Below are 144,179 nucleotides of genomic sequence, written 5' to 3' on the forward strand. Positions count from 1 at the left end.
ATACAAACACATTAACACACACATACATATATATATATATATAATCCTTAACCATCATGTTTTACATAACACTAAACTGTCATGTTCCATTTATATTTAAGATCATACTTAAAGCAATCCATTTTCTTTTCCCAGTAGGATACTTCGATATGTGACTGAAGTTTCATGATAGTATCTGAATTGATTTTGCCTCTTACCAGCAAGATTTATTACACAACCTTGGGAATATATAAGCTATAAGTTTTCCATTGCATGGATGTATATAAGTCAGTTGATACAACTGATAAGCGAAAACCCTACCACTATGTAAGAAGCCTAGATAACTTATTACTCAGTTTTCTTTTCCTTGGGATAAAAAATACATCAAAGTTATTTAGTTATTTGATATTATATTCAGCACGAAGCACTAATTTATAATATAGAATGTCATCCTTCAGTGTTTAAGTACTATGAACTAAATATCGTAAAATCATCGTTATTTCTAATAGGAACTATTTTAAATAACTGAAAAGGCTGCTAGTTTTCGATATATACATTATGGTTATTTGCAGTATCTAGTGTAACAAGATCCAACGTCATTGTAGATCTGATCCTGGCATCAAACAAAAGAAAAAACTGAAGCTTTAGAAGCAAAAGGGAAATATGTTAAAGCTCCATTTGCAACACAAAACCAAATCATTATTTTTTGCGCCTAGCAAACAAATGATAAAATATAGGACTGTCTTTTATAATAAATTACATATCAATTTAGAAGAAGAAAGTTTAATATGGCGATTACATACATAGTGTTACTCAATAAACATAATGGGCTAGCAAGTGGCTCAGCAGTAAGCTAGATGGCCTATAACACTAACTTACGGGTTCGATCCCCGTGTTACAAAACATATGAACTTACTTCACAGGCTGCATGCTATTGTTATTTTTATTTCCACTTTGATTTGGTATGCAATTCAGATAACGTGAAGTCTTCGAAGTTATTTAATCTGACTTTATTTAGTTGTAAATATTTCAATAAAAATCTAGATTTTACAAGAGTGATTTATTTTAAATAATGAAATTAAACATATGGTGAAATCAAAAGTATTGCGGCAAATACAAAATATTTCCCATCAATGCTGTACTAAGATCTTTGTTTTAGAAACACTCACTCGACTCTGTGTCATTACAGTGAGGACACAACCTGATCTTGACCATACAAGGTCCTCAAAATCATCCTTCCTGGCAGTTGAATTGTTTTTAAACTGGGGTTGGTGTTAATTTACTTTATTCACAATACTGAAGGTTTCACTCCTACACACACTTGCACATTAAACATATGCACTGGGACCAAGTAAACGAAGAGATATTTCTGAAAATATTAAACAACCTTCATCACCATTCTGGTTCGTACTCTTTGGATTTGCAAAAAGATAGAGATTAAAGTTTTCCGTTGTTTTTATCATGTATTTAATCCCTAAACATATCCATCGATGTATGTAAGCTCGGTATAAAGAGAACTGTTGGATTTATTAATTATCAGTTGACTAGAAAGGGGGTGAAGCAGCTAAGCAAATGTCAAAACCAAGTCTAAGGATTTAATAAAAAAGACTATCAAGAGATCATACAAATAGTATGAAAAACTTGCTCGTAAAGATATTGTGATTCCTAAATTGTACCTAAAGTCCAAGCAAGAGAAGACAAAGAAGAAGGGGTCATGAAGTCAAAACTATAAGCTAAGCTTGGCTTGGATAGGGAAATGACCAAGGATTTGACATCCTTAAGACTATGAGAGACCTGTCTATATCATCAGGGCAAGTCTATCAATACCTTGAATCTAACGCTGATTGCAACACAAGACTATATTTGGAAGTGAGGTATGCTAAAGACCAGTGATATTTTTAGACTTATAAAATATTAACAGAGGCTAACAAAGTGAACTTATAATATCAACTATGTCTAGGCACCATTGTCTCAAATACTGAAGTTACATAACAGTAGATGTCCTCGGACATCTTAATTTATGACATATACTCTTATGACTATAGTATTAACCAAATATGTGATAGTGAACTATAAGCCGAAGTAAAACACGTGTATATCTATTCCGTGTTTCTTTAGAAAAGCAGACTGTATTCAAAGACATATATTTGGCAACGAGTTCGTATGTTTTAAATGAAGATGGATGAAACATGATACAATTTATTTAAAATTTATTTTTTTAACTTAAAGTGTCATTTTAGTGAAGGAAATAAAATAGTTAAAATGTAATACAGCAAGGTCTATGTTTAGAATTTTCAAGGCGAAAACAGCTAGTCATCGCCACTCATAGCCAATTCTTAGGCTACTTTTTTACACACGAATAGTGGGATTAACAGTCACGTTATAACGCTCCCACAGTTGAAAGAGAAATCACAATTGGTTGAACCTGTAACACGCGACGAAGAAAGCATCCTAACCACCTGACATAACAGGTCAAACGCTCTAACCACCTGACTGACCTTAACAGACTACACTAACATGAGTAAAACAAGACTCAGTTTGTAAGTCCTAAATCTCACTGTACAACGTCGTCTATGGAATGTTTATAAGGTTTGGTTTGTTTTGAATTTTCTCGCAAAGCTACACAAAAAACTATCTACGCTAACCGTTCCTAATTTAGCAGTATAAGACTAGAGGGAAGTCGTCACTACCCACTGATAACTCTTGGGCTACTATTTTACCAACGAAAAGTTGCTCAACTTAAAAGGTGAGCATGTTTGATGTGATTGGGATTCGAACCTTCGACTCTTAGATTACGAGTCAAGTGCCCTAACCTCCTGGTCATGCCAGGCCCATAGCAGATAGACCGATGTGGGTTTAATATATGAAAACAAAGACATGTGAATAACTACGAATTAACTACAGCAATATTTTATATTGTTACTTCCTTGGATATATATGAATAAAAACTTTTAAACAGATTAAGTGCCACTTAGCGATTTAGGATCAATTTTTTGTTTCTTGTTTTTGAATTTCGCGCAAAGCTACTCGAGGGCTATCTGCGCTAGCCGTCCCTAATTTAGTAGTGTAAGACTAGAGGGAAGGCAACTAGTCATCACCACTCACCGCCAACTCTTTGCCTAATATTTTACCAACGAATACTGGGATTGACCGTAACATTATAACGTCCCCACGGATGAAAGGGCGTACATATTTTGATGTGATGGGGATTAGAACCCGCGACCCTCAAATGACGAGACCGTCGCCCCAACCAGGTGGCCATGCCGGGCCTACTTGGACGTAATTCATGTTGGTTTACCATTTTGCCTATAAACACATTAAAAATACATTAGGACAATGTGTAAGTTTTGAAAAATCTGAGTAATTTGAAAGATTTTTTGGATGATATAATTTCGTTATAGACAAACCAGTGCTCTTATCCCCTACCATGCTGGACATCAGAGAACACGTGAAAGTTCTTGCAAGATTACTCTCTAATTATTAGAGTCATATTTTCGTTCTAAAATAAGCTATATATAAAAACTATTCAGTATTTTTACACTTTACATTGTACAGAGGTACTGTTACATTTAGTAATTAGGATATGATTGTCATTGCCAAAAATATCGTTGACAGTGAAGGTACTCAATTGATGCATTCTTATCTCTACAAGTAGAAACTCAAGAACGACATGTTTAATTAGCCAAGTTTATTGTTAGTTTCACATTAAATACATAACTCGATCTGATCAGAAGCTAATGCTAATTAATAAATTATAGCGTTAACACAGAGTTGTTTGATTAGTATATATGGAAAACACTTCTTAAACATCAAGAGAAATAAAGCAAGACATTTGTTTTACAATGGTTATAGAAGCAGTTTTCTTCGTAATACGTGCATTCTGATAAATTTAGAATAAAGATCTTAAAATTTAGGTCTGACATTTTCATATATCTGCATTACCAAGCTCACTCACGAAGAAAAATTTCTCATATAGCTAAAATCTGCTAACCACAAACTGCTCTAGCCTCTGTTAGTAAAAAAAAATAACAAGTTTAATATTCTCTGGAATTTCTGAGGGCCAATAAACACTTGTAAAGTGTCTTAGTTCCGTTATATCCGGTCTTATATATTTAACTGATCCTACCATCCGTCAGATCAGGTTCTGCTGAGCTTCATTTCACGCTTTAGTCACCTTCTAGTAAGCCTTACATGGTTATTGGAAAAAGAGAATTTAACTAAACTTATATTAGGGCCTATTGAACATTCTCTTCTTGTCTATCACGTTGTATAGTCAATTATATTGTAACGTGTTGTGACATATGGTGCCTATACTTATAGCAAGATTTTTTTCTTTAAATCCAACAACCACAATTACTATTTACTGATGATTTATGGTTGGCTATCTTACCATACAGTGCCCAAAATATATTATATCCCTTTGTTTTTATGTTTTAAATCATATATTACCTGATATGTCTGCGGGTTTACACTGCTAAAAATTGGGTTTCGATACCTGTGGTAGGCAGAGCACAGTTGGCCCATTGTGTAGCTTTGTGCTTAACATCAAAAAAACAAATGATTTATTTAAAACAGATTAAACTGTCAGTTATGCACATTTTTGAGTTTCACTGCTCATTAGACGTGATTTATTGTAGAAAAAATCAAAAACAAAGAAATACTCCGTTCTGCGCTGTTTTGGTAAACTAAAGCGTAGCTATCTAACGTCTACTTGTTTTGCTTCTTTTTTTTACTGGAAGGTTTGATGTAAATTACAGAAATGGATCTGCGTAAAGATTTTATAGCGTTCACTTATTATAGGTAAGTAAACATTCGTTATTTGGTATTACCACTTACTTTCATGAATTAACGTATTTTAGCAAATGTGAAGCTATATAACTTTATCTGTTAGCTTAGTCCAGTTTTGGAGAATATAAGACCTTTCTAGAAGAATAATGCGTATCTCAGACAATACGTCCCCTTGTGGTGTTATACTGTATTAAAGCACTGCTTAGCTCATACAGATACTTAATGGAAAAAAAGAAAGCCAAGATGATGTTTTACTCTTTCTATGAGAAGGAAACTGTTCAACCAATGATGGAGAAAAGAGAATGAAAAGACATCCAGAAATGAATGGAACTTATATTATACACGTTGCTTACCGCTTAGAGACATTCTTGAAGCACCGTATAATATATATATATATATACTCACACAGACATACAACCACATCCATATATAAACCCAGGGAATGGAAATCTATTTAGAAAGGTTGATAAGAAAGGAGAACAAATAGATAGAAAGAATTGCTAGACGTCATTGAACCATATAAATGTGAGATATGGCCAGTGAAGAAAAACAGTATCAACTTGTATCGCAAGTATGGAAACACTAAGCACTGTGGTAGAAGAAAGACACAGCAAGGCAAAACAAAAGAAATAATCAGCAGCTTGACGCATAAGACAAAAATACATTAAATAAGAATGTTTGATTAAGAAGGAAAAACGATTTAGTTATAAGAAAAAAATTTCACAGTGTGAAAATATTTGCTGAATGACCTCATACAAATAAAAACATTAATTGTTTTCTTCGAACAATTATGATTAAAATCATCTTTTTTATGCATTTGTTATGCTAATTTGATCGCATATATTTTCGTAATTTAACTGTCTGCAAATAAAAAAAATGAAAGCTCACTATGATTTAGTCCAGTAACTATCAGTGTAAAAATTGACTGTGTCAAATTAAATTTAGTAGAACTATAAAGATTCTCCCTTAAGCTATCTTCTGTAAAAATGCGATTACAGCAGAAAATCTGAATGTGATGTAACAAATAAAACCAAGGTATGTGCTATTCAACCTAAATTTAAATTATGTGGATTTCTAGAAGAGACGAGAAAACGACAGCCAGTTGCTCACTGAGTCGTAAAACTCTTAATTGAGTTGACACATTAGTGAATGCAACAAAAGGAGAGCTTTAAAAACCTTGGACGAGTGTCACATTGTTGTGTGATAATTCGATTGCATTGTTGACACCGAATAATGTGAGGAAATTATTAAAGTATTTTCCAGTAAACAACTTCTGTAAATGTGACCAGTAAACTTTTTTATTGATTTTTATAGGGTTTATTTGTTTGTTGAATTTCGCGCAAAGGTACATTAGGGCTATCTGCGCTAGCCGTCCCTAATTTAACAATGTGAGACTAGAGGGAAGGCAGCTAATTATCACCACCCCCTCCGCCAGCTCTTGGGCTACTCTTTAGCAACGAATAGTGGGATCGATCTTTACATTATGCAAGCATGTTTGGTGCGATGGGGATTCGAACCCGCGACCCTCAGATTACGAGTCGAGCGCCTTTTTATAGGGAAGTTAGGCTATAAATTCATGACAGATAGACATTAAACAGAAACTGAAGGAGACAACTTGTCGGGAAATGTCAGGCCTGGTTGTTGCGCAAATTGCTCTGTTAAAAAGTAGACAGATAAACTTTCAAGTTTGTTAAGCAGATAAAATTCTGTATCCTGCTTAACGTATCTTAGAGACCTCTACGTCAACTCATCTAGTTCAGGATACTATAAGTACCACTCTTCTGAGACATACTAAAAGTTCCAACAGAACTGCTTATTATCCTGTAAAAAGAAAACCATTTTTTAAGAGGCTAACATCATCAGTTCGTTTGGATGTCAATCTTTAACCAACAGTCTCGGTCCTTGTTAAATGGTGACTTTCTTGTATATTATGATACATTTTGTTTCTCTTGTACTTCTGAAAAGAAAAAAAAAATACAGCCGTAATAGTTTTATCAGTAATAACGTATTTCTACTAGTTTTATTATTATATCGTCTTATCTAATAAGCACTGAACTTACGTTTACGTAGAGTAACAAAAATTCTTATATTCTAATGATTTTATGTCTAAATTTTTGTTGTGATGCAGGGGTGAAGAGCTTTATTAAATGTAACACAAAGAAACAAATGATTTAGACTTGTACTTTTGTCAAGGTGAATATAATAGACGAAATTATAAAGGTTTAAACATGACTAATAAAACAAATCGTAGAAATTTCAGAGGCCAATGAGAAGTATTATTAGACTATTCGTTTAGTGTTATATTTTATAAAGAAGATTATTTACTACCGTTTAGTAGTATATAGTTTATTAGATTATTCGTTTAGTGTTAGATTCTATAAAGAGCATTGTTTACCACCGTTTAGTAGTATATAGTTTATTAGATTATTCGTTTAGTGTTAGTTTCTATAAAAAGGATTGTAAACATTCATTATACAAATTTAATTTGCAAAGTTTAAAACTTTTGACGATAAAATTTGTCATCAAATATTACGTTAAGCTACTTTTATCATGCTCTAATACTTTTAAATACATTACATGTCTAGAACTGATCATATATTTTACCATGTTTATCACGCTCTTTCGTTAAAAATAAGAACTACGGAAACATTCAAATCTACTGTCATTGTGTAGATTATACAATATTTTTACATAAGGCAAAACCTGCTTACAACACGTTTAAAAATTCTCATGGACTAACGACTGATAAATTTTACGCTGCTGGGAAGACAGGGAACATTACTGGATCTTTCATTAATTGGCCACATTACCCACATGAAAGTTGGATCAGGGAGACGATATGAAGAATCTAAATCACACGTTCAAACGTTTAGGCGTTCAATAACAACTCCTTTTGTAGGTCAGCGAGATCTATTCCTTAAGCACAATTGAATGGTTGTGCCAGCTGCTGGCCTTTTTTACAGCCTCTGCAATAGTGCACCATGGATTTCACATTACAGCGTGACACAAGCTGTGAAATGTGCTGTCTGAACACCCTTTGTTATACTGTTATAAATTCAAGAAAAACCTTATAACTAAATATTGTCGTTAATCACAGATGCATGCTGTTGTTTTAGTATATATATAAACAAGTTACTTACAGGCAAAGATGTTGTACATTTTAGTAGTATACTATGGATTATTACTAATATAATATATATGTATTTTGTATCTTATCACTGCTTGCGATAACAACTACAAGCATTTTTTCTATTGTAGGATCAAAGAGATATTATTCACATTCTATTTATATATCATTATCTGATTACTTGGGTTTGATCTGAGTTGACAATGTTTTGAAATATGTAGGAGTAAATAAATAAGTGTTATTATGATAAATTAGGAATTATATTTAACTTGGATAAAAAGAATCAGTTAGCAGGGGCTTACCGTGGGGTAGTGAGAGAAATGTATTCGCACAGGGCATCAACTCGAAGAGGGCGTTGATTGCTCGATATTAAAAAGCAAACTAATGGGTTAGGTTGAGCTGAAAACACTGAATACATATATCACACAGGGCGCCATTAAACAAGGGTACGGCACTGTCAGCCAGATTCTGCGAAACAACTAATAGTAATAAAACTATAATACTATGTCTTAATGAACAGTATTACGTTTTAAAAGCTATCGCTGTGAATTCTGTTTTAATAGTTATAAGAACATCTCGTTTTGGCTTCTCGTGTTTTTTTAATACAAATGTCTTACCTTCAGTTGTACGTTTTTCTAGAAAACATTAGGTGTGTTATGATCTTCAAAAACAGGTACATAAAAGTACCTTATTGATATCCCTGTAAATGTGCTTATTCCTAGCAACATTACTGCTATGCTGTGATACCAAACCATTCAGATTGTCGATGTTAGTGAATACGTTTTTACGTTGGACCGAAAGAATGCAAATATATTACAGCGTGTTTTACATATATAGTGTGAAATGTGTAATTATAAACTATTATGCGTGGTTACTTTAACCCATTTAGCATCATATACAGTTCCATTGTATAATCTACTTATTATGTTTTTTTTCTAAAAGTTAGCTTAACCCACATAGTAGCATAAACATTTATTATATTCTCTACTAATTACAAATGTCTATAAATATCATACTAAATTAACCCAAATAGAATCATAAATACCCAGTACGTTCTCTACTAATTATAAATGTCTTTAATGGTTAACGTAACTCTTATACCATCATGAAACTCTAATATACGTTCTAATTATAAACGTTTCTGTGTAATTAACTTAACCCATATATTAAAATAGAGATCTAATATTCTCTATTAATCATAAATATTCTACATCTTCTAATAAGTACAAATGTTTCCAAATGCTTAACATAACTCATGTATCAAATTAAAATCCAACTTCTTATATATTAATCAAAAATATGTCTGTGTGATTAACTTAACCTATACATCATAACAAAGATCCAACATCTTCTCTATTAATCATAAACATTTATGTGTGAGTAACATAACCTATACATCATAACAAAGATCCAACTTTTTCTATACTTATTAAGGTAAACACAAAATAGACATTTATGTTACATATTGCTTTAGTTTAACTCTATCTGGTTTCATTACGTAGTACTACGAGGATTACGCTTTTCAGCCGATGGTTTTTATACGCAGTACGCTCATATAGACTATTTGTCTTACTATCATGTGACGCCTGAAGAAGAAATTTGATCTCATACATTAGAGAGAATTAGATTTTGTATCCACACGACGAGCCAATAAATTACCAGAAGGAAACTGCATTTTTATCATTCTTATATCATACTGTAAAGATTCAGTGAAAATACAGAACAAAACTTGAATGAGTTTAAGTACAGAACCTCTCATACGTAACATCATAGCAAGAATTTTGGACAACTACTTACGTTAAAAACATTGGTGATGCCTATAAACAACGGTACTGGTTTTCCAGATTTAATTGTGATAGAGAAAATAATGGGACATTTTTTTATTATTCTATTCTACTCTATTCTATCTATTCGTGGATTTATTAATCTGTTTATTTATCAATCTATCTATCTGTTAAATATATAAATAATATTTTATCAGTTGGTATAAATTAAACTCTAAATTTTGGATGCTATCTATGATACAAAATCCTCCTACCATGTAAACAGTGACTTAGGTTTACAGCGTAATATAAATATTTATTGTTCTGAAAGAAATGAAAAAGTCTAAAATATAATTATTAATATTTCAATCTATATAAGTGCGTAAATATTTATATATGTACGCATACGTAAAATTTATATTTATTTTATTATTTCAGAAACATGGTGGATAATAATTAGCTTGGTTGATTAACTGATTCTATCGTAACACAGTTACTACACTGTATGTATTTAGATCAACTACTCTAGAGTGTTAAACAATTAACACGCTCACTAGTTGTCTTTAGCCAGTTTCTCCAATTGAGATACACAATTCACACGTAACACTTATACATGTAAAGTGAATACATGTGGAGATAATTCATTCAGTGTCTTTTTCAGTCGTTTACTCTATATTTCTTTTTTATATTCTAGTTTCGTTTCTAAAGCAAAACAACAAAGCTTATTGTTTCATGATTTACTGTGCTTATTTCAACAAGTTACTTGCAATTATTTATTTCAACTTTATAATTAGACATAAAGTTGACTGTTGGAAAACTTACCTGTGAAATTTGTTAGAACTAAAACGTATCAGTAGTTCACTTTGACAACAAGTTGTTGTTTATACGTTTTCCGTACAGTAAGCTACGTTATTAGAATCTGTTTGTACATGAATAACGAACTTAAAACATCCGAAACAACACTAGTATAAAGGAAAATAGTACGTAGTGTTCAATTTTCTCTCCTGTATACAGCGGCTATGTGTTTGCATCCGAGTTTGCGCGTAGGTTCCGCAAGCGTGGAATTTACAACAAAGACTCATTGTCTCTCAGTATGATACTAGTGAGTCAAGCACAGTGGGTTAAGTCGATTTCTGCTACTGGGTGGATGGGTCTTCTCTCCCTGCTTCCTGGTGCAGGTGAAAACCACTATACACATCACACGTGTATGAAGCATGCCTTTTACGCAGACTTTTCATGACTAACAGTAATGTCATGGGCAGCAGCATCTCCTCAGGTATGTCTTCTCATGACATAATATGTAATCAATAATTTCCGTCATTATGAAGGAAAGAGGATAATCTATTTATGAAGTTTTTGTACAAATTTTGTGCACGATTACATGAAGTTGGTGTACAGTACACATGTTTTACACATAGATACACTTGTTAGATTCGGGACTGAGGTCTAATACTGACTACAACACAACTACAACCTGAAACACGTTATTTTCCTTCTTTTGATGTATGTAATTATGCACTGAATTACCTAATATTAGTGAATGTATTCGGTATTGCTGAACTCGTGACGCGAAATAGCCTTGAAGTTGCAAGTTTAACAAAATACTTTTTTAAAGGTTTTTTTAAACAACTATAACTACGTTTATGAGTGTTAACTCATAATAGATCAACAATAGAAAGTGTATCTCAGAACAGCTGATATGGGTATTAACATTATTATTGATAAGCAGTGAACAACGTTTCAACATTCCTAGGTCATCTTCAGGTCAAGTTTTATTTCAAGTGGGTCTCTCGTCATTAAGAACAGACAGATAGCTCGACAAAAACTACAACGCTGGTTGAGGGTTGTCTCTCTTTGTTCTATAAAATAAATACTCGGGTACTGCTTGACTTATATCACTAAAACATTTACTTATAACTAGAAACGAAATAAAAACCATATAACTCAAGCGCTTTCGAAAGATGGGCCTCTTTCCTTTAGGGGTAAACTAACACATTTCCTTCCAAACAAATACTATGTACAGGGGTAAGTATACTGATTTACAACGTTAAAATCAGAGGTTCGATTCCCCTTGGTGGACTCAATAGATAGTCCGATGTGGTTTTGCTATATGAAAACACGCGCAGACAAATACTAATGAACCTGTCAATATGAGACGAAAGCCTGCCCTTTATTCAATATGTGAATAACATATACATCCTTCTAGTAATACGTTACTCAACTTGCTTCACGAACAACACACACATTTCGTCCCTTCCCAACAGTATATCATTAAAGTATGATATATGTATATCATTCCAGTAGTATGTTGTTAAAATATACCCTATGAACAATATAAACTTTTTCTGTATTTCCAACATTAAATTATTAAAATTTGCACTATAGATAATACAAAAATAACCAATATCCTTCCAACAACCAGATATTAAATCCTGCCCTACAAATAACGTGCGATTAATATGAAATTAAAAGCATTATATTAAAATTTTTTTGGATATGCATGTTAGAAAACTACGTGAGAAAAACAGTCAATATAGAGTCACTATGAAACGGAATGTATCATAACAACATTCTGACATTGTTTTGTGTTACATAGGTAGTATAAGTCACCCAAAACCGATTGATTTTGGGAAAGGTGTGTAACAACCGTTTCCGGCGCAAATTATCAATACAATCAATACAAAATATCATGAATCGAATAAAAAAAACATAGACATCAAGGAAGGGACGTGCAACAAGCCGAACCCTCAGTTGTGAAAGTCGGAGTGCGTATTTTGAGAATACGTGAACATAAAGGTCAATGGTAACATCCACCCATGTATCTCAGACAACGGTATGCAACATAAACAGGGGGAATCTCCATCTGAGAGCGAGGCCAACAAGTTATTGGTTCACCCAGATAAGACTTTCAGTCATACCTCCTGTTGAACCGTCGCATATCCTATGTCAAAGGTGATACTGATATTCATATAAAGACACACCTATCAAATAATCAAAAGTAACCTATGGATTTTTGTGTGATCGGACGGTTGAAAGAGACATTGATAGATAGTCGTCCTCCTTCACTAAATGGTTTGTGAAAAGCTTACAGGAAAGATTGGTGTAACTTATATTTTAAAACTGTACGATGGAACGGTTTTGTAAGGGAAATATTGCTCCAATTCTGGAGTCAAAACGCACTCGTCAGATACAATAATCCTGCACTTGTCGACGTAAGAGGCGCTAAAATCGTTATTATTTTTGTATAAAATATTCTGTGTGTTTGTTTCTTAATTTCGCTTAAAACTACACGAGGGCTACCTGCGCTAGCCGTCCCTAATTTAGGGGTGTAAGACTAGAAAGAAGGCAACTAGTCATCATCACCCACTTCCAACTCTTGGGCCACTCTTTTACCAACGAATAGTGGGATTGATCGTCACATTATATGCTTTCACATATTTGGTATGTAAGGGACTCGAACCCGCAACCCTCGAATTACGAGTCGAGTGCCCTAACTCCCTGGCTCTTCTGTATGTCTTCTTCCATTAAGATACTACAAACACAAGATTACAGACAACATATATACGTAACATGTTTATTAACAGTGTATTATTAAATTCTGTCAAACCAATAAGGTACGAATGCCATGCACTTTCAAAAAAATACAATTAAAACCTACAATTAACACGTATTTTCCAACAACATATCTTTAAAACCTGCTGTACAGACCATATATAATCAACGCAATTACGTTTTTCAGTGACATATAATTGGCATACTTATATTTTGTAAATATAGGTATTTTAATTAAAAAATATGTTACTAAATTTGCTCTCAATTAATCTATTGAACAAGATACTTATCAAATACTTAAAATAATATAGATTAAAAGAAGAAATTTCAAGAGTATATTATTGTATGTAGCTCGATCAGGAAGAAAATTAATATTCCAGCTATATAAAAAGTTATTATTGTACTATGAAGAAATTACTGTAATGTTATCTATTTTTAACTTAATTTACATGTAAAACACTCAAATACGTAAAAGCTTTACAGGTTTATATTGATGAAATATATCACAATTTACAGGCAACATAAAGAACCGTATAGAAAGTTACATAAGTATTTCTCTTTTTCTGTAATTGTTCTGAGGTTCTAACAAGATTGTTAAACACGTCTCTCTGTTTGTAATGTTTAATATTTAATAATCGTTTTTTTATGTTTTGAATACCCACTTTTACACTTTTTTCAGGCTTGACAGCTAACACTGAAATGTCTATGTTTTTGGGAATCCAATAAAATATCTGTTGATGAGCGGAACCGCATGACTAGTGTTCGGTGTTGTTATAAAAAGAATAACAACTCTACTTTGGTGAAAAGACAATTTCAAATATGTCCATTTCCTCGTGTCTTAAGACCTTAACAAATTCGTCTATTCGAAGTAACTAGACCTGCGTGATCATCTGTATCTTTGGAAATACCAGTAAAGAAGGCTTAAAGTGCTCGTAATTAGAATTAAGAGCTTCTTTTTTGTGGTAGCAAATGGAAGAAGTGCTGCTTGAGAAAGTGACTTGCTACAACCTACAGTATGAATAATAATAACAATATTACTAGAGCCCAAAGTGTAACACTTTTAACACCTGTATATATATCGTTAAGGTTAAGAACGGTGATTTACTTTTGAAAATAGACGTTTTACAAATTGTTGGTCAACAACCAATAAAACGTCGTTTAAAAGTGTTCCTTAAATGGATGAACTAGCTTTGTTATCTCATAACATGCTGTCTTCTATGCCTAGAATTTTTATTATTCGTACCTTACTATTTGAGTTTTTCTTCAAACTAACTGCCAAAACTGTTTCGTTACGGAACGTTTTGAAATAATTTGTCATTCTACACACAACTAGGAGTAAATCACTGAAAACATCACTTCACAGAAGACGACGCAATCTCGAAGCTTAATTGAGCACCAAATGTTCATGTAAAAAATAATATTTAATTAGTTTCTTACTTACCGCTAGAATGTACTTGATATCCCAGGTGTTTCTATTCCCAGAGGTTATATAAGCCTACATTGACAACAGTTTTTCACTCTTCATCCAACAAAACATATGGTTTGTAGGCCATTCTTTAATAAACAATGCAATAACGTTGTCACATACAAAAGTTTGAATTTTTATCAATTACTTATCTTCTGTGACTTGTGAAAATACAAAATGTCCTTGGGCCCGGCATGGCCAGGTGATTAAGGCACTCGACTCGTAATCTGAAGGTTGCGGGTTCGAATACCCTTCACACCAAACATGCTCGCCCTTTCAGCCGTTATACTGTGACGGTCAATCCTACTATTTATTGGAAAAAGAGTATCCCAAGAGTTGGCGGTGAGTCGTGATGACTGACCTCCCTCTAGTCTTACACTGCTAAATTAAAGACGGCCAGCTCAGATACCCCTCATGTAGTTTTGCGCGAATTTCAAAAACAAACAAACAAAATGGCTTTTCGTAACCAACCAACTTCACTTACTTTTGGCATTCCAAAAATCCTCACCACATGAATTTCGTCCAATAAAAGTGTGTCGTTTTTAAATACATCTGTACATTCCGATTATATTGTTTGTAAACGAATTCCAAAGGAAAATTGAGATTAAACGTTCCAAGACCATCATGTTTTCGAAGTTGCTGTTGTCAAGAACAGCCTGCTCTGTGAACTGGTCATTAGACAATTTTCGATCCATTTAATCCACATGTTCTCTTCAAAGTGTAAATGTAGAGAAGTAGATCGAAACATTGTTTAATGACCAGTTCACCGAATAGGTTGTTCAACAGTTTTATGCGTGCTTTATGTACCTTACAAGAAATTATCATTCTTTAGGATGATTCCTAAGTTAAGAAATCAATATTCTTTAAAGTATTTGCTTTTAATCTGAATTAAGTAGTTCGATTTTAAACAGATGACGAAATAAAATCATATTTTATTTAATCTAAGTGACTAAACTATTTCAATTATTTGCGTATACAAAAAATAACACTTCATCAACACCTAAACATGCAACTTAGTGTATAGCATTCATGACATAAATAAATTAGTTGCTAATGTGAAATTATTCGACCAGAAGCAGTTTTATAGTTGCAACCCCTTATTCTTTCAAAAATCGCTCTTTGAAACGAAACATTTTAATAAACAACAGAGAACATTTTCTTTCATCGTGCTGAAGACTTATATGATGAAGAATAAATAAAACACATAAAATGCTCACTCTTTCAGCCGTGGGGGCGTTATAATGAACCGGTTAATCCCTTTATTCGTTGATAAAAGAGAAGCCCAAGAGTTGGCGGTGGGTGAGGATAACTAGTTGCCTTCCCTCTAGTTTTACCCTGCTAAAGTAAGGACAGCTAGCGCAGGTAGTCCTCGTGTATCTTTGCGCGAATTTCAAACCAATCATGTTTTTATTTATAAAAATATAATTACCTTTAAAATACTCCTATATTTTCTGTAACAAGAGGGTTAAAAACAGAATTATTGTACTTGCTTTTTATACAGAAGTTATTTTTTCCTAAGTACTCAAGTTGTTTTAAACGTTTTTTTCTAGAATCCCTTTGTTTTTATAACACAATGGAGAACAAAGAAACGTAAGGAATTAGTTGAGTTCATTTAGTAAATATTTTTGGTGTATTTTTTTTTCTCTGGGTAAAAAAATCCTTAAAAACTAAAATTGATGAATTCATATGTTGTTTGAACACTGCTTTCATCATTACAGTTTCTGGCATTTGGAGAAGCTTGACACATACTAACAAATATTCAGTTACTTACTACTTTGACTTGACAAAGGTAGAGTAACTATTTTACGAAAATGCAGAAAACACAATTTAGATAAAATACTTAATACGACAGAAAGATCCAAGAGGCGAGAAAACGTACGCTTCTATTCAGTCCGAGGTGAAGTTAGAATAATCGATATGGTACTGAAGGCACAGCTGTCGAAGTTGCACCTAAGGCATGATCAAAACCGTCGTTAAAGTCCTGTAGACGGGAGAGTGAGTAGCAAAGAGATTACGTGTGTTTATCACGCGAAATATTACTGAGTGCTCTATTTTCATGGGAATACGTTACACATTTTACCAAAACCTGGTCATATAAAATAAATGTCTAGGCATAAACTTTTTTTTATCCTTGTTGTCAAATGGTGTACCAAAAATATTACATATTGTCTGAATCACATAAGGCAATTTCCTGTAGTGTGTTTACATAGATTAATAATAGAAATGTATAATGCATAATAAAGATTAACTAAACTTTATAAACAAAAACAATCAATACGTTGATTGGTTTTGATACGAAGCTTGGCAATAGTATTTAATATGTGATTGAACGATTGTTTGTCTGAATGTAGTTTAAATGTTTGTACATGTATATAGGTTTTGATTTTCTACTGAAAAAATTATTTTTAAGAACAAAGTTTAATACGTAACGACGTGACACAACAATAACAAAAATAATATTCAATTGTGGTCACATGCTAATCTACCGGTTAATGATTGTTTAATATTATCTGTTCTAAAGATTCTGCCAGCCCCATACTAATCCACTAATTACAGATTGTCTACTATCATCTGTTTTTAAAATGTTATCGGCCCCATTATAATAATTTTAGGAGTCTTAAGATCTCAAGATATTTCGAAACGTTGCAGGCTCTAAGTGTTTCTTTGTTTGCCCATCACGATATCGAAATTCGGTTTCTAGCATTGCAGTCTGCAGACATATCACTGTGCCACTAGGGGCGCCTCTGAGTGAAATTAATATTGCTGTACATTTTTTTTTCTTGTAAATGATTATTTTTGTTTTCACCACTTGGTTGTTTACAGGTAAGCGCAAAGCTCCACAATGAGTCAAGTATGGCAACTGCAAGCACTAAAACTCAATTTTTAGTCGTTATAAGTCTCAAGACTTTTCGTTGAGCCACTATAGAAGGAGACTGCAATCCTTGCTAGTCTAATATATAGCAATGGGCCAAACAAACCAAGCTTAATTGTCAGTACACGTAACAGGATACCAGATATTTGTTATTTTTTATTGGGGGAGAGCGGAATGACATTCCAAATATCTTTCTTTTTTTATCCTACTGCTTCATTTCAAGCCAAAAATCTTTGCAAGCAGTAAAAGTTCGCTAAAATGCTTAACAAATTAGTTTTTAGCCATATTTGTTCCTCTTAATAGAAACCCTAAATTATAATGGCGTGTTAAACTGTGTAGCTTGTTGTACAACGCTACTGAAATGTAAAACAAAAACTTTTTTATTTTATCTGTCTTTTTACACAACTTCAACTCACGATAGTATTTCCGAAAACCAGTTTAACCTAAAAGCGTAATCTCAAACAAACCTACAACGTGTTTAATTATTCTTTACTTATTGTAACTGTTGACAAAATAGCTACAATAGTATCTGTAAGTGTAGTTTTAATGTTTATTTCCTACTTAAAATAAAAAGATCATGTTTACATTAATTAAACTTTCTCATTTTTGGCTCTTTTCCATTGCGGTAGAACGGTATGAAACAGAACTATATTTTTGACGTTATTTTGTGTATTAGATGGTGTGAATGACTTAAAAATCACTTTTAAGAAGGGTAAGTAATATTTTTACATTCATATCATAAAGTGTCTTTAGATTGGAAGTTTATAATTTCCAATAGAGATATCCCTTGAACTTAATGACCTTAGAAAACAAAGGAATATGGTTCAACTTTGGGTACAAAATTTATCTACAAAGAGACTTGTAACATGTCGCTCTTCAGTCGTTGTAAACCTAGTACAACGTTTTATAACAACTGAGAATTCATAAAGATAAGAATCAGCGTCAAAGGCGTTTATCTGTTGTAGGCAATACTATGTTGCATAGTCAAGGATGATCTCCTTCTGGAACAAAACAAAAAGGGTTTTGGTTCATCCGAATAGGGTTTCCACTCTTTCCTCCCGTTCAATGGTCGCGGAACTCAAGTGGCTCGAGAATAAAATCGGTATACATGCTATTTGAAATGAAATGATACTGCTCAATTAGCGTAGTGCCTGTGAGTGCCTTTGCTATCACACTTTTGAAACGAGCATTGTAAACCATTGCCATGATCGTATATACACTATATGTATTATGAAAAACCTGCAGGGATGACTAGTGTGCTTTGTACATGAAAGCCTTACGATGGAGCCGTTTTACAATACGAATACGATGCAGCAACACTGTCAACATGTATGTTCTCCAGAAACTGCATGATTGATATAACTGTCTACCATAGAACTATTTATGTCTTCTTTTCACTTGGCATTATTCAATGATTAATTGAAGAGCGTACGTACCATTTTAAAATGTTTGACACAAGTGAAACAAAAATTGTGTGTATTTATCCAATCTTTTCAACATCATTCAAGGTTAATTCATATTCCGTTATTATCCACACCAGTTAATAAACATTTATTAAATGTCGATATCTGCGCCATTTTATCACCAGACTACTAACGCCCATTAACCACCAATATTTACTTAATTTTCCAGATACTGATCAATGGTTACTAACAAACAATCTGTGTCTTCGCTATCATTAACCACCATAGTCTACTTGTTTCTTTGTAATTAAACACAAAGCTACACAGCTACTTGTACTGTGGCCACTACGATTTTTAGCGTTCTAAGCTTTGAGCCGTGAGAGGTTGTTATTATTTACCTTTTATATTGTTATATGGATTTAAGTTGGGAAACTATTTAGAGCTACCTTTGTTTACTTTTTGTTTTGCTATATGAATGTAAACTGGCAGAATGCCTATTGTTAAGGGCTGCGCTGTTCATTTATTTCCTTGAATTATGGATTTAATATAGTATACTCCCTGCTCTTTACAGATAGTCCTGCCATATGGGAATATGCTCACTTCCTAAGGTTGAAAAGTGGTAGCTAGTGTTGGAAATTAGTTTGTTAATGTGTTCCTGTTTAAATAATAACATTTTGAAACAAGATTGGTTATCTATTCTCTTATTATACTGGTTTTGGATACAAGAATAAATTAAGCTCCTGGTGTGTGGAATGACAATTCATAAGTGAATTTTATTTTTTGATTTTCGTCGTAGTAAAGAAGTAACAAGTGCATTCAGAAACTATATATAGTATAAGTGCTTGTACTTTTATTGATTTTATAATGGTGTGGCACTTTTTGATTGGTGGGATGGCAACCAATCACAGTATAAACTATCTCTATGTGACTGTATTTAAATGTAATACATTTTCACACGACAACGGGAAGACGTTTCGATAGCAGTTAACACTTGATGCCACTTTCCTTACAGTTTCCTTTATTATTTCAGATGGTGTATATATATGTGTGTGTGTGTGTGTGTGTGTGTACGTTATCTGTGTGTTTAACAAAACACTACAGTCCTTAAAATTTTCGCTTTTTTCCCTTCCTCATTATTTTCTACCAGTTTTGTGACTTCTAAAGTCACTCTTCAGGGTGTAATTTTCAAGAGTTGTAATGTGTTTTGTTCTTTATGTCCACAGGCGAAAACTGGTATGCGTTTTGATTGTATATGTATGATTACCGTACCCCGTGAATGACGGTGGTAAAGCCTCTGACTTCATGAACGTGTTTTTCATACCGATGTAAAACATTGGGCAACATTTGATGTTTTGACTTTGAGTGAAAATTTTGGCGTTCTTTTTTTCAGAAATTTTAATTCGAAGTAGGCGTAATGACTGATTCTCTAATTTGGTAATTAGTATACATGGAGAGTGTAATTGCTAAATATCATAATGCTGTTATTTTATCTATTTTCTTACAAATTGTGTCTTAACATTATCTTTACTTGAATGTACGTCAAGAGTAAAACTGCTCAGCTAAGTCTTTCAAACGTGGTTCGCAAATAGTATGTGCTATGCAAGTCTAGGCTGAAAATAATGCTAGTAACATAGGCTAGTTATAGGCTAGACACGTAATACTGTAGTCTGAGTTGGTTTTAATGAACGACTTCTTGTAAAAGTGATCAGTCAATGGAATTCGCAGAAAGAAGTTGGTTCATATATAGTACACGAATGTTAATAAACAGAAATTTTAACAGTCTGTTTTTAGTAGATCTTGTCATCCTGGTTCCCGTAAACGCTTAGAACGAACATAGGTATTATGTTCAGAATACGTAACATAAACGTGAATTTTATAAACTGATTTAGTTGCATGATTAATTCTGTTCAGTAAGAGATATGAGTGTATGTTTTCTTACAGCAAAGCCACATCGGACTATTTGCTGAGTCCACCGAGGGGAATTGAACCCCTGATGTTAGCGTTGTAAATCCGTAGACTTACCGCTGTACCAATAGAGGACGAGAGGTATGAAACGCAGAATAATCTCAATGGTGATAGGTTTAATAACAAATGTATTAAGTGATATCACTTATTCTAGCTCTAAAGGGAACAACAGTACTGAAACCATCATATTTTGAAAAGATATTCTTGGACATCTATAAGAACAAGTAGGAAGATTCCCTGACAGGTGTTACAAATAGCTATATAATCCAGTTCATCACCCACACAGTAAAGCAGGATGAGGGTATCTACAATACAAATAAATAAGCTTATCAGGACATAGCTGTATAATACAGTTCATCACACAGTAAAATAAGATGAGAGTATTTACAATATAGATAAACAAGCTTATTAGGACATAGTTGTATAATCCAGTTCATCACACACACAGTAAAGCATAATAAGAGCCTACAGTGTAGATAAACAAGCTTATAAGGTCATTCATCAGTTGAATAACAGTTGTAAATGAGACATTTTTCGTAACAGGATGTTTGTGGAGATTATGTGATAGAAGTCTTAACTTGATGGTGTTCTACACACATGTAAGCACCAACAAGTAAAAGATGGATAACATTACTGTTTCCAGAGGGAATCTACATCATATAAGTTTTGTCCTGTGAGTTTTGGATTCAAATTACCAATCAAACAACTGTGACATCTGCCAACAGTGCGAAAATGAATTATTTGTCATAATCGATGTAGCCACATCATGAAAAACGTAATGGAACATGGAAAGGTAGAGGCTGCCACTGTCGTACAGATGATTCCAGCCTCTGTATAATAATGTTAGCTCCCAAGTAGTAATGTCCATGATATTACAAATTATATTCTGCAAGACAGAATTGATGGTATTCACAATCATTCCATTACGTGAGGGTATTAGAATATAATACGCTGAGTATAAGTACATAATTAGCATTTAGATATGTCGAAGACTAAATAACGAGCTGTAAAAAACATGAAATCCATATTTAAAAAAAGACGGAAAGACAAATAAACAGGCAAAAAGTAAGATCCATCTGGAAAATGGCTGACACAGGCAGTAAAGATGCAATAGTAGTTAGTAGTGGGTAGATATAACTTGGAATGTTGAATAACAATGATTTTAAGACAAGAAGCTACAGCACCATAGTGCGCGTTGAAACGTTCATGGAGGATTAAAAGAGGGAGGTGCAGAAATACTGTCTTTGACAGGCAAGAGGGTTTCTGATGAATATAGCTGGGACTAATCGTTTTTGTTCATTGGAGGGTTTTGAATAAAGTTTCAATCAATAGCCGATGAGACTCAAGCAGTAATAAGGATGAATTAAAATTAAAATTTTATAAGTTAAAATTTTATATGTATATGTATATATGTGTGTATGTGTTTAAAATTCCTGATATTTTTCTATTGTACAATATTTATATTTTCATATTTATTTGAAATAATATATATAGAAGCTCCCCGGAGGTAAAACGGCATGTATGCGGGCCTACACGCATGAAACTGGGTTTTGATACCCGTGATAGGTAGAGCACAGATAACCCATTGTATCGTTTTGTGCTTAACTTCAAATAAAGAAATTATATATCCAAAAATAATCTTTTCCTTAACTATTTTTGTTGCCTCCTCCATAACTCACACATTTTTTTAACTTGTTTGTTGCTAAGCGCAAAGCTACACCATGGGCTATGTGTGCTGTGCCATCATGGGTATCTGGACCCACGTTTTGTGTAAAAGGTTGCGCAGTTACAAGAGGTCATAAGTCATGGATAAGAACTATAAGGGTTAGGAACTCTTAGTAAGACTCCAAATTTTCCGTGTTTTTTTTTCTTGTTTTACAGAAATGCAAAGGTATTTTGCTATTCGTGTTATTTGTATATATACTAGTATAAATAACTTAATTTTCAAATAGATTAGCTCAGAAAAATTATAAGCAGAATTAATTCAGTTGCTTAGATCAAAGCAGCACTGGGCTATCGTTGTGTCTATAGTGAGGAATCAACCCCCGCACTTAAGAACTGTTAGTCCATATGTTTACCGCTGTCCAAATGAGGAACTAATTAGAACGATTACAGAATTTTAACTGTTATTTGAATACGTTACTACCTTTAATGATGGTGTTCATGTTGAAATAACTTGAAATTGTAATCGTTAATAAACTCCGTCAAAAATTGTTTCAAGCCCGTCTAAGAAAGAAAAAAGCATTGTCATCTCGTGAAACCTAAATTTATTACAGAAATAATAAAATAAATTTAAATTCAAAAAGACAGTCAACATACCAAAACATCACTGGACAAGGTACCTGCGCTAGACGTTCCTAATTTAGCAATGTAAGACTAAAGGAAAGACAGCTAGTCACCGTCAACTCTTGGGTTACCCTTTTAACAACGAAAAGTGGGATTGACAGTAACATTATAACGCTCTCACAGCTAAAAGGGCGAGTATGTTTGGTGTGACAGGGATTCGAAACCGTGACCCTCAGATTACGAGTAGAACCTTTCCGAGCCCCTTGCTGTTGCTAATTAAAGTCAATCACATTATCTTACATATTTTGCTATATAATTAAAGATATTATAAGTTTCTATCTTTTACATCACTGTAGCAAGCACTTAACCTCTTCATTTAAAGTGCTCACAAACTGAATTATTAAATCTTAAACATACGCACATGGATAATTCGTTATACAATGTATAAACAAGTCTTCTCTAAAATATAAATGTCAGCCATGAACACTAACCCAAATCTAACGCGTTTTATTACATGAGGCGATGTTTCTTTACATTATGTTCTCAAGTGAGCCTGTCTCGTCAGCTTTGTAACCTTAAAGTACAATATAATGAGATAAGACTAATCCAGCGAATAAATTTTTGTGACAAGAGCTAAAATTTATACATTAAAAAGCACAGTGTAAATGAAAGTTTAGATAATTAAATCATATTAAGCCTCATAATAATTTAAATCACACCATTCTTTATTTGCCCAATAGGAATTTCAAGAACAAAAAAGTACAAAACATTTTAAACAGTATACCATAGCCAACAAGTCCTTTCACTAGATACCAGAGATCAACAGACCTGCGTACCCATTGCAGTTGAAACGTTATGTATCAAGTCATCCCTTAAGTAACGTATAATTTTAGTTTCAGAGAAAGAGGAAGAATTTCAAACGCTTTTAATGTTATTTAATCAATAATGTATATTCTATTATTATTAATTACTTCCTGTCAACGATTCACAAGCTTTTCAATGCCACTTCTATAAAATTATTGGGGTTTCGTTTGTTTGTTTGTTTGTTTTTAGGATTTCGCACAAAGCTACTCGAGGGCTATCTGTGCTAGCCGTCCCTAGTTTACCAAGAGGAAAGGTAGCTAGACATCACCACCCACCGCCAACTCTTGGGCTACTCTTTTACCAACGAATAGTGGGATTGACCGTCACATTATAACGCCCCCACGGCTGAAAGCGCGAGCATGTTTGGCGCAACGGAGATGCGAACCCGCGAGCCTCAGAATACGAGTCGCACGCCTTAACACGTTTGGCCATGCCGGGTCTTGGGGTTTGGAGAGAAAAAATATAAAAACGGTAATTTTGACACCTTCATGTGTTCCAAGCTCTTTTCTATCAAGATAGTTCTGCAAACTTCGGAATAGATGATAATCGGTTGGGATAAGGTCTGGAGAATAAGGAGGATGTGGAGGTTTTTCCCAGTCTAGCTCTTGAATCTTTGCAGATGTAATCCTTACTATGTGGGGCCGTGTATTATCCTAGTGTATTATCCTATTTTGGGCTGTACTTTAGCCAGTTTATCTGCATTGAGCCATTTCTTGCGACGCTTAACATTTTTATAAAATATCCATTTTTTTATTTCCAGTCACTAACCTGTCCAAAAAAGGTGAGTTACGTTCACAAGAGTACAGAGAAGTGCAAATGTCCACTCTTACTCTATGGTTGGCTTCTGTCAAATAATGGAGAACCGATTTTCCAAGTTTTTACACCTTTCCAAGCTGTTGCAGATGACGGTGAACTTTGAATGGGTTGAATTAAGCTTCTATGCTAGTTCTTCAACTGTTATAGCACAATCTTCATCATCTGTGATGAAAGAAAAACCACTTGTAGAGAAAATTATATTTGTAAAAACGGATGGTATGAGTAGATAAAGCACTATGTCGAGGAGCGAACAACGTTTCGACCTTCTTCGGTTATCGTCTGGTTCGAAACGTTCTTCGCTCCTCGACATAGTGCCTTCTCTACTCATACCAGCTGTTTTTACATATATAACATTCTTCATTAAGTGCAGCCAGCAGAAAGTCATCATTAAACTCAACAGGACGATCTGAACGTAGCGCTGTAGTCACCTGATCTGAACTTCTGAAACCACCTTCGACATTTTCTTTCATTAAGAGACTCCGCACCATAAACACCTTGAATATTTCGTGTAGTTTCTATTGCACTATTGCATTTTTAAAATTCATAAAACATTTATATGCCTGATGTGCTCCTCAGACACATCCATCTTCATAAGGGTTTATTTAATTAAAGATCTGAAAAAGTGGACTTGGGTTAGTTTATTTTATTTGTCTGAACATTTTTATACACGTCCTACTACATATTTTAGTCATTAAATCCTTCTACAGATACAAAAATGATGATGCAGTTCCTGTATTAAATTTTCGGACATTACTTCTGGGATTACACAATACATTAAGACGTTTATAAGACACTATTTCTTTGATACACTACGGATTAGATGGCAGAGAATGAAATTAGTAGTAGTATGCGTGGGTTAAAAATTCCCTGTGACAAAAGAAACCAAAGTTTAAATAATATAGAGCATTTTCGAAATAGCAGAAAAATTATACAATGAAAACGCAGTTAAATACAACCACAGTGAGACATAGTACTACTTTTTACAAGACCGGATGTAGGTAATAAGCTATTTTTTTCTACAAAAATTAAAATATTTTGCTGTACCTAGTTATCCAATTTGACGTTATTTTTAACTCTAAGTATCATAAAGTTATGGCAATTTGTAAAAATTTAATTTGTAATGTTTTTAAAAACACAATGATACATGTTCAAAATCACCAGTAATGTACTATTCTAGAGTAAGTTTTTAATTTTGTAATTTAGATGTTTTGTATTAGTTTGGAATTATATTGTGGTGCCTAGAGATTTTCAGAGTGTCTAGATTTGTAACGACGTTTCGAATTCTCGGGAGACATCGGAAGGGAGAAATTGTATAAAGACATAAGACGATTTTGGTTCATAAACTAGTTTATACATTAATTAATCAATCATTGAGTTATTCAGTTTGTAAGTCAATTTAGTGAAATATATTTGTTATTAGTTTGTGTTTTAGATAAGAGATGAATTTTAACAAATGCTTATTAAGTTTTATTTGTGAGTTGAGTCTTCCAAACAAATGTTATCGAACAAATAACTCGGTAGAAGTAAATGAACTGGACTTTGTATTATTTTTACCAATAATAAAAAAATTCTCCCACATTAGAAATTGTTACACCACTTTTATCAGAAGTGAGATTAATTGCATAAAAGTAAAATTTAATCTAGACTAAATTTCAGGATGACAATACGTGATACACCTGAGATCAAAAATTTGCTGGAGAAGATGAAACCGTGAAAAGAACAAAAAAAAACAGAGAGATCATTAAAAGAAGAATGAAAAGAAAGACAAATTTAAAGAAAAATAACAAACAAAAATATATTTAATAGAAAACAAGATTGAAGAAAGTATCTGAGGAGCATAGAATGTCTGTGAGAGAAAACTACAGAAATAGTACCAAAAGAAGACATCTATGAAAAGCAGAAATACTGTAATGATAAAATTGACTTTGAAGTACAGGGTGTTCGGAAAGTCTCTGAGCAGTTTTGTATGTTAATAAATATATAAGTGCACAGCGACTTTCCGAACACCCTGTACAAAAAGACACCAACACAATACAGAAATATTCTAAAAAAAGGAACACGGAGGTAGAGGCAAACATCAGTAATGAAATAAAACATCGGTAAAATGGATTGGAACATTCAATGATCATATCAGCCACATATTTTTCTACACATACGCCCAAGAGTTCCCTTTCATACATACTTAACTGTAAAATATAGAATTTGATAACCCAAATGTTCCACACTTTTTACAGATATTACTGTGATATTTATTGTCACAGGGTCTGAGCTATTCCAGCTGAATTATTACCTTATCAAGTTGCTATAACATAAAAGTACAACTGGGGCACATCAAGCTCAGTTCAAAGTAATATACAGAATTCCCCCGTCCAGTGGTTTAACAGGTAGGTCTGATAGCTTATATCTCCAAAACTTCAGGTTTTAAACCATAAAATGGACAAAGCACACATCTCCTATTGTGGTTAAGGACAAACATACAATGACTATCTTTCAAAATATTGATGAGAAAACCTTACTAATGAAACAATATGCTCTAGTATTTTTAAACTAGGAACTTAAGAAAAATGTATTTCATTAGTTATACTGTTTGATAGATTGACTTTTTACCTTCGCTTTAAGTTCGTAGCTTGCTCTGATCGGAAGTTAATATTAAACATGAAGAATCCTTCTAGCTAGTAGCCGTAACAACTTTCAAGATATGGTGCCAACTTTATCAAACAGGTCTAAAGTGACACACCAGAAGGAGGTATCTAAAATAAAGTTAAGAATCAAAGCAATGAAAGAAGAAACCTCAGTCAAATTTATGGAATATTTTTTAAAGGGATTGTCCAATTATCTCATTCAGATGCTCCACGTGAAATGATGGGTTTCTTAGCACAAATTGGCAGTTTGTACAATGAATGAGGGTAAGTGAATTAGGCTAAAGCAATATAGATTAAAGTATTTGATGGAAGTTCTTCAGTTAGCTATAGAACTTGAATATATTAAAGTATCAGATAGATAAATAAAAGTACTATCCAGAAGTAAGTCATGGATAATCAGATTAGTTAATATGGATGCATCAACTCTCTCTTGTGATAATACAGAAGAACTGAAAGAGCTGATGAGATAGCAAGTTCCACAGTATAAAATATGTAAACCACGAGACAATGGGTGTTTCAACTGTAACTTAAAGTAACATATTGCCAGTAACTGCTAACAATACATCGTGTGGAAAAAATCTCCTCCTAAGAGTGTTAGAAAATAAGGAAATTTTCTAAATGTGGGAAACGTGGACATTTCAACCAACGACGTGATGAATCAGCAGATAGTAACAAACTGGGAACACAATACCCTAAGGATAAGTCCTGAAACCCAACCAGATCAAATCAAGAAACATCTAATCAGTCATTGGAAAACAGGAAATAGCACGACTTAGAGATAAAAGTTTAGCTGAGGTTATTCTATTTGCCTCAGTAAAGGTAAAAAGTTCACTATTTAAAAGAAAGAACAACCTGTTTACAAGTTAATTAATTTACTGACGGTGCAGTCTTGCAAAATGTTTATCGGCACTGGTTCTGCTGCTACATTTGTTCGATTCGAGCTGGTAACGAATACTAATGATAGATTGATCCAAATAATAAGCGGACGTAAAGTTCTATGTTTTTCTCATTCTGTACATTATTTATGGACAACTGACATAGAGAAAAAGTAAATATTAAGAACTAACTTCATCCAGAGACACGAGTGTTAGGTTAGCTTCAAATGAATTCACAGTCTCTGATCAGGAACCTCCATCACGCAGTATACAACAATTAAACTACCAGAGGTTGCACTCAAGCACTAAATGAAGATGGGGCATGGATAATGAAGTCAGTCAACCTGGAGTGCAACAGAGCAAAATACAAAAGAACGTGTGGTTCAAGTCATCTCTTGGATTGCTTTTGGAAGTACTTCAGCGAAAGAATGACCAACTCATTAAAGTTCAGAGAAGATTTTGCTAGTAGCAAGTCAACGCGCTGAAGAGTTCAGAGCTCTTGTCGAGGTAGATTTAAAAAGAAAAAGATTTACAGGAAAAATAAAGAGTTCAGGATTCCTGTCCAAACCACTTGCAGAGTATCTACCCGTAGAGAATCCCCTTCAGTAATAAGACAACAGGTGACAATAAAGAGCAAAATGTCATTCCATTTTTGTATCATAAGATACAGAAAAAAAACAACACAATACAAAAATGGTGAGCTAACAGTTTAGAAGCAGTAAGAAATATTTTGTTTTGCTTTAATTAGAATTGTTATCGCACGTTGTTTTTTTAAATTTAATCAATTATTTAGACATTGTAATGTGTATTTAAGAATAATATTTTTTTTAATTGTAATTAGTGATTTCATCACTAATTATACAAGTTTAACTTCATTATGTTATTATTTTAGTTGCTCATTAGAATTACTAACGGGACTTCACAGCCTAGGGAGGGTCAGTTGTTGTTGTTTTTTTGTAGCTAGAGCAAGTTTTTGGCAAAACGTAAAAATGATATGTGATGCCTAAACATTTTTGGAGCGTCTAGATTTGAAAGCTACATCCGAAGGTTTTGAAAAACAAATTGTACAAAAATAACACAAAAAGTTGTGTTGATGAATTAACCTGTGAGTTAATTAATTAATTAATCAATTCAGCCCTGTATATTTTTTAATTTGTGCCGCAGGTGCATTAGAAAATTTAACAAGTTAACTGTCACATTTTATTTGTGTTTTCGTCCATTATTGAAGAAAGTTTTATTTCTTGTTTAAGTTGAAAGCTACACAATGGGCTATATATGTTATGCCAATCACAGCTACTGAAACCCTAAATTTTATCTTATAATCCCACAAACTTACCGCTTAGCCATCAGAAGACTTGAAGAACTACATAACTCCTCACAAATAAGAGACAGGCCGGATTGTAATATCACTTTAACAAATAATAATGAACGAGCTTTTCCAACGAAGTTAAAACATACGTTATGATACATTGAATTATTACTGTAAAGTCTGCGCCATTAGTTTAACTGAGGAAACAAAATATAAGGAGAAATAATACGGTATTTGGAATTGATATTTGTAATCCAAAAGGCACTTTATATACATAATAGCTAAAAGATTCGTTCAGAGACCCTTATAATGTCGGAAAATCGTCCATATTTTCACTCCTGACCAGAAAATGGGATAACCATTCAGCAGTGCACGAAGTCTCCTGATCTTTGTGCAGTTTTAAACTGAAGAAAAAAAGGATTTACTTGTTCAGTTGTCACTCTAATACACAGCCCAGTACATTATCCACTAGGCTATGCTTTATATTTCAGAAATATTCTCATGAAGAAGCACCAAAGCGAAACATTAAGTATCGAAGTAGAGTTCACCTGTGGCACAGTGGCATGTCTGTTGGCGACCAGGTTTCGATACCGGTGATGGGCATAACACAAATACCCTGTTGTGTAGCTTTATGTTTACCTTCAACCCGTTACAGAAAATAACAAATTGGTTATTTTAAGATCGCTTATTTCTACCATTAAAATGTATTTTCCCCATCCCACCAAACATGCTCGCCCTTTCAGCCGTGGGGGCGTTATAAAGTTACAGTCAATCCCACTATTCGTTGGTAAAAGAGTAGCCCAAGAGTTGGCGGTGGGTGGTGATAACTAACTGCCTTCCTTTTAGTTTTACACTGCTAAATTAGGGACGGCTAGCTGAGATAGCTCTCGAGTAGCTTCGCGCGAAATTCAAAACAGAACAAACCAAAATGTTTTTTATACATCAATGTGCGTCACAAAAATTAAATATGTTTTAATTATTATGCATGACGCTATAATAACTATTAACTTTATATACATTATTTTATGCTAAGCACTTCATATGTAAACCACTTCAAGTACCGAATGATTGCTTAAATTAATAATTACAGATGTACTACTACTTTATTTAATTCATATAATTTCTATATTTCTATATTTCTAGATAATATAAAACTTACAAAACTAATCGCTCTAACAAAGTAAATTTTGATACGATAACTCATTTCAGAATCAAATTCTTTTTTTTTTTTTGCAGACATCCAAAAATGCAGGAAGTCATATAAATACATAGCATGGTCGTCGTGATATTGACTGTCACGGCTGTGGTACTTACTCTTACCCGAAACGCCCACGTCTTGCAGAAACAAAGAAATCCATTATTTCTTAAGAAACAGAAGCTTATTTCAACATGACTCTCAAGTCTTTCAGTAATTTTCACAGATGATTTTGACACACTTATCTCCACAACGTTTGGTACTCTGTAAAACTTCTTACCATTCTACCAGCGTTAAACCTATTATTGTTTACTCTGACACGTAAACGTTAAGACTTTGAACTGAACAACCACTTTCAGCGAACTTCTCACGCAACAAGAACATTTCGAGGATGCTGTTACAGTGTACAATAATTATGAGATTTTGTTTATTTTTTCTCATTTTATCACATTTTCTAAAAATACACAGGTATTTATCTTATTCCTCCAAAAACCAGTAATACGTGTCTAAAATGTGCCTATTCGTAAAGCTTTTCTTACATAGAAATGTATATCACAATACATCTTACCTTTATAGGTATAAAAACATGGCTAACTGCCGACGAACTAACAAACCTCATAGTAAACACATTTTACCATATAGGACTACTCTTTCTTAATTTCCTATTATTGTTTGCAAATACAGTTTAGTATAACTATTTACATAGAATTTATTATGCAAACATTAAGAAGTTTCAAGACAGCCACTAACTTTAGTTATTAAGCTTTTCATACATTAACAAAATATTTTGATATTGAGTCTTCAAAAATATATACCAAGACATTAAAAGGCCTCCACATCGGCGCGAAATGTCGTCCAACTCACAATTCATGAATGATAAAATTCAAAGATAACTCCACGTTCATGACAAGTTTCTAGTGGCGCAACGTCCTGTTTATACATGCAGCGTTTTTAATATACGAGGTTGCTATAGCTTCCACTTCCTCCAAAAATAAACTAATATTATAACCTCACAACTTGTCCGAATTTGTTTTTGTTTATCACTTGAAAACTACATATACAGATTTCTTCGCGTTCATTATATTTAGTGTAGAAAAAAACCCGTTACCTTCTCATAAAATTAGTATTTTAGATTTCATAAACAGCTGACAGCTATTATGCAAACGTCTTGCATATTTTTTACCTTCAGCTTGTAATATTTTAATACGAAACGTTTTTAATTGTATCTCAAAGGGGCTCAGATTGATTTTAAAAGATTCCCAACCATCTTCTTTACTGGTTGTGATGAATTGAGAGAGAAATAAAATGTAATTACAAATAACGAAAAAAATAGAAATTACAAATTAATTTCTATATGTTTCCCACTACGCCCTCTCGAAGATTTGTGACAGTAACATGAGACAATCATTCCTGTTGTTTCCTTAGTGCGGTTAAAAACATTTCGTTCAGAGTGTCCAACCGGCTGGGCTGAATGCTGAGAGGACGAGAAATTCGACGACCACCATCTGCAACAAGTACAAGTATCAAAGTTTGAAAACTAAATATTTAACAAGCCCTCTCTATAGTATAGTAATTAAGAAACCAAACATATATATAATGTTACATCTCTAAAGTGTGAAACCTCCGAATCGTTATGAAATACCACTTGTTACAAACGAACATTTATTTTCCAGTTGTTTTCTTGAAAATAACAACAAAATAACCAATTTTTATATTTCAATTACAAACAAATGTCGTGCTTTTTATATTTGCATTTTAGTCACAACGCTAATTTGAGTAATCGAAAGTAAGCTAAAAATCAAATAAATGTAAACTATAAAACTCAGAGGTTAGGGCAAATTTGTTGAATAAGTCCCACTTTCACAGTGGTAACCACAAAGTCCCTTTTGAAACTTCCATTGTAAATCATCTTTAGTTCTTGACATTTACAAACATAATGTGATGAGACTGGTATGAACCGAAACTTCAGTTTTCATCTGGTATTTCTCATTCATTATCAGCAAGTGTGCTACATACTTCAACTGGTAATGCGTTAAATAAGAATTTAGCTACAAGCAGTTCTGTAAAGCATCAGAGAAAAATATAAGTTATTATTTCCAGTTAAGAGGGTCTAATTTAGGAAACATAAAGCCGTTAATGTTAACGAACATGAAATAGATTAGAACAAAGCATAAGAAATATTTAAACAAATTTTCTCTAACTGTTAAAAGAAACTGAAACCTTACCACTTGATCGCCTCCTTGCTATAAGCTGCGGCTCCGATGACTCGATTGATGGTATGGGTTTACCACAGTATAGACCTTTAAACCCTAAAAATGGAACTACTGTCCTAGCCAACAAAGGTTCCAAACGAAGCTTGTTTTTATTTGGAGGAAAAGCGTCGTTCACATTCTGAAGACACGTACAAATTAAAAACCTTACCACTGTTCTGAATATATATATATATATATTGTAGAATTTGCCAGTTTAGTAGCAAATTAACTGAGTTTAGCTTCATTTCTTTATTACTGGAATACGAGAACAAAATTCGATTTATTTTTGTTTACATTCAAATTAGAAGACATAGTGATGTGGATATTTAATATGGATAGTATAGATCGTAAAATCTAATAAATATTATATCTGAATTACTACACTGAAGTTTCATTCTGTCTTGACGGTGAAGTGAACATGTACAAACTAGTGATTTTGTTAATATATTTTAAAGCTAGCGTTGTGATGAAATACCAAAAACGAAATAAAATATCCAAACCTGACTTTATTTAAATACAAAAAAATCATTTACCTATGTTTATCACAAAATATGCAAAGCCAAAAATATAAGTATCGATTTATCTTGTGTGTTATAAAACAAAACAGAATGTCGATCATAAAGTTTATCTGAGACGAATAGCAATAAAGGTCAAATAAAAAGTTCGTTTCCTAGTGCAAAAGTTTTGAACTTAAGCAAGTACTTTAGTTAACAAAACGAGTCAATTGTCATTCGAGGTGATAAAATTCAATATATAATTTTAAAACCGATCTTAATTTTGCTAAAACGTATTTCATTTAGTTGTCATTCAGATACATTTAATATATTTTTACATAAGGTCTTTTCAAGAAATCAACTCATAACGTTGCATCAGTACACTTTTTTCTGGAATAAATGTGCAAAACAAAAAATACTCAAATCACATCTAGTAGTAGTAGTTATTAGCCATACTCACGTATAGTATAAGCAACATGTGTTTAACACCAGATGGCACTTCCGCTGTTTCTGTGAATAGGGCATCTGATGGAGAAATTACATGCACGTTAAAAAAGGAAATTAAATATATTCATTTCTTATGATGGAGTATGTTAAATAAAAATACAATGTTTATGATAAAATCGCGCTAGATTGCACATACAAAAGTGGAAAACCACTTTGAAATCCTGAAAAAAAAAACTACTGTCCTGATCAACAAGTGTTCTAAACAAAGCTTGTTTTTTTTAAGAAAAATTGTCGTTCACACTCTAAAGAAACGTACAAGTTAAAAGTATTAACACCTTTCTGAAGGAAGGGTGTTGGTTTGATTGTTTTGTCACTTTTAGCACCTTGCATTAATTTTTTAAATTACACGGACTTTTGGTTACTCACTCTAACTGACTATCTCTGGTATTGTAAGAAGGGAGATTTCTATGGGCAAATATTAATTTAAAATACAGTTAGACACATCTACATGGGAGCATAGCTTTCGGTGATGAACATCTATTAATTCTGTTTCTTGGCCGGTTTACAGTTCGCTTTGAGATACGCACCTCTTTAAAGCAGAAACAAGATAATGAATTTTGTTGTCGTTTACCTTACAATTACCTTTCAAAGCTGGCTTGACTTAAAGTTTAAAAATATCGTTTTCGTTTGCCTTTCAACTAATATCTAAACCTACTTGAGTTAACGCGAAGAAGGTTGAAGAAGAATTATTTAGAAAAGTCGCAATTAAGTTATTTCGTAAATTTCGAATTATCTGGGTTAGTTGCTGCAACATGACAGGGTCTTGGTGTTTAGAAACATAGAAGTGTTTTAATTGCAAAAGACAGGTAAAGATATGTGTCACGTATTTGTTTTAATGTTGTTTATACGCGCGTCGTCTGAAACAAATACTTAATTAGCACATTAGTACAGATTTAATGGAGCCCTCGTTTATTAAGTTACTGACGTAAATACCCCTGGTGACGAATTAATTTGTTTTAGTGTGCATAAACCTGAACTGCGCAGAATGTGTATGTCTAGAAAAACTCACAGAGACTTCTCTTTTTTTTCGTGTGATTGGATATCAACATATCTCATTAATAAGTGAGTAATATGTGTTGCAATCATATCGAAATACTTCCTAAAATAGTTTTTATCACAGTTAGTAACATGTACATGAATTGTATGTGTTAAAAGGAACCTAAATAACTGAGTTGATAATAGCGGCATGTTATTAAATGAAAATAAATATTTCGTGTCCAAAGATATTAAAAAGATTTTACGTCTTCTTGTACCACATTAAGTGTATTATCAACTTTGTATTTACAAAGTAAAGGTTAAATAAATAATTTTAACTAAATTCAAAGGGTATATTCTTTTATGCTAGTTTCTGCTTGAGTTTGACATTTTTGTTTTCAATAATTGTAAATTTACTTATTGTCAGTACTAAGACATATAGGGCCCGGTATGGCCAGGTGGGTTAAGGCGTTCAACTCGTAATCTGAGGGTCACACCAAACATGTTCACCCTTTCAGCCGTGGGGGAGTTAAAATGTGACGGTCAATCCTACTATTCGTTGGTAAAAGAGTAGCCCAAAAGTTGGCGGTGGGTGGTGGTGACTGGCTGACTTTTCTCCAGTCTTACACTGCTAAATTAGGGACAGCTGGTGCAGATAGCCCTCGAGTAGCTTTGCGCGAAATTCCAAAAAACAAACAAGAAAAGCAAAGACTATAGAGCTCTGTAAGCTTTATTTATTACGTATGCTAACAAAAGGATTTGTTTGCTTTGAATTAAGCACAAAGCTACACAATGGGCTATCTGTGCTCTGCCCAACACGGGTATAGAAACCCGGTTTTTAGAGTTATAAGTCCGCAGACATACCGCTGAGTCACGGGGTGGCCTAACTAAAAGAAGTAAAGTTGTCTAACTATTTTTCTAGTTATTAATTTTCTGCCATTTACTAATTTTTCTTGTTTTTATTACTATAATAACAAACCAGACGTAAACAGAGGTTTGAAATCGTTACCTTAACGTTATACTCTGCTTCCCCCAGTGGCACAGTTATACGTCTGCGGACTTATATCGCTAGAAACTAGGTTTCGGTACCCGTGGTGGGCAGAATACAGATAGCTCTTTGTGCAGCTTTCTGCTTAGCAACAACGTTATACTCTGACTAACTTTTGCTAGGTTTGACCCCAGATCTTCCTATAATATTTCTGAAGGGTGTAAAAGAAAAATCTACATGTCAACATTGGAAATTCTCTTATCAATCAAGCTGAAAATATTATACGAGAAGAGAAATAAACCAACGATACCCTAGTCATGACATCACGATTGATATTGGTCAAGGTAGCCATCAAGCGATGAACGTGATGACAACAAAATCTAAAACAGGTGCTTATTTTATACGCTGGAAGTTTGGTAAGACTGTATATGTATTCATATAGAGCGAATTTTCTGGTATGTTATTATGGTTGCACCAAATACAAACTCTTTTTTTCATCATCAGATATTCGTTAGAGGCAAGTATAAACTTAACCACATCACATTTTGTATTCGTAATAAATTATATATTAATTAGATCACTGTATATATATATATTTATATCGTATTTACATCCATCGATAACAGTTTTGTATAATTACAACAGACAAAGTGCCAAGAAAAAACAACTTATATCTGTTTTGTAGTTAAATAAAATTTTTCTTTCATAATAATAATATGTATGTAACTGTTAGATAGCGATCTTTTGCTCATTAAATCAGGCTCACAAGATGAGCTGCAATTCATAAACTAGATCTCAAACTGCAACTCGGAATTATTCAAGATGTAGCAGAAAACTGAGGCTAGTTAGTTTTATTATTTCACAGTTGTGATGGTTATTATAAAAGATATATACATGCGCACTTAAAACTTATTCTGAGCTTTGTTTCGACAGTTCTAGAATGATTACTATAAAAAAAATATAATGATAACATAGGCCTGCGAAGGTTTTGTTGCCATAAAATGTTTACACATTTTACAGTACTTCCTGTACGCTGAATCTAAAACTGATTTCAATTTTTAGGCCCGGCATGGCCAAGTGTGTTAAGGCGTTCGATTCGTAATCTGAGGGTCGCGGGTTCGGATCCCGGTCGCACCAAACATGCTCGCCCTTTCAGCCGTTGGGGCGTTATAAAGTTACGGTCAATCCCACTATTAGTTGGTAAAAAGTAGTCCAAGAGTTTATCATAAACATTGTATCTATATTTAACATACTCCATCATAAGAAATGAATATATTTAATTTCCTTTTTTAACGTGTATGTAATTTCTCCATCAGATGCCCTATTCTCAGAAACAGCGAAAGTGTCATCTGGTGTTAAACACATGCTGCTTATACTATACGTGAGTATGGCTAATAACTACTATAATGTGACAGTCAATCCCACTATTCGTTGGTAAAAGTGTAGCCCAAAAGTTGGCGGTGGATGGTGATAATTAACTGCCTTCCCTCTAGTCTTACACTGCTAAATTAGGGACGGCTAGCGCAGATAGCCCTCGAGTAGCTATGCGCGAAATTCAAACAAATTTCCATTTTTATTTCACAAAAGTCATTGATAATTTTACATTAGTAAATTATTTTCATTGAAATCGGATCAAATTTTGTTATGTTTAAAATGTTGACAACCACTGGCTATAGATTTCTCTGGACCAATCACGACGCGAGAGTCTTATCGATCGTTCTGGAATCCAAGCATAATAATAAAAAATGTTCATTGTAGCAAAGAAAGTAATAATTTGATGCAAGCATAATTTTATCTTCCCGATATGGAAAAAAATCCTTACGTAATAGAAAAATAAAGAAATAAAGAATACTATTTTCGAAATTTGCATAATTTAATTGTGGAAAATCTGTTTTAAAAAACAAAACAACTTTTATGATGTTTCAGTTCGCAGGCCTGTGTTATTGAAACTTCACAACTCTACACTTCTACAGAACTCTGCTTAGAGTAATAAATTTACTCTTGGATATTATCAAAATAGCATAAAAATAAATAGCACTAAATTCTTTGACAATCTGTTGCATAATTAACATTTATGAATTTGTAGTAAGAAAGTTAACATGTTTCGTTTGATCAAAAAGCTGCAGTGACGTTATGGATACGCTTAATAGGTTAAACTGTTATGTAGGTTGTAGGTTATCTTACCAAAATGTGCCTAAAACTTTTATTTTGCAATTTAACTATCATGCACCATGTATTTTTTGTTATTCAGTTTTCTCAAAGCGCGTATAGTTCACTATTTAGAACAACCTTTATCTTATTTCTAATATGATTTATAGTGTTATTTATCCCCACAAGATGGCCAACTTGACTGTAAAAGATTGAGCGTCAGCAAGACTAAACACACGAACCCGCAACACAAAACCAAAACGGAAACACCTTTTTTTACCTACGTGATATTGTTACGTCATGTGTTATTTGTGTATTTTCTTATGTCTTTTGTTGAGTTAGTTAAAAAGCTAAAAAAACCAAATTATTGCAGTCGTTTTGATATGAGGTCAGCTGAGGAGCTGTAAAAAACAAATTATTTTATATTGTTTTATAACTTGTCACATGCATTAGTACTACTGCTCTAAAGTTTAAAATAATTTTGAATATCATTGTTCGTTTGTTTCCTTACAAATATTATACTGCTTTGTTAGCTTACGACTGGGCTTACGACTAGCAACAATCTTCCAAATTGGCTAAACTACATACATGTAAAAATGTCATTAATAACGAGAATCCAATGATGGATCAGTACATTGTCGTGATAAGTCTCATTTTTACTGTGTACTGATTTATAGTATTACGTATTTTCTTGTCAGTTTCTTATATAAGTGTCTTTATTTTATTATGTTAGCTTACTATTGATCAGATGGTATCAAAAGTTATAGAATGCTTAATCTGAACATGGCTGGCATACACTTAAATAAATAACTAGCGGAATGTATACGAGTTGAAACAACGCTGGGTGTGAGACTGCTCAGAAATGTTTGCTTGTTTTGGATTTCGCGCAAAGCTACTTGGGTACTGTGTGAGCTCATTGTTCCAAATTTAGAAGTGATATAAGTGGTTGTCAAAAATCAACCACCACCGATTCTCGGGCTATTTTTGTTTAGTGAGATTAACAGGGTGAAAAGGTGTTTTATGATGGATTCGAACCTACGACACGCATATTGCGAGTCGAGCACCCTAATGACTAGTCCTCGCGCAAAAATTATATCGCAAATTAAAACATCTCAAGTTTTAAAAAATGTTAAAATAATCATAATTCTTTCCATCTTAATGTTTTATTTACCAGTATCTGACAATAACAACAGAAGTTTTCTTTGAGATTAGCCCTTATGGGTTAAACTATTGCCGGGAAGTATCGAGTAATTTTAACGTTTTTTCAGGCAGGCTGAAGTAATTAATCATGAATATAGCTGATCCTAAATCGTTAAAAACTAACACTTAACCTATTTAAAAGTTTTTATGCATATATATCTAAGGAATACAGCTGGTAATCACCACCCATAACCAACTCTTGGGCCACTCTTTTACCAACGAATAATGGGATTGACCGTCACATTCTAACGCCCCATCGGCTAAAAGAGCGAGCATGTTTGGTGCAACGGGGATTCGAACCCGTGACCCGCAGATTACGAGTCAAATTCCTTAAACCACCTGGCCGTGCTGGGCATATCCAAGGAAGTAACAATATGAAATATTGTTGTAATTAATTTGTAGTTATTTGTGTGTCTGTGTTTTCATATACTAAACCCACATCGGTCTATCCCTCTAGTCTTACACTGCTAAATTAGGGCCGGCTAGCGCAGATAGCCCTCTTGTAACTTTGCACGAAATTTAAAACAGACAAACTATCTACAGAAATCAAACCTCTTATTTTAGTGTTCAAATCCGAAGACTTATTGCTGTCCCATAAGAGGACTCATAGTAATGAAACAAAACATAACAACTCTTATTTCTTCTTTGTAATACCTCAACAGACAGCTTAGCTTGTTGAAAGCTTCATGTGATACAGCGCTAGATCTGGGGTTTACAATACTTTAAACCTGTTTTCGACAACCATAGTGGGCACAACACAGATAACCCATCGTGTAGCTTTGAGCTTAAGTACAAATAAAAACTTGTTGAATATCCTGGGGATGTTTGTGATACATATGATCAAGTATTAGGTAACATAACCCACCTTAACTCTAATTTTGAGACACCTTTAGCCATTATTTGTGACTTTAACCTATTGATAAGAGACACAACCTTAAAACCTAGGTATTCGGGTCTTCTGTACAATCTTCTCGTTACTAGTTGCAAATCTTCACAGTCACATCTTATGTTTTTTCAGTGACTATTCACATAAACAGTTACACGTATTCTAACATTTTGAATTAAAATAATTTAAATTCGTTTGGTTTTTCATAGATCAGTAAAAGATGAAAACAGAGACATACATTTCTCAGTTGTTAGTTCCTACTCAGAAAGTCGATAATGTATCTCAATCCACGTAAAGAAAAGTAGGTTTGATTTTATTCTAGTAACAGGATCTAAGTGTTGATACACATTGTGTTACGTTTCAACGTCTTTTATCTTGCTTAATGTTGTGCAAACTGCGGAGATACTTAGGTTTATGAGTGAATATATTAGTTGTCTGATATAAACAATCTAACGTTCAAACTCACCTTACGTATGCATGTCGTGCCTCGACACTAAAGTATAACGCGAAAAATATCGTATGTGTAACGCGAGAACACAAAAATAACATGAAATACCTTTCAAAAACGCGTCAATCAAAACTTTCAAAAGACGTCACTGATAACTTATCTAAGTAGGACGAGAGAAACCATGATAAGTTATGCAGGCGAATATAATTTTTATGTGAAACCTTCTTAATAAAGAGTTAAACGTAAGTAACTGACAAATTTAACAACATAAAAGGGACAAAACATGTAAACAACATACGACATTAACGATAACAAGTGTATTTATCAGTTATCCGATATCCTCGCTCTCAATGTTTTTGAAGGTGTTATCTCGTTCAGAAATCACCGCTAATGTGTCATTAAATATCACTGACACCATTAAGTTTATTTTCTCAATGCACATAGAGTTTCATTTTGAATTATGTTGACATATTAACTTCACAAGAGATTTATGATTTGAATCTTGAGACAAAATCATATTTATATATAGATACAAAATTATAAAAACCCTTTCACCCGAGTACTTTTGAAAGACGGACCTTTCTTATTCAGGGGTAAACTGGGATTATTTAAATACATATTTACCTTCAATGTTTAGTTTCAGAACAACTTTGTCACGAAACGCGGCAAGTGTAGTTTGTCGTATTGTGAAACCTTCTCTGGTCTGAAAGAAAAATAAACTTTAAAAGTGTACATGTATTGAACTCTTACTCCAAACTCCCATATCTTTTTTACTTAGTTTTCATAGTTTTTGTTGTTTTTCTTCGCTATAAAACTTAACTACAATGCGTTTAATATATAGCGTATAATTTTTAGTACTCGCCTCTCTATATTTTCAAAAAATCTACGTTTATTAGATCAAACATAGAAACAGCATGAATAAGTCAGACATATGTCAGATCATGCGAGCTACGTTATCGTATATACTTTTACAATCGTTTTCAGTATAGAAGATATGTTCTCTTTATATAGGTTGATGTTTCAGACACCTACCTTGACAAGAAAGAATACTGCGTCTAAAAGTGGCAATATATTCACAAAGGTATTCTCCCACACTTCCTCTAGAGAGCGCATCAGTCGCCTTCCTGTAGAGAAAAACGCACATAAAATTTATTCGATTCTGTCTTCCGCCTAACTGAAATGAAACTAAGTAGCTTTGGCGATCAGCCATTTAGGACTAGAGGACAGTGAAAAATGGATTGGCGCTAGATGATTAGTTTATTTGACTGTTAAGAAGAAGCTATTTTGAAAGGGGAAACATTAAATCATTTATTTAGCAATATTATATCTATATATGAATATATATTAGGTCATCCCTTAAGTAATGTCCGATTTTAGATTCAGAAAAAGAGAAAGAATTTAAAACGCTTTTAATGTTATTTAATCAATAATGTATGTTCCATTATTATTAATTACTTCCTTCCAACGATTCACAAGCTTCTGAATGCCACTTTTATAAAATTATTGAGGTTTGGAGGAAAAGAATGTAGAGAGAGTAGTTTTGACATCTTCATGTGTTCTAAGCTCTTTTCCATCAAGATAGTTCTGCAAACTTAGGAATAGATGATAATCAGATGGAGCAAGATCTGGATAATAAGGAGAATGTGGAAGATTTTCCCAGTCTAGCTCTTCAATCTTTACGGATGTGATCATTGCTGTATGGAGCTGTGTGTTATCCTGGTGTAACACAACACCTTTATGGTTGATTAAAGCAGGTCTATTTTCTTTCAGTGCAACATTCAAGCGCTCTAACTGTTAACAATAGAAGTCTGATGCAATCGTTACGTTGAGTAACAGCAACTCAAAGTAGAACTCACCAACAATATCCCATCAAACGCTTAACAAGACTTTCCTAAGGTGAAGGTCCATTTTGGGCTGTGCTTTAGCCAGTTTAGCTGCAATGAGCCATTGTCTGCGGCGCTTAACATTTTTATAATATATCCATTTTTCATCTCTAGTCACTAACCTCTCCAGAAAAGGTGAGTTACGTTCACGAGAGTACAGACAAGTGCAAATGTCCACTCTTACTCTGAGGTTGGCTTCTGTCAAATTATGGGGGACCCATTTTCTAAGTTGTGATACCTTTCCAAGCTGTTGCAGATGACGGTAAACTGTTGAATGAATTGAATTAAGCTTCAACTATTACAGCACAATCTTCATCAAGTGCAGCCAGCAGCAAGATATCATTAAGCTCAACAGGACGACCTGAACGTGGCGCTGGAGTCACCTGGTCTGAACTTCTGAAACCACCGACATTTTCTTTCATTGATAGACTCCACATCATAAACACCTTGAATTTTTCGTGTAGTTTCTGCTGCACTATTGCCTTTTGTAAGCTCATAAAGCATTATATGCCTAATATGCTCTTTAGATACATCCATCTTTATAAAGGTTTATTTGATTAATGATCTGAAAAAGTGGAATTGGGTGAGTTTCTTTTACTTGTCTGAACATTTTTATACACGTCCTACTACATATTTTAAACATTAAATCCTTCTACAAAGACAGAAATGATGATGCACTTTCTGTATTAAATTTTCGGACATTACTTATGGGATGATCTGATACATGTTTATAAGCTGTTAAGCTACTTTTCATCCTTTCAATAGTAATTTCAGCTAAAATTATAATTTGTTTTATTTATTTCTCAACATTAATTAACAAATGTAAAAATATTCAACGTATTATGAAAATACTCCAAAAACGTTATGTTTCAAAAGACCCATGTAATTATAAAAATAATAAAAAGTGAAAAAATGTTTAGTGACAACAATTAAACATAAAGCACAACAGTTAACACTAAACATGGTTAGGTTTATAACATACAATATTCAATATAGGTGTTTTATACTTAAAATTTTTCTGCTTGCTTGTTTTTGAATTTCGCGCAAGGCTACTCTAGGGCTATCTGCGCTAGCCGTCCCTAATTTAGCAGTGTAAGACTAGATGGAAGGCAGCTAGTCATTACCACCCACCGCCAACTCTTGGGCTACTCTTTTACCAACGAATAGTGGGATTGACCGTCACATTATAACGCCCCCACGGATAAAAGGGCGAGTATATTTGGTGCAACGGAGATTCAAACCCGCGAGCCTCAGAATACGAGTCGAACGCTTTAACCCAACTATCTATGCCAGGGCCAAAATTTTCCACAAAACCACAGAACGAGTCATTATCCCTACAATTTTAAAATAATAGACTAGAGGAAAGGTAATAATTCAAAACCACCTACCATCAGTTTGTTGGTCTATTATTATTTGACCGAGCAGTGAAATTTGAGTGTCATTCATATAATGCATGTACGTTTTTAAAGCGCAGAATGCGGTTTCAAGGTAAAGAAAAACACGAACCATAAACCATCAGAATCATAATCAGGGCAGACCAGCCACCAGGCCATTCTGGGCCTAGTATAAATAAGGTATGTACTTTGTTTTTTAAGGCTTGGATTGGATTAGGGTATTAGGCGGCTTATTCGGTACATGGGCTGTATGTTCTTTTTTTTTTGGTATGGAAACTGTATTTTGACTCTCGTTTGGATACTTCGAACACGTCGTCTCAGGGTAAATAAAAGGATGCACAAGTTCGCTAAGCTGTCCACAAAATATATACATTCTTTGTTGAGTAAAAATATGATACTGAAGTAAAAAGAAACTTTTTTGTGTTTTTAAACCTTCATTTTTTCAAAAGATAACTTTCAGCTTTCTACTATTATCTTATATACTTTTTACTATCAAATTCTACACCATCTACCTACTATTAACCTGTGTATCTCCTATTCTATAGTTCTATGTATAATTTATAATACTAAAATCGGGCTTCTAAATTTACCGTTGATGGAGCATTGCGTAACTTTGTAGATTAAAGTTTTCGTACAAGTGGAATTTTGCATTAACAAAGTTTGATCATAGGAGTTAATTAGCAGGATGTAAAGAGGTTAATAATAGGAGGTATAGAGGTTTAAAGTCTTATATATCTAGTTTTGCGATGGTTATTTATTATTAATCATAAACAAACACTTGTTTGAAAAAATAACATTTCATTCAAATAAACGTTTCTGTTTATTTGTTTCAGAATTTTCTATAGAGCTACACAAGGGCTATATTTGCATACAACCTCTCTAACTTTGAGTTGAAAGACTAAAACGAAGTAAGCCAGTTAACAGCACTCTCTACCAGTACTTGAAATATTCTTCTTTAATCGAACAGTAGGATTTGATGGATGCTGTTTCACGGCCACCAAAGTGCGGTGATAGTTTTTGTAACAACGAGTCGCGAACCATGGATCATCTAACTTAGAGCTAGTGGTCGGTCCTTCTGTGGTTAGAATAATTTGTTTTAGTCAATCGCTAGCTGTGAATAATTAAAATAAATACTTTGAGAATTATATCATAAAATGCATAAATATGTTAGGCCCGGCATGGCCAGGTAGTTAAGGCACTCGACTCGTAATCTGAGGGTCGCGGATTCGAATCCCCGTCACACCTAACATGCTCGCCCTTTCAGCCGTGGTGGAATTACAACGTTACGGTCAATCCCACTATTTGTTGGTAAAAGAGTAGCCCAAGTGTTAGAAGTGACTAGCTGTCTTTCGTTTAGTCTTTCACTGTCAAATTAGGGAAGTGTAGCTTTGCGCGAAATTCAAACCAAAACCATAAATATGTTTTACTTCACTTTGCACAGTTATATTACAATAAATAATCATATTAATTTATGATAAGTGAATATATAATAATATTTTAGATGAAGAAGCATCAAATATCAACATTTACCTTTGGATTGACGTATACGCTCTCGAAGAATGTCCATTCCCTTACTAAGTATTTTTTGCTGTGAAGAAAATATACAAGTTCATTAGGTCTTGGGAAATATTATTTCAATGTTGAAATTAGTTTTAAGTCACGAAGCTATGAAACCTAATACAAACTCGCGCATATGAAATTTACAAAAGAGTTAGACTTGTTAACATAAACATGGTCTCGTGAAAATATTTACATTATCAGATTAAAATAATGCTGAAAAGAGTACATTTTTTTATCTAATAATACGCGTGGCACATCTGAACACACAACACTCATATAACCCACATCTAAAACCATTTTGTTAGCTTATACATGGAATATATTATCAACTATACTAAGTCCTTAAAAGGAATATTTTCCAAATACGAGTTGACAATTAGCAGGTAAAATATGAACTGGAGATTAGCACAAGTGCACAGTTAGAAGGCATAACATAAGCTGGCGTTGAGTGTTAATTATTTAGTAAGAGTAAAAACAGAAAAAAAACAACTTCAAAATGAAAAACACAGAGCCTCCGATCACCGTACTTGGACATTATCATACAATAGCGATACTCGTGAATAAATGCATGATACTGGAAAAACGTTTTTATTACGCGATGTGCAACCCCCAATTTCGCGAAATTTTTATCCTATGTGTATGTAGATTTGCAATAAGGGTCACGATTTTTCCGATTCTTCTTCGTTCCCCGTCAAGGAAAACTTTATTTTAATCCATTCGAACATTATTAATGTTGTAATATAAATATTCGCTAGGTGGATGTAAGAGTTATTAAAGTCGGCCTAAAACACAAAACAAAGTTATACGAGTGTAACGCAATGTTTTCTTGTGTAATGAAAGTCTTACTTGTTTCTCTAATACAGGAAAACAATAGTGTTATTTTAAATCCTGTCAGAGCTACAATAATTCATATATATCACGTTTTTTTTTTACATATCACAACATTAATTCTTAACAAGTTTATGAAATACCACGTAATAATCATAGTTTATCAAATTACCCAGGATAGATTGGCATTAAAGGACTAACCCAGGCAATATTACATGCTGCACACTGGTTAATTGTCCGGTGTATTGGTGGGCCAATCCGCTCCTGAAAAGAACTCTTGGAGGCTCTGCTCAAACTTTCAAATATCAGCATTTTATAAGCAGTTACTTTCAGAATGCTAAAGTGTTTGTGTGTAGATGATCGTATGTGAAATAGATAATTGAATAAATATAAATAAATATATATATATATAATCACTAATCGTTAGTGCCATAGAAACGGATTATAGATAGATAAAAATAATCTTCTATCCAGTTACGGTGTTAATGTATGTACTTCCTTAAATGTATTGCAGTTTTATACAAATTTTCATCGTATTGTACATTTCATTGACTAATATTACATGCTGCTTTCGAATAAAATAGTTATAAACGTAAAAACCTTGGTCAAGAGGCGACTAACTGCATTACTTACGATTCAGTAAAACAACAGCTTTTCATAGGAGGTAAAAGAATAGAATACCTAAACTTTTATTAAGATATCCATTTAATTTTATATATGCAAAAATAAAAGTTCCTTTGAAGTTAGGAAGTATTTGTTTAAAAATTTTATATCGTCAAGGATAAAGAGACCATACCTTGTAATACTCATATATAAATGGACCTGCATATGAGTTCTGAAGTTTTCTAAAACAAAGACAACAATATAATTAATTACAATAAGAACATATTTTTATATTACACAAACATTCTGGAGAAAAATTTTGTTGATAAAAGGATTTGTCAAATGTTTGATTATAGCTATTGGCTTGCAACTCTCAGTTATGTATTGTAAAGTTTCAATACACACTTGATACTACAGATGAAGTATTTTTTAAAGTTTAAAAATGACTGCTTTATAAATGAAATAAGTTTGCTAGTGTTGGTTCTTACAGGTTCGGCCCGGCATGGCCAAGCGCGTTAAGGCGTGCGACTCGTAATCTGAGGGTCGCGCCAAACATGCTCGCCCTCCCAGCCGTGGGGGCGTTATAATGTGACGGTCAATCCCACTATTCGTTAATAAAAGAGTAGCCCAAGAGTTGGCGGTGGGTGGTGATGACTAGCTGCCTTCCCTCTAGTCTTACACTGCTAAATTAGGGACGGCTAGCACAGATAGCCCTCGAGTAGCTTTGTGCGAAATTCCAAAACAAACAAACAATCTTACAGGTTCGGTTCCATACTCACTTTATATTACGATCTCTACTTCAATGTTGTTACAAAAGAACGAAAACCAAGAAAACGAGAATAAAAATAGAAACCTTCAAATGCTCTAAAAAAAAGGCAAATTCACTTCTAAACCACAAGTGAGTCTAAGATATCAGATATTTTGCATTATTTCCCAAGATTAAACTTAGTTTGTTAATGATGTGGGGCGGCAAAAATTAGTTTAGAACTATAAATGTAGCTGTGTAGTACAGTTACAGAACATTGATCAAGTTTTAACCCTAGAGCAAATGTAAATTTATACGAAGTCAAAAATAACTGAAGGCCCAAAATATTTTACGAGATTCATAAATTATATGAAAAAAAAGTCAAATTTTATATCGGTTGCAGATTCTAAATTATGCATTCAAGTGTCATTATCAAATATGCGTGAAATACTCATTATGCGAATCATATTAGGACCTTTGAGTCTCTTAAGCTAGAGGAATATACATATGGCTCTTTTACCAGATCTTATGAATTGTTCATGTTCAATGGAAATATTGCGAAACCTGGACCGAAATAAGTAAAGCACACGTACTTTGATAGTAACTACTAGTCATTTTACTGAAAAGTAACAAAACTGTTGCAGAACATTTAGTTTATAAAATCGTATGTGTTTCTATTCACTTCAAGGTTGTCGCTATGGAGATGTAAACTACAGAAACAATAAAACAACTAGGGTTTTATAATGTGGACATTAATATAAGTATTTTAATAATTAGTTAATAAAATAGCAGCTTTCGTAAAATTATGTGATTTTTGTGGGGCGTTTTTTATCCTCGTAGGTGTTAAGTGTTTAGCGTATTTTATTTCATTCTTATTATTAAAAATTATTTTAAATCTTAAGTGTTCAGTTCAGTGTTAGTAATGATTGTGAAGCTTTTTACTGTAGGTTAAAGTTCTACCGACGTTTTACTACTTATGTATACATCTACGAAAGACGAATTTTTGTAGCTTTTTTCGTAAAAACTTCACCATCTTAAAATTCTTAGAAACAAATTAACAGGGTAAAGCCTTAAAACGAAGAAGAACTCAGCTGGTAATTCTGGTAATTAGATAAAAAATATTGAACAACTAACCGAATGGTTTCGTGTAATTTGGCTAGTTCACCGGCCTCCAAAACTGGTTTCTGCCTTTGAAACAATCCTACGGTGGCCTTCTGGAGGCTAAAACAAAAAAATTAAAAGTAATATTATAGAATAATTATCGTCATAACGATATAACATCTTTGTGTTTTTAAGACTAAATTAAGGATTTTTACGACAAAATTCCGAATATTCACGGGTGTTTATTTTTCGTAGTGTCAAAAGAACACGTCTACGTCTTTCACCTTCGGATAATGTTACTCTGTTAGTCTTGAAGAGACGGAATTTATTCAAAATAAATTCAGAAACGTTCTTAATCTTACATTTGTTATTGTACACATCTAAACACATGCTCAAAAGTATTATGTTGTTTCTTATTTTTAGTTACCTAATGAAAACTTTCCACAAAGTTAGTTATATTAATTTAACTTATATAGGTGGCGTGAAGCAGATTTTTTTTTATAATGAGAAGAACAGGTAGAGATATATAGCTATTGTGCATAAATATTGCGTTAAAGTATTTTGTTATACCATTTTATCAAATTTCCAGTTTTGTGATACACTCTAATACAAAAACATGTGAGGCCAGGTGGTTAAGGCACTCGACTCATAATCTGAGGGTCGCGGGTTCTAATCCCTATCACACCGAACATGCTTGCCTCTTCAGCTGTGGAGACGTTATAATGTGACGGTCAGTTACCACTCACTATTCGTTGGTAAAAGAGTAGCCAAAGAGTTGGCTGTTGGTGATGATGACTAGCTGCCTTCCCTCTAGTCTTACACTGCAAAATTAGGGACGGCTAACGCAGATAGCCCTCGTGTAGCTTTGCGCGAAATTCAAAACAAACCAAAAACGTGTTAAAAACATGGTTGGAGTTAAAAGTAACACAATTAGTGCGAGCTAACGAAACACAAGCTCAAGGTACAAACAGCACAAACATTGTGGAATGAAAAAAACAGAACACAAATGTGATGGATGATGGATAATTTTCGTTTTGAATGTTTGACATTTTTAATACACATAATAATAATAATAATAATAATAAATTAAAACAGTTCAAAGTATAACTTAAAAATAAAATGCTGCATAAAAACAACATTTTATAAACTGCCGTAGATTCGCTTCCATCATGTTCTACTCCTGAACGGCCTGAAGCGAAACGTGTCATAAAAATGTTTTTATTACAACACAACAATATATCTAAAACTCGTCATAAAAATGTTGTTTCACAACACAATAGTGAATCTAAATAAACACAATTTGAATTAAAAATTACATGACGGTTGTGTTTTTAGAAAACATAAACTTGATTTTCTGGGTGACAACAAAATTACTTCAAATAGAATAATAATAATTCATAATCTATATTAACAATAAATGATACCGTGTTGTTAATTTCTACCCTAATTGTGATCTGTGGATATTTAAATAAAATCGACCAGAACTGAAACACACTTATTTGTTACTGTTTTAACCATAGGTAATAGTCGTTGTTCATATTACGTGAATATCATAAAAGTAGCATCTCGACCACGACAAGGTCTATCGTATCTCTGCTGGCTTGAAGGGGCTGTTATTGGCTGAAATGCCACTACGGCACTGGCTAGGGCATTGTTTGTTTGTTTGTTTTGAATTTCGCGCAAAGCTACTCGATGGCTATCTGCTCTAGACGTCCCTAATTTAGCAGTGTAAGACAAGAGGGAAGGCAGCTAGTCATCACCACCCACCGCCAACTCTCGGGTTACTCTTTTACCAACGAATAGTGGGTTTGACCATAACTTTATAACGCCCCCCACGGCTGAAAGGGCTAGCATGTGACTGGGTGTGACTGGGATTCGAACCCGCGACCCTCTGATTACGAGTCGAACGCCTTAACGCGCTTGGCCATGCTGGGCCCTGGCTAGGGTAAACGTAGTGTGGTTCAAACGTTAGTATACATTATTCTTGCTCATAAGTTCGTAGGTTACAACTACTAGTTCAACTTTGAAAGGCCTATCCCGATGATGGTGTCATAAGACACCGAAACATACGTAAAGTCTCTTTAGGGCAAGTCCCTGTATTTAATAAATATTTATTTCGTGTGAATATAAGGGTGTATTCCTTTCAATTGTAAATAAATATTTTACTCAAAAGTCGATTTTAAATAATTTGTTTTAACTATTAACCATTAAAAAAAGGGATGATATTTTGCATTTGGAAATTTAATTTAATTAATTTAATTTAATTTTTAGGAAAGCTGAGAAAAGATGGGTAAAATATTATTTTCCCTGCATCTTAACATAACTGGGAACTTTCTTTTCCTCAAAACAAATATTTCGCTTTAATTCACATCAATAATTACACCATAAGCACAATATATTAAACAAACACGTAACTGCATATTTAAACAACCTTATTCTACTTCAAAAAGGTATGTGATCGTACCAATTGTGGGTTTGTTATCATTGTAATTAACAAACTAAAACATGCATTTTGTATATGTGTGTGCGTGTATGTATGTGTATTTATTTGTTTAGATTATTATTTTTCCCATAGGTGTCGCTATAATATTTTAAATTATTAAAAACAAATATGCTTAAAAGGTTAAGTATTAACTGAATTTACTTTCAATTTCGATTTTCGTCATCACTTTTCGCTTTTCCCCTTTCGTAACGTCCGAAATTAATAAAGCATCATGAACTGAAACGATAAATTTAACTTCGAAAAATCTCTTGTCCTTTGAGCTAAAATGAATATAAAATACAGGGTGGCCCGTAAGTCCCTACCCATCCACATTGTCTCTGAACAACGTCATAATGCTAATGATGAGTTGAAGACAGCTGTTACCGCGGCATTTGGAACAATAACCCCTGCTATGTTGAGGAAAATGTCTCACAGAACATGGAGTCGCATAATATCATGCAGCGAGAATGAGGGACAGCACACAGATACACTGGATACATAAGATATATGGATGGGTAGGGACTTACGGACCACCCTGTATATCTTCATCCTTCAAAACTCAGAGGCCTGACATGGCTAAGGGGGTTAAGGCGTGCGACTCGTAATCTGAGGGTCGCGAGTTCAAATCCCCGTCGCACCAAACCTACTTGACCTTTCAGCCGTGGGGGGGGTTATAATGTTACGGTCAATCCCACTATTCGTTGGTAAAAGAGTAGCCCAAGAGTTGGCGGTGGATGGTGATGACTAGCTGCCTTCCTTCTAGTCTTACACTGCTAAATTAGGGACGGCTAGCGCAGATAGCCCTCGAGTAACTTTGCGCGAAATTCAAAAACAATTGTAACTCAGTTTGCTTACACATGTCTTATTTTAAACTTATGTTTTTATGTCCGATCATGGATGTCTTAAAATGAATATTCACTTGTAAGAGTTGTTTCATCTGATTAAACCAAATATTAATTACGAGCTAAAATAATTAATTTCTTTTGATTGGGCTATCTGTGCTCTTCTATCAATGAATATCGAAAGCCGGTTTTAGCGGTGTAAGTTTGCAGACATGCTGTTGTGCCGCTAGGGGAAGGACAAGGAAGAGGGAGGACTCTGTTAACTCTATGAATCCAAACATTTTAAAAAGAAAAAAAGCAATAGTTGTGTATTTACTAACAGTGCCCTTGCCTTTTTCAATTTGTCTACCTTTTGGCATTTTACAGCGTAATAAAATATCAAAACAGATATTGCGTTAAGAAAAAAGTTACCTGCACTCAAAGCTTTAAAACATTTGTTTCTATTAGATTCTAAGGTCTGCAAGAAATATGTTTAAAGTAATTACAAAGTTTTCCTGGAATGATATCGAGAAAGTTGTAAAACATGACGAGTTATGTATTCAATGACATTTTTAGATAAATAAAAAAAAAATTCTGAAAAGAGGTTTCAATAATAATATTTAAAGAGCCACGTATGTTATGTTAAAAAGCTACACGTACACAACCTTAAAGAGTATGTGTAAGTTTTATTAAAATGATTATGAAGGCTCACCACTTCCTTACTGTTCATATAGTCACATACGGTTATGCTCTATTTAACGACCGTATTTCTTGACAATAGTTCTTCAGTGTAGTTCCCATTGAAAACGACTCCATCGTAAGACGTATGTCCAAAGTGCACCACTCCTTCCTGCGTGCTTTCCGTAAACTAGCTAGTATACAAGGGCGATACTTCCCAGAGTTTTAATTTTATATTATCATATACAAAAGTTACTGCGTCCGACGATTTGACCGACATGTATTTGTAGATAATAGCCTAAATAGTCGCTTCATAATCTATGCGTCAGTTGAATGTATATGTCGTGGAAGCAGCTTTTGCGTACATGATTTGTGTCGCTTTTCCAGACAAAAACCCTTCTTAATTGTGTTGTATATTGCTGCTTGTGGTTTTTGGACAGCTTTTCTCCATTAACTTTTGTGTTCTTAAATTATCACTTGTTACCAGACACTGTATTGCACTTACAACGAATGTATTACAGCTTGTTGCAAATATTTTTTTCCGAGTTGTCTAGGTGTTCCAAATCTACCTATGTATTCCTTTGTTTTCTAATACCACATAGTAAAAGAGTATCCCCGTTTTGGACATTATAAATCCGCAATTAAATACATCATCGTGATTTCCATGTATTGTTATTTTACGTCAGAAAGGGTTATTACATAACTTTTCCAAAAGCAATCAAATTTCGTTGGTGTCTTAATATCTACATTAAGCCAAAAAAGTGCAAAATATAGTTCTGATACACCTCGTTCAAGCACGACTTTACATCGATTGTGACTGCCACGTGACTTGTTGAGTTTCAAATTCAAAATCGTTTTAACATGACGTACTCGGCCGTGTGTAATTGTTACTCCTGACAGAATACAGATAACTTGTTCCATTTCAGTGAATTATGCAGTGGGGTAAAAACCATTGTATTTACGGGTATGAAGGTTTTTTAACAACCTGTATCTCACTTGCATCAGCATTTACTATTATAAGGCTATTGTTAAACAGTAAACTACCAGTACGATTATAAAGCTATTTGTTAAACAACACATAAACGTTTAAGTTGAAAAACAACACTGTTTTAGCTTGTTCAAGATAATATTGAATTTGTTTTTCTTTTTTTTTATTTTAACGCAATTTACTCTTTAATTTCATGTTTGTGACATCTAACTAAAACCTCAAATGTAGCTGTACTTAATAAACACAAAATTCTCTGAAACTGCTTCTAAAATATTTCTTTCGTAACAATTCCGTAATGCATAACCTCTCCCTTGTGTTAATATGACTACTAATGTTAAAACTAAAGGGTCCATTGGTGAGTTTCTATGAACAGTCTTAAGACAGTACAATAAAGCAGCATTAGGATTCCTCTGTGTTTGGTTTATTGGCTTCTCAGGCTTGCTTACAATAAAGAAATACAGTATAATTATGTCAAAGCGCGAACCTGTTTGAGACTTTGAAATCTACGAAAAAACAGAAATGTCGAGCAAAACAAAGAGGATTGGTTTGTTTCGAATTTCGCTCAAAGCTACACGAGGGCTATCTGAGCTAGCCATCCCTAATTTAGCAGTAAAAAATAAGAAGAAAGGTAGCTAGTCATCACCACCCACCGCCAACTCTTGAGCTACTCTTTTACCAACGAATAATTGGATTGACCGTCAGCTTATAACGCCCCCACGGCTGAAAGGGCGAGCATGTTTGGTATGGCGGGGGATTCGAACCCTCCACTTTCAGATTACGAGTCGAGCGTTCTAAACACCAAGCCATGTCGATCCTACTGAAACAAACAGAACAGACCCATACCAATTTGTATTAAGTCTTATATAAGAACATGTATGATATGTCATAAAAAAATTGCCCAAACATATCTAATACGGTAAGGGGAAGTTTTATCACAAATTAACTTCAGTCAACACAGTAAAAGCTGAATTACTTCGTAAGGTTATTGGTATAGGAATGTGTATAGAGAAGTATCATATACGCAAACTCAGCTTTTCAGATATAATTTTTCAAGGTTAAATATCAATTTTATTCACGTGTTTACATTTTTTTGGTTTTGCTTTTTGATAAAAAAAGGAAACATGTAAATCATATTTTCTTACAAATTTATAAAAAACAAAAGAAAATGGAAAAAACGAACAGATAAAAGGAAAACGTTTTTTTCTTTTGATTTCACTCCTGCTGTCCTATAAATTACTCCGATATTGTTTGCAAAATAAGAAGGAACGTGTAAGATACAAAAGTATGAAGAGTTATATTTAGGCCTTACTCTCGCCTTAATAATTTCGAGTATTTCTTAGTCCTAAAATAAACTTTACGATTTGTACTTACACGTCCCAGTCGATCTTTCTTCCTGAAATGGCCCGCTGCCACGGCAGCTGCTCCTTTCCGAAGTAAATATCTATGGACGATAACTCTCCGTTTTCCGGAACGTCTGGTAAGCTTGCTCCGTTTTGGCGGATCGAGTTAGGAGTTGCTACAATTCCTGGTGGCTGGACTGAGTGAAAACTGATGGCATTCATAGTTTTGTGTAAACCCCACGGACTTTGACGGTTGGACAATTGCATGATGTTTTGGTCTTATGTACCGTACTAATAGCGAGGGGTATAACAACGCTGTGTTTGCGACATTTCTACATTTACGCAGGAAAATTTTGCAATCTTTTTTTTTATACTAAACTCCAGGTGCATACAGCGTGCAGCACGTAATTCACCATAGCAACTGAACAGATAATGTATAAATATTAATACATCGACCAGTTGATATCGTGTTATCAAGAAATGCAACAAACAGCTATTGTGAAATGCCTTGCTGAAAGGCGTTGTAAGAATATGTGTATATAGGGTAAACAAAACGAAAACCTGCGTAATTTAAACATGTTGAAAAGAACATCCCTTAGCAACAGATGATTTTCTATGATTTTCACAAATGAACTAAATTTACGACAGTAGCAAAAAATAATCTTCTTCAAATTTCTTGAATATTTAATCAAAACTTCTTAATATTTTCTACACTATTATAGTTCCTTAATATAAACTTCGAAAGGAGAAGTTTGTCAGCAAGCCACAACGCGGATTTATAAATAGTTTCTCCATTTTACCACCAAAAACGTTTCAAACTTCCTACAGTGGGTGTGAAAGATTACATAATCCACTTGTTTTCATAAATAAACTTCAGACCAGGAACATTTCATGTTGTTCTGATACAGCTGATAAACGCAAACAGTTTAATTAATATTTCTGAGAACTTTAAGTGTTTGTTTATTATGTTTGTTTTTGAATTTCGCGCCAAGCTACACGAGGGCTATCTGCGCTAACCGTCCCTAATTTAGTAGTAAAAGACTAGAGGGAAGGTAGCTAGTCATTATTACCTACCGCCAACTCTTGAGCTACTCTTTTACCAACGAATAATGGGATTGATCGTTACATTTTAACGTTCCACAGCTGAAAGGGCGAGCATACTTTATGCCACGGAAATTCGAACCCGAGACCCTCAGATTACGAGTCGAGCGCCTTAACAACTTGGCTAAGAGTTAAGATGTTCTCGAAATCTTCCTAGATGGCCAGGTGGTTAAAGTTCTTGATTTGCAAGCTGAGGGTTGCGATACACCATACATGCTCGCCCTTTCATTGTTCATTGGTAAAAGAGTTGACGGTGGATGGTGATGATTAGCTAGCTACCTTTCCTCTAGTCGTATACTGCTAAATTAGTGAGGCTAGCGCAGATAGCCCTCGCGCAGCTATACGCGAAATTCAAAACAAACAAATAAATATTCCTAGATAAATCAATATATTTACCGTTCAGAAAGTTTTTAAATATTTTAAATGTAGTAATAGAAATGCCATTTACATCAACAAAGCTGATAAATTAATACAATTTCACTGGTTTTTCTTTCAGTCTTTGGAGCTATACGAGATAACAGTTATCTGGCAGTTTATGAACATTTTGGTCACACACAGAAGGCACAATAATTGTTTTAAATTCCAATTGATTTCAATTATTTTCCTCTGAGGTACTTTCTTTCAGCAAAAAATTATGATAAACCTAAGTATAAGTTAACGAGTTTATAAAAGGAAAAAAAGAAAGCGTAAGAGATTTTTCCTGTACAAATATATCCCGTGACCTTCACAAACAGACTCTCGTTCGCCATTATTTCACGTGTCGCGTGATTAAGCAGACGATTTCAGGTTAACACCAATGGTATTTGCCAATTGTAGAATTATTATACATAGCAGAAATATGAAAATACAAATGGGATCGCGTTATACCGTTTTTTCTTTCCTTTTGAACTTACATCCTTTTAGATTATATCTTTACAGTGTATATATTACTTGGTTGTCATTTTTTCTGTCGCACATTTGTGAGACTGACCTCTTTATTCCTCGTTGTCGTTTTATCTGCAGTCATGTGAAAAAGTTAGAACACCCTATGAAAGCCTATGTATTTTTGTAACATTTTTGGATATATAGATATTTAATCTCAATGTTATCAACACTGAGAGATTAAAGTAATATAGCTAAACAATTAAAACTGAAGAAAAGACTTTTCAAGATCTTCTGTAAATGTCATGCTACAAAAATGCATATTCTAACTGAGGAAAAAGTTAGTACATCCCCACATTTATTTCCACTTAAAATGGCTCAACTCACACACAGGTGTATCACACCAGGTGCACGTGATTAGAAGATTGTTACTCAGTCTGTTGAAAGAGGCTTGCCCTATTTAAACCTCAGACATTTAGTTTGTTGTGCTCCTGACTGTTGAAGTGAGAGTGAGCACCATGGTGAGAGCAAAAGAGCTGTCTGAGGCCTTAAGAAAGAAAATTGTAGCAGCTTATGAGTCTGGTAAGGGATTTAAAAAGATCCTAAAAGATTTTTAAATCAGCCATTTCACTGTCCGAAAAATAGTCAACAAGTGGAGGGCTTTCAGAACAACTGCCAACATGCCCAGATCTGGTCGTCCAAGCAAGTTCACCCCGAGAGCAAACCGCAAGATGCTAAAAGAGGTCTCCAAACACCCTAACATGTCATCACGGGATCTAGAGCAGGCTCTGGCTACTGTTGATGTTAAAGTCCATTCCTCTACCATCAGAGAGAGACTGCACAAGTTTAACGTGCATGGGAAGTGTGCAAGGGGGAAACCTTTGCTCTCTAAGAGAAATATCAAGGCCAGACTGAAGTTTGCCAGAGAGATTGTAGACAAAGACCAGGACTTCTGGAATAATGTTCTTTGGACAGATGAGTCCAAAATTGAATTGTTTGGACACCAGAACAGAGGACATGTTTGGCGTAAACCAAATACAGCATTACAGGAAAAGAACCTCATACCAACTGTGAAGCAGAGAGATGGAAGTGACATGGTTTGGGGTGCTTTGCTGCAGCAGGCCCTGGACAGCTCACAATCATAGAATCCACCATGAATTCTACTGTGTATCAGAGGGTGCTTGAGGATCATGTTAGACCATCTGTAAGAAAATTAAAGCTGAAGCGGAACTGGACGCTGCAACATGACAATGACCCAAAACATACCAGTAAATCTACCAAGAACTGACCTGAAAACTAAGAAATGGAGAGTCCTGGAATGGCCGAGTCTAAGCCCAGATCTTAATTCCATTGAGATGCTGTGAGGTGACTTGAAACGGGCAAAAAATGCAAGAAACCCCTCAAGCATCTCACAGCTGAAAGAATTCTGCATTGAGGAGTGGGGCAAATATTCTTTAGACCGATGTCAGAGACTGGTAGATGGCTACAAGAAGCATCTCACTGCAGTTATTTCAGCCAAAGGGGGTAACACTAGCTATTAGGGGGTAGGGTGTCCTAACTTTTTCCTCAGTTAGAATATGCATTTTTGTAGAATTACATTTACAGAAGTTTTTGAAAAGTCTTTTTTCAGTATTAATTGTTTAGTTATATTCCTATAATCTCTCAGTATTGTTGAAATTGAGATTAAATATCTATGTATCCAAAAATGTTACAAAAATACACAAGGTTTTATAGGGGGTCCTAACTTTATCACATGACTGTACATGTCAAATGCTCCAATCGGTTTATTTGTTTTAATTTCGAGAGTTATATGTACTTAAAGTCCATGATTTTGTGACCAGTAGTTTGCTTGTTTGTTTTAAACTAATCGCAAAATACACAACGGGTTATCCGTGGTCTGCTCACCACGGGTATCGAAAAGCAGTTTTTAGCGGTGTGAGTCCGAAGACATACCGTTGTGTCGCTAAGGGGCGACCAGGTGGCTAGGGCGCTCGTCTCGTAATCTGAGGATAACGGGTTCCAATCCCCTTTACAACCAACATGCTATCCCTTTCAACCTTAAGGACGGTATAATATTACGATTAACCACACTATTCCTTAGTAAAAGAGCAGCCCAAGAATTGACGGTGGGTTGTGACAACTAGCTACCTTCCCTCTAGTCTCATACTGCTAAATCAGAGATGGCTAACGCAGATAGCCCTCGTATATCTTTTTGCGAAATTCAAACAAAACAAACAATAATTCTGAAGTGGTAACCTAGATTAAAGATAACTAGTCAACTCACAAGAACCTTATAATTTTGGCCGGAATGTCACGCATACAATACAGAAATTCCATTGGACACATTTGCATCTGTCCTGTTATACATATATTCATAAGGAACTTTGTGTTTGTTGATGAAGATTCCCTCGACAGAAACATATCTTTACGAGGGCTTATCTCTGTAGAAAATGTTCGGATTATCAGACCTTACGTCTATACAAAGCCCTAAAGCTAACTTTAGAAAATCGGGAGAAGATGTGTCATACTAGGTACACATGTTTAAAAACATAAAGTCTGATGTAAAATAGAAAAGGTTAGAGTTCAAATTATTCAAAATCACAGAATAAGTGTATTCATGTCTTATAAAACAATGGTTAATGGGAGAATAACACTTGCTAGGCTATAAATAAACTGATATACAATAATCCTTAAGGATGTTAAAGATCCCATGTTCCACATACTGGTTTATGAGATTGAAGATTTTAATTTAATTAATAATTTATATATTCGATAAATAACTTTACTAAAACGATGTTGTATTACAAAAGTGCGTGTTTTCTTATAGCAAAGGTTATCTACTGAGCCCACTGAGGGGAATCGAACCGCTGATTTTAGCATTGCAAATCTCTAGACTTACCGCTGTACTAGCGGGGAATATATATATAATTACCAAAGTAATCCATTTTGAAAATAAAATTATTATAAAAAAAATCAAAACTTAATGTTGTAAAATAGTTTTATTGGATAGGTTTTTAAAGATTATTCGTTAAAGAGACAAAAAAAAGGTCCAATCCATTTACTAATAAAGAAAGTGTTTTACTTCTTTGACTTCTAGTCCTCCAACTTTTATATTGGTCATAGATCATAATTGACGCTAATACAGCAGTTTCACTTAGCTGCTAATTTCTTGCATAGGTAGAGCACTTCCTATTTCGTTTTTTTAATACAAGTTCAATATTCAGAAACTGATTAACTCTATAATAGTAACAAACAAACGGACTTATAAATTCACTAATTCGATAATCACGAATTCTTTACTCCAACTTACTCATGTTTTATACTACTCAAGTCGTTTCTAAATTTTTCAAGAAGATTCTAGCCATTTAGTTTGGCGCTCATCACAAGTATCTAAGTTGAAAAAAAAAAAAGAAACGTTAGCTTTAGTCTTAAAATGATTTTGAAATTAATGGTATATGGTACAGTTGCTCAAGAAAGGTCGCACCAAAGATTTTTAGGTGTGTTACAATTGTCCTACGATCTCGAGCAGTTTGTAACTCACGTCGTATTTTTCTACAAAATGTTTTCAGGTTAGACTTCATTATACTTTTTGCAGACTTTAAGTAAATATATAATAGCTTACAATTTCTTTTATTTTTAAAATTTCAATCAGATATACATTACGTGAAAAGTAAAATGTTAAAAAGCAATGCTAAATGCAAATTCGAAATAAATAATGTTTTATTTTATGTCATTAGTTATATTATCAATGAACCTTTATTAACAACTGAACATCGAAACGTCGTTCCTGCATTGTGTCTACCAAATCATAATTGGTTAAATCGTGGATGATATTTGTCGAGAGATATTAGTAACAAATGTAAAAAATAGAAACATTAAACTTGGAATTTGAACTTATGTTTGCATATAGTGCAAACTACTTATTTTGACTATTAAAATACACAGATGACGTCATGCTTTCTGTTCTGATATTAAGAACTTTATTAATAACGACATCAAACTTTGGGTGTGGGATTATGTTCATAAGTTCTACATATTTGTATTCATATGATCTAGATATATAATAGCCTGATGAACTACCAGTATCGCAAACACAGCAGTAAGTGTGCAGGCTTATAATACTAAAAGTCCATTATGTAGATTTGCGCTTAGTAACATACAAGCAAAACAAATGTGTGAGTTATGACGTATTTTCTAAAGGTTCAAAAATGGGAGAAGCAATAAGCATAGTTCCAGCAAAAACATTATATATATATATTTGTTTGTTTGAAGTTAAACACAAAGTTACACAGTGGGTTATCTGTGCTCTACCAGCCACGCGTATCGAAACCGAATTTCTAGCAGAATAAGTCTGCAGACATACCATTGTACCACTGGAGGGCGAAAGGCATGATAATTTGAATAAACATATAGCTCTTATGTTTTGATTTTAACTCATCAATTAGTATATTATATATTCTGAAAGGATAAAAAAAGGAAACATGAATGACATTCGTACATAAATATTCGCTAAAAATATTCGAAAACATCTCAGAAAGATAAATTTGTCAAAGTAAAAAAAACGTGTCTACTGTTTTAGCTTTTCATTACACATTTGAACTATAATAATACAAGATTTTCAGTTTATCTATTGAATTGTCTTATTTACAAATATAAAAATAAATATTATGATATACTTGGACAACAGTAAATTATTTCTTTTTAAGGATATTTTCATTGTAAATTTTAGAAAGGTTTGTTAATTATAAAAAATGACTGCTTATGAGTCGTTTTTATTACTATTACTGGCAAACATTTGACGGAGAAAAGAAAGGAAAACGCACCGTGGACTCTGAAACGTTGTCAAAATCAAAACTTTCCACCCTTTCCACCACCGGAAATTGAATTCCAGGTGGTAATTTTTTTTTTAATTCAAATTTAACAAATTTAGTACTCTGTTAAAATTAGCCTTCCATGCACTTAGTTAATTACGTGTTTATAACGTATCTTCGAAACTGAGAAAGTAAAAGAAAGAAAATTATTTCTAAATTATATAAAATAGTCGTTCAAAAAATGTTTTATTATATTCTTTGTATTTGTACATCCACAAACTGAAATATCGCTTCAGAATCAGTACTAAACAATATCGCCAAATTCAAATTAATTTACAATTTTAAATATAGTGTAATTATACAACTGAAAAAGTAAAAAAATAAAAGTCCCTGCCTGGTACAGCGCTAAGTCTACGGAATTATAACACCAAAATCAGGTAACCCGATGTAACATTGCTATAAGAAAACACATACAAATACAAAAATATTCGCTTTTTAAACAACACATAAAATAAAGAAAAAAGTCAGAGTGAACTTGTTTTTAAACATATATATCGCTTCCATAAACTGTTTGAAGGAGCTTTCAGAGTTACGTAAATCGCCTCGCGGAGGGCGCTGAGTATTATTTATCATATTTATTTATGGTATTTTTCAATGAGAAATGCATAAAAGCGATATTTTCCCATAACGTTAATGCTAGTAAGATGATATATACTCTGTTATATTAGATGCTAATGAATTTTTTACTGAAATATTATGTCTATATCTACATTATACTTAAGGGTCCGTTAGTAAATATAAAATGTGACGTATATATTTGTAAAAAAGTTTAGCATTGCGTAACTAAATGGTACTTACATGTAAAAATGTAATTGTACGAAATTCAATTTCCAACTGCACATTGAACTTTAGAACTACATAAAATTGTCTGAGCTCCACGTTAAAATATTTTCTTACACTGAATTCAAAACACTTTTTTGAGTGATGGAATAGTTCTATAGTAACGGAATAACTATAGCTGTAGTTTGTTACATCATATGAAAATATAATTTACTATTAAACAATAATTCTAACGTAATAATTTAATTTTCTTACCCTCGTTTCGTTTTATTTGATGCAAAGCACAAAGCCATTCTTGTGCCCAGTAGAAGTACCAAAACATGATTTTCAGCAATGTAAAGCGTTACACTTACAGCTGAGAAGATTTTTCGCTATTGTAAATTTAGTTGCCTTTATGAATAAGATTTTTGTTAAGGTTAAATAATTGAAAATATTTTTAGTTACGTATAGGAAGACACGTGTACTTATTAATGCTTTAAATCTCTTCTATCTACTGTATGTCAGAACGATTGGTATGGGTATTAACACTTTTACCGATAAGGAGAGAACAACGTTTTGACCTTCCTAGGTCATCTTCTTGATAGCTTGTTTGATTTAAGTGCTAAGATACACACTGGGATATCTGCATTGTGGCTATAGTAGATATCGAACATTGAATATCAGGTAAGCTCGAAAGCTCATCGCCGAATTATTAAGGATTAGTAAGTGATACGAAATTTTGTTTATATGATTGCAACATTTTAATTTTTATACATTTTTTCAATACTAATACGTATTTATGAATTATTAGTAATGCATAAAATGACAAAAGAAATGAGACAAATATCTCATAGATAAAATATATTTAATATCCGAATTTCACTATTTAGACATGTATATTGGACTTAAATCTTTTATAGACTGTAGCTGCATGAAGTTAAGGAGTGGGTGACGTGTCACTCTAAGGTAGAGACCAGAAGTTATCCATGTTATCGCTCCATTTTTTTGTTATATTTATTCAGTTGCTTGAAAGATACATGTAATAATTATATAAATCTTGCAAGAGATATTGAAGAAATTTCGTATTAAACATTCTAATGTGCATTTTGTTATCAAATTATGTTAATAAGTAATTATAAACATTAAATTTAAACAAATTATATAGCATAAAATGAGTAAATTAAGGAAACTCTCTTCAACAACTGTGCACTAAAAATACATTTTATTAACTGATGAAGCACCCCAGTGGCTCGGCGGGTATGCTGAGTTTGATCCCTGCACTGGTACACTACAAATAGTCATTATGTAATATTATGCTTAACAACAAACAAACAAATAATTAAAGGTGTTTCGACTTATCAAAATTGCTTTATATTTTCTTATGGTACTGGATTGTTATAATTTAAAGCATGTAAAATTGACTCAAGTGTAAAATAGTTAATTTTAAAGATAAATCACTCACTTTTTTGGGTAGAAACGAAGTTAATTAAATATTAAATTATATTTAACGTTTACTTTATTTACCAGGTGGCAGCAAATTCGATATACTAAGCATGGCGGCTTTCACGAAAGAAATGTGTACTTTACGTGTTACAAATTTACCACAAGATGCAACAAAGCAGCAGGTGGAAAACATTTTTAGTGACATTGGTCCAGTAAAGAAATGCATTGTTGTTAAAAAAAGGGGAGAAAATGAAGGTGTGTTTTTATTATTAATTAAATTTACTATGTCAGTTGTATACTACTATTAGTGCTAATAATTAAAACTTGAGTTAATTGCTGCATGTCATTGGAAAATTGTATACAGGCTCAGTAAATAATAATATGAAAATTTATAGTATGACTGTATAAGCACACCATATCATTTACTATAATTTGAACTATAAAATAAAAGTTCACTTAAATGTGTGATATATTTGAATTTATTTGATTGTAATTAAGTACTAATTATAATCCAATGCTGTGAATGTACAATCCATGCACTCACATTCTGAGTCATCAAACTGTTTAAAATAAAAATAAATGTAATTATGACCTAGAGTGTGTTCTGATACTACAATAACAGGTTCACAATGTTTAATAAACCAGTTATACTTGTAAAATCTAATATATCTTTTTATGTTCACAAATATTTTATCTAAAACTCGAAAGTTGTATCTGATAATGCTTATATTAATGTAAACTATGTTTATTATAAAATCCAGCATAAAGTAACCATATTTTATTTCAGATGCTGAAGATGTGTGCACAGGGGTTGCTTATGTTGTATTTGCTGTTAGGTAAGCAAACAAGTCAGTGATATTTTAACTGTTATATGGTTTTTCATAAATTTCTTTACACTATTGGTTGTTTAATTCAAAGTTCCAGCTAACTACAAAAATATATTTGACAAATTTTCTCATAAATAAGATTACAAATAGTTGCTTGAATTTTTGGCAGTTATTATGCATGTAATTAAGTGGATTATATCAATTATATCATGTTTCCATCTCGAAACTTCATACTGACAAATATTTCTTCAACTTTTATTAAAACTCCACTAAAATAATTTCTTACCATCCTTCTCTCAATCAAAAATAAAAATATCAATGTATGTGAATCGTCCTAGTAACGTTTCTCAAACTCTCCTGAATAAATCAATAGGTTTTATGAGAAGACATTTTTAAGTGATCCAAACTAGTGATTTCTGTAGAGAGATAACCACTCTGTTTACCTTATAATCATTATATCTATAAATACACCATAGTTCTATTAGATTTACTACTAACAACAAAACACTGTTAAATGACTTGAGTGACTTATCCACCAGCATGTCAGGATCTTCCTTTTCAATCTCATGATGTTGAGTTGGTTCTCAGTTGTATTAAGTATTGGAAAAACAATGCACAGAGTTACTACTTTGTTTTTTTCATTTTTAATCCTAGCTCATTTGTTTTTGTAGGATTCTGTTGTAAAGATGCTAAGTTCATAAAAGCTAATTTTTTTGTGTTGTGGCACAAATTGTAGTTAAATTATAAAGTTTGTTTTCAAATGAGAGGTTGCTTAATTGGGCTATAAACAGTGCACCTATGATTTTAAATAAACATTTGTAATAGTTAACGTATCTGATGAATTGGATAATAATTTTATTCTGACACTAATTTTGGAATCTAAAATAGCCACACACATTTCATCAACTTTCCAAGTATATTCTAAACTGAAATATACAAAATATTCTAAATGTATTAATATTTTATATTTGATAAGAAATAATTAAATTATCCCATATAGCTTGAAAATGTATCTGAAAGCAATGAGATTTTAAATTTCTTTGCTGAAAAGACCTCCATTGTCAACCTTGAAGGAATGTCTCATTATAAGATAGTCATTCATGTTTATAAAGAGAAATTGCTATGAACTATATTTAGACACACTCCCCAATGTAGTATTTGTCTTTGGAAATGTAAATTTATGGGTATTTTTCCTGCTCTGTGATAGTGTCTTTCATTACTAAATTACTTGAGAATTTTGTTTGATAAGTTTTTATACAAAAGTAAGAGTTATAGGTAAAGCTAGGAGATTTAACTAATTAATTTATTAAGTGATGTCTTGAAATAACAGACTGATTGAAATTAGTGTTTCTATTGTTACTATTTGCATATACTCTGACAGTGCTAAATAGAAATTGTGATTAAATCTATTTATAATGTAGATATTGCTATTATGTCAGTTTTTTGTAAAGAACAATTCACATAGTGGGTATATGAGATGTTGCTTCAAGAGTTGAATATGTTAGGTTTGACTCTTGTTGCCACCAAATTTGCTTGTTCTATCTTTGTTTATTGCAAAGCTACATGGGCTATTTGTCAGTAGCACTAACTTTAAACTGTTGTAAATGCATTGGCTGATCCCACACACCCACAACTCTCTAGCTATTTAAATATTAAATAAAGTGTAAAAAGTACCATTTTTTATGCTGTGTTATTTTCTACTTTATAATTGTATGAATGTGTTCTTTGATAATTGTACAAGCAAATGTAGATATGGGGAAGGGCCTAGACCTCCATCTATTTTTTATATAACTTCATTATTTAATGTTGTGTAAGCATATGCAAATTTAAGGGAGAGGTGAAAACTCTCCCCACCATCCACATTTGTCAGAAATTACTAACTGTTACTTAATGTTGTGTAAGAACAGGTCTAGAGGGTCCAAACTATTTTTATAATAAAGTAATTTAAAAAAATATATGGTATGAAAAACAAATTGTATGCCAGTGTTTTTATTTTATCTGTCTATAATTTTTTGTTGTTGTTTGGATTATACAATAATCACGAGAAAGATATCCAAAGTAAGTGAAAATAGAAGGCAGGAATCAGTTTAGGTGTATAATATATACATTTTTCTAATTATAATTAACACTATTTAAATGAAATGTTTCTCTCTAAATAGTTTTCACATCACTCATATTACAAGAAACAAAGATATAAGCTTTAGTATTGTTGGATTACAATCCAAATGAGTTTATCATGATTTTGCATGCTAATTGATTTCATTACTAAATATCAATTAATGTTTCTCTTACTTGGTTCCTTATATCAAATAATCACCTCTCTCCCACCTACTATGGGTTTCATCAACAGTTGTCCACTGTAGACCATCTGAATCAATTTGAAACTTCAATCAAAGAAGCTTTCCCCAAGAGCGAACATCCTGTTTCTGTATTTTTTAATCTTGAAGAGGCTTGTGACTCATTTTGTGGGAACTCCACTCTTATGGGTTGTATGACCATTTACCCATTTGTATTTGGAATTTTTAACTGAACAGGCAATTCCAAGTCCATATGGATCCAAAGCTTTACCTTCCAACTCTTTTTCACAGGAACTTGGAGACCCTCAGGGTTGTGTCTTGAACATCATGCTTCAGTATCAAGGCAAATGTTATCACTATATAACTTCCTCCTACTGTTGAAACAGGCTCTATGTTGATGACTTCCATATCTCATGTCGGTTGTTAAATGTGAGGTTTATTGAGCAGTGGCTACAGACTGTTCTCAATTGCTTGTTGAAGTGGATCACATCAAACAGTTCTACATTATCTTTACTCAAAACTATTTCCATGCACTTTTGCCACCAGTGAGGAATACGCCCAGATCCCAAGCTCCATCTCAATGATTTTTTTCCCGTGGTCTCTGAGGCAAAGTTCTTGGTGCTTATCTTTGACTGTGAGCTTACTTTCGTTCCTCACATTAAGCAGGTACATGTCAAGTGTACAAGGGCACTGAAGATTTTCCGTGTCCTCTCTTTTGCCTCTTGGGGACTGGATCAATGCTCTGTGTTCAAGATATATTGTGCTTTTTTTTTATTGAAACTGAACTATGGTTCTTCCAGGATCTTAGCCTTGAAGGTACTAGACCCCATTCACCATCTGGGGCTTTGGCTCTTCACAGCAGCTTTCCACATCTCTCTGGTTCAGAGCTAGTGCACTGAGTCCCAGGAACCTTTTCTTCACCTCCACTATTTACAACTTTCTTTGCAGTATGTTTCTAAATTTCAATCCTTACCACAGTATCTCACTTGGGATTATGCCATCTTTCCTCAATGAGCTATGCTCTTTAAGAATAAATGACCTGCCATTCTTCCTTTTGCCCTTTGTATCCAGGAGCAGTTGACAGAATTGGGTCTGCCCTTGAATGACATTGCTATCTCTACTGATTAGCCCATTTCACCATGGCTTATTACTTTCCCTTCCAGTGACCTTTCTTTTAAATTACATGGAGAAGGCAAATAGTCCCAGTTAGAAATACCATTTTCTACTTACCAAACATATTTCAAAACTTTTTACTATTTCCATTTAACCAAGTGGTTCAAAATCAGGTGTATGTAGGCTCTGCATTTGCTTGTTGTGCCTTGGTAATTGCTTACAGAATCCCTCTGTGTTTACTGGCACCATTTGAGACATATCTTTCCTACAGGTTTACCTCAAATGTTGAGGTTAAATTTTCTTATATTTACCATGGTGTATACAAATACAGTTGGTATATAATAATAAATTTATTTTTTCTACCATTTATATTGTCATTATTGATATTTTCTTATTTTGTCTATTATAATGAATAATCTTATTTAAAAATTTTATATATTGTTACTCGTATGTTAGATTATGTTTTTATGTTCTGTCGGAGCAATCAATTTGCACTCTGATGGTTGTGAGTTCAAATTTCTGTCATCAATCATGCTTGTTAAATATGGTTGCTGACTGAGTCAGCCACTTGGGTGTAAAAATTCTTGCAAAAATTAGCATTTTACCCCGAACTAGTTGTGATTAAGGTCACAAAAGAAAAAATATATATAAGTATATGAATAAGAGTGTTTTGTAATTCCTGAACTTTCTTACACAGTTTGCACAAATAAAATTATTATGGATTCCCTTATTTAATGCTGGGTTATTAATATTCTGTTGGGAAATTGTAATAAGATAAACTTTAAGAGATTTCTGACTCATAAAATGATATGTAAATACTGTAAAATTGTTCATGTACAGTTATGTATTTACTTTCTCTGTAGAGCTTGAAATAAAACTCTAAAGCTTATGATTTCATTATTGCTGTTATTTGTTTGTTATACTCCATGCTATTTCTTATGATCTCTTTATTTTTCATGTTTAATGCATACACTTGTATACTTCATGTGATTGTAGTCTCAATTCATAATTTTATGAGCATGTAATTACTGTAAATGATTTTTTTTCCCCACATAACATGTATTTTCAGTGGGTGCTAATATTTTGTAACAAATGACAAATAACTAGTGTTAGCAAAAGTCGAATTTTATGGATGAATCACCATATTAAAAAAAAATTAAAAAATCAAATTTTGCATTTTTATAGTTGCAATATTGAAATTTAATTTTTGTTTTGGGTTTATGTAATTCTCAAATACTGAAAAACAGAATTTTTTTCAGGGAAGATGCTGTATCAGCAACAGAACGATCTTTCAAAATTGGTGAACAGAATCTTCAAGTCAGTCTAGCACAACCTAAGAAGAACTCAAGTATCAAAAGTAAACTTTTGTTATTTCTTGACTGTGAAAAATGTGCTTCTTTTTATTACTTTCTGTGTGTGTATATATCTACACATAATGTGTTCACTGATCATCCATATTTTTCTCATTAAAACTGGTGAAACACGTTTGTTAAACGAAGGGGGAGGCAAGTGTGAAGGAATAATTGACAATTGGCAACCAAATGAGACAACAATATTTTTTCATTAAATTGATACAAAGTTAGGTAATTTTGATTATATAATTTCTTCATTTAGAACCACAAATTTTATATATAGCACATCTGCCCCTGGAACATCAAGGAATTTAATTTTATATACAAAGCCTGTGAAAAGATGACGAAGTTCTGCAACTGAGGACATGGATGGCAAAAAGTTAATTATCGTTAGTGCCAAAAACTGGTACTGGTACTGGTGGCACATTATTAAACATATATTTTGTATAAACATATGCCACTGTCATTAATTATAAACTGCTGACTAGAAGAAGGACAGTTGAATGGCAGAACCAACTGGCATCTCTATGACTACTTAAGTGTGTTAAATAAAGTATAAATCTAGTGTGTTATTTTACAATCTGTTATTCTTATAATTTAGAATTGTATTCTTGAATGTTGTACAAGAAGCTGCAGATTTAGGGGATGAGTCCAGACATTCCCCATTCATATTTGTTCCAGAAATAATAACTGCAAACAAAACAGCCTACTTGTCAGTTGTTTTTAGAACAACTTTAGTTTTATTATGAAACTATCATCCCTTGAGAATATATCCATTTCTTTATTTTCAACCCCTCGGTGTGGATTCCTATACATGGTGAGGGGACCTCCCAGGGATGGTTCTGTTCTTTCAATTTGCCTCCTCTGGGATCTAAACATCCACCCATGTGTTTGCTGTGTGTGGCAACCTGTGCAGGGGAGGAGAGGATCCTAGTGGTTAAGGGGTCCAACCCTAACACACCACTTTGGCCTTGGGGTGGCCCCCCTTGGGTCAATCGGCTAGTCCACCTGGGCTAGAGTCAACCAAGTACCAGTGTTGAATATTCTCAACAGGTGTTGTGGACATTGTATCTGATATTGGTATTTGGTATAGTGCTCATGAAACCCTGGTATTGCTTCAGTGTCCTTGTTTGACATTGTAGTGCATCCCCTCATAGGGATCCATAGTGGGTGGGGTCAGTGGGCACTGAAATTTCCTTTTTTTTATTATGGACCCTTCAAATAAAACTTGTAAATAAAATAGTAAAAAAAATAGTCCATAGATAAACAACCATGTCTTGAAGATTCTGAACAGCAATCTTCAACATCTGTAACACCTGTTGTACCTCATTTTCTTATCATACATTCTCTTTCGGACAAACCTTTAGAGCAAATGTCTCTCTTTTTCATTCAGAAGGGACTAGAGGGACTTGCTGGCTCTCAAAAGTCAGTAAAGAAGTTTTGCTCTAGTATCATATTGGTGGAAACATCCACATCTCAACACAGTGAACTCCTCTTGCATTGAAAAATGGGCCTGGGATACTTTCTGTAGATATCCCACACTCTCGAACTACATTGCTTTCCAGCAGGCCTGTGCACATGGCTCAGTGAGTAAGACATCAAAGCTCGAAGGAATCTTGGATTAAGTTTACAACCAGCATATCTTCTACCAGTAGTTCCAAAGTCACATGAGACAAGATTCAAAAGGTCAGTGGGCAATATAATTTTGTCCCTTTCTCAATCTTGCTCTCTGATGGCCAGGAAGTAGCTGATACCCGGAGCATCACTGATACTCTAGGTGAAAGCTTTTGCCGGGTATCTAGCACTTCCGCTTCTTCCTCTGCCTTCTTAGCCATCAATACTCAAGCAAAGTGATCACCTCTTTCCTTTTGAGCTGATTGTCTCTATGACTATAATTGTCTCTTTACACTGGTGGAACTCAAACTGGCCTTTCATTGGTCTGGTAATACATTAGTTGGACCTGATGATGTACACTATGAAATGCTGCACCATCTATCTCCTGCTTCTCTTGCTATTCTTCTGATTCTTTTTAACTGGATTTGGTAGGAGAATGTTTTTCCTGATGCCTGGCACCAGGCTATTGTTCTACCATTCTCTAAGCCTGGGAAGGATCCCAAGATTCCTTCAAGCTACTGTCCAATTGCTTTGACGAGCTGTCTCTGTAAGACCTTAGAAAAGATGGTTAATTCTTGTCTTGTTTGATTCCTCAAATCAAACTTCCTCTCGCCCACCCAGTGTGAGTTCCAACGACAGTGCTCCACTGTGGACCACCTGATTTGACTTGAAACGTTAATCAGAGAAGTCTTTCTCAAATGACAACATCTTGTATCAATATTCTTTGACATTAAGAAGGCTTATGATACAATTTGGAGGTATGGTATTTTGCGGGACCTCCATGTATATGGGTTATGTGGCCGTTTGCCTATTTTTATTAAAAAACTTTTAATAGACAAGAGATTCCAAGTTTGTGTGGGTTCAACACTTTCCTGTTCTTTTCTACAGAACTTGGAGTTCTCAGGGCTGTGTTTTGAGTGTTACACTTTTCAGTGTAAAGATTAATACCATCACTGAACAACTTCCTCTCACTGTTGCAAACACGCTCCACGTGGATGATTTCACATCTCATGTTAGTCGTCGAACATGAGGTATATTGAGTAGCAGCTACAGACTGCTCTCAAATGTTTACTGATGTTGACCACAACAAACGGCTTTAATTTCTCTCTCTCTAAAACAATTTGCATGCACTTTTGCTGCCAATGGGGTATTCACTCTGATCCTTAACTCCGTATTGGTGAAGTAGTGCTGACTTTGTCCCTGAGACAAAGTTCTTGGGGTTTTTTTGACCACAAGCTGACCTTTATACCACACATCAAGCAGCTACGGGTCAAATGTACAAGAGCACTGAACATCCTCTGTGTTCTCTCTTCCACCACTTGGGGAGCAGATCAATGTTCTATGCTAAAGATATATCGTGCTTTTATTCAATCAAAACTCGACTATCACTCAGTGGTCTATGGCTCTGCCAGAACCTCGTCACTGGGGCTTTCTGCACTTTCCCAGTTCAGAGCTTATACATAGAGTCTCATGAATCTTCTTTGCACTTCCACTGTTTGCAACTATCTTTACTATATGCTTCAAAACTTCATTCCTTACCAAAGCATCCCACCTGGGGTTCTGTTTTCCTTCCTCGGAGGGCCATACTTTTTCAGAACAGACAATCTATCATTGCTCCTTTTGGCATTCATATACAGGCACAGTTGGGTGAATTGGGTCTGTCCTTGGATAACATTTCTGTATCCACTGGTCAGCCCATCCCACCATGGGTTCTGAGAAAAGCAGACACTCCTGATTGGAAATACTGTCTATTATTTGCTGAACATCTTCCAAACCATCCTTCCATTCCTATTTATACAGATGGTTCGAAATCAGGTGACCATGTGGGCTCTGCCATGGTTTGTTGTGGTTCAGTGGTTGTGCACAGAATCCCATCTACAGCTTCTGTTTTCCCTGCTGAACTGTATGCCATTTCTCTTGCCCTGGATCACATGGAAGCTAAGCAGTACTCAAACTGCACTCATTATACTGACTTTCTTCGTTCTCTACTGGCCCTGGAATTGCTTCACGTTAGTTCACACCCTGTTCTCACCAATATTCAAAACCGACTGACCCATTTCAATTTAACATCTACTTCTATCTAGTTTTTCTGGATACCGGGCCATGTTGGTATTTGTGGGAACAAACTCGCCAACACTGCAGCTAAATCCATCTGCTCTAACACTATAACCACTGTGCCTGTTCCATACATGGACTATGGTCCTGTATTCAAGGCTTGGCTCCATGCCAGCTGGCAGTCAACTCGGAGTGAGCAACAAGAAAACAAGCTTTTCCAAATGAAACCCTATATTGGACTTTGGCCGTCTTGCTTTTGTAAGGAGTAAAAAGAGAAAATTGTTTTAACTAAACTACGCATTGGTCACAGTTTTCTAACTCATTGTTTTCTTTTATCTGGAACTAATGCATCAGTGTGTAGTCTGTGTAACACTCAGGTCACAGTATGCCACATTTTACTTTCTTTCCATCGTTATGACTCTCAACAACAGCATCATTTTGAACATGTTATGTCCCAAGATTTGTCCATAATGTTAGATAGTATTATTAGTGATGGTGACATTCTCCACCTTGGAAATGTTTTTTAGTTTTTTAAAGGCCATTAATTTTTACTACTATTTAAGTTTTTTAATTTATACATTAGACCTTTTTTTAATATGATTACCTTTTAAGAATCAAAGTACCTCTAGTTTGATTTGAAATTAGATAATGGCCATAATGTCAAATAAATCGAAACCAGGACTGAAAAGCCCAACTTCAGGTGACTGACGATGATTTTTGTACTTACCTGTTAGTCTTCATGGCAAATTATGATAATTACAGTTATGCTACAGAAAGTCCTTTGAACTTGTATTACTGTAGTTTTTCTCTTAATGTTATAGACTAGGTGTAAACATTGGTTTTATGCTATTTATGTTTGTTTTTTAACTTTGCTTTGTTTTACCTTAATTTCCTTTTATAAAGTTTCCTAAATTTAATTTTAACTTTTTACCAGATGTTTGGTGTAGATAGCACAAGCTGCTTTGTGCCACAAAACACTAAATCAACCAACCATTTATTTTCAAGCATTTCCCTTAGGTTTTGTACAGGCCATTTTTATTTCTGGGATATTTCTCTTTTGTTTCTTTTACTTCGTGGTTTGGTTTGCTTTGTTATACGTGAAACATGTTTTGTAGATTTTTTATCTGTTTTTTCCATGATATATTTCTTCATGAATGGATTAAAAATTTGTCAAGATTTTTCCATCAAATATGTATAATATATTTATGTAATTATGTTGTAAGATTTGTTTTTAAATTAGCCATTTAGTATCAATGTTAATCTAATTTGTTCCCCTTTTTTTTTTTTCTAAATAACCCATTTGGATGTGAAAATCCTCTCAAGACTTTTGAATTGTGAGGTGCCTTCTGTAATTCAACATCATAATAGTAATAATGAAAATTACTGTTGTTAAATAACCATTTGGTGTCTGTTGTAAATATGCTTACACTATTACATTAACCCTTTTACAATGGGTAAGGTCAAAGGCCATGCTATTGCATTTGTTGAATTGCATTCAAAAGTTCATTGAACTACAATTTTATGAATTATGTTAATAAGTATGGAATCAAATTGTAGATTATAACTCAAACTTTAATATTATGTATGAGTTAATTTCTTCAAAAAATGCATCTAAACATAAATTTTAGTAAGGCACATGGTATGTTGAATGCAGCACTATTTAAAATTAAATGTTTGTGATGTAAAAAATACTAATTCTATGATTTTGTAAAATTAGGGACTCAAATTACTAATTTCCAAGCTAGAATATGAAATAAGAACCACATGTTTTTTTTTATTTGCTAAGATGTGCCTTATGTACTGAATGAAACACGATGGCCCTGTTCAGCTTTCTCCATTTTTTGAAATGGTCTCTTATATATACTTATTTCAATATATGACATGTGATTAACCAATCAGCAGCTTAGAATGTCCTCAGTGGGGTTTTCCTCACCATTTTAATCTTTGAAAAGTCTTTTTTTATTCTTTCAATCCAGGATTTTTATGAGATATGTTGTGTCTTTAGTCTGATCAAAGTTTCATATTTTATAAAATCTTAATTAGTAAACTTTATAAATATATAGTGGAATTCTGTGGTATCAGCATATTATCTATGATTTTTGGTTATTTAACTCTATGCATAAAACCTAAAAAAAAAAGTTTAATATCCTCCACATGCGAAATTTTAAGAGGCTTGGCAACCTGTGTCCAGCAACGACCAAGTACAAAGGTTGTAGTGAGAAAGGGCAATTATTTGTTTTACTTTTTGATTTATTATTCTATATTTTAAGAAAAATAAGTTTAATAATTTATTTCTAAATAATAATAAGCTATAGACATATGTAATGTATAATAATTGAAATGTGACTATATATATACATTACAAAATAATAGTCCACTGAAACATGGCCAAGACAGAGAAGACCAATGGTCAGTTTTATATTACTGAATAGGTGACCTGAGTGACGCATGTGCATTGTGTCAATGCAAGTTATGTAATGTTAGCTAGGCATGACTGGAAGGTTAGTGCAATAAAAAATAATAAATATATGTTCAAATATAGTTAGTAGACTTAAGCTACTTAGACCAAATATTTGTATTTTTATGTTATAATAGTAGTCATTCTAGGATGAAGAAAGTATAATTTATATTTACTTCCTAATTTTTTTATGATGGTTATGAGGGTGGTTAAGAGACAATCCCCACATAGTTAGAATATAGAAAATAACATTAAAAGAAAAGTATTACAGAAGACAAACATATGAAATGTATTTAGGAAGTTTTAGAGATTATGCAAATAATATTTGAAATTTTTGTGACAAAGAATAGTTTTTATTCTTTTTTTTTAACTGTACAGTTTTTAACTGTACAGACTCTATTTTCACAAACAAATCTTTAGTAAAAATATTTATTAAAAAAATTTGAATTTTTGAGTAAAAAAATTGTAATCTTTATTAAAAGTCTACAAAATTTTGTGAAGTTACACAAGCTGTATCAAAAGTTATAATACAAATACTTAATGTGTTCTAGTGTGTAAATAAACTTGTGTGTATTATACCAAGCCCATTGTGAAAGGGTTAAAAGTATAAGAATATAGTACTTTTTACATTATAAAGTATATTAACTTTTTTTATAGCAAAGTTGGTAGACATTTGAACCTATTATTTATGTTACAATCAATTCATTTTATTATATGTTTTTATTACAATTTTTATTAAGTAGGTTTTTGTAATTAATAAAATGTTTAGTTAATGATTGGAAATGTTTTTTAACCTGTTAACTGCCACATATTTCAGCTGCTACGGCAGCTCCTATGCTGGTTTTTTTCAGCAAAATTGAGTAATTTTTTTAAAATAAAGGAAATAAGCAACAAATACTATTTTTTCTCTAAGACAAACTTATAGTAGTACACAAAATGAAGAAATGTGTACAAAACATGAAACAATAACTGGTCCGTGTCACTGGGTTACCAATCGGCTTGGACGAGTTATCTCTTCTACGGCACTTAACAGGTTAAATGACTGTATAATTTATACAAAACTATATGTTGAATTATGAATTATTTCAAGAAACTGACATTTTTATTATGCTTATTTCTTAATTTTATTTATAAAAAAGTAAAAAACATTTGTCCATATACATATGCTGCATGTTTATTTACAAAACGTTTGCTATGTTTGACAGACTTGTGCCACATTTACGCTCATGTTTAACACTGACTTTGATTGTTATTTCAGAACAGTATGTTACAAAAGAAATCAGACAACAGTTGAAGGAAAAAATCAAATCCAAAAAGGGAAGATTGATTATCAGAAACTTATCTTTTAAGGTAAGTTTAAAAATATGGACTCTTGTTTATTGTTGTTGTTATTGATTCTCCATGTAGCAGTTTCTAATGTTTAAAATTTAGTTTTTATATGTCTCAGGAAATAACAGATGAATTCAAATTTTGATTCATTTTGTATGGTTATAGTAAAAGACTGCATTTATTCATTCAAGTAAAGTTTAGTTAAATGGTATTTGTACTTTTTCTATGTATTGATAACAAGGTGATCATACCACATTTTAGAATCTTTTATGTGTGTAATTTTTTTGTTTATTTCTTATAAATCTATTGCTATGTTTTTGATATTTTTAGGCCACTGATGAAAAGATCAAAAAAACTTTCTCTAAATTTGGAAATATCACAGAAATAACCATCCCTAAGAAAGAAGGTAAAGTTTAGCTTTATCTTAAATAACTGTTAAAATTTAGAAATTTGCATGTTAATTCCCATTCAAGGAAATAGAATATTTCTTCTCTCCACTTTTTACAGTATGCAAATATATGTGCACACAATTATCACAAATCTCTTGTGTGTTTGTTATCACATAGCTGAAAAATATTTTCCAATATAATACTTACTCCCTCTCAAAAGATTAGGTATTCTTTAAGCATGCCATGAGTTACGTGCTCCCCCTTATAGGAATTAGTATGTTCTAACGTGTTTATCTTGTAAATCATGCATTATCTGTTAACCAATTGTAACATCGCATGCTTACATGATGCATACGACTCCCTCTATATTCCTCTCATTTGACACTGTTTGTCTTCAGACAAGTTTGTTTGTTTTTTTACTTCTTTATGCATGACTTTATTTTCTTCAAAAAGTGTCATTTTTAATTTTGTTTTATTTGTTCAATCATATTCTTTGCACCTGAGGCCTGTGTAGCCCCTGAAGTGGTAAAGGTAACTTCAAAGGTCATTATGTAGAAAAGTTTCACAAACCTCAAGTGCAGGTGACCTGATGATGATTTTATCTGCTGTCATGCATTGGGAGGTCGAATGTTACAAGGTCCATCCTCTCTCTCTCTCTCTCAGGACTTTTCCATGGCTCCTACTGAAATTGCTAATCCTTTGCTGGCTAACAAGGACATCGTTCATTTTTTTTACAGCTCTAGAGTTTGTCAGTCAGTCCTATTTCAAACTTTTCAATTTTCCTAGGCCTGTTCCAAAACATGCCATCATCTGGCAATATAGCTATTTTGTGACCTCCAAGGTTTCCACTCTTTGCCCATCTGAGCATGTAAAATGCTTGCTCCAGTCTTTAATACCCTACTCAAATGCCTTAGACACACTCTAATTTGCAAAATTCTCCACCAATTTCAATGCACCCTTTATATAAAGTAGGTACTGTATATCATTCAGATTATGTAAACATATTTCCTCAACAAAGCATTCAACATGAAATTCTATCATTAGGATTGTTGTGATTGTTCACTGTTTACATTGTGATTTACAATAACACTGGCATTTCTGCAGTTATATTTTCATTTATATTTATAAATTACTTAAACAAAGAATTTGCCAACAGGTATGAATTCCTAAGTTAATGTTTCTACTACAGACATCAACCAGACCTCTTCTATCTCTACTATCTGGTGTTCGTCAACAGCCAGGGGAGGAATCACTCTCAGTCAAAGTTTAACATGATATGATCTGTTTCCAGATGGAAACATATGTGTGGACTAATGGTGTCTCTCCAGGGGGTTCTGGGGCAGCCTTTGCAAATGACTTGGGAATTACTGGCATGGATTCAGACTGGCTTTTTCTGGCTCCTTCCTCTACCAGGTTAGCTTCAATAGACGATCATTTTGATCAGTCACCTCCAACCTTTTTTCTTCAGTTGGTTACTCAGGTTTTTGAAATTTTGGACTTTACTTCTTCCTTGCTAGCAGAAAAGATGACAGGTGACTATTTAGTTTTTTACTCTTTTTCCTAATATTGCTGTTCATTCTGTGAGACTTGCCACTCAGTTACACAAGGGGATAACTATGCCTTATCCTCAACATTTATCAGATGAGCATACTTTGGCTTATCATTACCAAGAGGAGCTCTGCTTAGATTCTCAACAGACTGACCTTTTGGACCTTTGAGGGTCTACATTGAAACCTGCTATAACCTTAAACAGATCACAGTTTTTTCAGGTTTGTCTTACTCTCATGACTATCCTGAGATATTTATCTTCAATCCAACTTTTGTCTGAAGCCTTTCAATATTCCCCTCAGCAACTTGAGGACAAGTTAGGGATTTTGTTGATGTCTATCTTAATTAAATTGTCTTCTTCAGTTCTTCCTTTGGTTTCCTGGCTCATTTGTTGTTGAAATTTGTTGGGTAGAGATGCTTTGTTTGAAAGTGTTCATTTACCATTCATTCCTCTGTCCTCGGGAAGTTATGTGTAGTTGCTTTTCTCCATCCCATGATATTTGTTGAATTTCCAGAAATGTTTGAATCCTGTATTTATACAGCTTGTTTACATTTTTATAATAGTGTTCATCTGTATTCTTGAGCTCTTCAGCTCAAGTGGACCTACAATGACAGCATCAATGATTATTCTGTAGATGGGGAGCAGTGGAACCACAATTACATCACTTCCTGGACCCCTAAAGTCCAGGAACATACCCACAATGAGTGAAGCTTCATTCCTATTGTATAAGAGTGTTGTTAGTCAAAAAGCAATAGAGAGGATTGATTCCATTCTTACAGGATTTTATTCCTAATTATTCATTGTGCCCCAGAATATAGGAGAATGACATCCAGTCATCAGTCTCTCCAGACTGAATGAATTTTTAGATCCTTCTTACTTTACAATGGAATCTCTTTTCAACCTATGATGGCACTTTGCACCAGGGATCTGGATAATCAAGTTTGATGGTAGCAATGCTTATCCCCATATTCCCATAGCAGAATCTCCTGGAGTTTTCTTACATTTATACTCTCAAGAGTCATGTGCTGCAATTGAGGGTTTTTACCCTTTGATTTTGCATCAGCACCTTATTCTTCTGCAGAGTTATTCAAGCTTTATCTCATCATCTGCATTCCTTGGGCCTGTGCACATATCATTATATGGATGACTGGCTACTTCTGGCTCTATCCCATCAGGTAACAGAATAACACTCTGTTCTCCTTTCAGAAGCCACAAAAGTGGGCTTTCTTATCAAACTAGAGAAATCTGTTTTGTCACCAACACAATATTTTGTCTATCTGTTTGTGTTTATCAATACCCACTTAAGCTGTGCTCAACCAATCATTGACTAGACAGGTTTACATCTGTTGCTTCAAGTCTGATTGTGATTCGTTCTACTCTTTGTCGAGTTCCATTGGTTGCACCATATGAGCCAACTTAAGCATGGTTTCTGCCTCTTTAATATCTGCAGGAATTTCCACATTGGCAGCCTCTGTTGAGACAACCTTGATCAGACATTCTCCACCCAGATGTCCAGAAATTCAGTTTTCATGTCTGGAAGTTATACTGTCCTTTGCCCAACATAAGTGTTTAACTTGTAAGGGTTTTCTGCACTGAGCTAAATTTCTCTATAAACCACCCACATTCATTTATTAATGGAAAAGGAATATTTATCATCAGTGGTGTATTTAAAGAACCTTAAACCCTCTTCATCCAAAAGTACCTACCATATTCCATTTCATGACTTGGATATTTGAGAAGATTCTTGCTTTGTCTGCTGTGGCTTTATATAGGGCATTCTTATCCACTATTTTTTTTGGTTTTCCAAATATCAAAGGGTTTTGAATCCCCAATTCTATCAGATCTACTAAAATCCTTTTGTACTCTTTAGCACAAATGATGTTTTCACTTACAAAATTGGAATTTTACAGTTGTTTTACATATATTGTGCTAGCCTTTTTTTGAGCTCTTAGCTTTGAGTTCTTTGTTTCACTTTAAGAGTAAATTGTATTTTTTGTTGTTGTTGGCTTATGGACATCATTGGTCAGAGTTGTTTGCAGTCCACATGTATAGGACTGTTTATCATTCCACATTTATTCTGCTTTACCCTGATAGGGATTTTCTCTCCAAGACTCTGCCATCTGTGAAAGGGGAAAGATCCTTCTCACAAATCTATTTTGCAACAATTTCTTACCTTTACAGCTGCATGAATCCTGATTGTTTGTTATGCCCTGTTAGGACCTTCATGTGGCCTGAAGTGGATGAAGTGATGGAGAATTTTTGGAATTGTTAGTTTCTCAGTAGTATTTAGTAGCTTTTGATGTTGCTATACCCTTAATCCTTTTGTGATGAGCTTGGCCTAAAATACACGACTTCATATACACATTTGCACTTGTTAAGCTTTTATACTATTACTTTTAATGCAGTATATGTATCTGTACAAAATGTAACAGATATTTAGTAAACATTACAAGGCTTTTGCACACAAAAATCTGATTTTTTAATGAAGTATTTTTTAACTAAAGATTTGTTTGTGAAAATATTTAATTTTTGTTACTAATCCAAGTATGAAGTGGTTTTCACTTTATGATTTAAAAACTATTTGTCGTCACAAAAATCTCAAGTATCACTTATGCAGTACTTAAAACCTTCTAAATACATTTCAAACATTTGTTTGCAGTAAGACTTTATATTTTATTTGTTATTTTCTCTACCCTAACTCTATACAGGATCTATCAATTTCACAGACCTCGTAACCACCATAAATAAATTAGAAAATAAATATAATTTATGCTTTTTTTCTTTCTAGAATAACAACACATTATAGCATTAACACACAAATATTTAGTCTTAGTACCTTAATTTGTGTAACAATGTACGTGTATATAGTTATTTTTATCATATTTACTTTTCATCAGTGCCTAGCTAACATTATAGAAGTTACCCAACATAAAGGTTTAATTTCTGAGGGTTCCCTGTGTATGATGTACTCAAGCTACTGTATCCAATAATACAAAACTGTCCTTTACAAAGTTACGTGTCTTATCTGTATTTTAGTGGACTACTAGTTTGTTGAATACAGTCCACATATCTGTTTTAATACATTGTATATGTATATACATCATTTGAAATAATTATAGAAAATAATTATTACTTCTATTTATGAACTCTGAAGTTTTTAATTACTGTAACCAGTTAAAGATTTGTGTTAAACTGTAATATAGTTGGAATGAAATTTCAGTGCCACAAAGGAGTTAACTGTCAGACACAAAAAATATAAGAATGTTACTCGTACTTTATATAATATTTATTATAACTTTTCTATTATTTTAGATTTTGACTTAAAAATTGTAATCTATTTTTTTATATTAAAATATAAAAATAAAAACTATCTTAGTAAATTAATAAAGGAATAAGATAATTTTATTAAATATTTAATGATGTAAGTGAAGGAACAATTTATAATCATCATGTTTATGTAAATACATTTTTTTTATATAACACATGTTTAGACATATACTTAACTATCTGCTATAGATCAAGTAAAATTACTTGAACACCTGTTAAATACACATCATCTTACTCTGACCAGCTGTATACTTACAAAGGTATAACATAAAATAGACTTATTTACAAAATATAAAGTATCCTTTATTAACTTCAAATGTATCTTTGCAAGCTACCTGTTCTTGTGTAGAATAAAGGTGGTACATTAATGTTACTGACATTATGTATCTGTACTAAAAATGAACTACTATCATTTTGCAGATGGAAAAATGAAAGGTTTTGCATTTGTGCAGTTTGAGAAAACATCTAATGCAATTAAAGCTATAAATTCTCTCAATGCAAAAGAATTTTTAGGTAAGTTCCATAATATATATAAATTTATTTGATTATATTTATGTCAAAAGAAGCATTACATGTTTCTCGTGATTTTTATTTCAATAAAAAATCTTTAATTTGTAACTTTCTTTCAAAAGCATCTTTTTTTAAGATAGAATTATCTAACTTGGATATTTGAAATATGAAAAAACAGTAGAAGGATAAGCAGACTTTCTAATATTATATCTATGACAAGATAACGTACTGCAATATTATAGTTATAACAAAATATATTAATGTAATATTGTAGTTATGCCAAGAAAAACTACTGTAATATTACACATATGACAAGAAAGTAGTGCAATAGTTATGAAAAGACAAACTCTTAATATTGTAACAATAAGAAGACAAATTACTGTAATATTGTAGGTATGGCATGAACATCCAGTGTTATAGCCGTGAAATAGTACTGTAATAATTATGCCAATACATAGCTATTACAAGACAAACAGCTGTAATACTATAGTTACAAGAAGACTCCTGTATTATTATTATGAAATCTATGACAAGAAAATACTGTAATATTGGTTATTACAGGTAACTCCATTTCATATGTCTTCAGTTCTGACTGCAAAGGTTATCCAGTATTGTATGGGTGTGTATTAATGCTTTACTTCACCCAGAACTGGCTGGCTCAATTGTCCTAGTTTTCATTTTGTTAACTAGAAACTGTCCAGCAGTATATATGGGCTACTTTGTTTTAGGGTTTTGGCTTTAGAAGGAAATGAAAGACGAAAATACTAAAGTACCGAACATTTCCACTTTCTTTATACACTTTTGGTTTCCATTAATTACAGTTGACTAGTGTAATTACTGTAATTCTCTTTTTATGGCAGCTGCCTGATGGTGTATGTGAATTATCTTATTTTAGGATCTTTGCTTGAGAAATGAAATATAAAACACTGAAATATAACATATTTCCATTTTTGTTTACTTTTGTCCTGAAATCGAAAGATACATTTATTTAATCAGTTAAATGAGCCACTTTTAGGAATTTAATAACAAAAGAAGGAATGGGAACATTATGTAACTTCCTTCTTTATACAGTTTTTGCTTCCTTAATGTTTATATACCATCATCTAATTGGTATAAAAGTCAGGCATTAGCAGTGTCATTAACAGAATGTGGAACTGTTTCCAAACCAAAGTTATGGTTATTAGAACACCTGAATAAGGCAAACCATCCTCATTTCAGCATAAGTAAAAGAACATCTGTTGATTCAGGCTTTGAAATTGAATTCAGTGTTTACAGACCAACTGGTTGCTTTGTCAGTGTATGCATGATTAGAAACAAGCTTCACAAAATTGGTCTAAATGTCAGATGCACACAGTGAGATGCAAGCAACTCATCTACAATAGTGCCAAAAGCATGCCCAATGAAATAGCAAAGTAGTAACCTATGGCACAGTCTTCTTTTTACAGATGGATCACATTGCACCTTGTAGCTAAATAACAGATGTATACTTGTTTGTCCAAAACCATCCCATTTTATTAAAAGGATGTGAAACATTTGGTAATGGTGAGATGGATATAAACAGGAATAAAATTGGTGAATATACAAACTTCTACACCTACATTATAGTACCATTAACCACACATAATAGGATTCACACCCTTTATACAATATACAGTAGTGCAATTAGCCCTGATTATAGCCTAATGAATGATGATACATATCCTACTGTGTAAAGTGATTGATACTTCCCTTGAAGACAAGAAAAAAATGGCTGAAAGGTATACTTTTATCCATGTTCACTAAACTTCAATCTTGTTGAGATTGTATGAGATGCTCTTTAGAGACATGACACTACCATCTGAGTTACCATGGAAACAGTTCATTAGTGGTAGTGTTTGAGGATAGCTTAATACCATAAATATAAATATTAAGAATGCAGGATCAGTGCCAGACTGCTCTTTATTGTACTTGGTGATTATGTTCCATATTAAGATGCAATTTGATGAACTATACAGATGTAAATTTACATCTAAGTAATGTTCATTTAAAAGAGCATGTAGAATGACGAATTATTTTCATTTCAAAACATGACTGGTTGTCATTGCCTAATTTGCATAGAATTTAACTGAGAGAACTATGGTTTTACCACAGCTAAAACATCACAAATTCTGACAATCCTTTAATGTTTTTAATAGTGTCAACTGGGTTAGCTGGTGATTATTTTTAAATATAGAAAATATAAACAAAATGGAATTTTGCACACAATATACATAACATTTTTCACATACTGTACACATCAACTTACTTGAAAAGCTGGAATAATTGGAAACAGTAATTTTTATAAGCTGCTTATTTTAATGACATTAATTGATTTAATCATAATTCTGATTACTGGATAGTTGGAATGCTAATTTACATTAGTTGGTTTTATTTTATTTTACATTACCCAATCCAGATCATAATTTCAATTAATTTGTTGTTTTAAGTGCCACTACGCAATATTACCTGTAGTTGAAGGTAATCAGTTAATGAAGTTAATTGCCAGTTCTACAATGTAGTGAATACGATACTAATTGCCAGTTCTACAGTATAGTGAATACTATACTGATCTAATTTTTTTTTAATTTGATTATTAGTTTTAACCTAGTAGGTCTTTTTATTTTCTTTAATGGTATTTGTTCCTGCTAAATATATTCTATTCTTCTTGTTGGACATATATGCTTCAACTAAATATTTTATATTTCTTATTAAGAGTATTGTCTTCCACAAAGAGCATTTGTCTCGTAAGAATTTGACAAATGAAATTATTATAATCCAATTTTTATCAATTTATTTTGAAATGTACATCCTTTCTATTGAAACTTTGTTAGTTGTCTAATATTTCTTCCTTTGGCAATTATAATAAATAGTTTAAAACAATTGTATTTAAGGACACTATTAACTAGACTAATTAGATTTAAATGTTATGTTTTCACTGTTAAATGTGTTAAGTATGCTTGCTGAGCATAATTTGGGCATAAAGTTTAAAGAACTTTTAATTTCTCAGATTAAAAATAATTTTAAGAATTTTCTGAAGTTTCTTTGGAAGGCTAAGTTGGTTTTCCAAAAAACAACAAAGATCTTCACTAAAGATCCAAGAAGTTTTATTGCAGTGGAAAAAATAAGCCCAAACCAAGCAAAAGTTGCATTATATCTTAAGGAAAAAAACCAATGATTTTTAAACATAATGGTGATTTTTGACCAATCATGCTCATTGATTTTATTCTAACCAGCTTGGCCTGCTGCCAAGTGCAGTAAAGTACAGCTTGAAATGAGACTACTTCCATTTGAACCCTCACACATACTACTCTACCATCATACGTACACAATGTCTGAGTACTGCATGTGTATATGCACACTCACACATACACATGTTGCTAATATGTATTGTTTTAAATCCTGGCATGACCAGGTGGTTGAAACATTCAACTTGTAATCTGAGAGTCTTGGGTTTGAATCCCCATCATACCAAAAATGCTTGCCCTTTCAGCCATGAGGGCATTTTAATGTGATGGTCAATGCTACTATTCATTGGTAAAAAAGTAGCTGAAGAGTTGGCAGTGGGTGGTGATGACTAGCTGCCTTCTCTCTAGTCTTACACTGCTAAATTAGGGATAGCTAGTGCAGATAGCTCTTGTGTAGCTTTGCACAAAATTTCAAAAAGAAACAAGCAAACAAAAACAAAACAAATGAACAAAATATTTCTATTCGTACTCAGTTTGTATTGACCTGGAGAGAAAGAGAAACAGCTTGCCTTATTTTATTTATTGTTATTCTGTTTCATACTTATGAATACTTTCATAAAATTGTTTTTGCAATCATCATAATTATGCTGTGTTTAATTGATAGATTTTCCTGCTTTTCTCATGGTAGCTAGATCTTTTATATTTCTATTAGCCTTAAGCCTACTATACATGCAAAAGCAGAAGAGGGTCAATATTTCAACTATAATGATTAATGGAGAATATTCTGAATTTGATTTTGTAAATGTGATCATTATTTTTTTGTTTCTATCAAATGTTTATTGGTAAGACTTTGAGATAGCCATGCTAGTTTTATTGCCATAAGCATCTGTGCTGGAAATTGATCTCACTAGATATTTGTGTTATCAGAATTTATTCTCATTACGAATTCTTGTCCTTCCATATATATGCATACAAACATTGTGCAATACAATATCTCTTACTGTATCTAACTGAGCTGCATACATTGTACTATATTACTGCACATAGTATTCATAGTCATTTGAACTCCATACAAAATTGTGTGCATAAGTATCACAGCAATGCAACTTGTCCATGCTCGAAAGTTTAGTGACAGCATTATTTGCCAGTCACAAAAGGGAACTTTTCCTAACGTTTCAGCTTCTTCTGGTGGATTGTACCAACATTTCTCTTGTAAAAAGTTTTTCTTTTAACCAGAAAAATGAAAAAAATTTATTTCATGAGAGTTCAAATTTTTGAAAGTATAGTAAGTGAATTTACAGGTGATTTTGATTGAAGATTGTGGTCAAAGTTATGTGTTTAGTGTGACAGTATGACAGATGTTTTACAGTATACTGTGGTGCTGTTTTGAGTCAGAATCTGTTCCAGAGTGCTTGTCATCCATCATGCAAAACAAGGGTTTTAACTTGGTTATCCAAGGAGGTTTTTAGTTGTCTTGAATGACTATTAAAATCAAGTGATGCAGGATTAGTAACCAAGATGTTTTATTTTGAAATGGAACTTGCAGTATTTCTTGTGTGTTTTAGGTAGACCAATTGCAGTTGACTTTTCATTGCCTAAACTCAAATATAAAGAAGTAGCAGAGAAGTCAGTAGAACAGCAACAAGAACCTAAGACAGAAAAGTGTGAAGATGATCCAGGATCAGAAGATGTTAAGGATGGTGAAAAGAATGCTTCAGACAATGAAGATGAATCTAATGAGAGTGAAAGTGAGGATGATGAGGAGGAAAATAGTACATCAGATGTTGAAGGGGGCGAAGAAGAAGATGATGATGATGATGATGATAAATCATCTACAGAAGAACAGAAAAGTAAAAATGATAAAGGTAAGTTTAAGTGTTGGAATATTCATTTTAATAAAAAATTTGACAAAATTATTTTAAAATTACTCTTTAGATACCTTTTTAGTTGCACTTAAAACTAAATTAAGCTGTATTATTATCAAGTTATGTAAATGAACTTGGTATTAAAGTGTATATCATAAATCAATTTTTAATATTGTCAGACTTCTAGGTTCTTAATTTCAAAATGATTTATTTTAATAAATTCTCAGTCTTAACTTTTCTCTTCCATGTCACACTTGTGCACCATTAATTGCCTAATTTAGACAGTCTTTGCACTTCTATTTGAGCTTCTGAATTTTAGTTAAACTATACTTTTAATATGGGCAATTTAAAGGCAACCTAATTTTATAGCCCCCATCATCTTGATTTTTTGATACATAAATCAGAAATTCAAACCCACCTGCCATATCTTTCTATCACATACTGGCTTTCAAAAATGTCAGTTATTTGCATTGGCATTTACTAATGTTATTTATAACTAATAGAAAGAGAGTGTTTTACTAAATTTATGTTTTACATAATTTACTAAATTATGTAATATGTTATCTTTTTCTGACAACAACTTTTGAGTTACTGTCACACTGTTCACCTTGACAATGTAAGGTAAATTTTTCAACACACTTCTAGGTTAGTTATAAACCTGGTTACATTACAATTGCAACAGAATATTACATTCTCTGTTTTTGTTCCTAATTGAATGGTTGAAAGAAATAAAAATTCCATAAAGTACTTGCAAAAACACCCAAAATTAGTTACCCTGCACATAAGTACTAAAAATGTGTATAGAAAATGTGTATGTGTTTTTTGTGTATAGAATTTATTATTGTTTTTAAAGTAACTAGATTGTAGTAATTATGAACTACTTAAGTTAGATGAGAAAAGATAAATAAACAAAAAAACTGAATAAAAATATTTCTCAGCAAGGTATTCATGCAAACTGCCTATGTATTACATAATAGTTTGTTTTACCATGTACTCACTAGGCGTTTTAAGCTTTGTTATCCATATTTAGCAGCTAGACATGGTTCAAAGAGCAACAAAACAATAACATTAAATAAAAACAAATGTAATGTGTTATGAATTTGAGGCCAATTTTATTTTTTGTAGCAGTTACAAGGTTGGTAAAATGTGTTAGGGTAGAGAAAGTACCAGATGAAATATAGAGTTTTGCTAAAAAATGTAATATTCATTTAGGAAACGAAATTTGAAAAACTGTAAAATGAAAAGCATTCTCAACTGTAATATGAAACTTATCTTGCACTCAGGCTCAGAGTAGGAGTCAGACCACAAATCCATTAAATCATAGACAAATGTTTATTGAGAACGTAATTTAAAAAATCTTATTTTTATTGTATACAAAAGACTTGTAATATTTACTAAAGCTTACCACACTTCATGAAGATATATTTACTACATTAAATGTTGTTTTAACATGGAAGTAATTAGTGATGTTTAATGTTTTAAGCTCAGGTATAAAAACTGATGTGTCAGCTGTATAGAATGTAAAGTTTAAGGTGATGTTTTGTAGAAAACAAATCTTATCAAGGAAAAAAGGTGAATGTCCAGTCATCAAAGGATATTGCTGAGGGAAGAACTCTCTTTATTCGAAATGTTGCCTTCCATACAACAACAGAGACTTTGAATGAAGCAATGGCTGAATTTGGACCAGTTAACTATGCTCTTTTATGCATGGATGCTCTAACAGAACATCCTAAAGGATCGGCTTTTGTACAGTTTTTAAAAAAGGAGGACGCAGACAAATGCCTGAATAAAGCTAATGATGAATCACAGGTGTGTGTTAATTTGTTTTCAAAATTTAGGATATTCCTTCTAATTTTCTAGTGAAAGAGTGGATAATATTCCAGTCTTAAAGACAATTTATTATGATTGTTTTTATCACTCTTTCCTTATTGCTTTTCTTGCTGCAGATCTGTACAGCACTTTTTCATCAACAAATATAATTTGTCTCTTTATATGTCATTTAATTAAAGTGTGGTGATCAGATATAAATTGTTGTCATAGTTAATAGTTATTAACCATTACAATGGTGAATATCTGATTGATGCAACTTCACCTTAAGACTTAATTACTCAGTATGGCCATTCTGTAAATTAGTTAAAATAAATATCTATTTCACCTCCCTTCATAAATGTGTACAATTTAAAATAAATTCTTAAAGGACTTGATCTGCTTATCAAAACCTCATGATGTCAAAGACTAACCCAGACACTTTATAAAAACATATTCCAAGACAGGATCAAATATCACCATATAAATAAATGCAAGATACATACTAGCATTAAATATCTGTATCAGAAGAAAGGTAATACAATAGCAAACATAAACTCTATGAAGATATGCACATTTATTCAAACTCAATTATCACACATTCTCAAGAAATTGAAATAGACTAAGCTCATTCATTTATTCTCATGCACATTAATAAATGTAAGTAAAGAATCCTTTACAGAAATAACACAAAAAACTAATAAATAAAATAAACTTTGTCCTAACACACAACAAAATACTGTACCTACTTAAATATAGCTATAACTATTCATTAAGAACTCTATCCATTTTGCAGATGTCAAAACAAACCTTACAAGACACAATGATAAATGCAAACTTCTATGTATCCAACCTCATCACTGATGTGCCAACCCTCAATAAATGGATAAATGTAAAACTCTTAAGCCTCCCATTATGGCTGAAACAAATGTTTCTCATTGTTATTTGAAATGTTGCATGTTATGTATGGAAGTAAGTTGAGCTGGAAAGTATTTATTCTCCTTCCATCTCCTGTTGATATATAGTTTCGCTCAATGTTTTTCACTCAGCCCTTCAGTAACTAGCAAGATGCCTGATAAAATGTACAACAGCTGCATACTGACTATGTGGTGAGTAGTAACCCTAATTACTGTATATGCTTGATGAACTTGTCTCATATAGTTTAGAAGATAATGAAAGTAAGTCGTGTTCAAGGGAATAATAATGAAGAGGCAACGAGACAAGAAGATGCTAGCTCTCCATTTAGTGATGATGATGATGATCAAGAGGATGAACGTGGGCCAAGCAGGAGAAGATGAAAACAACATTAACAGTGAGAAACATTTGTCCCAGCTACAGTATAAGGGGGTTGGTGTACTTGAATATATGTCCCACTTGTAGTGAATAGGTTAAGGAATGTGTGCAGCTGAAATGTAACTCACAGCTTTCTGTATGAACACAACTTTCAACTTCAGGATAACTGCGATCAAAAAATAAGTTTTAACGGTGGGTTCACCACTTTCTCTAGTACTCAGTACCATCTACATGGAGCATTTCAAAGTTTATAATTTCCTTGATACAGCCAATCTACATTCCTATATTTGCCACAGAAATATATGATGATTTCTTTGTAATATTGCCACATACACTACAGACAAGTTTCAAGAGTTTATGAAACATCCTTAATAGCCACAATCCTATGATACAGTTCACAAAGGAAATAGAAAAATGTAAAAAAATTCTGCAGACATGATGGTTACTAGACACATAACTCCTCTGTAGTTTATAGGAAATTTACAATACTGGTAGATATACTAACTATAAATCAACCACCCTATAGTTTATAGACAAGCATCATAGACTGCCCAGCTTCCAGAATGTATGTGATTTCTAATAATGAAGCTCCTCAGCTGCTTTCTGAAGATGACCATAAATTAGTAAATGAAACATAGAATAAAAATAATTAGCCATTAGTAACTAATTATAAAAAAAAATATTTAATCTTTACTAGATCTTGTCCTTCAGTGAAAAGTCACATGCTCAGGTTATTTATTGGATTGTTATTAATAAAGTTGAAAGCAATTATGTTTCTCCAATTTGTAAGAAAGTTGAAAAAATTTTAGAATAAGTTTTTAAGGGTTAAATACATTGTTTTATGCTCAAATAATAAACATGAGTAATGCTGAATGTGAGTAATTATTCATTTTTTTTTAAATTAATTTCAGTCCAACCATTGTTTCTTTTACATTTGTAACATATTATAAATTTAGTGAAGTATAAGAATCTATTGAAATATTAATTTCATTTGTTTAATAATTATGTTACCTTTTTCAGTACCAAGAGCTATAGCTTAATTATAATTACAAAAAAAAATACCTTGTTATTTAATGATTTTCTGTATTTGCATTTATCATGGTTGTATGTTTTTTTTAAAAATAAAACATATACATTTACAGATGTTTTATTGTTTATACTCACTTTTTATCTTTGTTATTACTTTACTTGCTCTAACTTAAAGTCACAAGACACTGGTATTTATAGTAAAAATTAAATTTATCACACATTAAAAAATGATGGCTTAAAGTGTTCATCTGCATGTTTTACATTTTACTGTTCTGTTTGTGTATTTGTGTATAAGAAATTAATGCACTAAAATGTATTTGTTCTGATTTAAACAGTTTTATGTTTTATCTTAATAAAACATTTTGTTCTATTCAGACCTTTGAAATTATTTGAAAATGTAAGTTTGAAATTGAACCTTCACTATTTGTAAATTGAAGAATTCAATTCATTCTTAATTCTTTGGTTTAGAATGGAGGAATTATTCTAGATGGAAGGAAACTCAACATTTCTGTTGCTCTCGGTCGGACAGAAATCCAAAAGAAAGTGCAAGAAAAGCAGGAAAAGAAACCAAATGATCGTCGTAACTTGTATCTTGCTCGAGAAGGACAGGTACGAGCTGGATCAATGGCTGCTGAAGGTGTGTCTCAGACTGATCTTGCAAAACGGATGCAGGTTAGTATGAGATCATATTTTACTAATTTTATATTCTTGGTTCATGATGGAACTTCTAAGAAAAAAATGCTTGCAGTACTCATTGATTTACATTTTGAACAATAACCTTAGTTGGTTTTTAAATTTTAAAGGAAATTTGAACAGTCAGAAGTGATTACTAAAAGCTGATGCTGTGTTATTGGATGATATCATATACAATACATATCTTCAGTAATTTTAAAATTATATATATAAAAAAAATTTCTAAGTTTTTTTCCTAACCATAAAACAGTGAAGAAAAAGCATTACAGTTTACAAAAATGTATGAAAATAAACTGTAAAATATGTATAACTTGTACACCTGATTTATCATGGTCTGCAAAACATATTTATATAATCGAGTGAAATTAGAGCAGTTTCTAGAACAAAGTAAACATTGATAATTTGAAGTATTGTCATACCCTTCATTTTCATATTATATTGATAAGAATCTGTGCATATAAATGGAATTCCATTCTTCTGTTACCACAAAAATAAAATAGTTGTATTTATCTAAAGCCAAATTTCCAGACTACATTTATTTGTCAAACCCTAAAAAGTTATTATAAAATATTTTAGCCCCTTTTTACTTTTATTACCCTCAGATAATTACACTGTGTTTACTTTGCTTCAACTTTATCAAATGTTAAACAAAGATGACAGTATCTGTAGATCATTCAGTCCACTTATTGGTTTATTGTTATTGAAATTTACTAGGTAAATATTTAGAAAATCAGTTAATTATCAACTTTAGTTGTGTAAAATCAATTTTGTTTCTACTCCAATCTGAAAGTTATAATTACTAAAAAGAAGTATTTCTTGAGTTGGAAAAATTTTTATTCAACTCAGTTACCTGTTGGGTAAAAGCTGTCATTCTTGATTGAAAAAAAGTCTGAATATGTGTAATAATGAATTACTTTTGTGTAGTATTATTAATATAGTTAGAGTCTTGAAACTTCCTAACTGATTAAGTGAAGGAAAATGGTGTATTTTGAAATGTTGACATGGTTGCTTTGTTTAATCTCTTAAGATACATTTATGTCTTGATTTTTAATTTACAATCTTTTCTATCCTCTCACTTGTCAGTGCCCACTCTACTTCAAAAAAGCACAAATAAAAATAATCCTGTTATAGCAGGGTAAAGTTTAAAATTACATATGAAAATAGTTGTAAGGAAAAGAAATAATGACTGATATTTGAGCCAAACAACTATAATTGAAATAAAAAAAGTTATAATGCTAGACTTAACATAGTTATTCTTGTTCATATGTAATTGTACAGTTACCTGATGTTAACTAATTATATCAGTAGGGTATATTTTTATGAATAAACAGAAAGTACTGTTTTTATTTACTTCATTATTGTAACAAGAATTTATGTATGAATTACGTGAAGAAGGTTATAGGCATTGAGCTGTTTATTCAAACCTAGTTTTCCAAGTTTGAATAAAAAAATATTGTTTAATATGAAGTGCCTTCCTTATATTAGCTTCATTCAAAATACTGACATAATTAACTTTTAATAGAATAACACTAATCATGAAAACATAATTAAAAATTTTTATTTTCTGACTGAAAGTTTTAAGAGTTTAAGTATGACGTTTCATTCATCTTAACATTTCAGTTAGAAACCAGAAAGCAAAAACTGCTGCGTAACTATCAGTATTTCATTTCACCAGTGCGACTCATGGTACATAACCTGCCAGCTTCAGTAGATGACAGAAGGCTAAAAGGAATGTTCCTCCAAGCTGTTGGAGATCACAAAGCAAGAATCACAGAGGTGATAAAAATACATAAAGTTCATTTAGAAAATTATGTCAATTTATACCATCCTGCATGTTTAGTACATAAGAATTTGACTACATTTTTTAAATTTAGCATGTATTGATACCTCAGTAAAATACAGTGATTACAGAAGGTTTTTATGTAATAATTTGACAATTTTTTTTTAATGTAACAGTATCAGGGTGTGCCAGTAAATAGTGTATGTATATAGTTAAGAATCAAGGTTGTAAACCTCTTGAAATGTTTTACTCCATTTATAGTTACTGCATTACATCTTGCATTGTCTTTTCTTGATCACATATAGATTATTTTCAGTAGTTGCTGATTTTTTTTATATCCATAAGAATAATTAAATAAGCAGTACCTCACAAAGAGTAGTGTAATCTCTATTATTGTAACTGCTGCAACTGTTTGTAGTTTTATTAATATAATTTTTTTATATTTTATCATTTATTTTTTCAATTAATTTTCAGGCAAGAGTGATGTGTAATTTAAAACAGATTGACACAAAGAAGCTGGGGAAATCAAAAGGTTTTGGCTTTGTTGCCTTTACAGAACACAAGCATGCTCTGAAAGCTTTGCGAGAGCTAAATAACAACCCAGATATTTTTACTGTAAAAAAGGTTAGTACAGTATTTACTGTAAAGGAAAGGTAAAATTGTATTTTCACTTTGTCTCTGCTTATTTTAATTATTCATGGTTAACTGGTGGTTTAAGCTACTATAACATTGTGAAACAATAGTTTGACTTTTAAGCATAACAGGTAATACTTCTTGTATTATAAGAAAACAATTTCAATCTCCAGCTTTTAGACCAACAAATTAAGAAATTTTAATGTGAAATATCACTTGACAATCAATTTTAAGAAATAAAAATACCCTTGCACAAATGATGTTTAAATGCAGTGGATATCTTACCTTTCATGGACTTATAAAGTATATAAAAGATAAATATTCAGTTGTTTTTTGAGAATTGTCAGATTTCTAATGGGTTTTGTTTTTTTTATCTCTTGCTTGTATTTCTTTTTAGTTGCCAAATGAAGAATGTCTACAGATAATGAATTGTAATGACATTTGCTGCGAAAATAGATATTAGCTATTCTGTTATAAGAAAAATGTATATTTAGCATTGGTTTTTAATTTTTTCCTTATAAATAGTTGCAATAACTCCTCACCTGTATATTACTGCTTTATTTTTTCAGAGACCAATTGTTGAGTTTTCAGTGGAAAATAGAGCTGCTTTGAATGCAAAGGCAAGAAGGTTGGTGAAAAGTAGAGAGAATTTAAAAAAAGTAAGTTTTGTAGGATTGAAAATAAAGTGGAGAAGTAGAAATATTAGTCATAGGAAAACACTTAGGAATATAAAAACTAGTTTTCTGATACAAATTGTCTTTTTTTTCATATATTTGTATGTATTTCTTCATTGAGTTACATAATGTTCTGAATGGTGCTTTCTTCCTTTCACAGGCTTACCTCTTGTCACTCATTGCAGCTCCCTATATGTGAACTTTTCTTTATGCATACTGCAAACCCTTCACTCACCTTAAGTATTAAATGTTTTCAGCATGTCTGTCATGTAAACCATCATGCGTAGCCTCTCAACCAATAGAAGTATAGTATATTCACGTGACGCAAGTGACTCCCTCTCTTTTCCTCTACCAAACAAGAATAGTATTTTTTAATGTAATTTCAATTTGAGATGCAGTTTCTTCATAAAGTGGTTATACTTTATAAAATATTGTTTTCTTTAGAGTTATTTTAGTTCTGTCTCACTGTAATTGTCTTTTTTTCATTTACCTTGTTATTGACTTTAGAAGCATGAATTCCAAAGTTAATGTCACCATTTCAGTTGTCTCAACTTCGACAGTAGCTTTGTCCAGAAGTAGGTGACCTGACAGGAGATTTATCAATGTTTCCTTGTAGAGAAATTGAACATTATATGGGTCAACATCTGACTCCAGATCTTGATCCACTTCTTCCTGAACATGTTGAACCTATTCAGGCTGACAAACACTTTGATCACTTCTTTCCACCTCCTTATTTTGCTGTGTGTTTTTGCACCTTTTCTGAAGACTCAGTTTAGTTTTCCACCATTTTTTCAGACATTATTTTTCAAGGATGTGATGTTTTATCCCTTACCTATTTCTTATGACCAACATCTTTCCTTACTACATGAACATTCTTCCCAACCCTGTTTAGTTTTTTTCCTCTCCCCTAACAATCAGGCCCATGCTGAACAATTTGCCTCCTAGTTAAATGATGTTGTTAGGCCATGGGCTTTAGATCAGTCTGCCCTTGCTTATTGTTATGAAGACTGACTTATCTTGACATATGGAACAACAACTGTTAGGTTCTGTTTTTATGCACTTGATTCTCCTTTCAGTTTAACCCTTGTCCAATTTTCCCATGTACATCTTACCCTCTTTGCACTATTCATCTTCTATTTGAGGCTCTTTACAGCATCCTGAGCCAGAAAGTCACAACAATAGAGAAATCACATATATAATGCCAGAACCAAAGATGAAAAATGTACCAACATAGAGGTAAGGAAGGAGAGGACATCCCCAGAATATCCCTCAGGACTTCTGTAAAGAGCCATAAAAACAGGGCCATATGTAGATTCAAGAAATGCATGTAAATGGCATTTCATGTGCAATACAATCCTTTTTGGAATCTTGAGTGGTTGTGGTCCAACAACAATCTACGCTTTCCCATTTTGTAACCCATTTGTCTCAATTAGAATCAAGTGTGGCATCTGTTACAGTTTCCTGTCCTTCCTCTTCTGAACTCTTATCTGTTCCTCCTTCTCAAAGTACCACAGCTTACTTTCCTCAATGACACGTTACATATCCAACAGTACTAGCAACTACCTAGTGGGCTCTGGTCCAGTAAGAGCTCGATTTGTGGCCTTTTTCCAATGATGGTACCATGATGGTACCATTTTGTCATTGATGTTTGGATTCAAAATCTCATTTCTTGACACATTTCCCTTGTCTCCTGTATGTGTTTTCTTCCTCCCACTTTGGGATCCCATTGTTTGTCAGCATGTGTCAAAAGCAGTTCAGAACCTCCTCACTCAACAGGCTATTAAATGTGTCTCTCGTCAATTGCAAGAATTTTACTCTCAATTACACTATGTAACACAAATTTTGTTCTTGGATAGTATGTGTTATTTCTTAATTGCTTGTGTTGTAAAAGTACAGAAAATGGCCATTATTCCCTTCAAACTTCACTTTTGTGACCTGAATAATGAAACTTAGAAATTAACTTATTTTATGTGTAAAAACAGGCAAATTTGCACATTTTAATTTACATAAGGTCTGAATAAAACAACATATGAATCATTTAGTGTGTTACGGTGTTCCTACTGTCCCAAAAACAAAGATAACAGGGAAACTTGGTAAAGCCTCCTTGGAGACCTATCAAGAATGCCACCATTTTGAAGTCTTTTATAACCTTCCAGCCATACTCATCATACTTCAAAGCTTCTAGCAAGGTCTTTATGCTGTTGTATTCCTCTTTGCTATGCACCAAATAAGCCAGGAGAAGAGATGGATACTTATTCCCTTGATGGAGCAGCACAGCTTTGAGGCTTCTGGGCGAGCTATCACTGAAGAGGCGCCACTCGTTTGGGTTACAGGCAAGTCCATTTACCTCGCACAATTAGATACATTGTGGCAGAAGCAGAGCCCATCTTGACAAATGAAGAAGCTTAAAAAATGTCAGTGATGCTTCCTCTGACTTGCAACTTGCACACTTTCATCTAACAAATCCCACTCCTTGAGCCTAGATGTCAAAAGCACGGCATTTGACTTTGTTAGACCAAGATCTCTGATAAAGTTATTGAGGTCTCTTTGGTTGGGGTGATATGGGTTTCTCTCACCAGCTTCACTTCTAAAATTGTAATCTGGATCTTCAACGTCTACCTCCGCTTCTGATTTGCTGGTCTCTTCTGAGGATGGCTACTTTCTCTCTGGCAGAGTGGGTACAGGGAGCTCAGGGTAGTGTGGCACTAACGTGTAAGAGGTTCATTCAAAATATTTTATATGTGCTATTTTTTCTATACTTTTGGAAATTTTTTAAAAAATAAATTAAAAGATATATAAATTTTAAAAGGTATAAAATTTGTATAATATAAAATCTTACTATTCAAGCAAGCAAAAATTGTCCATATTACCTCTAGAGTTGTTTTTTGCAGTGCTTGCAGATAAAATGAGGTGCCCAGGCTTTGTCTTGATCCCTACAGGCATGCCGCAATATGCCTTGTCGGCTTCACACATTTCAGTAGATACTGTCACACAGTACTTTTTCACTCTTGTCTTGATAAATTGGCCACATACATAGCAGAATGCATCTGGAAAATGCTTGCAGCTTCTTGATGCCATCTCTGATAAAATCAGATAGATCTATGTGTTCACTTAGGCAGCTAGAACTAAACTGAAGTGGTGAGTCCCTGTATATATATATCACTATGGAAAGTTTTAGCAAATTCTAAAAGGTTCTTGAAAATTCTCGTAAGTTTTACAGCATTCTTGAAAATTCTTGTAAGTTCAAGAAAATTCTTTATCAGCTACTCAACACTGAATCTACCTGGAATGATCTGGAAAATGGGTAAATTTGAAAATTTCATTACCCATGTCACAAAAGCAAAGTTTGAAGAGAAAATAGGTCTTTTCCATTTACTTTAGGTGTAAGCAATTGGGAAATAAAACTTTCTGCCCTGGAACAAGAAAAAGTAAAAATTTTGTTACATAGTGTTATTTGTCATTCCTAAAAAAATGAGGACTATTTGTCCCACCTCAGTCACTTTATTCACCTACCCTGTTACCCCATGGAGTTCTATCTCACCATTTGGTGAGCATTCTTTTCATGTTCATGGATGACCAAGAAGGACATCACCAATGCTTAACTGCATATTCCCATCTCAGAGAGGTCTCATCCATAACTTTGGTTCACCCATTGTGATACTGGATGTTTGGCTCCCAGATCAAGATAATCCTGATATAACATGTTTTATGCCCTGGGTTTGGATGGTTCTAGATTCCATCTTGTCTCTGGGGCTTGAGATGAAGACTGTGATCCTCATTCTATTCTCTGCATGGGTTTTGGAAAGAGTTGGCTTGTCAAATATAGTCTGACACATCCTAGCCTATCTACACCATGAGGCTTGTCCTTTGTTTACCCACTTTGCTACTTCATGAGATTGATTTGTGTATATCTATTTAAGGGTTTGGATACTTGTCCTCCTTCAATTCACTTCCATTTTGATCTGCTACTATCCTTTCTCCACCTTTTTACTCCACTCATTATGAATGAGTGAAAAGTACACCTGATCAAAAGTGGTGTGGTGGTTCCCTTCTTCAAATCTGACTCCCTCATCTCTGGAGGTATCATTTGGACAATCCTGGGAGGTACATCAGTTCTCCTCTTACATTGATCATCCCTCCTTCTAATCAATGTGGGATTCTAACTAATCTTGTGCGTGGAGGGAAGTACTGTATCAGAAGTTATAATTTTCATACATTCAGAATGTATTTCTGATGAGTACTTGTCTCCACCCTTTTTTCTCTGCACTATTCTGGTTGTTTTGTCTTTTTCCAAACTTCAAAGGTATAGTTTGGTAGAAGTTGCATAGAGGGAGTCACATGTATCTTGTGAGTGTACTATTAGATGTGATAAATGATGATTTAGATGAGAGATACACCGGAATAATTTGATTCCAATAGGGAGGACCAGAAGGCTTATGGTACACATAAATAAAAAGTTTGCATACATTTTTCAGTTAGGAAAAATAGCAACTTTTAACATCAGTTTGTTCATTATTCTTTAACAAGATGTCACTTGCCCAGGGGCTCTGTGATAAGTTTGAAGGCTTATTGTGTTAAAAACCAAGTTTCGATACTTATGGAACCTATTGTTTATGTTTAGCTTTAAACATAAACTTAAAAACAAAATTTTCCGTTTTTGGAGTACTAGGTTCATATATTCAATACATAATTAAGTTTTAAGAAGTAATATTTTTTTAAAAGTATTTGTGGAGAAATAAAAATAGAGAACAAATAGAATAATAAATACGTTTTAATGGAGTCTACTAATGTATTCCAAGAAACAATATTTAGATTTTATTAAGAACAGTCTTTGCTTGCAATTTTAATAATATAATATTATGTTTGTCTGATCTTGCTACTTTTTCTTGAAGCTTTATGAAACAGAACCAATGTAAAATTTGTCAACATAATCTATTTCAAATTTAGAATTCTGGTAAAACTCTTGTAAAAAATAAAGTCGTTGTAGATATATTTTTTTAGAAATATAAAAATGTTTATTTGTAAAATAAACAAGTGTAATTAAAGTAAAAGACTACAATTCTTATAACCTACGTATGGACAAAAGCATAGATCCTTTTAGAAACATCATATAAAATACTTGTTTCAGTGTCTTGTTAGAAATGATCAGTAATAATGCACCACTAGTTTTGCTATTGTTTATTTACATTGGTTTAGTTTTATTTCTTTTAGAGTATCACTAATGTCTGTTTAAACATTTGATAAACACTATTTTACAATGTTATAAATGTTGTTTAAATAGTGTAACATTATTATTATTATGTGTACATTTTAATTTGATAATTTTCTCTTTTTTTATCATAGAAAGGTGAAGGAGGACTACGACTTGCCAAGGTTCCCTGGAAATTGAATAAGAAAGAGAAGAAAAGATCTGAGATGCCTCCACAGAACCATGCTGAAGGGAGAAGTGAGGAAGATGGTAAATCATATATGGGGTCTAAAGCAAAAGAAGGAATGAAGGGACTTTCAAGTCATTTTGGACCAAAAATTCGACATAAACGTCCAAAACTTCAAACCGATAACCTTGAGAAAAATCCTAAAAGGAAACGACAAGAAATGGCCACTGCTGTAGAAAAGCATTTAAGGAATAATTTTGTATGTACTCTTTATAAAATTGAGTTTAGGATAACTTTTAACACTGAGTCAAAAACTGTGAGTGTAGTTTTTCTTGTACAAAACTATGCATGTACAATAGTCATGAAAATTTTTTACCAATTATTTTCCACAATTGAAATAAGAAGAGTATTTACTTTTATGATACTGATATTTGAAGGTTAATGTACATTAAAAAGTTAGGAATTTAAACTTGTGCACATTGTGTAACATATACACACCTGATCTATTGTTAGAAGTGTAATCAAATGGTGGTAATTTATCTCATTATGTGTTTAAAAAAGAAGAAAAATTTGTAATCATAACATCTAAAGTTACTTTAGACTAATTGTAATTATTTTATATGGAAATATTTTTAAATTGAAGGAAATAAGTTGCAGAGTGTTTCTGACCCAATATCAAATTAATTTTAACAATAATTTACAGTAAAATTTGTTCTAAACCATTAATTCCCATCTGTAGTATGAAACTGTAAGATGTATGCAAAATTAATATTGTTTTATGATAAAACATGTGCTAAATTTTACCATAATAAAAAAATACTTTTATTTGAGTTCAGAGACCTAACTTGTCTATCACTTTCACATTTAAATATTATGATTCGCTGCACTTGAAATTGTCATTATTTTCTTTAATTGTGAGCCATCATATTTCTAATTTACTATTGATTATGTGAATTGCTAGGAGAAGCTAAGAAAGATTACACTTTTCTTATTGTTGTTGGATAAAAAATCTTATCTAACTGATTATACCAGTAAGTTTCTGATTTACCACTAAGCAAGAAAATAATCTTTTTTGGGTGTTTAACTTCAAAATGAATTCATTCAAATATAATTTCTGTTTAGAATACAGTAAAGATACTTTTTTATTTGTTCATAAATATTTTTCTGAATCAAACATTTATAAAATTCTTAAGTTTAAACCTTTTTGTAATCTATAGGAAGATACAAGTGTTAAGAAGAAACAAAAGAAGAATCAGAGAAGAAAATCCAACAATCGTCAACAAGATGACAACTTCTCTCGTCTTGTAGAACAATATAAACAGAAACTGATGACTTCTGAAATGGTCTCTCGAAGATCAAAGTGGTTTGAAGAGTCCTAGGTGATCCATAAAGAAATAGTTAATGAGGTAAAAGATATCTTGAAGCAACTAAATGTTTGCGTGCTAGAAGTAACCATGCATTTATAAACTCAAATGAGATTGGAAAGTGTTTTGTATGTTGAAAATAGCAATATAAAATATACATACAATGTATATTGGGCCTACACCTAGGAACATGTACACTTAATTATAGGAATGACTTATTGCATTCTTTCAGGTTGTAATGTTAAATGTAGGTCATGTGAAGAATAACAGATTTATGAAACGTATTTATCATTTTTAACCAACTTGAGATTCCATTTTATGAAAGTGGTTTAAGTAAGTTGCCTGGAGAGCTGTAGGGTCGAAATACAATTTAGGTATAAATTCGTAAAATAATAATTACTTTAACTGTGATCAAAATAATGGTGTTATAGATTTTATTTGAACATTTCAAAAAGCTTTCAACTTGATGTGCTAGTGAAAGCCATATATAACTTTGATGTATTGAAAAGGTATTCTTTCTCATATGTACAATTTACATTAATTTTGGTGTGAGTGTTTATTGTCTTGGGAATGTTTTAGTAATGTCCTCAATCACAAAATACATTTTGGACTTATAGTTCTATTCATTACTGGTTTACAGTGTTATTAATCATATTTGTTCTTACTTATGTAAAAACTGTAAGAACTTTATCAAGATGTATTTTCCTTTTAGTTTTCAATAATTTTAATACATTTCTTTCTCTTTCTGTTTCAGGGTGGTGAAAAATTAAAAATGTTTTACGATTATTTAAAGTTTATTAAGCCATTAATACACAACTTGTTTGTACATATGGAACATTAAAATCGTTCATCAGTCTCATTCTGGTTCTTTTTATCAACTTTGTTTCATAAAGACAACTTGAACTTACTAATACACTTGTGTTTTATTACATCTTTGGTACATACAGTACGTGTATATATTTGATTAATAGCAATGTTAGTGTGGAAGAATAATGGTTGCATTAAAACATCACACCCTTTTCCAACGAAAGATATTCTTTGAAAACCTCCAATACAAATATCATAGTGATAAAGCTGATATTATTTCCTGGTTTTTATTAACCAGTTAATAAACAACATTTTGAGTTTCAAGTCAAAATTTTACAAACATCTAACCTTGCTTCAAAATCAACAGCTGTTTCCATAAGAAAACATGACTGGTGTATCTTTATACTCAGAAATTCCATTTGACCATTTTTTAAGGGACATTGTTCTTATAGAATGTGATTAATTCTTAATTCAATTCTATGTTTCTTAACATATTTTGTTAAAGAAATGAAAAATCATTTGAAGATTATAATTATCACAAATTATTGCTACTAACCCTTGCTTACTAAATTTAAAAACATTATTTGTAGAAATATGTATAATCCTTTCTGTAATGTTTGATGTAGTTCTTGTAATTTCACAAACACAAATTAACAAAATTCTGTAGCCAGGGGCAAAATTTTGAACCAATAATGAGAATATTTTAGGATAATTTAGGATTATTTTAGGATTCTTCTCTTCTGAAAACAAAAATATTTGGAAAACGTATGTTGTCATGATTTTAAATGTGATATAAAATTTGAATAATGTTACACTTGAAACTCCAGTTATAAGTTGTATAAATTGAATTTTGACCACCACATATCAAACAAATGTCTTGGATAACAAAATGATGAATAAATTTCAGTTTTGATATCATGTATTTCATGTGTTGTTGTTTTTTTTAAATTTTGGTGCAAACACGTGAAATGTTTTATTTTTAAGGACAAGATCCAACTAAAAACACATTAAAGACATGAAGGGATAATTAAGTAATAAGGGTTTCTGTATGTGGTACAAGAATTCTTGCACTGATTGTTTACTTCCTAACTTATATAGAAAAATATTAACATGAAGTGATTTGTAGAGTGGGTAACAGCACATTCCTGAACTATGTCACAAATTGGAAATTTCCTTTTATATAATTAGTGTCTTAATTTTTATTTATAAAATATTTTCTATAATACTTATTTGGTTATTTTAAATTTCCTGGCCCTTCTTTATTCAATATATAGGATAGTGGGTAATCAAGTTATAAATCTGATATGTATTTTTTAAAGCAACTAATTTTTGATCTGTCAAAAAATAATTAGCTTTCAGTTATTAAAATTAAAATATATAATATACTCATATTTTTACATTATCAGTTCATTGTTTCGTTCACCATAATACTCACCAGATGTCAGTACAAGATCAGCTAGTACAGAAATAGTTGTTTTATGACTAAGGCTAAGTGGTAACATCTTATAATTGTTTTTATATTCAGCCTTGTGTTTGACACTCTGATAAGATATTTTATTGTTTTGCCCATATCACTGTTTTTTGTTAATAAGTGAATAAGAAAAAACAACTTATAATTAAGTTTAACCATGGTGGAGGTCAGTGGTTTACCAAACAAAGCTTAATATAAATTAACTACAAGGAACTTGGGATGCATCGTGTTTGGGTTTATTTGGAAGTTTATAATTTGGTTATTATTCCAAATGTTGTTCCTTTTAATTACGAATCACAATATTTAACTTTTATACATTGAAGTTGTTAAAGTGTTGGATAATACCTTAAAACAAAGGTGAAACAAAGACAACCGTGAAAACATTTTGTTTCTAGACAACATAGAATAATTTATTTTTTTACATTTTTATAATAAAGTTTAATACATTTACTTTCTCTATACAAACAAATTTGTAATATTTTATTTATATTTATAAAGAGAGAATAATTATCAGTAAATTTCACTTTTTAATTTTCATATAATTAAAGCTTTATGTTAATAAACTTACTTACACATTTGTACACACACAAAAATACGTGTAAATATATATACATGTACAAGTATTATGAAAAATACCTTTATTAGTCGACATACTAGAGTAGTTATACAGGAGTCCATCTTTACCGGAACACATGTTAGTATAACGAAATGCCGTGTACAATTTTACCAGTAAAGAAGGCTGTAGCAGCTATTTGCTAAGTAATGAAACAACTGTTTCGTCGCTGAACAAAGCTGTTATATGAACGTGTGTGAGATGGCTCTGCGGAAGAGGCGTCAGTTTCGGAAATAGCGAATTACATACGAATACATGCAACACCACAATATACTTCTTAAGCTATAAACAGTGGACTTGCTATAAGAGAAACGATCAGATCCAGACAAGCTGCTGCTGATTGGTTACCTTCTCTCTGGTTACTAATTTAAAATTAGGAACGGTTGCAGAGAGTCTGTGCCATAATATAAATATAGAATTTACGTGTGCATGTGTATATATACATATTGATACATTTGTCCAAATTTCTTACCATAGTATTTATGTATTTCTATTCTATGGAGCAAGTTAGTACAACTATAAACTAAGTCATACGTTATGTATTTTACATTAATTAATTACTTAAAATGTGCATCGAGTTAGTGTTCAAAATTATTTAGATGCGTTTATTATATACAAAATTGTATAATAAGTTATTTTTACGTTAATTAATTTAAGCAACTGCTTAAAATGTACATCATCTTACTCTCCAGAATTATTTAAATACGTTTAAGCTGACCGCTCCTACACGAACATAAAATAATGTAATAAGTTATACCTAATTCTAGGTTTCTTAGTGAGAGGAAAGGGAATTTACAGACATTAAGGAAAACGAATAAAAGTAGAATACTTTTAATAATGTATTCTGTATCTATGGCAAGAATACCAAGCAAATTATTTTGCCTTCCACAGCTGGGAAAAACTGACTGATAGAGAGGCAGTACTACCCTCCAATCGTGTATTTAATGGATTAACCCTCACTCACGTAGCAACAAAACGGGGGCCAGAAAATGTGGTCCCTGTGCGATCTTCTGTTACGACCAGCAACAGAAACATTAGTAAAGTGATTTGCTTCTTTGCAAAAGGAATAAACACTTGTGCAGACAAACATTGCACAGAATTTTTCTGGGACTGATTCTTGGAACCAGTTTTCCTAAAACCCTGTAAAACTAATTTCTTTAAAACACTCATTGAAATATTTATGTTCGGATACATTTTTGTAGAAGTCTTTACTTGTAATTGAACTTAACCTAAATGTTCAATACTTAAGACTTACAAGTAAACCTGTGCTATAGAATGATTTGTTTGTTTGTGTAACATGTTAAATTATAACTGATATTTTAACACTGAACGAGTAAGTTAATGAAGAAATGTGTCCTGGCTGAAGAAGCGAACTTGTTTACGTGTTTCAATTGTTGTGTAAAATGATTAACTAAGAAGATGGATTCTAATTAATATTTCGTTTGTTTGTCGTTAAACGCAAAACTACGCCATGGACTATCAGTGATATGTCCATCACGAGTATCGAAACCTGGGTTTTAGTAGTGCAAGCTCCCAGACTCGCAGCTAAGCTGCTGGGGAGCATTTAATAAGTAATGTAATAATACTACATCTGTAAGTGTGCTGTCTGTTTTAGAGGTTGTTATGGTTACTCAAGTGTTTTTGGCAGATGTGATGAGACAAGGTTTTTGGATCTAGTCCGAAAGTTGCTCATTCTTGATACTGAAAGTGTGCCAATAGCTTATCACATTTTCAGTTTTATAACTTTTTTCATTGGGTTCCATATTTCATGTTTTGAATAAATGTTCTTTCATCCATGATTTATGTGAGGATTTATCTCTGTTAATGTAATATACACATTTACTGATGTCCAAGTTAAACTATGCATAAAGTGCCACTCAATGTTAATTTTTATTATATATATATCGAATAACCTTATATATCTCAGGTAATAAAAACTTGGTACACACGAATGTTTTTATTTTGAATAAGCACACTTAATAGCTTCCCATTATTACCAGAAAACTGCTCTCCGTACTTTGGGACATGTGGTGCGTTAGAAGCGTGACAGTGAGATCCTATTACTCTGGAACACAAACGTCGGCGGTAAGTGGTATTTACTATCTACCTTCCTTGTTTATCAGTAACCTCAAAATTATGGATGGTTAACGTAAAAGGTCCTCTTATAGGTACACACGAAATTCAACAAAAACAAACAAACCGTTTGAGTTGACGATACTATCCTTTTCTAACTTCAGATATGAAGAATTTTTGAGTTAGAAACATCATATGTTCTAAAACTCGGTTAATTTTAAACTAATGTCTCCCAGCAATTTATTTTACTTGTAATTATTCTCATTACTAATTTTAGCACAAAGTGCTCGATTTGTTACACATCTGAATGCACTGACTCAGTTTTCCAGAATGCTGGCCCATTTAAATGGCGTTATTAATGGACCGCATCTGTTCAGAAAGTTTTGAACGATGTTTTGAGCTGATTGCCTATCATGTATATGCATATATACTCTTGGCTGTTTATACGTTCTCTTAAGCAAGAAATACTGGACCATTAATAAATTGCTCACTGTATATTGTTCATCTGGATATTACACGTATAACTTCAAATCTTTGCGTTTGTGCAGAATAATAAGAGATATAGTGTAGCTCAAAGTGCTTGATGATGTGTAAAAATGCTGAGGTACAATGTGTACAAACACTGGTGTCAACCAATACTGATAAAAGTATGATATGGTAACACTGATGTAGGTCAAGAAAGGAGGACGGAGCACTGTATTCTAATATTGGTTCCAGTCGACAAGAAAATAGCCTCTGTCAACCATAAAAAAGAAAAAAACGTGTGTGACAACAGTTCTCTCATATACCAAGGAAGCAATTACCGCAAGTGTGTATTGATATTACCAATCATCAAAATAATAGTCACAGTGTGCATTTCAGTTAATCTATATTATAATGAACCTAAACAACGTTTTAACTGGCAAATTTAAGTATAGATAAATAAAATTAGAAGAGAATAAAATACACTTACTACGGTGTAACAGTTTTTGAGATGTGCGTCAAACTTGACAGGGTGATATTTCAACAAATATTGCTTTAATAATATGTAGTTTTTCTACAATATTTGTATTGTATTAATATTTTCTGTTAACTTCAGTCTCATCTTGAGAAAGAAATAAACTAAGGTTGTAAATCGGACAATATAGCCAATGGATTCCCAAATGTGATCCGTGAAATGTTCTTAGAGGGGGGGGGGCTTCAGCATATAAGGAAATCTGCTCTTTAAAGCAGTAAAGTCAGCAAGAATTTTCCTTGTTGCAATAAATATGATAGAATAACAGTATTTATGTTTTTTTTTTCTTAAAAACAAAACAGTGAACGTAAGATACCTCAATATGGATATTATTTTAAAATTATATTAAATTATTAAGCTGTGGTCCTCAACCTGGGGGTCTAAAGTTTTTGGGATTCGAGCTAATAAGTTTAAAAATCCCTGATGCAACTCCTGGCATTTTTTGAAGTTCCTTCCCTGGAAGAAATATCAGTTTTGTTTGTCATAACAGTATATGCAGTAGGTAATATAACAGATACAATAACCCAATAAAGCTTAGATATGGAGAAGACCTGTTCAAATCCTTGACCACAACAGCGAATATTAAATAAAACACGTTACAAAAGTTGTGAACGTATACAAGAAACATACTGTGTTACAATCAGATCATTTAGAAATATTTTCCGTAAGAAAAACAAGGTATTATTACAAGCAGGTATCGAATTGTCTTTGCGCTGTCCAAGGTGTCTTCTGTGTATTCTGTTATTCTAAGTGACGACCCTTTACTGACTTTACTCTAATACAGATAAGTAGGCCTTAAAGAATTATAGTTTTTTCAAGGTATTAAAAACACCTCCTTTCTCTTAAAATCGTTAGAACAAACAGGAACCGAATTTTGTTGTAGGTTCGTAAGTGTTTTCCGTAATGAAATCACGATGTGCGAAGTTTGCATTTAGTCGTAGAAAACAAGAGGTCAACACTGGTACTACTGGTTTCTTAATGAAACATACAAGTTACAATATAAGAGCCTGTTTGTGAAATTAGGTTCTCCACTAAGTATTGTATATGTTTCAGGTTTTCGAAACAATAGCTTTAGGTATTGCAGTAATTCACACCGATCCTTCTCTGGATTTACTGTATAAATGTTCCAAGTTCGCTTCTTTTGGATCTCGGGTAAGGGAAGTTGGACACGTCTGAGTATTTGCTTGTTTGGGGAAGATATCGGGATTTTTCGAAGACACATCAGGGATTGCCGCTTTCACAAGTTTTACATTTGGCACGGCTGAAAACTTCAAAAAATTCCTGCAAACTCCATCTTGGATTTCTTCCAAATTTTCCTCGTCGACCTCTTTGATTTCATCAAAAGTCACTGGTTGTGTACGATATCGGTTACCTCTTCGATTCCGGAGGTTCCTCTTCTGGCTTCGTTTGTAACACTGAGGGAAATCCGTCACTGATGATCTGTGTAACCACGATAAGGGTTCCGGGTAAGTAGTTTCAAGAATGTGGTACACTCCTCCCTGAGGCGAAGTTTCTTTTGTCTGGTTTGACATTGTCTTCACCCTACCTGTTACAGTCGAATAATTATGCCATAGATTAATTTGATTAAATTCCGGTTCTATTTCATAAAGCAAAATCTCTTATCTACTTGTCATCTATATGTCACCAAAAAATAACAATGCTGCATATCTATAATCAACTAGGATCTTAATAATATTTATAAAAATTCGTAATATTAAATGGAATACATGACTAATTTTGAAATTTAAAGATAAAAAACATTGAAGGATAATTTAGTTAGTTTTCTTTTCTTTTGTGCAGATGGTTCTTTCAAATATGTCAATGTCATAATCGAATGTTCCATGAGGGCTTATGACACTAAACACCAAGTTTTGATTAAAGCATATCTAACCCATTGTGTAACTTTGTGTTTAACAACAAACAAACAAAGATTCTAAAATTTTGTAACAAATATTTAACGTTCACCATTCAAATTAATCCATAGTTAAGTCGTTTTCTTATTTTTATTCTTTGGACAAAATTATATTTTTATAATCATTATGCGTAATTAAAAAAAAACTTATAAATGTTGCTCTGAAAAAGAGAAGCTGCAAATGAATGAAAAATATACTTATTTTATTTAGTATTTACATAAAGCCAAAATAAACGTTGTTATTAAATATATAACGAGTGTTTTACTGTTAGAACATAATAGGCATTGAAATAGTTTAGTTGTTAGTCTATCTGGAGATTTAGACGTTTTGAAGGAAACTATTTGTGAAAGCCAACAAGACGGCTGTAATATAGAATGTATCCCGACGAAACTTTTATTAGATTCTGTTCTGAATAAGTGGGATTAAGCAAGTTTGTTTACATTAGTAATACGCGTCTCAATCATTCGAAAATAATTAAAAAAACACGCACAAGATTTTACTTTGAAATAATCTTACTAAAAATTGGAAAAATGAATTAAGCACGCCTACAATGGTACCATACAATAGTAGAAGAAACAAGTACAAACTTTTCTTATGAAATAGTCTTGCTAAATATTATTAATTTCAACAAATAGTTCTGGATTAGTTAATAGGCGAAGTGCCAAAAAAGCAGAAAGCGCTTAAGTATCAGAAGCTCTGCTTCGTGGCTATTTATAGACACGTGTCCCCCTACAAGCAGCGCCATTTTGTTAAGTTGTATTGCTTAAATACTTGTAACTTTATTGCAGATCATACGTTGTTGTTTTTAATATACAAGTAAAATGTTTAAGGAAAAAAATTGCACTGACTTTATCACGTACATACAAAATGAAACGAAAAATTACAAGGTCGGCATTTATTCCAACCTATGCTAACAAATACTTTTAATAAATCAAAAAATTCACATCTTAACATGTGCACGTTGCGTGTGTGTGTGTTTTATGATAGCAAAGCCACAATGGGATACCTGCTGAGTCCACCGAGAAGAATCGAACCCCTTATTTCAGCGTTGTAAATCCGAAGACTTACCGCTGTATCAACGGGGGGACTGAGCACACTCATTGAAAGTCAGTGAAAGATATGTTCTCTATACTATATATTTTTCTTAGGTTATTGTTTTCGAAATAAACACTAATATAGCGATTTCCATTTTTAAGTTCATTTACTTTTGAACAAATTAGTTTTATTTTCTAGTCTATTTCGATACTTGATTTGTTTATAAGTCAATGTTAAATTGTATGAATCCATGAATAAATTTGATTTGCTCTTTGTAAAAAATAAAAATAAAGTTTTGGCAAGTTCAATTTTTAAAAAAAATCTTTTGTTGGATCAGTTTCGTAAAAATTTCCACTGCAACTTTAAAAATGTCTTTTCTAACACAATTTTTCTGTTTCTGCTGAAATGAATTCAGAAAAAAAATATTTCTGTTCTTTCTTTTCTTTTTTTACCAAGCAGAAAGCTACGCAAAACTTTTTTTATGCTTTGGCCACCGCGGGCCTCGAAATCCAATCTTTAGCTTTATAAGCACTCAGGCTTACCGCTGAATCACTGAAGGTCTTTTCTTTTTGAAATTTCTAAATAGGTTAGTAGAATAGACTGGTGAATAACATTCAAAAACACTATTAACAAACTCGCTAAAAAAGTGTTAATTTATTGATCTGGTTATCCTATTTTAATTTTGTTTTCTTTTATGTTTTATTTTATACAATATGAACAATATTATTTCATAGGGCCAAACAGTAGCAAATTTATAATTATTTTAAAAATTTGGTGTACTGATTTTTCAAGCCTAATCGATATCGAACTTGAAAGAGCTTCTTGAGGCCGTCGAATATCTTTCAAATAAACTTTATTTTAACCTATGCTGTCTAGTGTGATGATTGTTTTGTTTGTTTGTAATTAAACACAAAGCTACACAGTGGGCTGTCTCTGCGATGCCCAACACGGGTATCGAAAGCCTGTTTTTAATGTTGTAGGTCTGCAGACTGTGCCCCTGGGGAACAGGAGAGAAGGAAAGAAACTGCAGCTAATACATATATCACTAAAGTTTTGTTATTCTAACTACTTGAATTTATTCAGTTCAGTATTAAAATGATGTATTTACGGCTTGACTTAGAAACTAGCAAATCAGTGATACTATTAAAATATTTAATTCATCTTAAAAATAAAAACTATTTATGTAACCAACCAGTCAAATATAAGCATTTCGTAGATGCGTATATAAAATATCCACTGAACAAAATAACTGCTCACAAACATGCATGTATGTATGTATAGGTAGATAGATAAAAGTACAGAGCTAAGAATATTGGTGTAACCCACTTAATGTTTAACAAGTAATCATTCGAAAAGCTATTACTTAAGCCTGGAGAGATACGGAAAATTGTGAATGTGGGCGTTAGTAGAATTCTGTTGAAATAGACATCTGGTATGTCTCCTTGGTATACTGGAGTGGTGTTTATCTATTTGGCTTGAACACAAAAATGACTGTATGCGGAGTAAAGTGTTTTTTTTTTTCTTATTTTACTTCCAGCATATATAAGCCTGTACTTTGTATCATCATGTGAAATAGAAACTGAGTACACTCAGAAATAGAAATAGACAAATTATGGACCACTCTAGAAACTGTACACGTGGTTATTACCTTGCTCTATATACTTGAATGAGAGCTTTAATTTCCCGTAACATATGTAATTTTACATGTTTTCCATAATAGTTTGGGTACCATATTTGAATAATACGTTATTTTATATATGTATAGATATCAATATCTATGTTCTGCACATTTATTAGGCTACACCGTAACAACAACAACGTAAATATTTTAGGCTAATAAAACAGAACACAAATGTTTTGACTGAAGTTAAAAAAAAAAAAAGCTTCCGAGTTTTACACTGAATTCCATACATTCTCCACACACGTGATAAAAACGTCACTTCACAAAGAACAATTTATTGAAATAAACACAGTTTGAACTTCAAACCGTAAGTTGTTTTCGTTTATATAACTACAACAGTTCTTATTATAGCTATCTGTTTGGGAAACACAATTGTCCAACTGTGTAACAACCCTTTCAGGGTAACGCAGTTTTGAGTTTCTTCGTTTGTTGGTGTGTTAGGGAGGTTATTTTGAAATAAAGCGTTTATCTATGTAATATATATATGATATTGTTTATAATATTGGTTTATTATATTAATAATTCTGAGTCTAATAATATCATAAAAATATAGTAAAAGCTTTTCTCTTCGTACGGCTTTATTAATTTTCTAATCACCAAATTATCATATTGTTAACTAGTGGCGGAGTCCGTATATTGCATTACAGTTAATGTACGTGGCTCTAATACCATAAATAGCACCTCGACCACTACACCGTCTGTCGATCCTAGCCGACTTGGTATTGCCCGAAAGGCCTTGTCGACACTTGATATGACACGTGGTTGACATATTATGATATGTTGTTTACTTCTACTTATAAGTTCTTACTGAATAATTTTATATATTTTTATATTTTTACAACACTCAGTTCAAACGATAATCAAAATACAAGTAAAATACATAAAAACACATCAGTAAGTAACGTATCAATTACACTATTGATGGTATTTTCATCTAACGGACTTGAAGAACTTAAGTAGCCAATATGGCGGCTGTTTTTTTGTGCTTAATTATGTTAAGTATGAAAGCATTTGCATGAGATTCTCTGTTGCATATACCAGTTATGGTGCAGTTGCTAGTGTGCCCAACTGCTAGATCCATGGTTTTTGTTCGTTGCTATAAAATCGTGCTGTCATATCATGGGTGTGTTATAAGAATGATGGTTAAATCTCCTTACTCGATTAGATAGCCTCAGAGATGGCGATGGGTGCTGTTGACTAGTTAAGTTCCCCGTACTCTGTCATTTTAAAATTATGGCCCGCAAGCGCAGATAGCCTTTTAAGTAGTACCTTTGCACAAACGTTCCGAAACACAAGAATAAATTAATCAAGTGAACATTCTTGAAGAGCGATGTTAGTCACGTGGTTGTGACTTTTGCTGTTTAACAGGTCTCATAGATTATTGTCCCAAAATAAATAGCAAATCCACGTACCTGGATGGAACTTCCTCCGTTCAATAGAGTTGTGAGATTACTATCCTAAAATAAAAAGTTGACCCTAAAACTTAGATAGGACTTCCACTGTTCAACAGATTTGTCAGATTACTATCTTAAAATAAAAAGTTAACCCTAAAACTTAGATAGGACTTCCACTGTTTAACAGATTTGTTAGATTAATTTCCTAACATAAAAGGTTAAACCAGATGCAAATATTTTTCATTGTATTGACTTACTTGGATAAAAATTTTAAACGATTTAATGTTAATCTACGATCATAAATCTGGTTTTTCTTATTTTATAGATTTAGTAAATTAACAATGATGTTATTATAAGTACACGAATGCCATATTTTGTCGTTTTGATGAAAAATGTTTAACAATAACTTTCACTGAAATGTACTTTTCAGTTTTACTGAGGGTTTACGGTTAGCGTTCAACAGCCGCAGAAACAGACTTTTATTTTGAAATCATGGGTGCCTTTAGAGAGATAACAAAATCCCTCTATTCTGTCAGAGAGAGAACAGCCAGATATGAGTATTCTTGATTACTTGTCTTCTCATTAGTCTTCCAGTTCGAAATGATTACTCCTTCTCTCTATATCTCAGAGTTGTGACTGTTCTCAAACACGTTGCTATAATCTCAAATGAACAACTCATACATTAGTTCTCTTGAGAGTGTACCCTTTTTAGTTGTTGATTATTCGATTATTGTTAATTTGCATATTAAGTTGTGAATGAGCGACGTCTGTCCGTTTCTCCACGCACTAATTAGGGTTAATAAGTTTGTTCTCAATAACTGAACGATAGTAGTTTCCATAAGTATTTGAGTTAAAAATAATTAGATGGATTTTATGAACAACAAAATAAGCTGATATTTCCAACCCGACTTCAGACTATATAGAAATCTAGGAACAGAAAATGGAACAAAACTCGTAGAAAAATCTATATCATTTCCAACACTTAAAAATCAATTATTTAACGCAAGTAAACCTCAGAACTTCACGATTCGCATGTTTATTATGATTATCGGTAAGCAGTATATTATTATTTGCACAGTTATTAAAAGCACTTAAATAGTTCCTTTTACTATACTTCCTATAGTATCCTTGATTTTCAGTCGCCCCTGTGAGAAAAACCCAGTTACAAAGTTCGACGCTCAAAATCACCAAGTAGTCAGGTTTTATGTTTGAGCCGTGTATGACTGTTATTTAAGTATTAATGCTGAAACACAGAATCAAACACGAACTGTGCATAACTAATATATATCTCCATGTTTGTAAGTTATTAAAATTTCTCAACAAGTAAGATGCGCAGGAAACCAAAGTTCTTGCGCGGTATGTACATAACAAACTACACATCTTGATATTACTAATACATCACCGCTAGTAAAACTGTATAATTTTTGTAAACGAAATCACACGATTAACCAAACCAAGAGCCTTTTCTTTTGCACATTTATAACTACCTTTATGTTAGGCCCGGCATGGCCAAGCGTGTTAAGGCGTTCGACTCGTAATCCAAGGGTCGCGGGTTCGAATTCCGGTCGCACCAAACATGTTCGCCCGTTCAGCCGTGGAGGCGTTCTAACGTTACGGTCAATCCCACTACTCGTTTGTAAAAGAGTAGCCCAAAAGTTGGCGGTAGGTGACGATAACTAGCTGCCTTCCCTCCAGTCTTACACTGCTAAATTAGGGACGGCTAGCGCAGATAGCCCTCGAGTAGCTTTGCGCGAAATTCAAAACAAACGATCTTTAGACACTTTTTGTTGTAGATGACATAACCCGTTTATTACCACTCGTATCTTTTTTCTTTTCTTTTATTTGATTATTATATTTCTAGTTATTACGTGATTTGCATGAATTTCTGCGTAAGTAATTAAATTTTACAAAAGCATTACCATAATTCAAACAGCATGTAGAAAAATAATGAAGATATTTAGTCGTAGTATAACTGATTGATTACATTCATGTTACTCATTGTAAAAATTCATTAACTTTAGCATTACAGATGTGCTTCACGACCCCAACGGTTTTATAAACATTGTTTTAATTCCCTTTTGTACCAGTTTACGAGTATGTCCATGTTTGTTTATAGGGGTTACTAGTACAATGAGTAATTGTTTGTTTCTTTGTTTTTTTTAATTTCGCGCAAAGCTACACGAGAGCTGTCTGCGCTAGCCGTTCCTAATTTAGCAATGCAAGACTAGAGGGAAGGCAACTAGTCATCACCACCCACCGCTAACTCTTGTGCTACTCTTTTACCAACGAATAGTGGGATTGACTGTCACATTATAACGCCCCCAAGGCTGAAAGAGCGAGCATGTTTGGTGTGACGGGGATTCGAACCCGCGACCCTCAGATTACGAGTTGAGTGCCTTAACCACCTCGCCATGCCGGGTCTGAAATGAGTAAAACACTCAAACACAGCAATATTGCAAGGAACTCCACAAACTACTGTTACATACGTGTGATTTCGGCCAAAGCTTTTGATAAGTTTTCTACTCTGAGTGTCCTGACAACATAAGACATTATGAAGCAATAACCAGAAAAACACCACTAGTGAACGGTATTAAAACAAGTCCGTAATTTGATAATTAATTTAGAATAACACAATAATTTCGATCGATGAATAAACGGACAACATGCTGCTGTACCTGGAGCGCGATCCAGTGGTCAGCATGTACAACTACAAAAGAAATCTTAGACTAAATAAAACAGAATAAAACAAGCTGTCTCTTCGAGATACACCAGTTCTACGTAATTTTGAAGATATTACACAAATCATGAAAAACTTGTACTAAAATAACAGATCCAAATACTAACAGCGACTTATTCAATGCCCTTAAGTTAATTTTTGAGAAGCTGAAAGTACGTTTGAATAAAAGATAAATTATAATACCAAAACCCAGTAAAACAGTGATTCAATGCTTTCAGTTTAACATAATTAGATTCCATGAACAGAGAGTTCGATTTGTTTTATTTTTTGCCTTTCATACCTTACGTAGTAGCCATTGATTCCAAGATTATTGAAGGTAAAAAGACAACTTTTTATTGGTCTTTGTTTTGTTGTTATATTACTCTTTCTTTATCAACACAAAATCAGTTTCCTTATAATTGATTAGACGAGGCTTCAGTAGATGATGTACAATAACTGTCTTCTTTGGCTTTCAAATTAGATGAATTAAAATATTACTGCATTTCTCACATAAGTTATTTAAATAGTTGGAGATAAAAATTTCTTTTGCAAAGACATAGTAAAACTGGTGTTTAAAATTATGTAAAATATCTTTAAGAGCAATTTGTTCTTTGTGAAGGCACGTGCTCAGAATATCTAATTATGATTATAATTGAACCTCAGGTGCCTTTATACGGACCTGTTAATAGCCCGAATACTGAAATTGAAACCCAACGACTTGTAACCTGAGTACATATTACAAGTGACAAATAATTAAAATAATTAACTGAACGATATATAGATAACACATACCTAACTCAGATAGTTCTTCATAAACTGCATTTGGCAAATAGATGTACGTGTCAAACATCACAGCCTAGTCTCAAACATAATAACCTACCTTATTTAGTCGTATAGTGTCTCTGCGCCTATTAAATATGTTGACTCCTGTAGTCAGTATCTCAACGTCAAATCAACTAATAGCAAGTAACATCGTAGTTTCGTTGTGATCAACACAAACAACACGGATAATGTTTCAAAACATTAGCTCTCGAATTTGTTTGTACTGGAAGAAGACTTTAATCTCTGGTGTTAAAACTCAAAACTACAGAGAAAAGGGCACTGCTCTTTCTTTGCTTGTAAGACACATGGTGTGCTTGCTGGAAGCTTTCTTGTTTTGTAACTCTGGGAAGACGATAATTCTGCTTAACTTTTACACGTCTGAGTTATATTTGTGTCTGAAGGGGGAGGGAGACACTAGGTTACTACAGCGTCGGCTCTAATCTAATTCGTTCCTACGAACGCCAAGACGAACGTCGTTTTGAAGTACGTTCACATACAACTAGTCACAGTGCTTGTTTATATGAAACATGTTTAATAACACAAGCAATTTCGTTTTAAATTTAATTTAATCATTATTATTTGATAGGATATTTAAAATATTTCAAATATTGTAATTACTAATATTACATTAATCAATAATACACTTCATTATTAGCTATATACAGACTTAGGCCTAACCTAAGCTGACAAAGCCTCGCAAGACATTATTGGGTTTACAGTCGAAAATATTTGTAATAGAGGGAGTATCAAGCTTATAATTCATATTATTATAATCAGTACAGGTTGTAGTTTTCTGATGTACTGATTTAAAACATTTTGTAATTTCTGTCAGTTTGACTTCAGTAACTAATAAATTAATTTTTTATTATGATCCTTGTATACTGCTTACTTTTTATCTAAAATTATTGGTAACACTATGTAACACAAATTTTGATCCTGGATATTATGTGTTATTTCTTAATTGCTTATGTTGTAAAAGTACAGAAAATGGCCATTATTACCTTCAAGGTTTGGTTCTTGGAATTTCGCACAAAGCTACTCGAGTGCTATCTGTGCTAGCCGTCTCTAATTTAGCAGTGTAAGACTAGAGGGAAGGCAGCTAGTCATCACCACCCACCGCCAACTCTTGGGCTACTCTTTTACCAACGAATAGTGGGATTGACCGTCACATTATAACGCCCCCACGGCTGGGAGGGCGAGCATGTTTGGCGCGACGCGGGCGCGAACCCGCGACCCTCGAATTACGAGTCGCACACCTTACGCGCTTGGCCATGCCAGGTCTATTTCCTTCAAGCTTTGCTTTTGTGACCTGGATAATGAAATTTAGAAATTAACCGATTTTCTATGTAAAAATGGGAAACTTTGCACATTTTCATTTATATAAGGTCTGAATAAAACAACATATGAATTAAGATTTACATGTATTTATACTAAAGTTATACAAAAATGAACATAAATGTTGAGAAGTGAGTAGTTTTTCGAGATTTGCGACTGTAACGTAAATCACTTTCACGTATCAGTCCCCAAATATAGTCTCCCATCATGTTTTCGTTATACGCTCCTTGGTAGCGGCGTTCAAAATCCAGTATGTCTTGATGGAAGTGCTCGCCTTGCTCCTCTGTGTATGCTCCCATGTTCTCCTTGAATTTATCAAGATGAGCGTCAAGAATGTGGACTTTCAGGGACAATCTGCAGCCCATTTTGCCGTAGTTCTTCACCAGAGCCTCAACCAGTTCCACATAATTTTCGGCCTTGTGATTGCCCAAGAAGCCCCGAACTACTGTAACAAAGCTGCCCCAAACTTTTTTCCTTTCTACTGAACTTCTTGGGAAATTCTGTGCACTCCAGGATCTTCTTTATTTGTGGTTTAACGAAGACACCAGCTTTGATCTTTGCCTGAGACAGCTCAGGGAAGAAGTCTCGAAGGTACTTGATGGCTGCAGACTCCTTATCAAGAGCTGTGACAAATTGTTTCATAAGACCCAGTTTTATGTGCAATAATGAGAACAACACCTTTTGGAGGTCCACTAGCGGCTCACACTTGACATTGTGCTTCCGCACAGAGAACGTGGTCCTTTGTGACCAGTGCTTTCTGTTGTAGTGCGCTGCGGTGTCCCTGCTGTTCCAAAGGAAAAGAAAGCAGGGAAACTTGGAGACCCATCAGCAATGCTACTATTTTGAACTCTCCGATAACCTTCCAGCCACACTTATCACACTTCAAGGCTTCTAGCAAGGTATTGACACTGTTGTATTCCTCTTTCACAGAGTACTTTTTCGCTCTTGTCTTCATAAATTGGTCACATACATAGCAGAATGCGTCTGGAGAATACTTACAGCTTCTTGACCCAATCTCTGATAAAATCAGATAGGTCTATGTGTTCACTTAGGCAGCTAGAACTAAACTGAAGTGGTAAGTGGTAAGTGGTAAGCCCCTGAATATATATTACTATGAAAAATTGTAAAAAATTCTAAAAGGTTCTTGAAAATTCTCGTAAGTTCTAGAACATTCTAGAAAATTCTTGTAAGTTTGAGAAAATTCTCTAACAGCTACTCAGCACCGAATCTACCTGGAAAGATCTGGCAAATGGGTAAATTTGAGATTTTCATTATCCAGGTCACAAAAGCAAAGTTTGAAGAGAAAAATAGCTTTTTTTCCATTTACTTTAGGCATAAGCAATTGGGAAATAACACTTTTAGCCCAGGAACAAGAAAAAGTAAAAATTTTGTTACGTAGTGTAATTGATAGATATATTTTTATCTGTGCTGTATTTTACTCTGTGTGATTGTTAACAGATAACCGAGTTGTAACAGTTAGTGAAATAAAAACAACTTTATAGTGATTTGTAATGGCCCGGCATGGCCAGGTTGTTAGGATGCTCGATTCGTAATCTGAGGGTCGCGTGTCCGAATTCTCGTCCAACTAAACATGTTCGTTCTTTCAGTCAGCCCCTAGTGGCACAGTGGTAAGTCGGCGGACTTATACCGCTAAAAACTGAGTTTCGGTACCTATGGTGGGCAGAGCACAGGTAACACTTTGTGTAGCTTTGTGCTTACTAACAAACTACCCTTTTAACCATGGAGGCGATATAAGTGACGATCATCTCACTATTCGTTGGTAAAAGATTAGCTCAAGTAGATGGTGATGACTAGCTGCCTCTTCTCTAGTTTTTCATTACTAATGAAAATTTCCATACCAATTTCTACCATTCTTCGAATTCATACATATTGTACTATAGTATACATTATAAAGTTTTTTATGACGAAACTCAATGAACCCTCCCAGTGGCTAAACATTATGTCTGTGGACAAACAACGTTAGAAACTGGGTACTCGATACCCGTGGCACAGATAACCTAACGTGTAGCTTTGTGCTCAACTTCACCCAGACGGAAGGAAGAGAAATTATCTTTTTATTTTTTGTCTCTATTATTCATTATTTTGACAAGAACATCATGTAGAACCAAGGAGCGATTACAACATATAAAGATAGATATATGTTGTTTTTCCTTAACTTGTAAAGTTTTTATGTTTTTAATATTACATAGTCCGTTATTAGTTGTGCTTGCATTTTGATCTTGTTTATAGTGGTATCTTTTAAAGAAGGTAGATTCTAATTACTTTATATATCTTAAAATAATTTATTGTTTTGTAAATGTTCTTAAAGGAAGTTACCATTGATACATCTATGTTAATTTAGTATTTCGTTACAATGAAATTCTTTAATAATACTTAATATATCATACAAAAAGCGTGTCTGTGTTGTATGATAAACGTCAACTGTATAATACTACTGAGATGTATTTATTTGTGTAAATACTTGTGGTTTTATTGAATAAGAAAATTACGTAGATGGAACTAAACCACGATGTTACTGAATTTCTCTATATTTATAACCACTGATAAAGTTTTTCCAGAGTTAAAGCTCACGTTACCTTGATTCTACTTATGGAAGTAACACCTGTACAAGTTGTCACTAGCTTTCCTGGTTTCGTAATGTATTTTTAAGACGTTCTTCAATGTATATTTTGGAACAATTTACTTCCTTTGCACTGAATTCATAAACTGTACGTAAATAAAGATTTTCAAAGTTTCCGTAAGAAATCATAAGGTGAGTTAAAGCGTTTGACTCGTAATTCGAGGGTTGCGGGTTCGAATCCCGATCGCACCAAACATGCTCGCCCTTTCAGCCGTGTGGGCGTTATAATGTGACGGTCAATCCTACTATTCGTTGGTAATAGAGTAGCCTAAGAGTAGGCGGTGGGTGGTGATGACTAGCTGCCTTCCCTCTAGTCTTACACTACTAAATTATAGACGGCTAGCGCAGATAGCCCTCGAGTAGCTTTTTGTGAGATTCAATAAACAAACAAATTAACTAAATTTGTAGAAACGAAAAACTTCCAAGGTGTTTTTGTTTTTATTTTTGCTAAACACAAAACTACACTCTACTCTGCCTATTGAGAATATAAACCTAATTTTCAGCCTTTAGGCTTATATCCGAGCCACTTGGAAGCTCGTGGTTATTACAAAGTTTGTGAAGTTTGGAGTTTTTTTTTCAGTTTCTTTTTAATTATAGTTCTTAAGAACCAGGTTGATAAAATTATGAAATAAACGAATAAGAATATTAACTGTGGAGTTTTGTCTGATATCCTACGACACTAGGTTTTTACTGTTTAGAAATAAATATACTCACAACTCTGAAACAATTTAGTTATTTTTTCAGTGTGAAATAGCCAACAGATGTTTTTATTAACTGATAAAGGATGGGATCAGTATTCCCCTCAAAAATCATGGAAAACACATGCATGTTGTTTGTAAAACAATATCAGATTGTTACATAAAATACGTTGAGGATTTGTACAAACTTTCGCACTTTGCTTATATCAGACTAACAGACCTGACAAGCCTAGAATTGTGTGGCTAACTTAAGAGAGCAATAATTATTTGAATTTCACCAGCAGTTGTGCAATTGTGTCAAGGTCTATTACCGTCTTGAAGTCATCACAGCATATTATTAAGAAGTTAATTTATGGAAACATCAACTATATCTACTCAAAGAAAGTATTTCTTAAGCCAAATATGTTTTTTTCCTAAAGCACAAAATACACTTAAGTCTTGCAGTATTTATTACGTAACATAACACGGAATCATGTTTTTGTTAAAAGCACAATTTGCTATATACTTTTTCTTGCGTATATATTTCATTGTGTTTCAGGTTATCTGGGGTTGGCTTCTTGGTAATTTTTTTTCTTTTTCGGATTACTATTGTTATCAGTACTTCAAATACACTTTAAAATGAGAGCAGATTTTCGACTCGTAATCTGAGGGTCGCGGGTTCGAATCCCCATCGCATCAAGGATGGTCGCTCTTTCAGCCGTAGGGGCATTATAATGTGACGCTCAATCCCACTATTCGTTGGTAAAAGAGTAGACCAAGAGTTGGCGGTAGGTGGTGATTACTGACTGCCTTCCCTCTAGTCTTACTCTGCTAAATTAGAAGCGACTAGGGCAGATAACCCTTGTGAAGCTTTGCGCGAAATTCTAAAACAAACAATCATTACCTATAAGCATGGATGAAGCTAAGTCTATAGATTGTTGAGATAGTGTAAGAATATTTAAAACCTAAAAAAATGACAATGAGATTTGTGACCCGTAACACCTATAAATAATATGTGATATGTATTTCAAACAGTTGTGCGTACATCATATATTCAGAGATTAATTAGACGAAGTGTTTTGACAACACGCCAAGCTATTCGCGTCGTATGGGGAACTTGTGTTTCTTATTCGTTCTTCAGCAATCGTACAGTAATCTATAGAACCTTGGTCTTGCAGATACGGGTCAAAGACTATATGTATATAGTGAAAGACAGAGATATTCACATTTTTGTGAAATATTTTGCTCTTATGCTTATCACAGAATATTTTGCGCAGGCTTCTAGCTTATCTACTGAGTTTATAGATTTTTGTAATTTGCCAGGAATATCTCTTATTTCTAGCAGTACATAGAAGTTTAGGTTATTTTCCTAGTTTTTCGGTTATTCCTTGTTTCTAGCAGTGCACGCACGTTTATGGTTAATTTAATATACCAAGTTTTTCAATTAGGATGAATTTTTGCAAGTATAAATCTTTCCAATCCCTTTAGCCAATCAAATAGTTGTTTCAAATGTGCATATAAGTTGGTCCAACCCTAAAGTCATGTCATCTTGACTTAAAGTAATTTTTACGTATCTGCCTATATCCGACAGTCTACTTCAAGGCAAGTTAAGCAGGTTTGATGTATAGACCTCTGATTGTGAAATAATATTTATTTCACTAAATAATTTTCCATAATAGGATAATACTTCGTACTGTCTACAACCTTCCACCCCTGTGATCTCTAGAGAAGTAAAACCAAAACGAAGCTGCTGAGGGCAATTCGTGCCACATGTTCTGCTCATTTAACTTCTTCTAATAAAACGTTATTCCTAAGGACATATTCACATATTGCTACAATGGTTAGGCGAACGCGTGAAATCCCACCTTATAATTTCCTTTTTAACAAGACTAATTACGTCTATAAAGAAAATAGTTCCAGAGCAGTAATTCCGGGTTTCAATAAGTAACAATTACATAACTAGCTGACTGGTAAAGATCAAAAGCCAAACTGTTATTCATTAAATCATTGAGTTTTATGTTTTAAGTTTTATTGTTTGAGTACAGAGAGTTGTTCAGTAAAAAACAAAATACTACCACCTTTATTCACTACTTACAAAGAATAACGTTTGATTTATAAATAAAGCATCTAATTTTACATGATTTTTGTAGTCAACTTAAATACACCCTTTTGTCGCTTTCATTACTGGAAAAATTTAATAACTCTCGGCATCAACATCTTTGTTCAGTGATTCATTTGCTAGAGGGAATTATCTCACCACTCATTATTTACGAACCTGGGTGTGAATTGTTCAAGTCTAGCAGAAAACCACATCGGTTCGGTGTACACATGTCTGCTCCTTTTCTGCAAACACGAGTTTTAAAAGTGAAAGTTTAATTGTAAAATTATTTTGCTTGTTCATAAATCTTTATCAAAAGGTTAGAAAAATATGACCTTTGTACCACAGATAATTACAACAGAACTTTTTATATTAACCAACGTTTCGCCTTTGCGTCTTCTTTAGGGTTAATTCGTACTCTCAATACCCGATAAAGTTCTACATTAATAATTTTTCGTTGTAATTAAATTACCATGGTTTTTATTTTACTTTTTCAGTTTTTAATAGAAATATGTTGAATTTTTACAACTTTCGTGCCAAATCTTAATTTCCATTAGTTTGTTTTTACTTTTACACTTTACGATGTGAATGTTTCACAAGTACAGAAAGGGAAGTTTATCTTTTCGCCTCCATTAAAAACGATTTGTTTGTTTTGAATTTCGCGCAAAACTACACGAGGGGTTTCTGCGCTAGGCGCCCCAAACTTACCAGTGTAAGACTAGAGGGAAAGCAGATAATCACCACCCACCACAAACTCTTGGGCTACTGTTTTACCAACGAATAGTGGGATTGACCGTAAAATTATAACGCTCCCACGGCAGAAAGGGCGAGCATGTTTGGTGTGACGGGGATTCGAACCTGCAACACTCGGATTACAAGTCAAAACTATTTGTTTCTGTTATGTTAAAATCTTGTGTGTTTACTTAGTAGTTCTATGTACTAATGTCTAAAATGTTCATTTTTACGTCAGACAATTCATGAAAACCGAGATAGTTGAAAAACCGTCAAGTCTGCTCCTCTCTGCCAGAGTCTGACTGAGTTATACGTGATTGTTCATTTTTCTTTTTTTTCCTGAGTAATTCGAAAAGTGGTTTCACACGTAATGAACGAAGGAGTTTTCACACGGATTTTAGTTTAACATTCCATTCCTTTGAGAAATACGCGCGTATATTAAGGTATAACTTGAGGCCTTGTCGTGATGTAGAATCACCTGCTGGACATCATGACGATACGAAATACAAAATATTTTTGTGGAAAATTGGCTACAAAACAGCAGTACAGGTTCCTAGTGATTTGTTCTTGACGTTTTCCTTTTTTTTTCTTTGTGGTTTACTCGCACGATGATCATGAAGACCTGTTTTGGTTTTGAAAGCATTACTGATGTGATGAATTTTGAACATGAAAGCCTTAGTTATTACTCAAACTTTATTACACTTAAGCTTTGTTCTACCAGTCCAAGACGACCTGTTGCTTATTTTCTGTGTTATATAGCTTCAGAACCAAGGTAATATTTACTTTTAGACTTCCATGTGACTATAAACTAGAATTTTCTTAAATTACACTTTTGATAACTACGAAGTTTCTACTATCACTAAATGTTTAAACATCAATAATGTAAACTCTTTTATTTGGATTCTCAGACCTGCTTATAGAAACTGTTAGCATGATCAAATATTTTATACAAAATTCATTAGTCCTTATAAACACATAAAGAAACAAAATAATTACGCATAAAGATGAGGTATTTCGTGCAGATATGACATAAATATTATCCTTTGTTAATATAATAACTACATAGTTTACCTTTAAAGATTCATTTAACACATTCATACGTGTAATGAATTTATTTGCGATTTTCCTAAAAAGTAATTTTTATGTTTCAAACTTTTTACGTGTAAGTCTCACTTTCAATGAAAGATCCTCTACTCTTCTCTTGTAGGTTTCACACTAATAAACAGTACTTACTCTTCACATGTAGGTTTCACTCTAATAAACAGTACTTACTCTTCTCTTGTAGGTTTCACACTAATAAACAGTACTTACTCTTCACATGTAGGTTTCACTCTAATAAACAGTACTTAGTCTTCTCTTGTAGGTTTCACTCTAATAAACAGTACTTACTCTTCTCTTGTAGTTTTCACTCTAATAAACAGTACTTACTCTTCTCTTGTAGTTTTCACTCTAATAAACAGTACTTACTCTTCACATGTAGGTTTCACTCTAATAAACAGTACTTACTCTTCTCTTGTAGGTTTCACTCTAATAAACAGTACTTACTCTTCTCTTGTAGTTTTCACTCTAATAAACAGTACTTACTCTTCTCTTGTAGTTTTCACTCTAATAAACAGTACTTATTCTTCTCTTGTAGGTTTCACTCTAACAAACAGTACTTACTCTTCACATGTAGGTTTCACTCTAATAAACAGTACTTACTCTTTACATATAGGTTTTACACTAATAAACAGTACTTACTCTTCTCTTGTAGGTTTCACACTAATAAACAGTACTTACTCTTCACATGTAGGTTTCACTCTAATAAACAGTACTTACTCTTCTCTTGTAGGTTTCACTCTAATAAAGAGTACTTACTCTTCTCTTGTAGTTTTCACTCTAATAAACAGTACTTACTCTTCTCTTGTAGTTTTCACTCTAATAAACAGTACTTACTCTTCTCTTGTAGTTTTCACTCTAATAAACAGTACTTATTCTTCTCTTGTAGGTTTCACTCTAACAAACAGTACTTATTCTTCACATGTAGGTTTCACTCACATAAACAGTACTTACTCTTCACATGTAGGTTTCACTCACATAAACAGTACTTACTCTTCTCTTATAGTTTTCACTCTAATAAACAGTACTTACTTTTCACATGTAAGTCTCTTCACATGTACATTTCATGGTCTTCTATTCTTCAAACGTAGTTTCCACTCTTAGTAAGCATTACCCTACTCTTTTTATATTGGTTTCACTCCAACAAACAGTACTTACTCTCCACAGGCAGGTTTTACTCTAATAAATAGTACTTACTCTCCACATGTAGATTTCACTCTAATAAACAGTGCATACTCTCTAGGTGTAGGCTTCACTCTAACAAACAGTATTTACTCTTCACGTGTAGGTTTCATTCTAATAAACAGTACTTACTCTTCTTTTCTAGGTTTCACTCTAATAAACAGTACTTACTCTTCTCTTGTAGGTTTCACTCTAATAAACAGTACTTACTCTTTTCTTGTAGGTTTCACTCTAACAAAGAGTACTTACTCTTTACATGTAGGTTTCATTCTAATAAATAGTACTTACTCTTCACATGTAAGCCTCTCAGGATATTGTCCTCTACTCTTCACATGTACATTTTACGGTCTTCTATTCTTCAAACGCAGTTTCCACTCTTAGTAAGCATTACCCTACTCTTTTTATATTGGTTTCACTCCAAGTAAAAAGTTCACAACTGTCCATATATAGGTTTTACTCTTAATAAACTTTCAATTACTTTTCACAAGTAGATTTGAATTTCAGTAAACAGTTTTCCATTCTTCATACATATATTGGTTTTCACTCTTAGTAAACAGTCTCTTCATTCTTTTCATGAAGTAGTTTCTTTTTTAGTGAACAGTTATTTTTTTCTATGTAACTGTTCAGTTTTAATGAAGAAATTCTAATCTCAAGTGCTTACTCATAAAAAATACTGTTTACTCTGAGTAAGGACTTTCTTCATTAGTGCATGTAATTACACACTCATAACCAACAAATCCTTAACCCTTATAATCCTCGTAAACAATTAGTTACATTTAACAAGGAATCCTCCTCTCCTCGAAGTATTTCGGTTGTTCTTTGAAAGGAATTTCTTACACCTCACAAGTATAGTTAGTTACTGTTATAATAGCAGTTTCTAACTTCTCACGAATATACTTACTCACTCTTAACATACTAGTTTAAGACTCTTCAAGAGGACTGTTAGTTAGTCTTATTATAGAGGTTCCTAACTCCTCATGACTACTGTTAGTTATTATAGTGGTTTCTAACTTTTCATGTGTGTAGTGAGTTACTCTTATTATAGGGGTTTCTAACTCTTCAAGAGTAAAATTAGTTAATGTATAAACAAATATGGTCGTTAAAAATCGTGTGCATTGCAGTAAATGTCACTGCTTGTGTCAACAATAAGTGACCATCAGAATTAAACTGAAGAGTGAATTAACCAATATGGTCGTATATACGTTACTGTAGCTTCATTATGTTAATGTAATATTTAAGCGTAATTCCGCCATGAGATGTTTAAACTGTCTTGACAGTACTAATGATGTTTCTTCCACAGATTTCTTGGGTTGCTAAATTCGTAATGAAATTTTACAATATTCCCAAAACTTGTATACAGCCTTTTGACAACCTACACCGCAATAAAAAATTTGAGTTAGAATTTATAAATATAAAAAATCATACAATCACCCAATGGAACAGCAGTATGCTTATGGGCTTACAACGGTAAAATCTGGAGTTACATTTCCCGTGGTATACACAGCAGATTTGGCTCTGAAACAAACACTCGAAAACCATATACAGTAAATTTTCATAGACGAGTAACCTCTCATTGTTAGAAACTGCATTTCTATACCTGTGGTGAGCAGAGCACAGATAGCTCTATGTATATCAGTAATATCCATATGATCTAGTTTCAATGTTAAAACCATGAAACATATTTTAAAAATTTTGTTACGTATTAATATAATTAATTTAATCTTTTCCTCACTTATAGTCAAGAAAATAAAACGTCCCAAGTAAATTCGGACGGCGAAGCTCCCAATTTATTATGTTACATATTATGATTTCAAACAACCTTAGAATTTAGAAGTCAGTTAAATATACAAATGTTTCAAAGTTATGATATATGCCAACAAGTTTATACACACAGTTTTCTCTCTTATGCCCCCCGCTTGTACAGCGGTAAGTCTACGGATTTACAACGCTAAAATTAGGCGTTCGATTCCCCTTGATGGGCTCAACAGATAGCCTAATGTGACTTTGCTATAAGACAAATACACACATTAAATGGTTAGGCTTTACGGATTGTTTAATCCGTTATCTCTCATTTAATGGCATAGCCAATGGTGGTAAGGCATTCGACTCGTAATCCGAGGGTCGCGAGTTCGAATCCGGAGCACCAAACATGCTCGCCCTTTCAGTCGTGGGGGCGTTATATGTGACGGTCAATCCCACTATTCGTTGGTAAAAGAGTAGCCCAAGAGTTGACGGTGGATGGTGATGACTAGCTGCCTTCCCTCTTGTCTTACACTGCTAAATTAGGGACGGCTAGCGCAGATAACCCTCGAGTAGCTTTGTGCGAAATTCAAAAAACAAACAAACAATCTTATTAAAAATAAAAATATCAGTGTATGAAACTCACTTTGATTTTATGAAGATTTAACTTCGAAAATGTTTAAATTGATGTGACGTAAAAGACACCATTGTTGCAAGATTTAATCTATATCACTGATTTTGCACTAGATGTATTTTACATACATGAAAAAACAGGAGTTTTATTTTAAGCAATGAAATGATTTGGTTTGTTTAGAATTTCGTACAAAGCTACACGAGGGCTATCTGCGCTAACCGTTTCTAATTTTACAGTGTAAGACTAGAGGGAAGGCAGCTAGTCATCACCATCCATCGCCAACGCTTCGGCTACTCTTTTACCAACGAATAGTGGGATTGACTGTTACATTATAACGCCCTCACAGATGAAAGAGCGAGCATGTTTAGTGTGACATGGATTTGAATCCGCGACCCTTAGATTATAAGTCGCGTACCTTAACTACTTGACCAATGTCTGTAAAAATTCTTAACACGAAATAGTTTTTGTACATGCTGTCCAATGATTATTTGCTGCAGATGTTCTTAATGTTCTGATATTTCTATATAAATATAATAATACTGTTCGATGTTCCTGTAACTACGTCACAGGATGTAAATGTATCTTCACAAAAATCGGTATGGAGGATAATTAGGTCCGTGTAGAGATACATACATACAAATTTTCAGTTTTTATGAGCGTTTTTGCCTGCTTCACCACTACTTTGCCTCCTGTTGATAGACCCTTACCAAATTTGAAATGAAGATTTGTTGGGTCTATGGAAATAAACATGCAAATTTATGGTTTCACGTGTTCTGTTTTATAGTACTTAAGAGTAAAACGGAGGGTGTTTTATGCTTTTTTGCTTTCGCTAGCTGCAATTTTAAAGGCTCATCCATACTAGGCACGAGGGACATCGCCAAACGTCAATCCACACCAGGCGCGAATTGGAAATATTCCAGAAGACTGGAAAGAAATACATGGCTTTGCTCATGCATTTCTATTGTACATTCTAGAGCTGGACTGTCTCATTACAAAACAGGTCATGTTCTCATAACAAAAGCTTTGACTTGTGTAACAATAGTAGCCTTCACTTGAACTGAAATTTTCAACAAAGTAAAATAATGTTATTGTGATATATATATTCATATAGACACTGCTTACTAGAATATCAGTTGTGTTTCACTACAAATTTCTTCTATGATCCTTTTCGTTTACAAGCTTTTTAAACAGTTTTAAAGTGTAACAGTATTATGTTATTGCTTTGTTGTTTTTAATCGCAACATAAATATTTTCTTCATTATTATTTTAGCTCGGATTATTTTATTGCTCAGTTTCTTTTACGTCGTTTGACAGCAACAAATAGAGAGAGATTTTATTTTAGAGAATAGAAAATTTCTCACAGTGAAATATTTCGCATTTCTCGTTGCTAGCTGAGATATTTCTATTTCACTTCTAAATTATCCGCTGGTGTGGATGAGCTTTATGTTTCTTCTTGAGTCGCATACTTTTGTTTTAAAACAAAATGAAAACTTTGTTTGTGTGTGTTTAAACTATTTACATGCTCGTACAAAAAAAAAAAACCACAAAAACAAACCAGAATATTGATATTTAAATAACTGTATGGAATATAATATACATATATGAATTCAATTTATAATGTTTGTTATCTGTAAATATTGTTTGAAGATCAGGTATTGAAATATAGATCTCTATTTGCCACGAACACCACTAGGTTCTAACGTCACGTTCAGAACTTAATATAAAATTTAAACTTTAACCCGAAAATCAGGACATTCTATATAATTAACTTCAACCGAGGTTACTGGGATCTTGCTACAGTAGTATTCAAAGCCCGGGCAATAATTTTGAAATAGGCCCAGTTTAGACAAGGTCACTATTTTGGTTTCCTACGTGACATCATTTGCTAAAGACTTAATGAAGATGAAAACTCAGAAATGCTATATATTTTTTAAAGCACTTCATATGTGTGAGATGACTCTTGTCAACTCTGTAAGCACCTGTCATGCTACGCGATAGTAGTGCCATCTGCTGACTTAAACAGTATCAAATGGTTGAGAACACTGGTTAATAGATTAAATTATAAATACATTTCCTATTCTGTCCACAATTTAACAACATAAATGGTCCCTCGCTGAGGCAACGATAGGTCTATGGATTTACAATGTTAAAATCAGGCGTTCGGTTCCACTCGGTGAACATCACAGATAGCCCAATGTAACTTTGCAATAAAAAACACATCAACACACAACGTAAATAAAAACTCAAAAAAACAAAGCAATAAGAAAAACTCTATTAATTTTTGTTGTTTTTTAATTATTATTGAGTTACTTAATTTATGTGGATATACTTTTTCATACTTTTGGTAGAATAGATTTTTGGACCCTTTATTTGGTATTGCAAAACAAAATCTTGTGTTGTTTTGAAATAAGCACAAAGCTACACAATGGACTATCTGTACTCTGTCCACCACGGATATCGAAACCCGGTTTTTAGCGTTGTAGGTCCGAAGACATAGCGCTGAGCCACTGGGGGGCCATATCTTGTCTTACGTTAATAAAAGTTGAAAGTGCGCCATCTATTGACTTAAAATATTTGAATTTTTTAAGTACCCAAAACATGCTAATCTTTATGAGTGTAATATGTCATCATGAGATGTCAGAAAATACGTATAGAAACAGCTAGTCCCAGTATGATTATATCACCCTAATCAATGAATAACAAATCAACAGTATTATGCAAATTTATATTTCTATATGATGTGTTTTAACATAGGTTTGTTTTGGAACAAAACCACACTAGGTTATCTGCTACGCCCACCACGAAGAATTGAGCACTAGGTTTCAGCATTTAAGTCAGTAGATTTACCGCTGACCCACCGGAGGACTTCTTGACATAGGATTTCGAAGTTCTGTATATTATATAACATAAATACTTTGAATTCCTATATGATTCAACTAAGAAGGTGGTTTTAATATAACCGGTTTTTCCTACAAATGAAAATGTGTTCAATATAATAAGTTAAATAACATATTTTGGAACTTCAATTACTCAGAAAAATACCAGTTAACAAAGAGATTTAAACTTAGAAAAAATATATGAGAGATAAAAGAAACACAGCTACATTAAAGACCTAACTGTTCTACTTGCCACGAAGTTATCATAAAGATTCAGAGTTAAGCCGGTGTAATAGGTCTCAGTACTTTCGTTATGATGTAATGAATGAAGTAAAATACTGATATGGTAGTGACATTTCATTACTAACTGAAATACACCAGTTGTTCTGTTTGTCGTTATTGATTTTTAAGCTCAAGTTTCACAATTAGCTATCTGCACTGTGTACTCTACAGGACTCAAACCACTAACTTCAGAGTTAAAAGCTGTCAAATTTACCCTTAAATCACCATAGAGTTCCTAAGCACTTCCTAAACCAAAACGTCTTTTATTCTGATTGATACATGTATTTAAAAACAACATTTACAGTCCCATTTCTTCAAATGTGAATCTTCTTCACAGTTTTACTAGAAAGGAACTAAGTTTTGTTACTATTACATTAACCAAATTAAGATATACACCAAACAAATTCCCATTCTTAACAATATAGATCTGAGTTCAGAGAGTTTCTTTTAACTTATATTTTTTCTCCAGTTTTTACCGCTCTTCAGAACACCGGTTTGGTACTGTTATAATAACTAGAATATAGGTTAGATTATTAGATTTTAGATTATTTTGGGAACAAATATTTTTTTCATATATAAAGGATGCTGAGAAACATTTATTGAATGTTTTATTTTGTCAAAAAAAGCACATGTTAAAATAATGTCCTTTTAAACTAAATTGCTTACAGTAAATTAATAAATTATTTAAGATATATTTGAATACACTGTGAGTTGTTTTATTAAGTAATTTGTTCAGAAACGAAAAGCTGAAGTGTTCAAGTAAATAACGTTAAGTCATTTTGGTTTTTTAATTTCTTTATTGTTGGCGTTTTAAGTCCCGAGACTTATCGCTTAGCCACTGGGTAGCAGGCAACAAGACTACTAACTTATAAGGCCTGGCATGACCAAGTGGTTAAAGCACTCGACTCGTAATCTGAAGGTTTCGGTTTCGAATCCCCGTAGCACCAAACACGCTCTCCCTTTTAGCCTTGGGAGCTTTATAATGTGACAACCAATCCAACTATCCGTAGGTAAAAGAGTAGCCCAAGAGTTGGCGGTAGGTGGTGATAACTAGCTGCCTTCCGTCTAGTCTTACACTGCTAAATTAAGGATGGCTAGCGCGTATAGCCCTCTAGTAGCTTTACGCTGAATTATAAAACTTACAAACAGCATTTTCTCTAAGTAACCCCCTACTGACACAGCGGTATGAATCGGCTTTCGATACCTCTGGTGAGCAAAGCACAGACGGCCCACTGTGTAGCTTCTTCTGAGTAATATGGAACTTTATCGTTTCGCATTCTTTAAAATATATAAGTTAATATACGTTACTTGTGACTATAAAATAAATTACAAACGCTATTTACTAGTTTCGAAAGCTTTAAAACAGTTTGGGAGAATAAAGCAGTCAGGTTTTATGGAACTTTTTGAATCTATAAAACAATCCAAATGAAGAAAAAATAATTTCACAAGTTATTATCACAAATGTAATAATGCTCTTGAAGAAAAGAAGTTTGTTTTTAGTTAGGCATAAGGCTACACAATGATGTATATTTGCTCCACTCGCCACGGGTATAGAAAGCCGGTGTGTAGCGTTGTAAGACCGCAGATATACCGTTGTCCAAATGATGGACGAAGAAAACACCTTAATGCCGGATTGTTTATGGTTACTTATGAATTTTTCTACAGCTTGGAAGGTGGCCGTTGTAAAACATTTTTTCTTCTTTCTCTATAAGCTTGGTTGTCCCCGACTTAACTGACACTATCAGCTCCTTAGTAAACACATTTCTGTTCAACTTTAGAGTTATTAAAATGTAGTTTCGTTTTAGGCTCGTGTGCTCTGTGTGTTTTTTTTTTATCTGGAAACGTAGAATTAATTAAAACACATTTATATTCTTATTGGTATTATATATACGTGTGTGTAAAGATAATACTAGTACAGCAGAACAAAACAACATTTTAGAAAATAAAAAGGAAGGACTGAGTCAAAAACATCAAGTTCAAACTTCTGACTAATGTTAGTTTGTTGTAACCAAAAAACGTATCAATGACTCAGAAATGGCCTGGCATGGCCTGGTGGATAAAGGCACTCGACTCGTAATCCGATGGTCGCGGATTCGTATCTCCGTCACACCAAATATGCTCGCCCTTTCAGCCGTGGGGGCGTTTTAATATGACGGTCAATCCTACTATTCGTTGGTAAAAGATAGCCCAAGAGTGGGCGGTGGGTGGTGACGACTAGCTGCCTTCCCTCTCGTCTTACATTGCTAAATTAGAAACGGCTTGCGCGAAATTCAAAACAAAAAAAAACAAGACTCAGAAATACATACTGTTTATGAAGCGTTGTTTCCGTACGTTTATCTAAAGTGTTGTCGAATAAGCTTCAGAAAGAGCTGAGAGGAATTTCTAGCCATGATATTCCCTGCTATTCTGTCCGACTAGCCTCGAAGGCAGCAAGTGCTGATGACATGTTGTCTTGGATGTGGTCAGAAGATTTTAAGTTATGGATGATGTCTGGAAACGTAAGAACTGAACTGGTTGGAATTTATACAAGATACATGAAAATCGTCTTCAAAGATTTTGGAATGAAGCGTAAAAAATTAGTCAAAACGAAATTCTGAGAAAAGTTCTCTTCCATTCCACAAACACATTAAAAATGGATTAGAACAGATAACACAAAGTTAAGAATGAAATAGGGCACACAGTTTTGAGAATAGTATGTTATTGCTCTCGATAATAGATCTTTAAGAGATTGTAATTACGAATTGATTATGTTCATACTTATGGTTAACATGTTGTACGGTTGCGAAGTCGTGATGTGACATCATCTTACTGTTTCATTAATCTGTTTTCAACGATGCTGTGTCAGTCTGAGATGTAGTATTTCAGAGTTTTGTACTTCTACGAAGCACTGCCTGATATTTATCACAGCGATTTTTAATGCCTATAATTGATCACGCACTATCTTTACATTTGTGATGTATATTTTAGTCAGAATCTGAATATCAAATGTCTCACATTGTTAATAACATACTGTAAGATAAGGACGTTACTAGCATGAGATCAAAAGTTGCATGGGAAGCAGTAACAGTCCTTGTTAAAATCAAATTTGTTTGCAGACTCATTATTGCATCTTATGGTTCTATACTTAAAAAAAAATGTAATCACGTCATCAAGAATAACCACGAGTCATTGCAAATCGCGAGTTTAAGTTCGGTTACTGCATTCTTGTCCTTTCAACAGCATGAGCATCTAAAATTTTCGTAATGAACGAAACTAAAACGAAAACATATGGTAAGTTAAACGATGCAGAGTTAGACATTTTGAAACTTCGTATCAAACTAAACGTATACGATTATGTAATATGACTTTTCTATAACATACACATGCTATTCTCTCAAAAATAAAGCAATCTTCGAATAAATATAGAAGTATACATTAAATGATATCAAATACAGAATGTCTGAGTTTGATCTTTTTCTGTTAAAAATTAACTACTCAAGTCAAGAGAGGCCCGATATGGCCAGATGGTTAAGGCAATCGACTCGTAATCTGAAGGTTGCGGTTTTGAATCCCTGTCACAGCAAACATGCTTGCCCCTTTTAGCTGTATGAGCGTAAAATGGTACGGTCCATCCCACTATTTGTTAGTAAAAGAGTAGCCTAAGAGTTAGCGATGGGTAATGATGACTAGCAACCTTTCTTCTAGTCTTTCACTGCTAAATTAGGGACGGCTGGTGCAGATAGTCCTCGTGTAGCTTTGCGCGAAATTCAGAAAAAGAAACAAACAGGTCAAAAGGTGAACCAACAAAACACTTTATTTATAAATGACTTAATAAGGAAAGCAATTTATCTTCCAGAATTACTCTATTGATTACCACTACTGTAACTATTATAGTTTCTTTCGGTGATTTTTTTTTGTATTTAAATACTAGAAAATGAGTTTTGAAACAATAGTCAGATCAGGTCTCTAGAGAAGTGAACAAGTCTTGACTCTAATTACCTTATTGATGGATTAAAATGGCTGTGAATTATGAGGTATTGTTATGGTAATATCCTTGATAGAAGAGTTACTTCAGATTCAGACAGAGCTATGTATTAGTATTCTAAATTGAACTTAACAATGCTAGAATAGTGTTCAACAAACAAAGGATTACTGTTACAACCCATAGTCATGACAAACCACACGATTCCCTTGAGGGATTATTCTCTTTATCACCACTGTTTCTCTTTTTCCCCCCTTTTTCTTTGATGCCAACCTTGTCTATCCAGTTTATGAACGGTCTGATATACGAGGCATAATAACAGACTTAAGACTTGTGATTAAGCCTAATTAATGTGTTGGATGCGATGAATTACATTAATTTACTTTGTGTAAACAGCAGCTTGAAACCCATTACAAAACATTTGTCAAGATTAATAAAACACTTCCCAAAATGCGCACCGTCATAGATAAGAAAAGTGTGAAGTTACTATTACTAAGATATTTATTAGCAGGGAAGTGTTTGAACGAACAAAGATGAGAAACAGCAATGAAACATTCACAACCGTATATTAAATGTTTAGACGCGTACATGTAACATAAGCAAAAGTGAAAAAATAAAATGTTCAATGATGTATAAATATATGAATCAGAAAGTAACTGTACCCTCATTAAGCATATACACATGACTATTGAAGTGCAGGATTTGGTATTACTAATAAGGCTTATCGAGTAATATCGTTTTTAGTATTTTTGCACTCTTAGCACAAAAATTAAGTGTCGTTTAGCTTGTGCATACATTTATCTTATTTGGAAATATTTCGATAAATTAGTATTGGAAAAAGTGTTGATATTTTGAAACAATAGTTATGGTATTGTTTCTAATTCTATATGGAAAAACAATGATAATTATAGCTTAACAGAACAGCATTGTTACAGTACTAAATTAGCAAATGAATACCTTATATATAACGTTATAAAACTTAGTACTTATTACTTGTTGAATCGTAATAAAAGTCATCTCTTAAAAATTAGCTGCATTTCAAATAAAAGTCATACCAAACCTATCAGTAACAGTGTATAAATATCCTTTGAAATACTTTAATAATTATATATTAAAAAATAGTCGTAATTATTTATCAGGAAATGTCATTAGAACTTTACTTGCACACGAAAAAAACATCTTAGAAAATTCTGATAAACATGAGAAACTGCATTAAAAAACATAAAAGTAACATATGTTTAGCTCTTCCTTTATGTTGAAGACAACAGTTTGTGTGTGGGTTTATGATACATCTTTTTCGGTCGAAAAATTTCGTTTGAAGAGATGGAAATATGAAAAAAGATTCAATAGTAACTGGGTTTTCGTTTTGTTTTGAAGACAGAAACAAAAAATGGGTGAATGTGTGTATTTTTTTCTCATGGCAAATCCACAGCGGACTATCTGCTAAGCCCACCGAAGGGAATCGAACTCCTGATTTAACGTTGTAAATCCGTAGACTTACCGCTGTACTAGTGAAGGGTAAAATGGGTAAAAGAAGTAGGTAAACACATATATGTCTGTAAATTTTAAAATGAATACAAGGAAACACTTTAAAAGTACAAAGTACAAAAACTACGGTTCAAAGAGATGTATATTTTTAACGACAATTAATATAGAAAATTGAGAATTTTAGTTTACTGAGACAAACTGGCCTGATTAGAGGGGTTCCATTGTACCACTGATGGATTTGTGAATGACGAAACTTCTAGTGTGTGTGTGGATCACATCATTCTAAGTGTCCTTAACGAACTGGAAAATCCACTTTACTTCGCATATTGCAGTTCTGTTTCAAACAAGGCAGAAATCTGTTAAATCAAGTTTTACCAGCGGCTTTTACTGTTCACAGTTGCTTACATTGGTAGAATAATGTTGAGAAACGGGAGGTATCATGGCCTCTCAGTGTGGGGGAGTATGGGGAGAAATGCAATCCCTAACGATGTCTGCCTCCTACAGCCCTTACTATGAAATGTCTTCATCAGAGCAATCTTATCTACCAATGTTTACCGCAAATCAGTCTCAAATAGTGGTAATTCCGTGGATTACTCCATAAATAATACCAGTTTACATGAAAACAAAGCATGTATAGAAGAATGCCAGCTACCATAGTGATCCTCCTAAAATTAAAATAAAAAACAACAACAACAACTTACATTTAAGATATAAAGTATTAGTACTTGGCTTGTAGGCTTTCGTGTAGAGTCCTTCACATACCACTAATAACTTCAGGTATTTTATGTGTTTAAAAAAATGTGATGTTACCGTCACAATTCATTAATCTTCAGCGAAATAATCTGTGTAATTTTCTTTCTTTCAACAAAAGAAAAAGTTCCTGAATGACATAGTTTTGGTGAACAAAGGAACTATTTGTAACAAGTAATAAGGTTTATGGAGTAACTACAGATATTCTGCTACATGTTTCAAGCTCTGCGCATAAATTACTTATGCTACTTTTTACCTTAACATATTTGCAATTAATCTAAATATTTTTTACATTAACTTAGTAGCTCACAGAGAACATAAATATTTTTATCAGAATTTATCAGTAGAACATTATACAATATGAGTACTCAGAAATATTTGGCAAAAAGTATAATCAAATCAGTTAAATATAATCAAAAACTTACCAGTTTTCTATTGTTACTGCATGTCATGCGTTCGATTTTTTTTTCTTGTAATATATGGTATGTTTCTGTTTTGTTCTTATACAGCAGGGTACTTTGGTGTTGCTCTTGTGTTGTATGGTATGTTTCGGTTTCGTTCTTATACTGCAGGGTACTTTAGTGTTGCTATTGTGTTGTATGGTATGTTTCAGTTCCATTCTTGTATTGCAAAGTACGTCTCAATTTGTTATTCTATTACATGGAAAGTTTTGTTTTCGTCCTTCTATTGCATGGTATGTTTCACTTACGTTATTGTATTTCGTGTTATATTATTTTCGTTCTTCTATTGCATTACTTTTCTCAGTTTCATTCTTGTATAACATGGTCATCTCCTAGGAAGGCCGAAACGTGGTTCTCTGCTTATCGGTAAACGTGTTTATACCCATACTAGCCGTTCTGAGATACATTTTTATTTCAAGTCTGTTTCTTGTCATCAAGAATGATATATTTCGGTTTCGTTCGTGTATTGCATGGTAAGCTTTATTCTGTCCTTGTACTGTATAGCATGCTTTGTTTTTGTTCATGTATTACAAGGCATGTTTTATATTCCTTCTTGTATTGTATGGCATGTCTCTGTTTTATTCTTGTATTTCATGGTTTGTTTCGATTTCGTTCTCTAATTGCATGAGATATTTTATTTTCGGTCTTATATTGCATAATATCACGAAACATGATGGAATCGCCCAGGAACTTTACAAAAATTCTGATGAAACATACAAGAAAATGTCATCCTAAAAAGCAGACTTGTTCTTGAAAGAGCACTGAGAACCTTCTGTCTTAGTGACTATGCTTGCTAAAATACTGCTAATAGCAAAACATTTGATTTTCCGTTTGTTAAACAACATTCATAATTCATTCGTATTTTCTTCATATTCTTATCATTCGTATTTTACTTGTTTCACAATCTCACAGGATATTCTATTCAAACCTGGGAAAACCTATTAAAAATGCTCCTGAATAATAAGGTTATTTTAATGTTGATTCTTGAAAGAGAATAATAGATTTTATCAGTTTTTCATCGCTAGTGCCCGAGATTTTCTTCAAAACTACTCAAGCACCGAAGCTTACAGCAAAAAAAAAATCTAGGTGTAGTGTGTCAAAGTCTATACACAGCTACTAAACAAACTCATGCGAAGGTTGTAAAATTATTTTGAAGTTGACTCTTCAAAGTCGAGATTTTCACATTCTGAAAGTTTAGAAGCATGAGCTCTTTGAAGACATCCAAGTATCGAATAAATGTGGAAGTCATTGAAGCACAGTTATACTAGTAAAAATGATTCCTTTTACCGGATTTGTTTGTTCGTAATTCAGAACAAAGATACAACACGGATATTGAAGCACGGTTTCTAGCGTTGTAAGTCTGCACTGTTACCTATATTTGTAGCATTTTATATAGCACAGGTATAAACTCAGGCCAAAACATAATTAAACGATTGCTACTAGTTTCTTCATTCGACCACAATGGCAGATTGCGAGTCGACCACCCTAACTGCTAGGCCTAACTTGAATCTCTGGAATTAAGAACAATTATCCAAACGTTTTAAGAGTTCTTCTTAATTGAACCTGTAACAGACTCAGAGTAACTAAGATTATTCGATTTACATATAAAAATACTGTCTTATTCACAAGAACACCGCTCTGAGGAATATGTACCTATAATAAAACCAATTAATTAAATTAAAATTTTATAGACTTGAGATTCCTACTATATAATAGTTAAATATTGTAGCGAAACCACCTATCTTTATTCTGAAAGATAAATGGATTCCATCGTTTTAAATTTTCTTTGTTTTCTATTAAGTGAGGAAACTTAATTACAATTCCTAAATTGTTAAAGTAAAAAAAATCATTACTTTAAAGATTAAAGGGTTTGATGGACAGTTAAAATAATACAACGTTTCTACATTGAAAATAGTGTATAGATTTCCTGTAAGAGCAGTCTTGACAACAGAATTTAACGTATTTTAAAAGAACGGTGTTGTTACAAAAAAATCGTTCAACATTTAGTAGTGTCTAAAACACGTTAAATGTAAATACGTTTAATATTTTTTAATACTGTTGTGATTATCATAAAGTTACAGTGTTATTTCTGTTTTAAGATAATGTTAACAACGTTCAGAAGCTGTAATGGGTGGATTAAAGTACGACTAAAAAACAGTATAATTGAACTGAGTAAAATAAAACCCTTGAAAATTCTTAATTTTGTACTGATTAAGTAACCAAATTATTTGTTATTACAATATCGAAAGTTAGTAATGGATACGTCAGAGAGGTTAATATATTATGGAAAGCTTCAACTGTGTTAATGTTTTGTGTACCTACCTGTAGCTACAGCTAACTAAATCTTTGTCTCGCACTAAACAGTTTATGGCGGCGAACGCAGAATATTTGAAGTTTTGTGTTAGTATATTAGAAATGTCATGCGGTGTTCATTGCTGCTCACAACACCGCATGACCAAACTTAGTAGATGGTTATTGTTTTGTAGTTCAAAGGTTACTCTGTCAACCATTCTTCGTTCCTTCTTGACCTTTCAGTTTCACTGAACATAATTTTGGTTTATTACGTGACATCTTGATATTTTCTGCATATCAGAACTCATTTGACATCGGCAAGATGCAATAATAGGTGTTCATACGAAAGCAAAGTAATATAAACTCGAACCCACTAACATTTTGACATTGAAACTAGTTAAAATATGAGAATGTGGTTTTAAGTTAACTAAGATTCTAAGAGTGTTGCTGGCCACGAAAAACAAGTTAAAAATAGGAAGTAGAATTCAGTGTCATAAATGGATCGTCACGAACCCAATGTCGAATTAAAAGAACAAACTGCTCTCAAATACGTTTTCGTTGGAAGTCTGACAGCTTTGTTCCGGTTCCGGTAATATAAGAAGCAGAGGAAAGTAAATCTTGAATTTTAAGAATTTTAAACTGGTTTGGAACTTTGACAAAATCATAAACTTACATTGTACAGAGAATGAGTGCGCTCTAGTGTTAAGAAAGTATGCATGATGTTCTTAATGAGACGAAGTTTTCAGAATTCATTAAAATTTCGTGTGGGACTACATGAGAGTAATCTTAATATTTCTACTTATCGTATATCAGGTTTTATATCAACTTATAAATAATTATTAACAATCTTAACGGGAATATTTATAACGGTTTAACGAACATTGCATTTACGATAATAATGTAAGAACAGGTGAAATGTCATAGGTAGACATTTAAATGATGGTGGATGTACATGGACCACGGTATTCAGGGATGAAGCAATATGGGAAGAATTAGAAGAATGCGAAGTCTCTTGGTGTGTAACTAAGCACAACGCCTCACATCACGGATATCGAAACCTAGATTCTAACGTTGTAAGTTTGCAACATACCGCTGTGCTACTGGAGCGTGGAAAAACACGAAGTAAAGAGAGTTGATGGTCAATAATATAAACGCGTTTCTGACAGCAACACTCAAGATTGCTGAAAAAGTAGAAGAAAGATTGGTTTGGTTTGAAATTCGCGCAAAGCTACTCGAGGGCTATCTGCGCTAACCGTCCCTAATTTAGCAATGTAAGACTAGATGGAAGGCAGCTAGTCATCATTACCAAGAGTTGGCGGTTGGTGATACTGATTACAAGTCGAACGCCTTAACCACCTGGCCATGCCGTGCCCTGTAGAAGAAAGAAAAAACATGGTATTGTTAATAACATCAAACAACATAAGGAAAACTATCAAATAGAGGGATGAGAACCTGAACATTTTGAAAAGCAAATCGAAATTAAAGGAAAGTTGTGTGTGGACGTATGGTCCAAGGTTCGAGCTAGCGATTTGTCGCTGAACGCTCTAAGCTTCTAAAATGACGTTCAGTCTCATTCCTCTGTTAAAGTATCTGTTTAGGCAGTAGATTATGCTGATAAATT

At 33.1% G+C, this 144,179-nt stretch overlaps 4 protein-coding genes across 6 annotated transcripts in view; 1 reads left to right on the plus strand and 3 right to left on the minus strand.

Moving 5' to 3' along the window:
- LOC143231543 (ly6/PLAUR domain-containing protein 6B-like) overlaps positions 1-10,754 on the minus strand; it is a 159,370-nt gene extending 148,616 nt beyond the window's left edge. Inside the window, exon 1 of the mRNA XM_076466065.1 lies at positions 10,480-10,754. The gene's annotated coding sequence lies outside the window, so the exon portion shown is untranslated. The remainder of the gene's footprint in view (positions 1-10,479) is intronic.
- Positions 10,755-31,066: 20,312 nt separating this feature from the next.
- Positions 31,067-55,745, minus strand: LOC143232603 (proline-rich protein 5-like). The gene is made up of 9 exons (XM_076468223.1): positions 55,254-55,745; positions 48,947-49,033; positions 47,261-47,309; positions 45,607-45,664; positions 41,832-41,923; positions 41,424-41,502; positions 34,108-34,172; positions 33,127-33,292; positions 31,067-32,406 (listed from the first exon to the last, which is right to left on the minus strand). The coding sequence occupies exons 1-9, from the start codon at positions 55,487-55,489 to the stop codon at positions 32,306-32,308; spliced, it is 933 nt and encodes a 310-aa protein (XP_076324338.1). The 5' UTR covers positions 55,490-55,745; the 3' UTR covers positions 31,067-32,305.
- An 8,593-nt stretch (positions 55,746-64,338) lies between these two features.
- On the plus strand, positions 64,339-104,521 carry LOC143232604 (RNA-binding protein 28). The gene is made up of 15 exons (XM_076468224.1): positions 64,339-64,512; positions 65,045-65,093; positions 69,754-69,851; positions 77,232-77,323; positions 77,633-77,708; positions 82,988-83,080; positions 87,846-88,145; positions 89,692-89,954; positions 92,742-92,945; positions 94,587-94,742; positions 95,221-95,370; positions 95,949-96,038; positions 101,397-101,687; positions 102,646-102,834; positions 103,547-104,521. The coding sequence occupies exons 1-14, from the start codon at positions 64,368-64,370 to the stop codon at positions 102,805-102,807; spliced, it is 2,169 nt and encodes a 722-aa protein (XP_076324339.1). The 5' UTR covers positions 64,339-64,367; the 3' UTR covers positions 102,808-102,834; positions 103,547-104,521.
- Positions 104,522-105,706: 1,185 nt separating this feature from the next.
- On the minus strand, positions 105,707-118,786 carry LOC143232605 (uncharacterized). 3 transcript variants are annotated; one of them, XM_076468227.1, is made up of 2 exons: positions 118,370-118,786; positions 105,707-110,296 (listed from the first exon to the last, which is right to left on the minus strand). In XM_076468227.1, the coding sequence occupies exon 2, from the start codon at positions 110,280-110,282 to the stop codon at positions 109,839-109,841; it is 444 nt and encodes a 147-aa protein (XP_076324342.1). In that variant the 5' UTR covers positions 110,283-110,296; positions 118,370-118,786; the 3' UTR covers positions 105,707-109,838. The 3 variants fall into 3 exon arrangements, with proteins under 3 accessions (XP_076324342.1, XP_076324341.1, XP_076324340.1); XM_076468226.1 differs by having other exon boundaries at positions 106,524-110,292; positions 118,366-118,506; XM_076468225.1 differs by having other exon boundaries at positions 106,524-110,296; positions 118,282-118,415.
- Positions 118,787-144,179: the final 25,393 nt, after the last annotated feature.

This window comes from Tachypleus tridentatus, chromosome 11 (genome assembly GCF_004210375.1).
Source record: "Tachypleus tridentatus isolate NWPU-2018 chromosome 11, ASM421037v1, whole genome shotgun sequence".
In the NCBI taxonomy this organism is placed as follows: domain Eukaryota; kingdom Metazoa; phylum Arthropoda; class Merostomata; order Xiphosura; family Limulidae; genus Tachypleus; species Tachypleus tridentatus.

Coding starts and splice junctions, on each gene's coding strand:
- LOC143232604 (XM_076468224.1), top strand. CDS start 64,368: ATGGCGGCTTTCACGAAAGAAATGTGTACTTTACGTGTTACAAATTTA. Junction 69,852..77,231: donor GAAGAACTCAAGTATCAAAA/GTAAACTTTTGT, acceptor TTGTTATTTCAG/AACAGTATGTTACAAAAGAA. Junction 89,955..92,741: donor AAGCTAATGATGAATCACAG/GTGTGTGTTAAT, acceptor TCTTTGGTTTAG/AATGGAGGAATTATTCTAGA.
- LOC143232605 (XM_076468225.1), bottom strand. CDS start 118,339: ATGTTTGACACGTACATCTATTTGCCAAATGCAGTTTATGAAGAACTA. Junction 110,297..118,281: donor TGAAGAACTATCTGAGTTAG/GTATGTGTTATC, acceptor CGACTGTAACAG/GTAGGGTGAAGACAATGTCA.
- LOC143232603 (XM_076468223.1), bottom strand. CDS start 55,489: ATGCAATTGTCCAACCGTCAAAGTCCGTGGGGTTTACACAAAACTATG. Junction 45,665..47,260: donor TTATATATGAGTATTACAAG/GTATGGTCTCTT, acceptor TTTTCTTCACAG/CAAAAAATACTTAGTAAGGG. Junction 33,293..34,107: donor ACATGTTGCTTATACTATAC/GTGAGTATGGCT, acceptor ACGTGTCTTCAG/AATGTGAACGACGCTTTTCC.